Source organism: Mastigoproctus giganteus, chromosome 13 (genome assembly GCF_048544385.1).
Source record: "Mastigoproctus giganteus isolate SK-2022 chromosome 13, ASM4854438v1, whole genome shotgun sequence".
NCBI classification, from domain to species: Eukaryota; Metazoa; Arthropoda; class Arachnida; order Uropygi; family Thelyphonidae; genus Mastigoproctus; species Mastigoproctus giganteus.
In genome coordinates, this window is record NC_143587.1 from 138,195,951 (window position 1) to 138,340,129 (window position 144,179).

At 36.7% G+C, this 144,179-nt stretch overlaps 1 protein-coding gene across 1 annotated transcript; it reads right to left on the reverse strand.

Annotated features, from left to right (window-relative positions):
• Positions 1-13,795: 13,795 nt before the first annotated feature.
• On the reverse strand, positions 13,796-80,034 carry LOC150076476 (uncharacterized). The gene is made up of 2 exons (XM_090387743.1): positions 79,947-80,034; positions 13,796-14,524 (listed from the first exon to the last, which is right to left on the reverse strand). The coding sequence occupies exon 2, from the start codon at positions 14,474-14,476 to the stop codon at positions 14,018-14,020; it is 459 nt and encodes a 152-aa protein (XP_090243869.1). The 5' UTR covers positions 14,477-14,524; positions 79,947-80,034; the 3' UTR covers positions 13,796-14,017.
• Between the last annotated feature and the right edge of the window lie 64,145 nt (positions 80,035-144,179).

The following is a 144,179-nucleotide window of genomic DNA, read 5'->3' on the forward strand; positions in this document are numbered from 1 at the left end:
AAGATTGGATTCGAATGATGTCAATGATACAAGAAACTTTTATGGGCTTTTTTTACGTGGCTGAGTTAATCTCAAGAGGTGAGGATTGCATGGTTCCCCCCCTCGGAAACTAGAATTTTACATCTAGCAAAGAGGTAACTGGACCAAAGAATGCACGCATATACAGACACAGTACACTGACACCATTCAGCCGTAGTTACTTTGGCGCTTAAAAACACAACTAACCAACCAATCTCACCTACACAAAGTTAGGTAGAAGTTTATCCCAACAATTGATTATTCTTTGGCTGAATTCAAATTTTCACAGATTTATTCTTCAAACCGACAGTTTCCAATTTATTATTGCCAACTTATATGCTTCATTCCAAGATCCTTCATTCCTTAATCATCCAATTAGGTCGTCATGCAGATTTCTAGTTTCTAGAGACTGCAGTTTACAAAACCTACGTTTTTTGTATTAGAATACCATTTTGTGTACTCAACTTTGCTCTTTTTTGAGCATCATTTCCAACTAACTATAATCTTCCTAAAATGAGATTTCCAAAAAAACTTGTATGTAGAATTCCAAATGTGGCCTAGCCATTTCGGTATAGAATCGGATCATCACCTCTTTATCCTTACTGCAAAATTTCTTTACATAATTGATAAAACCTCATAAGCTGTTCTAGCAGCTTGTTTGCACTGCTCAGAATGTCATATCGGATCGTGCACTCACAATGATCGAGGCCAGAGGTAGCCAAGTGGTCAAGTGCGAAGTTGCAGAAGCACACGCACTTTGATGGACTTTTCTTTAAGCCACATGACTGCTTAGATACTGTGAATAATTGTATTCATTGTTCAAATAATTAATGTAAGTTCCTTTGACTTACTGGTCTTGCAGAAGTATAAATATATTTTTCCCACTCCATCATCTTGACTTTATCATCCAAATGGTGTGCTATTCGGTTTACTAAAACCCAAGTGCAGTACCCTGTATTCATCACTCTTAAACCTGAATTTATATTTTCCGTCCATCTACTTAGTTTATCTGGATCCTCTTGAAGTAGCATACGCTGATTACTGTCATTAACCACTGTGTCTACCTTTGTGTCATAACCAAACTTGGCATTAAATTTGAAATAACTATATCAATATCATATTGATTGATTTTGGTTTTTATAGCGCATGAGCGACTAAGGCCATGATGCACCAAGTCCGATCAATATCATAATTAAATATTATAAATAGCAGGGGATCAACGCCGACTCCTATGGAACTCCATTCATCACATTAGTCCATGGACAGCAGTGACATTCGGAATCACTCTTTATATCTCCTAACGCTTAATGATCCCTTTGTCCATAGTACCCAGTTTCCATAATGCTACATTGCTCAAATTTACATACTGTACAACATGTGAAACTGTCGCATAAATTTGAGCAATAAATTGCTCCAATTTATATAACAGTCGTACCTGTGGTACAGTATCAAAAACTTTACTGAAATCAATTGGTGAGGCATGATCTCCCTTTAACAAACCCACACTGGGATTACTTTATGGGTCCACTCTTATCATGATGATTGTGCATTACTTCTGCATTTTCCCTGGCACAGAGGTTAAACTTGCAGATTTATGGATACCCTCTTCACCCGTCGAACACCCTTCTGAACAGGAAACATATTTGCATATCTCCAAGTAGAAAATACTTCTAAATATAAACATGCTCTCATTATTATGGTTAAAGGTTTAGCTTCTCCTTTGCAACTTCGTTTAATATGATTGGAGAGATTCTCTTCCACTCTTTCTGTTATTATGAAATCATTTAACTTTAAATCTGTATTAGATAGAATTCAGCTAACCCTCCTTCCAAAAACTTCATGTACAATATTTATTTAGTTTATCGGAAATTTATGAGGATCATCAATATTTATGCATTTCATATCCGATGTGCTAATGTGATTCATGCTTTTCTTTCTAGCGTTAACATAAACAAAGAATTCTAATGCAGAAAGCTCACACGCGGAAAGTGCCGCATTAAGCTTGAGTGGGAAACTCAATATTAGAATCGAACCTATTAACATTGTCCATAAGAGCTGGGATTCAGTAAATTGGGTGCAAGATTAGTTCCTGGTAGACTTTGAGAAAAGCTCTAGGAACAACGAATTGATACGTGTTTTTTGTTGTTGGCTTGGTATGAATGAATGGAATTATTCCTTAGAATGTATTGTAATCGAGAAGGATCGTGGTAATTAGGTCCAAAAAGCGGTTCATGAATGTCTCAAAAAATCCGCAGAAACTCTTTTCTGAAAGTATCCAGGCCTTAGTTTCACGATGAAAGCTGGATAGTGCAAAAGGAAAAGATTGGGGGAATTTCTCACAAAAGAATTTTGAAAAATTATGAGGATTCTTACTGAACGTTTGAATGGAGAATTGTTTATTTAACTTTTGCAGTTTTCGTTTGAGTCACGTGCCTATAGCTAGTTTTAATAAAAGGATGCATCGTATATGTAGTTTTTAATAAAAGGATGCAAAGCAATTCTTTTGCATTGGTTTAATTACTATTATTGATTTGTTACCAATTTTTAGAATAATTTTAACTTTATCTTTTCTGCTTAACTAATTTTTAACTTATTCTTCATATTTTTGTTTTTTTTACACCAGCATTTCATATTTCCACCTGACAGATTTAATTCACTTTTTGTACTTTAGTTCACATGATTAAGGAACACGAGCGGCCTTACCACAACCAGATTACATCTTTTCTCTGTCATTAATTTTGCGAACGCATGTTCAGTAACATCTATTTCAATTATACGACGGTGTTCGGTTGAACAACATAAGATTTCAATATCGCTTGAGATCACAATAAAAGGATCAGATAAGCCTTACTGGAATGGAATATTTCATTTTAATTTTAAATAGCAACTTTCATGGGACTTCCATTTGATTGCTTCTTTGTAGAAAAGAGGCCTTAAACGCATACTCAATAAGTAAATTTATGCATGCGTCAGAGAAGTATTTGTTCCCATGAAAATCTCACGCTTCCTAGGCACGCTCTAAATTCAATACAGAGTCGATTTAGGCATGCACTGAAGTCTGCTGGTCTCCTTTTAGGAAGCAGCTGAAATATCAAGAAAAAATCATTGTTCATTACCACAGTTTTCTCCTTAGCAGTTTAGCTATCCGTCCGAAGAGATTACCATGGGACCGATAGCTAAACTGTTACTTGAAGTGATTGTGGTATTAAAGAGAGAATATGCTGGATGTATGCAAATTAGTTATAAATTGTAATACGAAGGTCTCGGAGCATGTTTGTGATGTATCTAACACATGGTGCTTGGATAAGACATTAATATCCGGGCATTTAATGGAGGGGTGTCCAGATATTAATGGTAGGGCAGTGTATATTAAAAGGACGGAAACTGAACGGAAACTTCACGGAAACTGAACTTGGCCTGTTATAACGTACGATCACTCATCGGTGAAGACAGGATATTAGAGCTGGAAAAGGAATTAGAAAATGTGAATTGGAATATCATCGGTTTGGCTGAAACAAGAAGAAGAAATGAATCACTTATAGGTTTATCAAGTGGAAATCTGCTGTACACCAATGGAAACAGTGAAAGGAGTGAAGGTGGAGTTGGGTTTCTGGTCCATAAAAATTTTAAAAACAACATTTTGGAATTCAAAAGTACATCACCAAGGTGTCAAGGTTAATACTCAAGATTTCTAAGAGGTACAAGCTAAAGATTATAATGATTTATGCACCAACATCGAGCCATAATGATGAAGAGGTTGAAGAAATGTACACCGAAATTGAGAGTCTTCTAGATGAGCAGAAAACCCACTACACTATTATTATGGGGGACTTCAATGCTAAGTTTGGAAAAAGGCAAAACAGCGCAGAAAGAGGAACTATAGGAAATTTTGGAATTGGTGAAAGAAATAAAAGAGGTGAAAGACTTGTGGATTTGCAGAATCTCAAGGACTGTCAGTAATGAACACTTTTTTCAAGAAAAGGGTGAACAGAAAGTGGACATGGGAGAGTCCAAATGGATTAACAACTAATGAAATCGACTTCATCCGCACTAACAGAAGATATATTGTGAATGATGTTACCGTCCTGAATAAGGTAAATGTTGGAAGTGATCACAGAATGGTAAGATGTACACTTGATATAGATGTAGGAAAGGAAAGGAAAAAACTGACTCGAGTAAATAATACAAAGATCTTTGAAATTACAGAGGAGGAGAAAAAGCAGTAGGTACTGGAACTTAAGAACAAGTTTGAGCTTCTGCAGACTGCTCAGGACCAAGATATCGACAAGGAATATTACAACTTTCTGAAAGTGATAAAGCCCAAGAAACCTATAGGGAAACAGAAATCCAAAGAAGAAAAAATTAGTCAAGAAACACTTGTCATGATGAACCGAAGACGACAAATGAAGAGCAAGAAAAACACTGACAGGGAGAAAATTGAGTATACTGAGTTATGCAAAGCCATTAGAAAGAGATTCAGAGAGGACCTAAGAAGATTTAACACATGAAAAGTAGAACAAGCATTAAGGGAAAACAAAGGATTTAAATCAGCAGCCATGAGCAGTAATACAGAAAGACAAATGATACTGAAACTGAAGAATAGCGACGGTGTACTTATAAACAGCAGAGAAAGCATAATTCAAATAGCAGAAGACTACTATAGAGAATTATACAAGGAGCGAGGGAATGATACCAGCAGTGGGGAAGATGGATTGCAAAGTAGCAACACATACGACATACCCGATATTCTTCCTGATGAGGTAGAACATGCATTGAAGAAAATGAAGAATCGGAAAGCCCCCGGGGGAAGATGAAGTTACTGTAGAGTTGTTAAAATTGGGAGAAAGAGACATAACACAAAAACTGGCAAGGCTCTTCACAAAGTGCATTAGAAAAGGTGTGACGCCTAAGCAGTGGAATAACGCAATCATAGTTTTGCTGCATAAGAAAGGAGATAAATCAGAAATTGGAAATTATAGACCAATTAGCTTGTTATCCCACATCTAAAAGTTGTTCACAAGGGTCATTACTAACAGATTAGAAAGAATACTTGATGAGAATCAACCGAAAGAGCAAGCTGGCTTTAGGACAGGATTCTCAACTACGGATCACCTTCATGTAATATCACAGCTAATGGAGAAAGCAAATGAATATAAAACACCATTATGCCTGGCATTTGTGGATTATGAAAAGGCATTTGACTCCAAACAGCATAAGGCAATGTTTCGGGCACTGGAAAGACAAGGTATAGATACCACATATATTATGATTTTGAAGAAAATATATGAGAACGCTACCTCCTTTATTAGACTAGACAAAGACAGTAGCAAATTTAAAATCGAGAAAGGAGTTCGACAAGGAGATACAATATCTCCGAAGCTGTTTACTGCTGCCCTTGAGGAAGCTTTCAGAGGATTAGACTGGTCACAGAAAGGAGTCAATGTGAACGGAGAGTACCTAAACCATTTACGATTTGCAGATGACATTGTGGTCATAAGCCACGATCCCAAAGAATTAGAGGAAAATCTTAATCAGTTATGCACAGTTAGTAAAGATTTTGGACTAAAGATGAATATGGCTAAAACAAAAGTAATGATGAACAAGTATGCCACGGAAAGTGAAATAATGATTGAAGGAGCAGTAATTGAAAAGGTGGAGTCATATAGTTATCTGGGACAAGTTATTAGCTGTAATAATGGTAAATGGCTGGAAGTCAAGAGAAGAATAAATTTTGGATGGATAGCATTCAGGAAATATAGTCACATACTGAAGAGCAATATCCCAGTTTGTCTGAAACGTAAAATAATGAATCAATGTATACTCCCCACCATGACTTATGGAAGCGAAACTTGGGCACTCACCAAAAGAATGGAAGAGAAGCTGAGAACTACACAGCGAAGAATGGAACGAATTATATTGGGAATCAGACTGTTAGATAAGAAGCGAAACACATGGATTAGGCAGCAAACTCAAGTAAAGGACATTCTTATCAAAACTAAAGAACTAAAATGGTCTTGGGCAGGACACATAGCTCGAAGACATGATGACAGATGGACTAAGAAAACAACAGAATGGTATCCAAGAGGAGCCAGAAGAAAAACTGGAAGACAAAGTCGGAGATGGATAGATGAAATTCATGAGTTTGTGGGTAGTAAATGGATGGCCAGTGCTCAAAACAGAAGGAACTGGAAAGTTGCTGGAGAGGCCTTCATCCTGCAGTGGATTGAAAATGGCTGATGATGATGATGATATTAAAAGTAAATAAAATCGGAGACAGGTAACACTCTTAGCTCACATCTCTTCCTATCCCTCCCTATTTCTACACTTTCCGTATCGTCTTGTCCTACCATAATTATTACTAACTGTTCCCAATATTATCTACCAATTGTTCTATCTCTCAAGCCAACTCTTATCCTTTCCAGTATATTCAATGATTTAACTCAGTATATGATTTAACTCAACTCTTATCTTTTCCAGTATATTCAATGATTTAACCCAGTATATCTGATCAAGAGCCTTCTTCATTTCTATAAGATATAGATCGTTGTTCACTCCCAGATTTCTTTCTGTCAATGGTCTCATCATATCTGTTACATCACACTTACTTTTTCTGCATTCAATCGGAATATACTTGCCTATATTCCGACCAAGGAATACACACAATTTACAGATGAAATATAATATCGTGTCATGGTCCTAATTTCCTTGACTCAAATTTCTAATCCCTCGTGGGTTGCACAGTTTGTGGAATTTCCATCCCTCCCCACATCGGATGGAAAAGCCCCGAGATCGAATCCCGTCAATGACGGGAGGAACTTTTTTCGATCTTTTTCATAACTTGGCTGATTTTGTCGGTCTCTGGCGAGGGTAGCATGTTTTTTTTTTCTCCCGGAAACTCAGGTTTTTCGTCCAGCAAACAGCAAATCGACCACAGAATACACTCAATTTACAGACATATTATATACGGCGCAATATGGCCTAAGTTTCTGATGTGCCTAAAACACAACAACAACCTTCTTATTGCGATAATGCAAGATGCCACGATTGATGAAGTTAACAGATTTCCAAGTCTGAATGATAACAAGGAACCACATAAGCAATCAATCTGTACGTGACATTTCAACGGCACAGAAGACCTCTAAGTCGACAACTGGTGATGTGATCTGCAAATGGAAGCGGTTTGGTGTTAAAACCGTTACGAAACGACCCGAAAAAACATCAAAACTGACGGAATGATAGGTGAGCCTTGCAAAGAATCTTTCACTGGGAAGAGAGGTTGATATTTTCTCAGCACACACACAGGTCTCAGTGATACGATTGCGACACATGTCAGCACCGGTACAGTGTACAGATTGTTGTATGATATGGGTTACCGCAATCGTGCAGCCATCCACAAGCTACTAATTACACTAATGCTAGACGCCATCTCTGTCTTGGTGTAAGGTCCACCATTCTTGGACTATAGACCAATGGAAAGCTGTTCTTTGGAGTGACAAGTCGCGGTACATGGTGTGGCGGATTCCCACAATGAAGTTTGCCGGTGAGGGACAGTGTGATGGTCTGGAGCCGTCCGAAGAGGAAGAATGAAAAAGAATTGAAGAAGTAGAGGAGAAGAAGAGAGAACGGGGCTTGTTATAAGAATCATTGGGTTCCTTGTAACCAACGAAAAGTACCCGCTGGTAGCTCAGCGCGGACATTAATAAGCACCATCGTCCCCACACCAGGTGGAACAGGCTTGGGTTACAATCCTGTTAATTACGCCAGGAACTATCTATGGGCTTTTTTCAGCACGGTTGTTCTTTTGGAAACTCGTTTTTCATTCAGCAAAAGAGGAAAATAGACCACAAAACACATGTAATTTATGGAAATAATACAAATGGGCAGATGAGTTTGTTCTAGGTGGCCCTAATATGACAGATTTTTTTTTTAGCTAACGAAAAGGAAGGAGATGTTATTTTATTTCAATTAGATAATATTCGCTCGAAGGCCACGTTATCAATAAAAAATTTCATTTCCCTTTTAGAGTGATAAAGCCAATGTAATCTTGTTTTTTGTTATGTTACTTCCTGGATGCTACAGAAATTCTTGAACTGTTGGAATTACGTGATGACACACGAGAGAAAAAAAAAAAAAAACAAAAAAACAGTAGTTGATGTTCAACTCAAACGTCAGCGTTAAAGTACGATTTTGACGGCACTCGACCTGAGCATCTAATTATAGGTCATCTACCTCTCTTACCCGGATAGTCGTTCTATGCAGCTCATGAATAGATAATTTTGTAATCAACTCTGAGAAAATGAATAGTTTCTGAGTAATCTTCCTAGCTAGTCTTCATCTGTTTTCTTTCTAATATCATAGGACAGACTTGAAATCGCTTCATTTTGAGTCTTTTAAAATTTTCATTTCTTATCTCACAGAATTCTTGAAAGACTCATTGCACAGCCTTTCTATTTAAGGGGAATTTGTTTTATTAAGCCTCTTGGTCTCTTTCATGAAAACAGTTCCATATATTGTTGTTGTTGTTGTTGTTTGGGGTTTAATGGCGCAAGAGCAACTTCGGCTATATTGCGCCTTTCCATATATTGTCTTCAAACTCTCTTTGCATGCCAAAGACAAATTCTATAGGTATAAAAGTGACTAAGGGAAAATTTTTGTTATTAACAAAGGAATGAATCAATCAATTTAGTCATTGATTTATAACTGACATTTTCGATTCACACATTTCAAAGATATGCTATATCTGTGATATTAATCCAATTAAAATGTGAAAAACTACATTTCTGTCTCTGTCGTATAACTTTTCTTTTTCTCTCTCTTAAATGCTGAATATTTAATATGGAAATCTTAAATAACGAAAATAATGAAAACTAAATCTTTGATAAGTACCACACAAAAGATATATCTGTTAATAACATGAATTAACCCATAATATAACTAGAGAAAAAAGTTAAGAAATGGCTTAAAACTTGGTAGATTTGGGGAGGAAAATTTTGATCCACATTATTCAGAAGTGAAATCTGCAAATAAAGAAGCAGTGAAAGCACTCTTCAGATACAGGCCAAAGTTCCATCCTTCATCTACTAGCTTAATTAATTACAATTTGAGAGATGCGCTTCTATAGCCCATCTCTCAAATTGTAATTAAAGTTAAAATAAAAGTTTAAACCCACTAATTATATTAATCAAGAGAAGGAGCACTTCGTTGAAGTAGTTTTACTAATATGTTGCGTATTTTCCATCGAATATACTTACTTGTGATATGGCCTCTGGTAAACGACTCCTTCAACAAGTTCTTGAAGGGCATTGATATTTTTGGCTAGTACACTTATTAATTGCGGGAAAGGTCAAAATATCATAAACTGGGCCAATCAAATATACTTGAAGACCTCCTGGTTGGATTCTGAAATCGGGCGCATTATAGCCTTTGTTTTTGATGCGATAACAATTCTCATTGCAGTCAGTCAATCAATCCGAAATCAGGAAAGCGAATTTCGTTATCAAAATGAGGAAAGTGAATTGAAAAGTCAATCATGGTTTCGGAAATCTTATTTTAACCACCCCATTCGGTTAAAGTGGCGATAGTTTCTCCGAACCGTTCGTGCATTGCTGTCCTTTTGCTTGAAACTACAAGGTTTGACATAATAAAGAGGATTCTTTATTTTTTTTTCGCCCTGGTTGGAATGGTTATCCCAGTTTATATGGTATTGTCAAAGATAGAATAAAATGTATATGGTAAACGTTGAGATAAAGAAAATATGAGGCATACGTTTTGAGGTTAAAAAACCGATGTTTTCATCTTTTTTTATGCAAAAATGCAAGGAGAATATACAAAATACGTTAGTGGAGAGCATAATACAGGAACTGGTCAGTGCGGATGTGACTTATTCAAAAGATCTGCAGAGTTATAACTGCTTTGCTTGCTCAAATTTCTTCGTTGTGTTTTTAGTTATAAGGAATTTTCAAACTATGTTTAATGGAATTACTTAAAAATACCAATATTTAAATACGTAATGGGAATGGCGGTTCTGATTTTATAAAATGATTTTAATGCGATTTGTCAATGGTAAAAAGAAACAAAGAATCCATTCCGATGCAAAATGTTCCAAGACGATTAATCCTTTACGTAAATATACACCGCTATAAGACAAAAATATATCATATACTTTGGGCTTGTCTGAGGAGTGGAATGGCAATCTACGGATCCCATTTGGCAGGTGTTAATCTAGCTTTGAAAGTTATGACTGAACGTTCTTTATTAATGAGAGGATATCCCTTCTAAAAAAAAATATATATATATATTAATTATATATATATATATAATAAATATACATTCGCTAAGGAAGCCTATGCACAGAATGAACCAATGTCCAAAAAAGTGGACCAATGACCAATGTCCAAAAAAAAACGTGAAGTGTCTCAGGGCTAATTGCGTTGTCTCCCCTCCTATTTTTAATTTTCATAAGTGATCTTGATGAGGGTATCCAAGGAAAGCTGTCAAAAGTTTTTGATGATCTGAAAGTGAGAAGGCTGGTTAACAGTTCGAGTCAGGTTGTTGTTGTTGAAGTAGGGTTTTAGGAGCATCAGCGACTAAGGCCATATTGCTCCGTGTATACTGTCTATAAATTGCATGGGTTCTGTGGTCTATTTTCTATTTTTTCGGAAGAAAAAACCATGATACCATCGCCGGAGAACGACAAGCTCGGCCACATTGTGAAAAAGGCTCATAAAAATTTCTCACACCATCGACGGTACTCGAACTCAAATCTTTTTCACCAGGTGTGCGGAGGACGACGACGATTCTACTAACTGTGCTACCCACGAGGGCTCGAGTCAGGTAAAGTTGTTTCAAAAGATCTTGAATCAGTTGAATCCATGATTCTAAAAATGGAAACTAAAGTCTAAGGTTATAATTAGAAGCATTAGTGCTTCTAAATATCAGGTTATGCATTTGGGGAAAAGGAATCTTCGAGTCATGTATAAGGTAGGGGAAGAGCAACTAAAATGATTCAAAACGACGAAGAGAATTAGGTGATATGATTCAATCTGATATGATATTTTCCACGTAAGGCAAACAAGTGGCTAGGAAAGCACATGGTATCCTGTCCATGATTTATTGGACTTTTGCTAGTAGAGATATGGATGTTGTTATCGCTCTACACAAGACGAATGGTTTCACCACATTTGAGATATTGCATTTAGATCTGAAGTCTATAAATAAAGAAAGACAAAAAACTTCTGTAGAGGGCTTAACGGCAAACAGGTTAGTGATAAGTGTAAATCCATGTTCATATGAAGAACCACTTAGAAGGCATGAACAGCAAAGTTTCATAACTAAGCATCCAAGAGGAGAGAGAAATGTACAAGGCTCTGAAGGGATTGGGTAAAATGAATGAGGACGGTTTCTTTCCCCCGTAGCTGAGAGAAGAAGAAGCAGGAGGAACAAATATCAAATCTCAGGAAAAACGAGAAGAATGGATTTCGTGACATTCATTAATGGGCAGTGAGATGTCGAACACTGGAATAAGTTACTTACAAAGTGGCAGAGAATACGAATAAGTTCAAAGGGGAATTGAATGATTTTGTGGAAATAGGAATAGTATTATTATTATTGTTATCATTATATAAACTTTTTTTCCTTTAAGGGATTTTTTTTCAGGCCCGTGACGGGTACCAAGTGCATGGGGTGGTTGTTTTTGCATCATTTGGCTTTACTAATATTTTATGACATTTATCGAAGTTGGGCAGTTATCATCCTCTTTCTAATTCTTATTTAGGAAAACGCTCTATTTAATGCACCCTAATTTAATCTGCGTTCATATGCACGTAATATAAATCTCCCACGTCCTCCAACAAGTGATCTAGTGAATTAGTGGGTATTGTGTCATGCTATTGACCTGAGTTGATTGGGTGCGAACTTCTCTATCATATCATTTAAGGGAAACTGGCAGTTTCTCATAACGTTTCCTCAGCGGCATTAACAAAAACTCCTGTACTTCTGATTAAGTGAATACAGTCTTTAAAAATAAATTCTGTCTGCCAACAGAGGCCAGCAGTACTAAGACAAATTGCTCTCATAACTTTGCGGAGTCCCTAAGTCGAGTTAATCTACAAACCTTTCAACATAAAATCCTTCCTATCATTAGTAATAGCCATATAGTGCAAGGAAGCCACAGGCATAAGCTGTACCGGCTAAAAAAAAGTAGAGAAGAAAATACAAATTATGCGCTTCTTTCCTCAGTTAGGTAACTGTTCAGTTGACCTTCAAATTTCTTCAAACCGTCAGCCTCAACTACCTGCGATGGCAACTTGTTCCAGCAATCAACAACTCGCTGGCTAAAAGAGAACTTCCTACAATCTACTTTAAGCCTCTTTCCGTATTTGCAACAAAAACATGAAATCATAAAATTACTCTCGTAGACCCCTGAAAATATTGGAATGAATGGAAGACATCTACATGCGTTTTGGGTTCTACAAACCTTATGATGGAATGTCCTTTTAACTCCTTATCTACGAAACTTTCCTGGATAGCTCACAACTCAGTATATGGTTTACTAATAATGCGTATGAGTTGGTGAAGGTGGACTTAATTCATAAAAGTATGCTGGATGAAAAATAAATGCTACTCATTATGTACACAGCAGTCCTAATAGGAATAGAAACTTTTATTTGTTTACTTATTTTTGAAGATTTGAAGGATGTCATCGAAGCAGGTAGATCTTACGTAATAAGCAAGTTTTAATGGTGCTCATATAAAAAAGGCGGTGAAGGTTATATAGCTGGTGGTGTCGTTAAAAATAGGTGCATCACACTGGGCAGAATTTCATGTGAATAGAAATGTTATGATGACTAACTTTGTTGAATTTCAGTTTATTGAACAATTGTTTTCCATGGCGGAAACGATATAAAGTATAAAATGAAACGTGGCTTTACATAGTTTTCTTGTGCAATAACTGTAGAAATGTTTCATCATCTATTTACACTGTTTTACAGAATTTGACTATTTAAAAATGCCGCCATCATAAATCTAATTCAACAGACTTATATGTCTATTTATATCAATCCGTTAAACAGAAACTGTACCTTGTGCAGAGTTCAGTATTTGAGAGAGCATGTAATTTGAGTAATTTATTTTAATAATATGTAGTATCTGTTACAGATCTGTTGCTAATATGATTAGCATAATCATACCTGCTGTACACTATTCGCAATGATATGTAAATTCAGATTTTGTAGTGATTCATGTAATAATAAATGTAGCGAAACTCTATTTAACATTTAGAGCTACTGACGTTAAGATTTTATTAAATAATTATATAAAAGTTCATTCGTAATGTAGTATTTGTTATGGGGTATATGTTAAATTAAGGAAAACTTCCCTAGAAAGATCTATATCCAAAACTAATTTAATTTTGATGTAATTCCTTTGATTTACAAAATTCTTGAAATTACGTTAAATTATGAAAATTTCCTGGATTAAAATTTATTTTGTTATACACTTTATGAATTCAAGAAATTACAGTTTTAGATTATTAGTATTACATTTAAATTTAATTAATTCAATATTTAACGCCAACAGGATAGATAATTTTAGATAAAATCTCATAATCTTTTTATTAAATATTTCAGAACAGAACGTTTCGTATTTATATTATGAGCCTTTATTTTCATCCCTGTAAGACATTAATTATTTTTGTTATTTATTATTATTAGCGAGATTTGAAGGATGTCATCGAAGCAGGTAGATCTTACTTAATAAGCAAGTTTTAATGGTGCTCATATAAAAAAGGCGGTGAAGGTTATATAGCTGGTGGTGTCGTTAATAAGATTAAAAAACAAACTTCTGAAGCAGAAACTACAGGCATTTACCACACCTAGGTGTATTATTCTCCGAGTCCTTTGACCTTTTCCCTCTGTTTAAATTGATTGACTTATCTAAATGCACATATTATATTTTTGTGAAGAAGGCAATGTATATCCTAATCTTTAAAACCATAGTTTTTTTATACAAACGTTACTTTAGCTCCCATTTGAGTCGTTTGATTTATGGCGTTGACTGTATTAAGCGCCTGAAGGGCAAGCCTATTGGCCAGCCTGGCTCGGTTAGTGGAATTCAAATACTGTTGATGTGCAGCATTAATGTAGCGTCGATATTTTTTGCACTCTTCCTGTTCTTTAGCTTCTTTCCTCATGTATTTAATCATCATGAATCCGATTCCAAACGAATAGAAAAACAATACAACTACAATGTACATGACAGCATTGCTCTGAGTATCGTATTCCCGGTTATTGTGGTCCTGGCCATTGTTACGAACTCCCACTGTAGATTTATTGGAGTGTAGTGTCGTTAAAATATCTCCCAGAAGACTGGTTAGATTGTGACAATGGATAACGACCTCAGGAGGCAGTGTAGCGTTGGACATTTCTGCTGGGCTTGAGACATCACCACGATCCAGTGTCATTTGCAAGGATCACAAGGAGGCGTGAGTTTCTTAAGTGGAATCCTGAAACTGAGAAAAGAACCTAGATTAGCAGCATGAAGAAACCTACGAAACATAAGTAGTTTTATAGCAATGTTTTAATAAAGTAAAGCGAACAGATCTACTAGCGAAGTGAAACAAGATTTATTGTCCTTACTGTCCAGAGAAACTCTTCTCTCTGACATTACTTTACGACTTTCTCACCTATTTAGGTAGATTTTCCTTCTGTTCCTCCTATATTTCGAGTGGTAATTTTTCTCCCTAATGTTTATGAAAACAAGTTGGATGCTGCATTGGAATTTAAGCGGCTGTATGAGGAAAAGACATGAAATGTATGGGATCAGGACATGAATTTATCAAATATCCAAATCACTTTTATACGTTAGAAATAGACTTTGGGAAAGATGATGAAAGGTTGCAGAAGTTTGAAAACTTAAAGCCAGGCGCAAATTATAAGTTGTAACGTTGTTTTAAACATTCTAAATTCTAATGTACTTTAAAGACATGCCTTGAGGAAAGTGATACTTATCTAGAATTTATCTAGAACTTACTTAGAATTTGGTTGCCAAGTGCTTGCTGGAATCAAGCACTTGGCAACCAAAGGAGTCAATGAGTTTCTACAACTACCCAATAAACCGTATTATGCGGTAGTTGTAGAAGTAGTCCTTATCCATTCAACACAGATATTAATAATGTTAATTTATCCGTTAATTAATTTACTTAATTATAGATTATTCACTGAAGAAGGTTATTAATCTTTCAAATTGATAAAAACTAAAGTGTTTAAATATTTGTTATACAAGAATTAGAACAAAATCATTTATAACATAAAAAATAGATTTGAACAAGTCAATTACTTTAATAAAAAAGGTGCTGCTTTAGTACTTGCTACGAGGGTGGTTCAATAAAGAATCGCCCTGACCTAGCTGTTGATTATTGGTACAGATTTTAGTCCTTCTCTACATAGCCACCGTGCAGATTTACACATTTTTCCCATCGATGGATGAGGCTACAGATACCGTTTTTGTAGAAGTGGTGCAGTTGGTCTTTGAACCATGACTCTGTTACAGAAATGAGTGTCTCGTCGTCAGGAAAGTGGGTCCCCCGAAGAAATCATTTGAGGGAAGGAAACAAGAAGTCCGATGGCGCAAGATCGGATGAGTAGGCTGGATGGGGCAGTATTTCATATCTACAAGTAGCGCTTGTGTTGTTGCAATTTCGGAAGTGTGAACTGGGGTATGTCCTTAAGCATTCTCACACCTTTGAATAGCATGCCACGCCTACGTATTTTAATTTTCTCTTGTAATTTTGTGAGTAAGTTGGCATAATAGGCAACTGTAATTATTCTACCTTTCGGCAGGTAATCAATTATTATTACGCCTTTCTCATCCCAAAACACTGTCAGCAAGACCTTTCCTGCTGACACTTGGACCCTTGCCTTCTTGGGGGTGGGGAATCATGATATCGCCCTTCCATGGACTGCTGTTTACTTTCAGGGTCGAAATGGTGTATTCAACTTTCATTCTGAGTGATTAGACGAGGGAAAAAGTCTTCCTCATTTTTTTGGCAGAGTGCTAACAACTCTTGGGATTTCTGTTGTCGATCAGCCTTCTGGAAACCAGTCAATAATCAGGGAATACATCTTGCACTCAATTTGCGTAAATGGAGTTGGTCATGAAGGACTGCTTCAACAGAGCCCACACTAATCTTCACCTCCTGGGACAATTCACGCACAAATATCCGGCGATCTTCCATGATTAACGACTTCACTTTTGTGATCGTGTTGTCATCAATGGCTGAATGGGGACGACCTGGAATGGACTCAGCTTCTACTGATGTCTAACCACACCTAAAACTGTCTATGCCAGTGCTTCATAATGCCATAAGATGGGCTTCATCCTTATATACAGCAGTCATCTCCTCGTGGATTTCTTTAGGAGATTTCCCCTTCAAGAACAGATACACGATTACAGCTCTGGCTTCAACTTTTTCCATGATGCTGCTTCGTCACACATTTAGCTCTGTAAGAGAAAAACAAATTAAGACACAGGGCTGAAATTTTACACCTTTAGTACACAGATATGTATGATGCTACAAACAAAATATCACGACTCTGCGATATGTGGAAGTAGGTAAGGGCAATTCTTTATTGAACCACCCTCGTATATTAGCCACGCATCTTATGTGCTACAAAACACCTATACCACACACGTGGGCGTACTAACACACTACACAAAGAAACACACACCCACACGAACCCCGTTATAATAAAATTAATAATTCACATTTCACAGATCTCAAAATATTTTATATTGGCCTGTTTTTGCATGATTTAAAAATATGTTTATATGAGTTGTTAGGTCTACTTTGGTAGATGCTGTATATATACACCGAATATAATAGATGGACATGAAAATTATTTTTAATTTCGTCATTCGCAAATAAAAAATAAAGAGCTCAAAAGCTTCATGCCCATGAGATAACACTAATTAAAACAGCAAGAAGTTTCAGTATATATGAGTAAACAATTCTTTATTATAAAAGAAAGACTATATTTAAATTAACATTTTAATTATTCTAAGAAGTTAACAAACGGGTACACTTTACTGTAAGCTGAATAGAAAACCCCCATTGTGAAAAAACTCCACTCATTACAATGGAGGTAGTTATTTATCAAAAGCAACAAAAAAAGAAAGAAAAACCCTAAAATGATTAAAGAGAAGGGATTTAGTTGCCTGGAGAAAAACATAAAAAACTTTGTAGAAAAGAAAATTTCTTCGCAGGGAATCACTTCATACTTTTCCACTTCAGAGTTCGTTCACCCGATTGTACTCTCGAAAATATCTTCCATATTTTACTACCTGACCTTCGAAATTTTATGATTTGGTCTAATCAAACGTTCGCTGCCACCCACTAGGACTACCCGTAATTATGCTAAGCTTTCGCGTGTTTATTTGTTCTTGGCGTCTGAATCCCAGTATGGGGCCATTCACAAATTACACAATTCAATTTTCCGTTCTAGGATAGTGAAAATGCATCATTCTTTAATTAGCTGTAACGACAATCCGAAGTCTGCGTATAAGAACATCGTATTCGTGTTATCTGATAATAACATCGTACCTTTCATATTGTAAGGCAAATTATGAGTTACTTCCCTCTTAACTTTAGAATGAAATAGCATTTCTTCTCTTGTATTCTGTATATGCCTTTTAACAGCTTGAAGTTTTAGATCTAAATTTAGGATTTAATGCAATTTTTTAACTGTTCGAACAGCTTCTTTTGTGCCAAAAGCTTTGACTCCCTTTCCAATGATTATTACGAAATACTCCAATTCCATTATTTATTATTTATGAAAAAACCTGTTATATAACGTTTATGTAACTCTCCTTCCACCTGAAACATACAGTGCTTCAGTATAAAAGTGTTCAACATCAGTGTATTCATTGTTTCTTGTTCGGATCAGAAAATCTGGACTTTGGTTTAAAGATCGAATTAAGGGTATTCAGATTTATCTTTTAAAAAACCTCGTTTATAATAATGCTGATTTTAAGATAATGTTTTGCTGGAATATCAAGATAAATTGCACTTAGAGAAAGCTATTAGCGAACAAGTGATGGAAAAATATGAACACTAGAAATTTCTAAAGAAGAAGAAGCATGGCTCTTCAGAGATTACTGCTTAAAAGTTATCTCTGCTTGAAGAAATACAGCAGTGGATTGCACTCTTCATACACGCACCAATGGAGAAAAAATGGACAAAGGAGTTGTCTCCAAGATAATAACCTAGAAAGAAGCCCAATTGGAACCGGGTTTTTTTTTTTTTTTTACACTGTTATGCTCATGCACTACCACCAGACCAGATGGGTGGCCTGGTGGAACATCTATTCGTCATATCCCATTTCTGAAATACAATCAGCAGAATCAATAGTCCAATTTAAACCCATTTTCAGAGCCTCATCACTCCTCAAGATTAAGAAAAAAATGCTTCACTTCATAATAGCCATGACTAGCCAAATACCTTCACGTAATGTCCAGACTCTCCCACAATATATTATGACATAAAATAACGACATATAGTAACAGAACCGTTATAGAAAGATAAAGGCAGAGAAATCATCTACCTAGATGTACAATTATCTTTGGTTGCTGACATTCATGATCCTTTCCTCTTGTGTAGTTCAGTGGATAGCATTGTTGCTCTCTATGAAAACTGGAATTTCAGTATAGACATGTTTTTATTAAGGGAGAAAACAACGAAGTATTGTATTATTCCCCTTTCTCTTCATTTAGCTCAATTTAATAATTTTTCTCTCCGTCCCTCTTAAAATTTTCCACGATAAGAGTCGATAAATCCCAATGAAGGTTATGTTATCAACAATTTGGCCTTCAAATCCAACAGTGCTTTATCTGAATAACAAAAGTCTGTTTATATGATTATACACCTGCATAAGATGAGGACGACGTCACTTAGGTTATTAACTATCGCTCTGGGCATTCATACTGTACAGTAAGCTTTTAATTTCATTATTTCTGCTCTACGTTATTAGAATGTTTTCAGCTTTCTGCGATGCTCAACTCCTTTCTCTATAGGTGCAGTAGGAAGGAAAAGCTTAAAATTTAATTACCAAAACCTAAGAAGATTAGAGAGCCTTCTTAAACTAGAGAAGTAATCAGGAGACGAACTGGTTCCACGTGAAGTCAGTGTACCACTCGGATAATTGATCTTGATGGTTGTAATCGCTGCCACTTTACGGCTTCTAATGGAAAAAAAGTGGATGGAACGTGGAAAGAGATCGTACTTCAGCCGATCAAGAATCAATTACTTTTAGAATATTTTACAAATCGAAGGTGCATGTGAATGACGAAAACCATCACGAACAGAACAGTAATTCAGTATTTAAACACTAGCTCAATATTTAAAGTAAAACTGGAGAAACAGCTCTTTAGTTTTCCGTGCAGAAAATTTCATAATGTGGTTTATTCCATCAGTGAGGCTAACAGAGATCCATACGTTAGTGGGTTTCATTGAATTACTAAGAGTGGATAAAAAACAATGCTTGTTATGTGCAAGATTGCTCCAACTTACTCAGTCGCCTAAAATCTAATTCTATCAACCCAGTGTGACGTTTCTCAGATAACTCTAAGTGGTACTGATTAGGTGCTGTCATTTAAGATATCCAATTACCGGAAATAAACTGACAGCTAAAGTTTATTTCAATGTTTGAATGAGAAAGGAAAAGAGGATATACACGTTGTTTGTATGGCCTGAATTCTCTATATTTTGAGAATAAAGTTTATTTTTCCATTTATTCAAAAATAAAGTAAGTTTTTAAAAGAGTTTCTGACATACGCTTGCTCTGGATCATTATTTAGATGAATTTTCAAAAGTTCCAGTTATGTACACAGCTAAGTAAAAACTACTTTTGCCACAAGGTGCATCCATCTCATATTGTGAAGGAAGCCAAATACTGTTTATTTGAAGGGCAAGAATGGTGACTTGCTTCACAATATGAGACATCAATCTTTCAGCGACTTAGCTACAGGTTTTGCCAGCTCCTGTAGAGTAATCCCTCATTTATTTTTAAAACATAGACATTTGGGTCGTTTCGCAGGTAGTGTTAGTTGATTGGTTTGTTGTTTTTTCAGAGTTCCTTGACGCATTGATTGTTTTGATCATAGTTCACCACATGTATGACGTATGATTTTTATTGCGATAAAATAAAAACAACATGTAATAAAAACCTGGTAGTTTGTTGTATATTAATGTCCAGCGCCGCTTATATCCAAATATCAAAAGGTTGTAAATTTTTAGGAGCATCAGCGACTTGGATAATGTTGGACCGTTATGCATTATATCTGTAGAAGTGTGTGTTCACAGACCGATTTGCATTTCGTGCGAGTTGAAACCCCTGAGATCGTCTAACTACATTCCCGATTGCAGAAACTTTTAGAAATTATTGCAGTCATCGACAGAGTTTGAACCCAGACAGTTTCAAACAAGTGGCAAGTGGCAACATAATGGCGAAACCATTATGTTGTCATGGAGTACTATTTGTTGTTGTTGTATTAGGGTATTAGAAGCATCGGCGCTAAAGCCATATTGCTCCGTATATACTGTCTGTAAATTGTGTGTGTGCTGTGCTGTGGTCGATTTTCTGTTTTCTGGATGAAAACCTGAGTTTCTTGGAGGAAAAAAACCATGATACCCTCGCCTGAGGCCATCCAACTCAGCCACGTTGTGAAAAAGGCCTATAAAAATTTCTCACGTCATCGACGGGACTCGAACTCAGGTCTCTTTTCCACCAGGTGTGGGGAGGATGGCGATTCTACCAAATGTGCTACCCACGAAGGCGGTGGATTATATCTGAAGGTATTACTGATAAAAGTAAAAAAAAAAAAAAGAAGGAAAATAAAAGCAAAAAATGGAGGGAAATGGCCAGCGGCGTCTCATGGCCTCAGAGAAAAGCCGAAAATATCGAACCCTTAGTATTTCAATGACTGCTTGAAGCATAACGAATTATTTCAAATAACTGTGGAGCCTACGTTCATAACCGGAGTCGAAAGTTAGATCACCCAATCAGACGCAAAATTAAGGAATTACCAAAATTAATCGAAAATAACCCTTTAAACCGAAAACTGAGGCAATAAACTAATGAATTATCATTTTAAGTTGTGCTCATGCGACATAGTTTCTGTCTTCAAACATACACACACGTCACGAGCTTTTTCCACACCTACAGGTCGCCATTTTAATTTTTACTGCAGCAGAATCAGTAGTAGTCGACTGTAGATCTGCTTACTACTGCAGAACCCAGTCGATTTAGATATTCGTTTGACATTCTGATAATATTTCGATTCTGAAGCACCGTTTATTATATTTCGATTAATACATCAAAGGATTTGCAGCTTTAAACTCAGTTTGGGTTTTCGGTCTGTTAGCAGAATACAAAATTAGTTGCTTCGGTAGTTGAATTAGATATTAATTTAACCTCAGGTTTATACCCATTAGAGCATAGTAACAGAGTCATTTGACAAGTATTTAGAGTCCTGAACTATTCAAACGTTGCTCCATGCTGTTAACTAAGTTGAAGTTATTTCACTCTTCAAACAACTCGTGCTTTCTATCGCAGACGTTCTAAACGTTATTAGTCCCTATATCAAAAGTATCATTTTGTGCTTAATATCGAATAAGTCTTGGAAGTTTACCAAATAGAGCATTTGCATCTATGTAGCAACATTCGAAATATACACTACCCTACCATTAATATCCGGACACCCCTCCATGGATTGGGAAACGGGTGATATGCATGCAACACGTCACAGAACCTGATATAAATATGCACACTGGGCTTCGAACCGACAATTCCAAAAGTGGGCATGCAAGATGACACGTTCAACAGAATTGATCACCTCAACAAATGCTGGACGCCGATTAACATGGTGTAAGGAGCGCGAATCCTGGACTGTAGAGCAGTGGAAAAGTCCTATGGACTGACGATTCGAGGTTCTCACTCTACCGGTCTGATATCCGTTCCTGGGTGTGGCAAATGCCAGGAGAACAGTTCCTTCCTGATTGTGTCATCCCAACAATGAAGTTTGTTGGGGGCATGTCATGGTATGGGGCTCCTTTCATGGCTTGGCTTGGGCCTATTAGTCGTTATTGACAAAACCATGAATTCTGTGCAATACCAGAACAGCCGACAATTATGCACTTCCAATTGTATTGCCATAATGTGGGGAAGTATTGCCATAATGTGGGGAAGGCCCATACCTGTATCAGCAAGACAACGCGCCATGCCATACTACTCGGGTTGTAACAGAGTGGTTTGAGTACATGGGCGTTGGATTGGCCAGCCCAGAGTACTGATCTGAACCCTGTCGAGCATCTTTGGGATGTATTGGATCGTCGAGTATGTGCACGTCTAGATCGCTCAAAGAACAAGGCAAAACTGATAGCTGTGTTAAAGGCCGAGTGGAGGAACATATCACCTGGCATTTATAAAAAGTTGGTTGAGAGTATGCCGCGAAGATTGAAGGCCATCATAAAAGCAAAAGGCTTTAGCAAAAAATGACACAATAAAAGCTCTTTTTTGTCTTAAGGCAGGTGTCCGGATATGGTAGGGCAGTGTATAGTGTACATTTCAATGGACATACTGTCCTGTTTACCCTCATAGACTTAATTGCTTTGTGTTTAACGCATGTCACCTGAGGAAGCGTCATTCATCATTACTGTTTTAGTTCGTACAGAACAATTAAAGCCAGACTGCGTTTATTTCCGTGTTTGTGTTTTATAGTGTAGTGTGACAATAAGAGATTCTATGAATAAACGTAAAACATTTTTCTACATTTGTTGGTAGCCGTTACAGAATTTACTGAAAAGGCGTACTGTCCGAAGTATGGATGATACTTGGCGATTAAGATAAATCTTGTGCTCCACAAAAGTCTTCTACTATTTTTTTTAACAGTTTTGCAAATGGAATCAGTTTAAGAATAAGTTTCTACATTTTGCTAGAACTTAGGGCCAGGAAAATTATGCTATATAATTTTATTGAAAACCGAGGTTGAAACAATGAAAGAGACATTTATTGTTAAGACCCATTTACTGCTATAAGATACATCGTGGACTTGATCTGGCTATACCTTATCTACCAGAAAAATCCTCAATACAATTTCATCATCATATTCGGAATGGCACAGTTAGTGTTACCAGCATGAAAATATACGTGGATCACAATAATTAACGCTAAACGAAATAAATAATTTGGTGAGAGAATTGGCGTTTTAAAATCTTCTACAAAAATCCTAGGACCATGACTTAACAATTTACTCTTTCAGGAACATCGTTTTCTTAGTATAAATCGCGAGAAGGAATTCATTCCATACTTTTCTAAAGATGATCCACTTGTCTATTGCAACATTATTTTTCAGATTAATGATTGCCTTAAGAATTTTAGTACGTAGCCCAGTGAGTGGAGATTGTTAATCGATTTCTCCTACATTATTTTCAAATGCTTTCCTTCATTCAGGGTTATTGGAGCAATTTATAAATACATATATTTAGGGACGATAATGGATAAATATCTTTTAAGTCAATTTCCAAGTTTATTTAATGCGAAACTCATAGAAGGCATTATCATTCGGCCACAGATAAGAAACTTAACCTGAGACTGCAATTTGAAGGAACGATGACCACAGATGAGAGAAGCATGAAGTATCTTAAATACTTTTATTCACAACTTCTTAGGGAACAAGAAAGGTATGCCAATTATCAACATAACTTTGAAAATGTGCTCAATAAACTTCAAAAGTTAGGAAGCAAGGTGACCTTGAAGGCTCATTACTTGCTTATATGATGCAACATTTGTTGAAGAGCATGAGACTTAAAAAAAACATGATATTCATTTCTTTTTTTACTGACTGGCTAAATTAAGTTTATTATGTAATTATAATTAGATAACGAACTTTGTCTAATCATTCTGTGGACTATTTGTGAACAGATGGTACTCTGGTAATGGCTTGCATTATTCCAAAATCCATCTCTACGTCTTCAAAGGATAGAGAATGCGTTTTCTGACTAGTCATGATTGAGTCTGTTTCTTTATTTGTAGATCACGGAAAAACTACCTTCCTATTTTTTTTTTAATAATAGTGTACCATGATTTAATGAAACCAATCTTTCTTCCACCTGTTTTGAACATAGCTTTAAATTACCTATTTGTGCATAGTTTTAAGTTGAAATCCCGTTATTTAGTGCGTCAAACAAAATATTCATCTCCTCCACAAAGTGTTGTAAATGCATCTGCGTGTAGGCCACCAATAAACACAAAGGCCAGCGGCCACAGAATAACTAAATATCTGAGATTTATAATTTAAGAAGTATATTCCCGTCCTGTTTATTATTAAATTTCTTCTGGTCAAACATGGTGCTTGGTGATATCTCTTTGCTTGGTTCGGAAATTTTGGAAAGTGTTTTTTCTTTCAGTGATTCTTCTGCTATGTTACTACTCTCTGTTAATTACTTTAATCGAATAGATATTAAAAATAATAACTTTACGTAGAACTTGCTATTTGTAGTATGGAATTCACACTCTTATAACATCACCAAAGAGTAAAATCTCGCTCAAAGAGTCATCAAAAAGAAAAGAGCAATAATTTACACGCGCTGGGATATACTTTTCAAATATTTTTTACAAATTGAGGATTTTATTTCTCAAATCAATCATATTTTCGTGGCAATACACAGAACAATCTGTTTTGATGTGGTGCCGATAACGATATTTCACAGGACGGACTAATGGATCGCATTTAAGAGGGGAGTTCCCCACCTCGGTGTACATCTATCTCCCGCACGGTGTTTCTGGAAGAAAGCGCAAACAGGAAAGGCGGTAACAAGAGGTTGTCATGGTTACCAATCGAGAAACGATAAGAAATCGGAATTTTGTTGTGTCTGGGCACTAACTTAATCAGCTGAAGAGAAAACAGAGAGGCGGAAATGAAAGAATCCATGATCTAAGGTGACAGGCCTTATTATAAATATACGTCGTGGGGTCAGAGGGGGATCGAGATTGCGATAACTTGATTTCTTCTTCAGACACCTGAACTAACCGATACTCAGCGGGAGATCTTCGGAAAATAAATCATTTCCAGGAATAACAAGCAGGCAGGGTTTTGAGAGGAAAGAGAGAAAATATTTGTGCACTTAATCCATTCATATATGCATTCGGGATTTATGCTCGTGTTGGTTTATCAAAAACACTTTTGGGTGACTCTATTTGATGAGTCATACACTTTAAGGACTCAGCGACAATTCTGATGCCATACGACGTATTGGCACTTTATTATACATCTATATTTCATGGAAATTTGTTAGAAATGGCTGAAAACTTTGAGTATAACAGAACACTGAAATATTTTGAACTTAAAACTATGAAATGCCCATTTTTATGATCTGTAGAACTAGTAGAATGAAACACCACATGATGGTTTTTACCTATTATTTTAATGTAAGATCTGGAAAAAAATTATGAATAGGAGGACTGATCAGCAATGATTCATCTGTGCCTCTCATCTGCTTCTGTCTGATTGAGCTGGTGCTCTTATCTCGATGTTAAGCCAGCTCAATGAGACCTAACTCTTGTGAGGAGCTCTCTTTGTATTGTAATATGTTTCCGTTTGTATAGTTACCTTTTTGGTTTCATTTGTAAATAATTGTTTGAGTATCCTGGAATTATCGGGAGACTTTAAACCGCTGGCCTTGTGGCCGTGAAGGGCAATGAAGATGCTCTCTCTCTCTCTCTCTCTCTCTCTCTCTCTCTCTCTCTCTCTCTCTCTCTCTCTCTCTCTCTCTCTCTCTCTCACTGCTTATGATTACGCCCTTGGGTTAAAAAAATACCTGTGTTCGAATCGCTTCTCAACTAGAGGAATTTTTATGGGTTTTTTTCATGTTTTTCAGTCCGAAAATCAGAAAACAGAAAAACATGTATATCCAGTATACATTCAATTTACCGATTATATGTTGACACCTCATCATAGTCTTGTCTTGCCTAATTGCTAATAAATAATCAATCTCCTTCTCTTGATGGAATAAAGCCCAAGATTTGGAAGGGAACCACGCAACCGGAAACTGGCTAAATCAGTCATAAGATGAAATAACAAACAGGAGTGATTTCTCCATAAAAATTATTCTTCTCTTGAGAGGATTCTTATGTAGCTCTTTTACACACGTAGGGTAGGATAGAAATTGCAACCAATGCGATTTACCTGCAAGGGTTTGAGTTGGAGTATACCAAACGAGCTACCCCTTCAGTGAACGTGAATTTTGTTTGGCATTTACATACTAAAGTCTATTTTTAGAACCGGCTGATTAAAAGAGTGTGATCCTGAAGATTTTGGGTATTTAGTAAAATTTAGTGGTAATAAATAATGCGTACTTTCAGTTTAAATTGCAGATAAATAAATAAGAATTATTAAATACATTAAGATATAGTGCTTATACAAATTTAAATATCAGTCCTCAATGTATATATTAAATTATACCTGCAAAGATCCTTCTGTTACTCCATCCATCCACGATTTAAGGGACGCTTGCACGCTACTATGAACGCGTGCTGTCTTCAACCTGATCTATTTGATATTTGCGAAAAGATTTTTCGCAGCAAAGGAAATCGGCGTGTGACATGCATCTGGAGAGATATGTTAGTCTGTCAGTGTAAGTAACCTCCTGCTACCACAGGCGTGACGGATAAATCTTACAGAAATGGATCTATTTATATAAAGTCTACGTTACCATAGAGATGTGGATTTTGAAACCTTGTTCCTCGGGCTAAGCAATAGTGACATGGTCAGAAAGGGATAACAGATAAGCCGATATGCTCTACAAAAACTCACATCCAGCGTTATATTTTTCAATTTGTGTGTTTAAAGAACTGCGGATACTTTTTTTTACTTCATAAATCGCAATGGACTCAACATAAATCTTTATCCAGTGTGCGGTATACCGTGCACTGAAAGACGAAAATATTTTCTCTAAATTTTTTTCCTATAAATCAATGGAGAAATTTGTTTTACAATATACAAACGTTCGTAAAACATAAAAATATATCATATAAACAGATTACGAATAATAGAAAAATTCTGCAATATTTCAACTTATTTGCGCATTACTCTGGATTCGTAATATTTACAAATAGTTTTTCTGGAAACTTATTCTTTGCACAGATGTTCGGAATGACGTTTTTGGATTATTAATCATAACTGCGCACGAACATCATGAGGTTTCTGTCAGCCTCAGTTGCTAAGCTATTCTTAAATATTCAAAGTTTAAGGACTTAAAAGTAATGAATATGATACTGCTTTAGTTCATTACACCGTGATGAGTTTTATGGAAGTTGTTATAAAAAATAATAAATAAAAAAGTACACGGTGAGTTACGAAGTGCCATATGATTCAAGGTATTCGTGAAAATTAATCATTTTGCTGTTGAAAAATACACGCAAGTAATCTCGGAAACTTTTGTGCGTTCTTAATGGGGTAGACGTTGGATAAAGAATTTGCTACTCTATAACTATATCATCGTGAGCATATTTTGCAGAAATATTGTAACGTTAATGGTTGATTCATTTATCCTTTTTGGCGAAGAACCTTTGCCATTTTTCTTATTATACCCTTGACTTTGGTGGACAAAAGTTAAGGTGTAACGGACTTTACAGACTTACTCTTTCTAAATATAACTGAAATTGGGCACATAAGACGAAGTAATCGATGAAAGTGGAAAATTGCATGTACACATAATCCTAATATGCAACTACAGTGGCAGACAAAAAAAAACTGCGTCACTTGTGAATTTTGCAAATAATGTGTTTTGCGCTGCATTGTGGGTTGCAGAAATGTTCGAAATGCATTTGTTAGATGGGATATATATCTCTGTGAATGAAATCCAAATAAAAGACTCCACCTGATATACCTGATTGCCATAAATATCTTCCCAAAGGGTAAAATGCGTAATTAATGGAAATATGAGAAATCACGCAAATGGTGATTATGACAACAAAATATACATTTCATTGCATTTACGTGTACAAACTAAAATGACAAGTTAACATAATAGTATTATGTACCGTAAGTCAGCAAAATAAGTCCTCAATATTTTGTTGTTCCTCCTCGAGCTGCAATTACAGCCTTGCAACGATCTGGCATAGAGTTAATCAACTTCTGGAAATATGGTTGCTCAATTTCGTGGTACCACACCCTTACAATGCTCTCCAGCAGCTGAATCTTACTTGTTGGCTTCTTCTGACCAATTTTAGACGACATTATGCACCAACAATTTTCAATACGGTTCAAATCTAGACTGTTGCCAGTCCAACACTGTAATGCCAGCATTTCTGAGGTATGACTGCATCTTAAGGGAGAAAAACGAGGGAAAACATTGGTGTAAGTATGTTTTAAGCCTTGTGAGACAAGAAGAAAAACTCATCATTAAATCTAAATAGCATAAAACTTACCAATTTTGCTGTGTGGCAAGGTGCTGAGTTCTGTTGAAAAATGCAGTTTTGGACGTCTGTGTGCTGATCCCTTTTCAGGCACTCCTCCAAGATAGCAGTGTAGGTTTCTGCATTCACCGTTCCGTTAATAAACTTAACTCGCTCCACCCCTTTGCTTGTTATGCATCCCCAGACCATCTGACCGACGGGGAACTTTACAGTTGGTGTTATGCAGTCAGGATGGTATGCCTCCGATTTTCGTCTTCTGATATATCGCTTCCCATCGAGCCATGCAGGTTGAATTTCGATTCGTCAGAAAAGATGACGTTGTCCCATTGCTCTTTTGTCCATGAAACATGCGGTTTAGCCCAAGCAAGTCGCTTCTTCCTCATTTGTTGGGTCAACAAAGACTTCTTCTTGGGCCAATAGGAATGCAGACCACATTCCGAAAGCCGTCTTTGGATAGTTGGTGCACTTGTTTCAACACCAGAGGCCATCTCAAAGTCCAGTTTTAGATCAGGAGTACTAGCATGGCGATTACGAAGGCATAGTCGTTTCAAATATCGATCTTGGGAAGGCCTAGTCACTCTCTTACGGCCTGATCCAGGTCTTCTCTTCACATCATTGGTTTGATGATTTAATTTCAGCACCCGGGATACTGTTGACTGTTGGCAACCTTTTTTATCAGCGTAGAAAGCCCTTCCTCTGACAGAGCAACAGCTACACTTTTTTTTTCTTGGTGTCAACTGAACATATGGAGCCATGGTTACACCTCCGCAAAACAGGATACAAATGCGTGTGTATACCCTTCCAACGCCGTATTTATAGAAATGGCTGATGCAATACCTTGCAATTACTGTCTGATACAATAGAAGCGTTATCTGATTATATTGCTTTGCTTGCGACAAACAAAATGACTGTAATCAAACAATATCTTATACGTTTCACTACAAATGTTACTTTTTTTAAGGTGATGCAATTTTTTTTGTCCACCACGGTATGGGTGGTTTTATAGTAATACTAAAAACACTCATAGTTTTCTTAAATAATGCAAAGAAGCGAACTTTCTGCATCAGCCATAAATAAATAAATAATAATAATAATAAAATACAATTTATTCATAAAAAGGCAGAAAGTCTTTACTTCTTATTTTGTTGTTTGTTTTTATTTAATGATAATATTATATATTCTTTATTTTTGTTCCCTTTTATTTATATAAACTTTTTTTCTTATACCCCACTTACACGTCTGACTTTGGATTCACAGGAGAATTCCAGGTTCAAGGGAACTTCTCAATTACGTATAATTCCCCTCGGAAAGGCTGAGTGTTCAAGATTGACAAAAACACACATTAATTTATAACATAACATAGTTTATTTATATATATATATATATATATATATATCAACATGATAAAGTGATCAAACTCAAGCACATACTAATATTATTCAAATTTGCCTATGTAGAATCATATATATATGGAATTTAGTACATTGGTTTTGCACTAGAAGGGTTATTTCTTTCTACACAACATAATCAATATCCTTACAAAAACTGCTATAGTTTCTTCTTTCTTCACACATGAACAATAAATACTTAAGAGGTTTAGCTAACACTCTTTTTCACATGTGAATCAAATTCTTACCTTATAAATTGATTTAGGAATTTCACTCTTAACTTCTGATTTAATTAGTGCCACATTTTGTCTTGGGGAACATAATTTCACAAACTTTCTCTAATCAAGACAAATAGTACATTTGACATCAATTTCTGGACTAATGCTTGTCCCAAGGGTTAGCTACATTCAGAAGGCTATTCTTTTCTCTGTATTTCTCTACCCTTCCCTTCTAAAATATATCATCCATATATGTTAGACAATAACTAATAACAAATATCAAATTTCTCTCTTTTGCCTTTCTACATATGTCTAATTATACATTAATCAAAACCCATAACTATCATCTGACTCATCTCTATATTTATGTATATTTATTTATACCTTTTGTACATCCTTCCCTTAGTATCTTGTACATCCTTCCCTTAACATTTTCTAAACTTCTACTAATCTGCTATTAGGGTTCCTACAGTCCTTTACGGTTAAATGAGAATACTATATAACTAGTCACTTACTTAAATTTTCAAATCGGACTTCTCCGTTTTGGGGCCTTCAGCTCCTTGTCTGGGAATGGCATCATCGTTTGCCAAGGGCATTCATTTCAGGAATTCTAGTTTCTCAATGGGCTGTAGTCTACGTCTGGATAGGGCATCACTGTGTCTCTTAGGAATTTATGGGCTCGTCTTCGATACTGCTACTTAGCCTATGGTTCAGCTATTCTGGCGGACTCGGGATTACAACTTTACCTTCTCAGCTCACTTATCTGCGCCTTTGCCTTTATCACTGTCTTCAGATGATGGACTAGGGTTATTTCTCTCCTTGGCCTTTATCACTGCCTACAGATGATGGACTAGGGTTATTCCTCTTCTTACACTACTTATTTTCACACTGGCCACTTTCACTACCTTCCTATTACGGACTAGGCTTATTTCTCCATACACTTCACTCGTTTGCACACGGCCACTTTCTCTACTTTCCGATTACGGACTAGGTTTATTTCTCCATACACTTCACTCGTTTGCATACGGGCCACTACCCTTGCCTTCCTCCGATGACGGACTAGACTTATTTGCATACGGGCCACTACCCTTACCTTCCGATGACGGACTACTCGACTGTTCTCTTCTATCATGAAACTCCTCTAACTTTTCTTAACTTACTGACTGTACTTAAACTTATCTAACCCTTCACTAGTCCATCTTAACTTTGTCAGATCTTTCCCAACTGGCTAACAGGACAGGACAGGACAGGACGTATCTAACCCTACACAACTCATTACTCCATCTTAACTTTGTCAAAACTTTCCCAACTGGCTGACACTCATTCGTTATCTAACCCTACACACTTATTAACTCATTTTCCCACTAACACTGTCAAAAACTCAACTCTATGTCTCTAACTCATTTTCACAAAACACCAACAAAAGCTGAACTCACTGTCCCTTCCTAACTCATATTAAAAACAACAACAAAAACTCAACTCTGTCTTTCTAACCCATATTTACCGACACCGACAAATATCTCAACCTTCCCTGTCTTTACTAACCCATTTCGACCAACACCGACAAAAAACTCAACTTTGTGTCCTTTAACTCATTTTCACAAAACACCAACAAAAGCTGAACTCAGTGTCCCTTCCTAACTCATTTTCACAAAACACCAACAAAAGCTGAACTCACTGTCCCTTCCTAACTCATATTAAAAGCACCAACAAAAACTGAACTCTGTCTTTGACTAACTCATATTTACCGACACCGACAAATATCTCAACTTTCCCTGTCTTTCCTCGGTGTCCCTTTAAAGTTTTTTTTTTTTTTTAAATATTTACTTAGCTTTAAGGACCCGTTTAAACTATTTCCTATGCTGGAGTTTGCCCCTAGGGATTCCTCCCTTTCGTTTCTATTCTCACTTGTAGCCATCTGTGATCTTAATAGCATTGTTTATACTTCCTCTATTTGAATTATTCAAATAACTAATAATAAAATAATAAAATAATCTGGTCATCCTTCACGCTATCCTTTGCAGAAGTTGTTCCAGATGTCTTTTTAGGTACGATCTAGACCTGAATGCAATATTCCAAACGCTGTCTAAGCATCGCCCTCTAAAGAGGGATAATGATGCCCTTCTTCCGACCAACAAAGACCTATAAATCATAGAGAGACACCGTGCACCACTAGCTTCCTGTTTTCTATGGTATGACCTGACCATGTATTTTTTAATTCTATCCTGCATGGTTATAAAGCATGCCTGAGTAACTGTGATGGAGAAATGTCCACGGGATGGAAGCAAGTTAACAACAGACGAAAGTAACAAGATGGTTTGAATTTCTACTTTCATGGCCTTTATCCATGTGAATGGAAATTCAAATAGTGGTTGTAATCACCATCCTCCCACACCCAGTGGGAAAGTGCTGAGTTTGAATTCCGTTAATGATGTGTGGAGTTTTAATGTAGCTGAGTTAGTCTGTCTCAGGCAAGATTTGCATGGAATATTTCTCCCGTAAATTCGACTATTTTAGAATAGTAAACAGAAAACTGACCGAAGAATTCACTCAATTATGGACACAATATAATGACACCTCATAGCATTAGTTGTTTTGGCGCTTAACAAACATTTAGAATAGTTCCAGGGGACAGGAATCCCCTGGAACTATATCCACATAACACCAACGGATGTTATTTTGCCAAAAAAAAAAAGCTGTCGTATTAGGGCCACTCGAGAACGATCTTTTCTATCCATCTGTATTATGCCCACAAATTGCGTGTGTTCTCTGGTCGATTTGCCTGTTTTACCGGAAGAAAAATCCGAATTTACGAAGTTATCCTGGAAGGGAACACTTGAATACCACCAGGACTCCTGAATACCCTCATTGACAGTATAAGAGCTGTTTTAAGTGTTACCTGGCTGTTAGGTATAATCAGATTCTGCAATTAAAGCTTATCAGCTCTACTCAAAGCTTGTTTATAGATACTTATGATGTAATTTTCGTGAGTGGATAGATTATTTCTTAAGGTTTTGGAATTGAGTTGTTTCTGATCAGTTACCTAATATTACAGATTTTTTGTTCGATGTATCTAATGATAAGTTATGTTTTTTGGAAGGATCTAACTGGAGGTTAAGAAGATTAATAAAAGTTTAACTGATCAGTTTGCGTTGGTTCTGATTTAGTTCTGAACTTTTGTCTGAATTTCAGTTCGGTTCATTTTTGATGTGTTTTCCATACGTTTAAACAGATTGTAGTTTAAGGGCGTCTTCGCGGGTGGCAGAAGTAGTTATAATCACCATCCTCTCTCCCGAGGTGGAAAAGGCCCATGTTCGAATCCTGTCAATGATGCCAGGAACTTTTATCGGTTTTTATTTCACTCCGTGGCTGTGTTAGTCAGTCTCAAGCGTGGACAGCAAGGTTCCTCATTTCCTCCTGAAAGTAGAGTTTTTTTTCTAGCAGAACAAGCATATCGACCAAAGAAAATATGAAATTGGTATTTTCGGATGGCCCTAATATGACAATAGCATGGTTTTTCTTCCTGAAATTCGAGGTTTTCGTCCAGAAAACAGAAAATCAATTTACAGAGATAATACGTACGGTGCAATATGGTTTAAGTCACTCATGCGCCTAAAACTCTATAACAGCCAAGAGGAATTTTACGGTAAAATTCCTCTTGGCTGTTGTTATAGTTACAATATCCGTGATTGTAACTAGGTTGAAATTTTCGTAGGTATTCCTCAGGGAATCAAGCGTTCTGTGTTGCTTTTCTCTGCTATTCTGGCCCCATTTCTGTGAAATAATCTGGATTGTATTTCTTACGCAGATTATTTGATCTTATTGGGTTAGCAGGTGTGTACGCTAATCGAATGTATATTCTTCCAGCGCTTTTATCCAAAATAACTTTAATGATTTGATGAGTTATCTGAGTTTTTTCAGTCTCAGAAATAATCCGTTAAATTCCAAATATACGACATTTAAACTTTCTCGCAATCCTATTGTCATAATTCCTTTTTGTCGGTGACAAGTTCCTGTCCGTTGTCCTGAGTCTGCGCGAGTTACAGTAGTAGTGTTAATAATCACCGTTATCTCCACACGAGATGGAAAAGGCTCGGGTTCGAATCCCGTCAATGATGCGAAGAACTTTTATGGGTTTTATTTTATCTGTGGCTGAGTTAGTCAGCGTCAAGTGTAGACAGCAAGATTCTCCTCCCTCCCCCGGAAACTTGGGATTTTCGTCCAGCAAAACAGGCAAATCGACTAGCAAACATACACAGCTTATTGCTAATAATTGCTATAATAATGACCAAATAGAACCCCTGCTTCATCTTAGAAGAAATTCAGGATGTAGCAAGCCGTGCGAAAAATAAGAAATGCCCTGGACTGGACCTAATCGAACCCGAGATGGCAAAAGAAGCAACGGAACATATACCGGAATTACTGCTAAAACTATTCAGTTGCTGCCTGGAAGTAGGCAAATTTCCACTACGGTGGAAAAAGGCAAATTTAAAACTGCTCCTAAAAAACCCAACAAGGCCACCGGAGATACCTAGTTCCTACAGACCCATAGCCCTGCTACCAACCCTTAGTAAAATATACGAAAGGCTACTACATACCAGAATAACAAGGCATTATAATGAAGTAAATCCTAACATGACAAAGCAATATGAATTTACTCCTGGAAAATCCGCTATCGAAGCAATACAGAACTTCCTCCCTAGAGTCACCCATTCTCAAAGGAAATACTTCCTCGTCATCGCAGTGGATTTCGCCGGGGCGTTCGACACCCTCTGGTGGCCGAGCGTCTTGGCGAGACTCAGAGCTGCCAACCTTCCATTGAATCTATACAATTGCATGAAGGATTATCTGCCTGATAGAGCAGTGCAAGTTACCACACCATATAAATGCCTCAGTCGCCCAGTCCGCAGGGGCTCTGTCCTGGGACCACTTCTGTGGAACTTTGTCTTAGATGAATTCCTCGCAATGGATCTGGGTAGTGTGGAGGCCCAGGCTTATGCAGATGACTTGGTCTTGACCATCGAGGCTGACAGCTGATCCTCCCTAGAAATGCAAGCAAATGATGCCCTGCAAAAGCTGCTACACTGGACGAAGCTACACTTGCAGTCTTGTCGGGCGCACAAACTAGCACCCGACAAGACAAAATCGGTGCTGCTAAAAGGTACACTAGACTTAAGGAGACCACCACAAATTAAGATTGAGAACAAAACAGTTAAGCTGTGCGAACAGATTAAATACCTAGGAATAATCCTGGACAGAAAATTAAATTTCAAGCCACACCTAATATATATTAAACAAAAGATAAGAAGATACGCGGCCCTCGTTGCTAGAGTCCCTCGCAGGGATTGGGGACTCAGCCGTACTACCCTGTCCCTCTACTACAAAGCGCTCTCTTCATCCCTGCCATCACATATGGCTCCCCTGTCTGGTACGTGAGGGTGGGACTAGAAGTGAATAAGGAGGATGGTCCTCTAAATGGTTTCAGAGGACCATCCTCCTTACCATGTGGAGAGCAACTAGAATGACTAGCACGGCTACCCTCCAAGTCCTCGCAGGGGTTTTCACCCTGGACTTGAGGCTACCTGCTGCGGTCTGCTCTACCATCTTGCCAGAAACACATCGGCTACAATGTATGACCTCACCACTGACATCACTAATGACCGCAACTGTGAGAAGAGAAGAATCATCGACCACCTAGTCCAGATTTGGCAGAGGAGATGGAGCGACACAGAAAAAGGCGCAGTGACTAGAAGATTCCTCCCCACTGTCACCAAGCTGTACCCTAAGGCGCCACCGTAGTTTCACCCCGGTCGAAATACCACCTTCCTCCTTACAGGACACGATCCGTTTAAAGCTAAGCTTCACCAACTTGGCATCATAAATAACGCGGACTGTCCCTGTGGCAACCTGGAGTCCTGGAGACACTTAATATTTGAGTGCGATCTGTATGATGACCTACGACTACGCCTAATAACGGCAATCCAATATATACCAGACAACCAAGAACTCAGACTGTTAGACACTCAAGAGGACTACAAGGCACTCAGTCAATATGCACAGGATCTATTTTCCAGAAGGAAAACAATGATAGCAATATACAAAAGGCAACTCGACTAGGACTGAAGAACTCAAACAAGTATGTGACATAAAAAAAAAAAAAACTCACCATACCACAGAAAGACAAGACTCTAGGGTGATTTGGATGGCCTACTGGCGACCCAAAACTGCACTCCCTTGTGCGGCTTTGTTGATTTTTATTTATTTATTATTATTTTTTTCCCCTATTTCCCGGGGAGGGGGGAGGAGAGTATTTGCTCTTCTCCCCTCCCCATATTTTCACTCTAGTGGGGCATGGACATGCCCCACTGAAAATGGGGGGTCACCTTCCTATCCGACCCCTCTTCTTCCTATTTCATCCACCCAGTCTTCACCCTCCCCTCCCAACACTTTCTCTTGTACAGCGACTGCCAAACATGTCCAAATTTAAATCACATCAAATTTTTCCCGGCCTTCTAAGCTCTCTAGAAATAGTTCTTTCAGTGTAAAACCCCACGCAGCGCTTTCTAAATGCAGTTTTACTGAAATCAACCGCGATCGCTCCAACCTTTATTTTAGGTCTTAGCCACCGAAATCCCAGGAAAGTAAGTGGCAGGACCTGCCAGAGTATAATTAGTCTCTTGGTACACCCGGCCTACGTCCCCGTCGCTAGGTATGGTAATTCCAGGTCCCGCTAGGGGCCCGGCGGCTAACAGGCCCGATGAACAATGGGCACAACAAACTACATACCACATGACCCATACATTATTTTAAACCTCTGGCATAGAAAGGGTACTGTCACTCGATACATAGCACATACGCGGTAATGGGAGAAATCCCAGAGCCGTCTGACCTTCAACATACCTATACCTATACACAGCTTATGGACATAATACACATGGGCAGATGAAAGTGTTCTCGTGTGGCTCTAACATGACAAGTCTCTTTTTTTTTTTTTTTCAGGGTATAAAAAAAAAGAACCGTACTATTATTTTTTTTCCCTGAAAAAATAAAAAGACTTGTCATGTCCATTCTTCTGAAGTTAAGTTTTTAGGGATTGTCCTGAACTTCAGGTTGGACTTTAAAGAAAAATTTACGCGGCTGAAGGGGAAGATTTTGAAAACCTGTTGGAAATTTAAACTCGATATGGTGAGTAACTGGTCTCAAACTTGTTCTTAAGTTCTTCATTTTTTACGTGAGGCCCCTAATGAACTATGATGAAAAGTTTGGTTATCTACGACGGACTCCAACATTAAGTCCATTTTGAGCCTGAAGTATTGGATTTTAAGGGGCTAGTCTATTAAATTAAAACTGCCAGTTGTCCGTTCGAGATTGGTTATGCTGTGTGATATCGATGTTACTGCATTTATAGCCCTCAGAACTTTTTATGTGTGAAAGCGTTACTAAACCTTCTGGCCAATATTGATGATTGCATGAACCCATGAGATTTTGTGCATTGGAGAATTCGTAGGTGAATGGCGCGTTAGAAACCCGATATTTTTTCATCGTTGGTGAAGAACAAGAAGTGTTCTTGCAGCCACGTTGTGAAAAAAAATTATTATAAGTTAATTGGAAATAATAATATTAGTTAATATTGATTTTATTTAATATTATAAAATTAAAATTAATAATAATAAAAAATAATAAAATATATTAGGTAAAATAATTTATTTAATTTTTATATTATTTTATTATTGATTTATAATATTATTGATTTTATTTAATATTATAAAATTAAAATTAATATTAATAAATAATAATAAAATATAATATATATTATGTAAAATAATTTATTTAATTTTTATTATTTTCTTTTTTGTTTAATTGGATGTACAAATTTAGTTTGATTAAAAAGAAAGCTGAGAATGATTGTTCCAATATTTTCTTTTAACACCCGGAACTCACTATATGATTTTATTTTTAAAGGTACCAACAAAAAAACAAAAAACAAGAATTGAAGAAGGTTTGCCTCCTGGGGCTGTGAATTAAATTAATAAAGAATGAGCAACCAAACAAATTCAAATTTCTTGTAAAATGGCTAAACTAACCCTTTATTCACCTTAAACTACAAACTTTGTACATGTAAAAGCTTTTTAAATTCTTAATACCACTATACATCCCACAAATATGAGTGGGAGATGCTATCATGCAACTGAAAATGGCATTATAACCTTTTTCTATGATATCATCCTTCAAAATGCTTGTATTGAAGCCTTGCTGGGTTTCCACGAACGTTTGTATCGATATTGGTCAAATAATCAATTAATATCCTGGAAAAGATGATCCTGCGATCAAAAATAGCTCGCTGATTATAATTATTCAAATAAACCAACCAATACAACAGTGTTAACCAAAAACATTTCAGAACGCACAAGTTGTTGTACCTCTTCTTGACCGTTGAATAATAATACAATTCAAATATTTCGCAACAATTTCAATTATAAATATTTCACAACAATTCACGAATGAATTGGGAAATATTTAGCAAGCTATTGCACATTTTTCATTTGTAACTTAACACTTGGATGCAAGAGAAGTTTTAATAGAAAAGTGGTGTTTATTTGAACCATTTCCGAGCCAAGATAAGCTTCTACGCAGATCTCGCATTTGAAAAACCAATGCCTTTACGAAAAATTCATCTGTTTCTGTCAAATGCCTTTAATAAGTAAATAGAGCACATCAAGACGATGCATGTTTTTAATTTTTTTTACTCATATTTTAAAGAAGACTTTTATAACTTGTCAGGAGAGTACTTCTGGTATTTTTATACAATAAAAAAAAGTAAATTTTAAAACCGCATATATTTCAGTGCTATTATGAAATCATAAAAGATTGAAGTAGAGACTGATGCTGTTTGTCTCTTTAGGAAATATTTCTGGCCTCGGGGACGTTTCACAAAATTAGCTTTAAAAAATCTCTCCTTTAATCTCATAAAATGCCTTTCCTTTGAATTGCTAATGGAATTGTGAATAGCAAATCGCGCATTTATTTGATTATATGAGTTGAAAACTTTCTGAAGTTGTCAGGCGACAATACTTAAGAGACCATTTTCATGAGATAACAGTATATGAATATTTATTAATAACTTAAAATAGTAGGAAATTGGTGCAGTAGAGATATTTAATTGCATATGAACTATACAAATTTTGAATTACATTAGTTTCATTGCGTTCATACGTTTAATTTTTTTTAACAATATCTTAAACCATTTGTTCAGAAATTCTCTTAATTTATGGCCCTCGCTCACAGTGAATATAATCATCGTCCTCCACACCGGGTGGAATATGCTGGAGTCCAAATCCACCAATGACGCGTGGAACTTTTATAGGCTTGCTTGCCCAACGTGGTTGAATTACAGGAAGGGATAAACAGAATTAACAATGAATTCGCTTGAGATAATATTGGTGACACTTGAGGTATTCAGACAAAATGGAAATAATAACAGACGGTTTAGATGATAGAGATTAACGTAAGCAATGATCAAGTTAGAACATTGGAAAGAAATAAGTAAGACGTAAAAATAGCTAGAAATAAGTAAAAACATAAAATAAGTCCTGTCTTTACGGATTGAACTGATTTTCGAGCGATGCTTTGCTTATGTGCTTTGGATTTCAATGAATTTGAAACTGAAATTACCTATATTGCGCTTTATACTATTGAATTTTCCAGTATCAACATCACCAGTATTATCTGAATTGTATTGGACTCCTGTATTTTTACGTCTCACTTATTTCTCTCTGAAGTACTAACTCAAGCCCTTGCGGGTAGCACAGTTGGTACAATCGCTCCCACCGGGCAGGGAGAGACATAGTTTCGAATCTCGTCAATCACTGAGGAATTTTTAGGGGTATTTTTCATAACATGGCTGAGTTAGTTGGTTTCAGGCGAGGTTACCATGGTTTTTTATTCTAGAAATTGGCAAACAGAAAACAGGCAAATCGATCACAGTACACACGCAATTTACGGACATTTTATATACGACACAAAAAGGTCAGGGTTCGAATTCCGTCAAGGATGCGAGGAACTTTTATGGGCTTGTTTAGGCGCCTCCGTAGCCAGGTGGGCAGGAGCAGCAGTGCGTAGCACATGCTTCCTGATTAGACCGGGGTTCGAGCCCGTGACCACCAAATACGGAGGATGTGGAAAGGTCAGGGAATGACCACCACATATCTCCGGAGCAATATGGCTTTAGTTGCTAATGCTCCAAAAAACCAAATAATAATAATAATGGGCTTGTTTCACTTGGTGGCTGAGTTAGTCGGTCTCAGGCGTAGATAGGTAAGGTTTATTCCTTCTGAAACTCGAGTTTTTCGTCCAGAAAAACAAACAAATGGACAAGAGAACAAACGAAATTCACGAACATAATACATTTCGGTAGTTGAACAATTTTCATGGTGACCCTAGTATGACATTTATATTATTACCATTTCCTCGCCCGGAAACTGGGATTTTTCATCCAGCAAAACAGATAAATCGACAAGAGAACACACACAATACACACGGGTAGTTAAAATAACTTTTCGTGTGATCCTAATGTTAATACCCTTTGTTTTTTCTCTTTTCCCGGTAACTGTGGCCTTGTGGCCATGACGGTCAATATTGAAAAGTTCTGTACTGTATTATCTATTGCAATAATGATAACCACCGTATCGTTCAGGGGACCAAGAAACGATATTGAGATTTCACCAACTCATAATTTAGCAGAGAAAAAATTCAGAGCCATCTAAGATATCTACAGCAAATACGTAGAATATAACAGAAGCAGCCGTATTGCTTAATCACTTTATTAGACCATGAGCTAATGGTGCATTGGACCGCCGTTGGTCCGACACGGTGAGGCATGACGTGTTGAAAGTGGCAAGAGGAATATTGGGCCTTTCGTGTAAAAAAAAAAAAAAAAGCTATCCGGCAGTTTATGGATGATTCCAAATTCCCTTAACTTTGCAAAAAAGGAATCATGTCTGGTCAAAATATAAGTCGTGTGGAAATTGGGATTAAATCAAGTTGCCCTCTATTTACCATTAGCATTTTCCATCGGAAAGAAGTTTTTCGTTACCGCTCCATTCACACATTTGCTCCAACGCTCTTGCTGTCGACCGGTTTACTAGTTTTGTCCACAGACGCTTCCTTTCCTCTTTGTAACTCGTATCACGATCTACTTTATTTCAAGTGACAAACAGTTATATGGCAGCCCCTTTCTTAGATGGTAACTCATTGGTAGAAACATCAAGTGTAAATCTAGTGGTAGATGACCTCTCAAAACTTGTAATGCATCAGTAGACACAATTCGACAGATCATACGCACCTTCAATAGGATATATTGCTGAATTGAAAAGATCTTTCGTACATTGAATATCTGCAAAGCGGAACCCAACTAGATATGTGATACATATCTCACAACTGGCAGGAAAATGCATAAAATATAAAGTCATTCTTTACCTCTGATTTCGAGCAATCAAGCCGATAAAATTAGAATTTTGTCTGCAATGTGGGTTATGAAGCGTTTCATCACTCCCAGATATTTTAGAATTTTAATTGGTTGAAGACTAGCTCCCCCTAGCGCGACCTTTGGATTCCTTGTGGTTTCAGGACTGTACGTGGAGACTGATAAGGTATTCCTCTTTAATGCAAACTGCTGTATTGTTGGGTCTGTTCAGTTTTGAGTAAAATTTGACTTCTTCGTTATGACCTCCATTCCTAGTTTAGACTTCTACTTCCTGGATTGGACTTCTGCTCATTTTAAATCCTCATAGTGCACCTACAATCGTCAATTGGATCCTTGGAGATCATCGCAACCTTATGTTGGGACTTTAGTTTCAGATACTTTTATGGTATCATTGTGATATGGACATTACATTGAGAACGAATTGATCCTCTACGAGGGAATATGAAATAATTGTACATCAACATTGTTCAGTTAGTATAGCATTGTAAATAGGCTGCGGGATTACAGGGAAAACAGGCTGGGACCACATAGTACAATAATTAAAAAAATCTTTCCGAGTAGAGGATTACACACCTTTTCATTCCACAGAAGTTCAATGAGATTCAGATTCGAAGATTGGGCTGGCTGGGGCAGATGCTCGAAGTCTTTTTCAAAAAAGAAGCCTTTTTCGAAGTCTTTTTCTACAGGTGCCTGGTCCACGAAAGCACATTAACCACTTTCTGGCTGAAGGCAAACATCAGCACATCTATTATTCTGCAACCGTCATACCTCAACTTGAATTTATGCCCCCTCATGTGCGTGTGTAGTCTCAACAAGTTGAAGAATCCCATTAACATCGAGCTTACTTAATTCATTTAATTCATTTGGCCTGGTGGAGTGTTGCGCTGTCATCTTAAAAGTTTCCTTTTGCAAAGCGGTAAACATGCAGTAGTGCTTGGTGTACCTGATCCGCAGAGGTGTTCACATATGATCTGTAGTTCGTGATGCCCTCCAGTGCAATTAAGGAACCAAAGAAATGCAACAAAATTGTGCCTCATTCCTCTTCCAGCAACCTATATTGTCGGCATACAATACAACAGTTTCAATTCTTCAGATATTGTTCTCAATATGTGTAGTTCTCTACTGGTGTTGAAAAGCACAAATCAATACTCATCGGATCACATGATTTGTCTCCAGTCCTCTTGCATCCGTACTTTGCGTTTCTGGCATCAATACAGACTTATTTTCACTATTTTCCCCCAAAGATCAATGACTTTTATGAGGGTGTCTTGCCCTCAGAATACACTCTCTGTACGGTTTTCTTCACATGGTTAAGGTACAGATACCTTGTGGTGCTCATAAATTCAATTAAATGCAGAGGTTAATTACTTCGTCCCTTGGCGAAGATTACACTTGATGATCCCTTACAGTTATTGTTATTATCAGTGGAATACACATGTTATTGACGTCGGCATAATCAAGCGCGAGAGGCGTATTAACCACTTTCTGGCTGAAGGCAAACATCAGCACATCTATTATTCTGCAACCGTCATACCTCAACTTGAATTTATGCCCCCTCTTGTGCGTGTGTAGTCTCAACAAGTTGAAGAATCCCATTAACATCGAGCTTACTTAATTCATTTAAGGCTTTTAGAACCTTAATCTGATCTTCCTACAGGTGCCTGGTTTCGAGACGCTGCAATTTGCAGAACTGAAGCTTTCTATGTAAGAGCACCCTTTTGTTCCCTTTACCAATCTGGTTGCCCTTCTCTGCACCCATTCCAGCAGTTCTACATCCCTCCTAAAGTGAGGCCTCCAGATCTGTATACCGTACTCAAGATGCAGCCTAACCATAGCCTTTTACAAAGGGATAATCACCTCCTTATCTCTGCTAGCAAAGTTTCAGTATACTATTAACAAAACATCATGAGCTGTCCTCGTAGCGTGCCCGTACTGCTCAGAGAATTTCATGTCTGACTGCACAATTACCCCAGGTCTCTTTCATTCTCCACTACCTTGTGTGTAGTAGTACACACAGTTGTTGATAAGTTACTCTGGGGTTACTGCTACCCATGTGCAGTACCTTGAATTTGTAAATGTTAAACTGAAACTGCATTTCTCAGCCCATTGACCCAATTTTCTTATATCTTGTTGCAGTTGCTCACCCTGATGACTGTCGTTAACCAACCTGCCAAACTTTGTATCATCTGCAAATTAAGACATTATGCCTGATATACCTTCATCAATATCGTTGATAACTATTGAAAACAATAATGAACCCAGCACTGAACCCTGGGGAACTTCACTAATAACACTTCTTTAACCCGAAGTCCACGAAGAGCAGTGCCCATTGATAATCACTGTCCGTCTTCTTCCACTTAACCATCCATTTATCCATAGCAGTAACTTGCTCTTAATGCCACATTGCTCCTCTTTGTAAAGCAGCCTTTTATGCGCAACAGTATCAAAAGCGTTCCTGAAATCCAAGTATATAATATCAAAATTATTTTTTGCATCCAGTTCCCTGAGTACCAATAAAATTTCCATGTTGTGATTGCAGTATAAATGCATGCCTGTCCAAATGGTCATGCATTAACTCTTTAACTAGTAATTCCATTATTTTCCCTGGAACGGACATTAAACTAACAGGTCTGTAGTTACTCTTGTCGCTTTTTGATCCCCCTATATGAATTGGGGATATATTCGCCCTTCTTCAGTCCATGGGAACTTCCCTGAATCCAAGGATGTTCTCATAATTATGGCCAAGGGTTTGCTTACCTCCTTTGCTGTCGCACTTCATATAATTGGATGGATTCCATCGCCCCAGGTGTTTTTTCATGTACATCCTCAACAACAGGCGCTTCCGTAGCCAGGTGGGAAGGAGCAGCAGTGCGTAGCACACGCTTCTTGATTAGACCGGGGTTCGAGCCCGTCACCACCAAATACGGAGAATGCGGAAAGGTCAGGGAATGACCACCGCATATTCCCGGAGCAATATGGCCTTAGTTGCTAATGCTCCTAAAAACCAAATAACAAACATCCTCAACAATTTCTCCTCCACTTTCCTTTCAGTTATCACAAAGTCATTTAGCTCATTTTTTAGAGTTTGATAAACTTCTGGCATTCCCCTCTCTAAAGTGTTGTTTTCTTTATCAATACGCTGACCACTCTGCTAATTCTGATGTATTTAACAATGAAATTAAAAGTATTTTGTTTTATTTATATTAATCGTGTAGTACTTATATAAATTAGGCGGGCTGCTCAAGTGAAATGTACGAATGCATTCTACGCACGTACTGGTGATCATCTTATCCTCGAAAGTAGTTTTGTAGTGGGTAAACCAGAAGTTGATGTGGAGGTGAGCTGATTTCTGTAATCAACAGGAACGTTATTGCAGTTTATTTGTTGAAATTTGTTCGAAAAGTAAAGGAAAGTTTATAATGTACCTTGGAGGATTTTAAATAGTTTGTCAAACCAGTTATGTACTGAAAACGTTTTAAGCATTTAAGACAAATATCTTTCGCCTAATATTTCCATTATTCAAATCTTGCAAAGGTGGGTAAAGTGAAAAAGAGACTGAGCTGCTGCTGTAGTGTACCCTGGATAGTGACCATTGATAACCACTCTGTTTTCTTACTGAGCTGGTGTAGTATACCATGGATATGGAAGTGTTTCCATGTAAAATAGACCTCGATATGCATCGCAAGATTAACTTGAAGATATGGGGGGGGGGAAGCTCACTCATTGGGCCGACCTTTGGTTATTCAATTCATTCATCTCTTGACTTCGTTTTTCCTGTTTATCCCTTGGCGACTGAGATAATTTCAGACTGATCCTGAATGTGGAAGTATCAACGGTGCTCGTCTTTCTGTCCTGTTCGCATGGCGTACTAAAATGTAAGCTGTGTGATCCGTTTTCGTCTACTTTGGTTATGTATTAAGGTAAGTCTGAATTATCTCCAATTAAATTGTATTGTTAAAAAAAATTCAACCAAATAAGTAATAACATAGTATTAGCTAGAGATGGTGAATCGATGAAGAGCTATATCCTGCTTTCATTTACGAAATGGTGGAGGGAAGAGGGTAGATTCCAATTTGCATAGTGAAAACTTGATGTCAGAAGTTTTAATTCAAGTTGTTCCTTGACAGATTTAAGAAGTGAATTGTAATTTAACTACAGAAGTATTTTGGATTGGTTCAGATTATATTTGAAAATCTAACAGTTTGCTCTTTTCTGCTATATTTCCATGCAAGTTGAATTTAAAATTAACGAGACAATTTTGTACGTTGTAACCTTTTTCAGTTTAATTAAATAATTATCAGGAATTTAAACTTAAGTGTTGAACATTTTCAGCTTTTGAAAGAAAAAATATGAATGGAAAATTGTATGCTTTCTTTTATTAAGATATTTTTAATGATTACTTCTCAGTAGTAGTTTAACACGGCTTGAAAAAATGAAATGAACGATTATTTAATGATTAAGCCACTTAACTTGAGAACACGAAAGCGTGCTTTCACGAATTATGAGTTCCTTAAATGTTTAGAATATGGCCTTTTATACGCTGACAGGAATAAAATGAGGTAAAAGATACAATTAGGAAATTGTTACGTGGTGATTTTCCATGAACTAAATTTTTAAAAGTTAGTTTATTTAGCCTTATTGGCTAAATGTACTGTACAATTGGGTAACGTTTCGGAAACCTTGACGGAACCCATCATCAGAGCATACTTGGCTCTACTGTTAACAGCCTTCTCATTGCTGAATGACTGTCTCCTAACATATAAGGTTAGGGAGGCCAAAGCCGAGTATAAGAAACCACTAACTAACAGAGCAAAGAATGGGGAGAAGGAGTTTTTCATGTATGTGAATACAAAGAACAAGAAAACAAATAAGATTGGACCCTTATGTACTAAGTATGGGAAAGTCTTAGATAGCCCAGCTGATGAATTGAATAGGCAGTTCGCATCGGTCTTTACTAAAGAAAGACCCTTCTTGATGAGGAGAAGCTGTGTCAGTGAGGCTGAGCCATTGAAATTAGTGATTTAGAAATTACAGTGACTATTTATTAGTTGTTGTTGGTTTAGGGATTTATTAGGCGCATCGGCAACTATGGCCATAATGCGCCATACTATTTATTAGAAAACCTTTCGAGCCTAAGGGCAAGTAAGGCTACTGGAGTTGATGCCATTTACCCTGTAATTTTGAGAAAGGTGGCCGAAGAGTGTGTTGAACCATTGAGGTTAATTGTGAGCGTCTCTGGACTTGAGGGAGATTCCTTTGGATTGGAGAAGTGCCATTGTGCGATTAGTCTGACTTGAGTGGTAGGGAAAATATTAGAGGCAATGATTAAGAGCGCGATATAGGGACAGTTAGATCAAAAATGGCATTTGAAAGATACACAACATTGTTCTGTTAAGGGAAAATGTTTAATTAATCTTATAGATAGAGGTGACAAAGTTACGCATAAGCTGGATGTAGGGAACAATTTTGACGTAGTTTATTTGGATTTTAGCAAGGCGTTTAACTCAGTCCTTTATAAGAGGTTACTAAATAAGCTAGAACATGTTGGGATTATTGGAAAGATTCTAAAATGGATTGCAGGGTAGCTGCAAGGCAGAAGGTTGTGATTAATGGATATTTTTAAGATTGGTACGTCAGAAGTGCGGTCCCGCATGGTTCAGTTCTTGAGCCACTGTTTCTGATTTTCATAAACGACGTCGACAAAAGTATAAAGAGCGTTAGGTCAAAATTCGCAAAGATTGGGAGAGTCGTTAATGATCAGTGCCAAGCGGTGTTCCTTCAGAATAACTTGAACAGGCTTCAATAACAGACAGTATTAAAAGTTATCTGCCAAAGTGGCAGATATGTTTTAATGCAGAAAAATGCAATGCATTTCGAAAATAGCAACCCCAAAAGAACTTATGCATTTGGGGATTGAATTAAAAATAGAAGAAAAAAGGAATCTGGGAGTTACGATACGGACAGATATGAAATTTTCTGAGCAGTGTAAACAGGCCGCTAGGAAAGACCATGGTGTCCTATCGATGAGTTAACGAATAATATCCAGTAGAGATATGAAGGTTATATCCCACTGTATGAGGCAATTGTAAGACCGCATTTGGAATATTGTGTGCAATATTCCAAATGCGGTCCATGCAAGTATTTCAAGAAGCTCAATGTCTTTTTTCAGATGAGGTCTCCATACTCCATGTAAGTATGGAGACCTCATCTGAAAAAAGACATTGAGCTTCTTGAAAGGACCCAAAGACAAGCAACTCGCATGGTGAGATCGGCAAAAGGGCGACCCTACGAGGAAAGACTTCGATTATGTGGGTTACAGGGGTTGCCAAACAGGCACCTTTGAGGGGAACCTGATTAAGGTCCTTCTTATGATTTATAAGATAGAGGGGTTAGCAAAATGAATGATGGTGGTATTTTCACTGTTATTAATAATTCCAAAAATAAGGGCTATAAATTCAAATTGCAGGGGAAGAGATTTAGACTAGGTAGAAGGAAGTTTTCTTTTAGCCAGCGAGTCGCCAATTACTGGAACAAGTTGCCTCCGCAGGTAGATGAGGCTGACAGTTTGAAGAAATTCAAAGGTCAACTGGATAGTTACCTACGTTGAGGAGGGAAGGGCATTAATTTATATTATATTTTCTTATCTGATTTTATTTATTTATTTTTATTATTTTTCTTTTCTTTTTCTCATTTTTTATTATTATTATACTTTTTTTTTTTTTCGTTTGCAGCAAATGCTAGTGACTTCCTTGTACTATTTGACTGATACTAATATTACAATGAGTCTCTTGGGGGACAATAAAATGGGTTTGCCATGTGTCAGTTGTTTGGAAGGATCCCGGTTCAAATCCCATAGATCGGAGGAACTCTTAACGGCATCTTCAATCGGTGCTGTAATTAGTAGATCTCGGGCGGAGGGTGTAGGGTTTCTTACGAATTATTCGGTTTTTCAGTCCGCACAACATGCAGATCGGCCCGTGAATATATGCACTTCTTGAGACATAACTGATAAATATTCCAACAAATCATTGATTTCCCAAAAATCCTCAAGAGGAAAAACAAAGTAATTTTCTTATAAATATATTAGTTTATTTACCTATGGACTAAGTAAGTAATCAGTTGTTGTTGTTGTTTTGAATTAACTCATTCTAAAAACAGTATATAATATCTGCAAATTGGATAAAAATCTGGAAAATCCGAACACCTCCGTCTGTATGATCAACTAACTTAGCTCCGCTTGAAAAGGTCCCCTTATGTCATGGATGAAATTCGAATGATGACCTTTCCAAAATGGAATTCAAATCAGTCATATATATATATTTCAGGTCAATATTTAGGAATTGGATACGGGCATGGAATTAATTGCCAGTTTTTAATTTGAGATGGAGTAAAAGACTTCAGACAGAAGCCAAATATGAATTGTCATCATACTAAAATAAAGTAAAAAATGTTTAATTAGAAATATTAAATATTATATTATATTAAAATTATAAAATATTAAAGATGTTTGCCTGTTAAGTAAACAGACACTTTCAAAAATTTTGCTTTCAAAGATACTTTTGATATTTTTGTTCTTTATTTTTCCAAAATGTTATTAAATGAAAAATCGCCTCAAACGAAAAATCATAAAAAAATTGAGTTTGGTTTTTACGTTATGCTCACGTAGTCGATTGAAGTAGGATAAAAAGAGTAAAACAAACTATCCAAAGAATTAACTTTAGTAAACGCAGAATAGTGTACACAAACATTACAAGTGGTTAAATTACTTTGAGAAAGCTTTCAATATGAACAATGGTTAAAAAGCACCACCAGTAAAAATATTTAAAATTAGCTCGCGCTAACTGAATAAATTCAAACTTCATTTTGAATAGCTAAACTGTAAACGTTAATTTTTATATAAATGATCCATTTAATTTCCAAATTTTTATTATGGAAAATAAATATAGGAAACGATAAGAATTTTTATTTATATAAACAAATTTAGATCGATAAATACTGATATATTCAAGAATACGAAAGGGAGAACTCAAGTTTACTTCAATCGCGAGACACATTTAGAGAGAAAAGGTCATTCCAGCAATAAGTTCATTAAGTAATATATAAAAAATTCCAAAATAAAATAAATAAATAATTGACAATATCCAAAGAAAAAACGAACGAACATTGCGACTTCGGAATTCGTTTGTTGATCACCCTTGAATAAAAATGAAGAAAGTATCCAATACATACTGAATAAGGGATGCTATTCATAGATAGGACTCTTTTCTGCAATCTTATGGGAAAAGTGTAAATAATTTTCGATATTTTCATATATATTGAAGTCTTGAGGAATATATTCCCGAACGTGGATTACTGTTTTGCTATTTTATTTATATCACTCTCGAATATTTGGCGATTTTATAGAATTTTATAGGTTTATGTAAATCTATTAGAAGTAATGTGGTTTTAGAGTAGAATCAACATTCATGTCAAAATACCTGAATGCCTCTATGGCTTCAAAAATAGAGGAAAAATTTTATAAGCTGTTCTTTTTATCGCGTTAGAAAAGCTACAGTACAATAAATGCTTGGATATTTTACTCTAATTTAAAATATTTACAGAACAGTTGTTCTGAATGAGTGAAAATTAATATTTTATGATCTCATCCTATTTTCATAATTTTATTTGATTTTAGTAATGAACGCATTTTAATTTATATAATTTTGGAGACGTGAATATTTTAAAAACAAAGATGGTAGAGATAAGAGGGCGTCCACATTATTTGAGATAATACGTGACCTGGCGAAGACGGCAATATTTATAAGACTGCAATATTACGCACCAAATTTACAAGTGTACCCACATGTACTGCACATTTTCACTTTAATTTTTGTTAAAATTCCGCGAATTTCAGTTTCCTTCACCATATACTGCACATTGGGCTAAATTATCAGATCACATTCTGGATATTTCTTTACCATTTTAGTATTAGTAAAGACAAATGATGAAAGGAGGAGGACTTGTCTGCATCAGTCGAAAAAAAATAATAATAAATTCCGAATTTTTATACCATTTCCACAAAGGTTAGGAACAGTATGAACCATCTAATTCCACTTTTAACGTAGGCAGGCTCTCTGCCTCTTTTCCACGTTCAAAAACCCGTTGCTTAAGGGAACTCCAAGAGACCCAGTCTTCTGTTATTCTTTAAGATTTCTATATTTCTGGTTCTTGTCACACTTACGAGACGAACAGACCTTTCTCGTTCACTTTATCCAACCTCTTCGGCACCTTATACAACTCAATCAGATCCCATCTGAGAGGTCTAGTTCTGAAACTTTGCACTCCACTTCTTGAAGTTGTTCTTCATATATGTGTCGATCATTCTTTGGACCCTCTCCCTCTTTTAAGTGCGGTCTCTAGATCTGAAGCCCTAGTAGGTTGCATACAGTTGGTATAATCACCATCCTCCCAACACCGGGAGGATGGTGTTGAGTTCGAAGACCTGAGTTCGAATCCCGTCAATAACGCGAGGAATTTTTATAGGTCTTTTTCTCAACGTGGCTCAGTTAGTCACTCTCAGGCGAAGTTAGTATGGTTTTTCTTCCCGAAACTCGGGTTCTTCTTCCAGCAACTATCAAGTCAACCACAGAACACACCAAATTTACAGACATATTACGCATATATGGGGCAATATAGTCAGTTGCTGATGCACTTAAAACTGAACAACAATAACGATTAAACGTGAATACAATATTTGAAAGGTGGTCTAGCAGTGGTTTAAAATTGATGTAATCAGTTTTGTGATATTGACTGGAAGAAAAGCATCCAGTTAGTAGCGTCAATCTTTCTTTTAATGTATTTTCCGCTGAAAATGGGATCGTATGTTGATGGACTAGTGCGGGTTCAAATCAGTGTAGTATAAAACTCCATAATTGCAAGTTATAACGTGGTCCCGTTTACCTGAAATTCTCATTTTAAATATCTTATGTTACACTATTTTGGATGTATTTTGTACTCGTATAAAACTTAAGAATGTGTGAATACCAGCACAGAGAAAACAATGTACTTTTTTTTATATCTCCTATCTTGAGGACATGGAGTGAAACCCAAAAAAATCGAGTCCCTTTGTATTAAATAGAAAAAGAAAGAAAGCAAGCGCAAATACGCTGTCATTTTCAGTATATTAGAAAAAAGAGTTGTATCGTCCATTAACTTGAACATGCCACCCAAGTGTGGAACCTGCATTTTCACTATTTCTGGGGAAAAAAAAGAATATTCCGCATTTACCAAAGATTCTGTCATCAGTCTCTTCTGAATACCAGTATAAAAGGCCGGTGTTATTTCTTTCATTCCTCTACAACGTCGTACTTGTGTAGACAGATTCTTCAGACCTACTTAGAGGAAATCAATCTTCTCGTGCTTCAGTGTCCAACGCACAATACTCCGTCTGTAATAGTCATGTAGAAACAACAATGGCATTCATGCTCCAGCTAACAGACTAAGGAGCAAGGCAATCGGTCAAACTTGTGTTCAAAGCAGGGAATTCATGAGTGCACTCCGAAGTTCCTTTAGTAATCCTGCGGATGCCTAAGGATAGTCTTAGTATCTGTTTCAATTGGTTTTATATTTATTGTCATTTATTTTTAAGCTAATCTTAGGTTTCTTAACGTTAAGATTTTCATAATTCTCGTTATTTTTAAAAGCACACTAACTTGCACAACAGTAAAATCTGAATGAGCCATCCAATTGTAAATAGAGTTAGTGAGTTTCTTAACTCATCTATTGTTATAAGTATTCACTGATAAATGCAGTCTACCTTGTATGTTACTGGAAAAATCAAGATTCATTGACAAAATTCATAAATCCCATTCCTGCTATAAGTTTGTAATATATGGTCATTCAAATATATAAACACCTACATATTGCTGTAAGGTAAAAGAGTGAGTAACTGTCTGTGTGATAAATTTGAAGAGCACAGAAATTAACTCTTAACTTCAATAATGACAGATGCGGAAGAAATAGGAAGTCAGGAAGTTCCGAAAATGCCCAAACTGCTAAAGATTCTGTTGTTTAATAGTTCAATACTTTTTTCTGAAAATTGCTTGGTCTGTAGCTCGCCACAGACCACACACACACATACAATCCTGAACCTGCAGTCGAGACGGCGATTCGAATCGAAGTCTTTTCCATGCAGTGTGGAAACACAGCAATTTCACCACTATGCTCACCGTGAGGGCGGTTAAAGACCCTTACGAACAATCACCCAACACGGCACTATTTTCGTCAGGATGGTACATGACCACCACATAACACGAATGTCCGTACCTATGTGGATAATGGATTTTCTGAATGATGGAGAGACCGTTGGGGAATGCTTATGAATACCAACCGCAATCTTCAAAACTTGCACTCTTGATTTTTCATGGTCATTATCTAGAAAAGATCAGGAAGTATCTTAAATATAAAAATACATTTCATATGTGTATGCCACTGTATTGAACTGTTAAGAAAATAAGTCAATAATGGATATTTGTCATTTGAACTAGCATTCCATTCCAGTTATTGGGCATTACATATCCAATAACTGTGCAGAAAATTTGGGTTTTATATTTACTCCATAAATCCAACGGATAAACATCTCAGTGTATATTTGAATTGCTCTTAATACTTACAGCTAACTCAGGTGTATGAAATAAGTTAAAACTCTTAAATTTGTATGAGGACTCTTTCAAACGATGAAACAGAATTTCCGTGGATATCATTAAGAGATCAGAGAGGCAGCTGTCGAAGTCTCACAAGCGATTTTAAATGAAACGTTCAAGAACGGCTTTCAGCACATCAGAAAAGAATGGAAGCGATGTTGGGATAAGTGCGTTGTGTTTAGATGAAATACATATATGTAAGGTATAAAATTTATCCTTTCTCTCCCTTGAAAAATTTCTTGTGTTTTATTGACGAGCCTTCGGTTATAGTGCAATTGTTATGAACTGTTTCAGTATAATACGTTTTTCATCAAAAATATTTAAAACATGGTGTATATTTTTTTAAAAGATAAAAGTATAAAGACAAGAAAAACATTCACTTAGTTACGTTACCATGTGGGGCACTCAGCAAAACACACATCATTGATCTTCTTGCACAAAGTCCATGTCTTTGCAGACGATTTTGTATCTTTCGGTTGAAACCCATGTCCCTGTTGCTACTGAAAAACAACACCTAAGTGGTGTTTAAGTGCATCGATAAACGGGCAAGGTATGGGGAGAAAGAAAGAGGTGCCTTGCCTCGACATTATTGGTGGTCCACGAGCAGGTTGATTTTTCTTGGAACCGATTCCCTAACCACAAACACTTTGATAGGCCAAGCCATGATGAAATTTGGCATTGCGACTGTCCCTGCCTCCACTCTCCCGATGACTTTCTAAGCGGTATATTTAGGCAAATCTGTCTGAGACAACGTTTTCAGATGCTCTACTATAATGGACAGGTGTGTGGTCTTTTGCAGCTGTAGTTCACGAATAAGATAAATCTGAAACATGATCAAGTATTTAACGAGATTATCGCAGTCTTAAATCTGCTTGTTCTTGACCCGTTTTTTTGGAGACGTTAATAATTTACATATTTATGTCAATCAGTGAACGCGTGATGGCATTGCAGTCTAGTCTCAATGGATATCAATATGGTAGATTATGCAATGATTCGTTAATTGTTTTGACCGATATAGTAGACTCTTCTTAGCCCATGACAGCTTAAATCTCAAAAATTTTAAATTCCTCCTTGAGCATTTCAAAATTAATATCGAAAAATGGCAAATTTACTCCAACGCCGCCTTAACAAAACAATATTGGTCTTCCCAGCATCCACGATAAAACTTTTAGTAGACAACCAGAATTGACTCTAGATAATAATTAGTCAGTTGATTATTTGGAAGAGAGCTTGTTAGCAGGGCTATGTTGTCTTCTTGGTTCCAGCGATTTAATTTTGAGGTGCTTAACGTGGATTGGTTCTGCAAATTGCGAAGGTATAAAGCTGAGAAAATCTCGCCAAACAGTAAAATTGTTTAGGGGTTACTATTCTAGGGTCGATTGTGGACGTTAAAGAGACTAGTACTCTTTCATTAAGGCGGTATTTCCAATACCGCCTTAATGAAACAATAATTCGCGATGTTTTTTTGTATAAAATTAATGCTCAAGGAGGTTTAAAATTTTTGAGGTTTAAGTTGTAATGAGTTAAATTGCTCAAAGTAGAAGAGGTCTCATTTTGCTTCTTGAAAAGCTTTTTATATTCCTATGTTAGTATCTACCAAATTTGTAATTTAAGATTTGATTTTCACAGCAGGAAGGTAGAAATGTTTTTATTTGGACGATCTGTGCTGTGTTTGGCTATTGACCTGTATTTAGACTGACTGTTCTCATTTACGAGTGGGAGGGAACTGCGCTTGAAAAGATATTGCGCTCATAAAAATAAGTGCGATCTGGAATATATGTTTTAGAAAATGAAATTAGTACTGAAAAGAAACCATGTCCTCACATCCATAACAATGATATATCTATCTACTTTAAGATCTTTATTTTCCCCATGAAAGAGTTTTATTTGTGTCTTCATATGTTTAGAAATATATCACAATTGTTAAAGATATTCTTTAAAGGTTGATGAACTTTCTAACTGCAACTCAGCATTCTGTAATCTTTGTTTAAATTGCTCTGCTGTCAGATTATTCATATCGCGTTAATCTCTCTCTCTCTCGGGGGTGGGGGGGGGATTAACGTGATAAGAATACTCTGATAAGAGTAATGGCTTCATGGTACTGTTTTTTTTAAGACAGTAACTATCTGCAAAGGAGTATTATGCGTGGAATAATTCCACCAACTTCTACCACTACACTCTTTTTTGGACTGGCTCTCGACGTCTAAATAATTAACATTACTCAACAAGCTCATGGTAGCTATTTCTATAGAGAGTATCGGAGGTCTAAATTAATAACATTACTTTCATTTACACAAATTATTTGCCTTTCTCTCTGAACACTCTGGAGAAAAGGAAGGAAAAATAAGTGCACGGATAAAACTGCCGAAAGGCAGATAAATTAATCCTGGAAAGTCAAATGAGAATTGTAATAAATAAACTTTAAGTGGATAAGCAACGATATACCGCCACAGTTTTTTACAGGTCCACAGAGTTTTGAAAATGCATTTATTAAAAATATGGCTGCGGTTAAAAGCCATACTCTGCGACATGGGTAAATGAACTGCTGTAACTTACTTTTTTGTGGCGAGAATTACAGTGCAATTTTCTGTATCGTATATTGTGTGATTGAAATAAAGTACCCTTTAAAAATTTTCGAACCTTTGCACGCCCGAAGACAGAAAATGCGAGTTGGGAGTATGTGGAAAAGAAATTGGTATTAATTGTGCAGGAAACATCAACGATAAGAGGAAGCAGTTAAACGTCTTGTTAAGGGGCTCTTGGAGCTCCAAAGGCAAATGGTTGTCCTTGGTTGGAAGAGCAAACCGTTTGAAAAATCAGATATGTCAAAAGACAGAAGAGCGTGAGTGATGCAACTGTTAAATCATCATCCAGGAGGTTAATAAAATTGAATGAGGGAGACCGGCGAAATCTGGAGAGAGAGAATATCCCCGGAAATCGCTGGTCTGTAACCCTAAGTTTTTATGGGCTCGTCCATGAAAACTATGCCTGTCCTGAAGACAGTGCATGCAGTTTTGGACATTCAGGTAATATGCTTCGAGATGACAGAGTGGGACTATTGTATGTTGTGCTGAAAATCCTAACCGCCGCGCCTTATTTTTACGCGTTGGATAACTATGTGGCAGGTCTGTGGAATCGGGCCTTTTATGACCAGCACTATAACGTTCCATCCAGCAAAGTTGTGTTCTTGTGCAAATGATATGAGAAAAATGAAATGCTACAAATGGAACTTGCCCACCTCTACCGTTATGATGACAACCACACTAAAGGAGGAATTGGTCGAGAATCTTTAGTGAAGGATGAATGCCCCAGTTTAGGATAAAGGTGGCCGATATACTGTTAATTTCTTTAATTTTTTTTTCAGCAGTAATAATGTTCTAATACTTTGGAGATGGTAGTGTGTTTAAAAATTACGCATGTAGTATAATATATGCAATTTTAAGAAACGTTATTTTAGTATTTAATCTCAGCACATTATTGTAGTATTCGTTGTAGTATTTATATCTATAACTAAGATTAGTGGATTTTCAGTAAGAAATAAGACCGAAAACTTTTTTTGTGTGTTTTTGCACGCCGCGTAATCTTCACGCACCACGTTACTGCAGGACAATAATTATATTCCACTTTGAAAGTGTTTTCAATAATCGGGATCTCTGCGAGGGGGACCGTTCAAAGGTAATCGTTTCTGATACAGCTGTGGTCTTTATGGATCGGTAGGTTACGATTTCAGGTACAACAGATATCTCCAGTTAGTTGCTGACTGAAGTATCTGTTGGTCTCATGGAATTCAGCTATCTAGTTTTTCATCCCGAATTTGGAATTTCCTATTTTTGATCTCCTCTGACTAAAATCTCTCTGACCAATTCTGTAAAATTTATCTGTTGTCTTCATCGTTCTCTTAACTCCATTAATCATTATCTCTTTGATAATGATTAATGGAGACACTAATATCTCTTTGATACTCGACTTTCTCCAATCTAACTTTCTTAACAGTGAGTAATTTTCCTCAGTGACTAATGTTCACGACTGCCGTTGGCTTCAGTTTTATAGTTAGACGGATCCGGCTGGTCGAGATGTAGAAGCTTTAGTAATTACTTAATTACTTACATATTTAGCTTACTTACTAGAATATCACACAATCCTAACCACTCACCAAAAGTCTTTCAAAGTATACTATCAATGTTAATGGTTCTCTAGACAGTTGAGATCGCAACTTAGTGATGGTTTATTCTCCAATGGACCCTCTCTCTATCTCTCATGGTCCTTCTCCGCCTTGTATTGTTTGGAATTACAAATAAGATAATTCTGTTGGTGAAATTATTCCTGTAGAAATGAAATCCTCTATTCCACTTTCTAAAACCATAAAATCCTTAGTTGAGCCTTGTGGCTTTCGAGAGCTATTGACTGAAACTTCTATCTCAATACTCCCATCGCTCTCACAACCTGTGATTCCATTGTATCTTCAGATAAGATAAAGCCGACTTACTAGCATCCTGCTTTTCTTTTAACTCAAGTATCGAAGATTTTTAAGAACACCTTACTCACATCTAATACACTCTACTAAATGCTTCGTATGATCTTTAGATAGAAGGATGTTAGAAGAATTATGAACAATCTTGATGCCAAAAATGTCCCAGGTCCTGACAGCGTTTCTCCACTTGTTTTCAAAGCTGTGTTCCTGAGCTTGCTTCTGTTCTATGTCGGTTTTTACGCTTTCTTATTCCGCTGACGTTTTGCCCCCTGCTTGGAAAAAAGGGTGACAAATCCCTCCATCCAATTATCGCCCCATTGCACTTATCTGTACTTGGGTGTACAGATAAGTGCGATGTACTTATCTGTACTCATTCTAAAGTAATGGAGAAATCCATTAAATTGCAACTCTAAAGCTATCTGAAAACCTTTCATTTGATGAATGATTGCCAGTAAGGATTCCATCAGTGTCGATTCAGTGCCTTATGTTACACATCTTCGGAAAAATTCGATGGAAATAGTTGTTGAAGCTAATGTAGTTATTATTAACATTTATTAGGATTTTTGTCATGTTTGGCGAAAATATCGTTTAGATAAGCTCCCATCTCATAGCCTGACGACTGTTTTTTGCAATAGGCTGTCCGGATTTCTTTCTGCACGCTTACTGCAGGTGTTGCTAGATGGAGTTCTGTCGTGCAACTTCTCAGCTAATATTGGTAGAGAAGTCAGAAACGGAGGTATAGCTCTTTAACTCTAATATATTAAGGACCTTCTTCCACTAACATGGAAATCCTATTCAACTGATTATAGCACGACATTACCAGCTTCCGGTTTGAAACATCTTATACTTCCTTATACTTCCATAAAATCCTTAAATAGTGATCTCAGGTACTTCTCCAATGCGACAGAAAACACTTGTTAACTGTAGTCATTTTTAAACTTAGCCCTGTCTTATATCTCACAAAATAGTATACAATTACTCCTGTGCTCATCTTCGATGACACTAATATTTCTTGACAAGATCACATATCTCCATTAGAGATTTCACCGACTTCCAGTCTCTCTTGACATATGCACATCGCACATATTGCTTCCTCTGCATCAACAAAAAAAAAAAAAAAAAAAAAAAGAATACTAGGTTTCTTTTTTTTTCTCTCGACATTACTTTTCTTCTAAACAACTACGTAGGGCTGGCAGTTGTCTAGCGGTTACCGTGCACGGCCATAAGTAAAGAGGTTGTAGGTTCGAGTTCGTACAAAAATCTGTGTGGTTGCCCTTTTACGAATAATTCATAATAGGTATGCAGTTGCAAGGAATATGTAAACTCTTCTGGCATCGGCTGTTAACGGAAATTTATTTTATTTATTACTCTGCAGAGATCTCTCATCTGTCTTACCATAGAATGTTGTTCCCACATCTTGGGTGATGCCCCAAAACCTCTTTCAAGTTTCTAGACTCCTCCCATAAGTTATCAGTCGGGTTAACTAACGGCCCGTCTCTTTCAGAGTCTTTATACTCTCTGCCCATAGACGTTCAGTTTTTGCCTTTTATATAGACATTTCCACGGGCACAGTTCTTATGAATTGGCTTCCGTAATTCCCACTATATTTTCCAATACCTGTCTCGAGTAGTCCGCATTCATTCACTGACTAACTCGAAACTCATTGAACCAAATTTTTCTCTTCCTCATTTATCCCTTCTACATTCCTTATTTAAAATTTTGGTGAACACTCTCCTTGATGTGTATTCCTCGAAAAAGTCAAAGTACCTTCTTGTCTTTTCAACATTTAACCATGTACGATACGAAGCATTACAGATTCTAATACCTTTCTTTCTGGGAAGTTTCATAAAAAAAAAGTCTGCGATTCCCACCCTCTATCAATTCTGTGGAAATGAGATCTTCATATTCAAGACCAGTTATGCTCCATAATGGAATGGAGCATTAACAGGTTGGAATATGAAGGGCCCATCCCGGATGGTTTAAGAAAAACGAACAAAATTAACTCGTCAATCTGAATTCGCTCGAATGCCTGTTATATGTGAGATGACCATCTTCGCATTTCATTTTATTTCTCATCCTTCCACTACCGAAACTTTCAACGTTAAAGAATCATTTTAAACTAATATTAAACTCAAATCAATTTTGAAATAGATACGGGAAAGGCTTTCTATGGAATTTTATGTTGTCAAAGAAAGTCTCAGTTGTCTGATGTACTCCAGTTTTAAATATACCTCTACCACTGAAGGAGAAAAAAAACTGCCACTGTATAATCGTAATTTTTATGAGGAAGCATCACATACCTCAAATGGAATAAACCAGCCCACCAAGTATTCAAGATTTGTTTTTGGAAATATGGAATGTGATTGGTCTATCCAAATACTTTGTTCATTATCTGAATCAAGATGCATTCTGGAAATGAAATTTATTCCTGGACAAGTTAAATCGATTCATCCCATGCGAACTTTCTTTCGTACTGGAGGATCAGTAGTTAAGAACTCGGTCTCTTTTTTGGTTGCTTGTTTCATCGAAGGCAGATAGGGTTAACGAGGTTGTCGCTATGTACGTGGACTATTCCAGGATTTTCAGACTGTTTCCTCGTATGAACTTAAAAGAAATTATGCATTTATAATATACAGGATGTTTCCACGCTGAACTTAAATGTTGGAGCACAGTCCTTCAATAGTTCGCACATATTTTATCCCAAAGACACCAGACATTGAAGGGAAAGGTATTGATAATGAGTATTGACACGCTTATATAAGTTTTATTAATCCCAGGTATAAGTGTTTCGAGAGTTGAGAACACCATTCATCTGCAATCAGAACATGGCTAAGAAATTCAGGATCGGGTGTAAAATGAACTTTTGAAAAAGTTTTTGCGTTTATTCATATCTTTTGGATACAATCCGTATATGAAGAACTAATGGATAGGAGTGCTGTATTATGTTAAGTGTTATTTAATAGCTATTGGATTTTCGTATTTATTTATTAAATGTAAAACAAAATTAAAATATAAATATAGAATTTAATTTTTGATAATAAAAATTTGTATTTCAAAAACTGCATAGTTTTCGAAATAGTGGCAAGGAACTGTTCATGCGCCCACTGCTCGCTAGAATCCATGTAGCAGATTCCACCTTTGGCATTTTATCTGTTTTGGCTTCCTAGTAAGAAAAGGTTGGATGCCTCTAATACAGCAAAATATACGATATTCATATCGATATTTATACATATGTATACTTTTCTGTTTAAAGCACTTTTTGCACAACAATATTTTTGCACAACAAAATCTGAACATAAAAAGGTTTTGTAATTTATGAATAATGCTAATATCTCAAAAATAAAGGCGTTTCAGACGAATGTTTACAGTAAATTATTCCCCTCACTTTTAGCTATAGAATTTAATCACACATTTGTTCTGTGCAATTTTTAAACATCCGCACCCAGTCTAAAAGGAGTATTATGAATATATACTCCTTTTAGACTGAGTGTATAATTGAAACAACACAGGCTGCCTAATGTTAGTATTGACAGGAAGATAAGAATTGGAGATAAGAGACCACCAGGAAGACCCAAAAGAGCATGGCTCCAATGCCTAAAGGAAAATACAGGCTTTCAGAGCTATCAACATATGATGAAAGATTCAAGAGACCAACAACAGTAGAGGTCGATATCTAAATAGGGACTCAACCCGTGCCAACGGAAGAGTAGAATGATGATGTATGATTATACAACTAAGCTCACTTAGTATCAGTAAATGCCAAAAGATACAAGGAATCCAGGCGTTTGTTAAATTGGCCAAAAACAAAAATAAATGATTAAACAAATACTGTATACCTGCTCTTATATCTTCCTATCTCCTGAAGGTTTTAACTTTACCTGAAATCCAGCTGTTTCTTAATTTTCATTTTGCTGTCATACTTAACCACCCAGGGAGGCTGTTTTATTCCAGTAATCGACAACGTTAACACCGTCGAATATCCGAGTGGTCATAAACGAGGGTGCATAAGTACACGCGCTTTGAGTGACCGCGGTTCAAGGCTGCGTGACGGTTGAATACGGTACTGTTTCTTGTATTCTCTCTCTCTCTCTCTCTCTTGAGAACCCCTCTGGTCGTCGGGCATTATAACCTCCTAATCCCCCCCCCCCCCATTGCCTTATACAACTCGCTCAGATTCCTCTGAGATGCCTAGTTTCCAAGCTCTGTAACCATCTTTTTGGATTTTTCTGATATGGACTCCTTTGCTTTTTTACCAGACAGATAGCCCGATTTCAAACCCTTCTAAGAAGCCTGTCTTCTTTCTTTTGGCGCCGTCTCCAGACCCCGAAAACAATATTGCAAATGTGGTCTCGCTATTGACTTGAATAACGGGACTGCAACCTGCTTCTCCATAAATGTAAAGTACCGCAAATCCTTGATAAGATACCAAGTTCCTTGGTAGGAGTAAGGGTACTTCTGCTTACACCGCATAGCGACCTTCATGGATTATTGGATTATTGGATCATAACACTCGAATCTCTTTTCCTCACCTTCAGTGCATAAGTTATATTTGGGTTATTTTTCACATGTCGATCTTTCCATTTGACAACATTAACAGTAACTGCCAGTTCTCCGATCTCATGAACTATTTCAAATCATAATGAAAGAGCCCAGCATGAATTGCATCGTTAACACTATCCTCTCGGTCTTCATATTATTCGCAAATTTCAGTGCCCTTTATTCCTTTGTAGATATCATCCACGATAATTCGAAACAAAGGTGGTCTCTCCACTTGTGTTCTATCTCCATTCTACCTCTGTCCTTCACTTAACCCAAGATTCAACTTTGAATCTTTCCCGCAGTTCCAAATACGCTTCAGGTTGTACGTTAACTTATTAAGTGGCACAGTACCTAATGCTTTGTTAATGTTCTTGCGGTTAACACAGTGGTTATAATTCCCCTCCTCCCCACTCCGGGTGGACAACTGCTGTTAGTGACACGAGTTACTTTTATGGGCTTTTTTCGCTCATTGGCCACATTAGTTATTCCCAGGTGAGAACAGCAAGATTTTTCTCCTGGAAAGTTAGGTTTTTCGTCCAGAAAAATAGGCAAACTGATCAGAGAACACACGCAATTTACAGACAAAACGAATAGATGAAGCAATTCTCAAGTGGCCTTAATATTGCAGCTTTTAATGCTTAATGCTAAGGTCTGTCCGTCTAAAATGTCTAGATGTGTAATGTTATTATGCATCATTTTTCATTTTTTCAAACGTTTGCGTTGGATTTGCTTTTATCCTTGTGATTCATTGTAAGATATTTTTCTTTAATTCTGTTTTTTACTATTTGTATTAATAATAAATAAATAAAATGTGTCAGAGCAGTATGTATTAAAATGAAGTATAGTATGCCGAATTCTAGTGGTGGTTCTTTTGACGAGATCATGTATTTTGAAACAGGTTTGTTATCAATCAGAGAGGCTTTCATATCAAAACAACAGTACTTTGTGGCATTATATACTTTCTGTGTTCATGCAAGATAAACGTCAGATTGCCCCTTACCTCGAATCTGTCAAGCAAAGAGTACACAGTGAGAACCAGTTCGTTCTGAATAATACATGCATAAGCATGTCTTTCTTTGAACACCCTACATGATATCTTGAATCTAAAAACAACAGTGGGGTCTATTAAGCTTCTACAAATGTTTCTTAATTATGGCAGTCTGAGTAATGATCAGGCGACCTTCCACTTAGTGTGTCACTGCTGTGAGAGAGAGATAATTAACTTTGGAAGTGAAGTGTAACGATAGGTATCTGTTCTCTCATCCGATAGAAAAGGACGTCACTTTTAGTTAATAGGAAAGTGGCCGTTCTCGTAATTAAACTTCGCAAAGCACTGTCAAGTTTGGATCTTGTGATAGCAAGTTGGCATGTGCTTGTTGGTAAGCCTAGAAAGTCATTCAGGTGATAGAGGATGACAATATATGCACTACTTTAACAGAGAAATATTGTCGAATGTTGATTTTTAATAACATCTTCTGGGTAATGACATCGCCTGTATTATTACCCCGAAATATGTACTAATATTTGTTAATGATATTGAAGGCATAACAGGTTTGATGGTATAAAAGTTTGGGAGAGTGTAAAATATTGGTAACGAAGGAACGACGCTACAATAAGAACTAAATAAAATTTAGTTGTTTGAAAAGCGGTGGTTAATATACAATGCTGATAAAGCTAAGTTTCTGCATTTGGCTAATTAACCATACCATAAAATCTTCATAGTTGGAAGCAATAAAGTTAAGGAAGTTAATAAATAAGAAGGTTAGGAGTAATTGTACAAAACAACATTGCACAAAATTCTCATCTTAACTGCCCTAATTATTCGCTGTATGATTCCTTTTGCTTCGAAGCTTGTACCTGTGCTATGCCTGCTCTGATATTCCCCGTCAGAGATTAAATAATTTGGAATCTCCTCTTTTCTATCTTCTCTTGCTTAAAATCTCTCTACCCCGTTCTATCAAATTCATATGTTGCCTCTATTGTTATCAAAACTCAGCTAGCCACTTGGAACTCTTCGAACTTGCCTAACAGTGAGGTAATTTTCCTTGGTGATGTTAACGTTCACAACTCCAGCTGGCTTCCGTTTTTTGGTCGAACAGACACAGCTAGTGGAGATACTAAGTCTGTTTCGATTACTAATGACCTCTTACAGATTGTTCATTTACCTTCTAGAATACCAAACAGTCTCAACCACACAGTCAACATTGCTGATCTCTTTCTCACGAACAACCCTTCCAAGTACACAATCGAGGTGAATGGCCTTCTAAGCACATCAGGCCACAAATTGATGATGGTGCCTTTCTCTCGTGGTCATTCTTAACCTCGTTTTTGTGACATTAAATTAATCCAAAATAGAATGATCTGCAAGATTTCTATTCTTCTTTTCCTTGGTTGCATTACTCTTTTAAATCTTCTGATGTCAACATTTGCTCAGATCGTGTCAGTGAAATTATTCTTGTAGGGATGAAATCCTTTATTCCACACTTAACCTTCAAATCCTGTCCTTTACCTAAACATTTGGTTTTCCAATAAATGTGCTAAGGCTGTTCAAGATAAGAATGTTTCATATTGAAGTTGGCTTGTATCCAAATCTCCAGGTTCATTTTCTGCATGCACTAAAGTTCTCAACAATTGTAAAGCAGTTATTAATCGGTTCAACCTAGATTTTGAACATGTTAAGAGCAGAACACTAGCTTCTCATCCAAACGATAATCGCGCATTCTGGTCTCTTGCCAAAGCTATTGACAGGAACTTTTGCCTTTCTTTACTCCCACCTCTGCTAAAACCTGATGGTTCTATTGCTATCTCAGCTAAAGATAAAGCTGACCTGCTAGAAGAAAGGTTAGAAGAAAAGCTGAGCTTCAGCCTACTTTTCTTCTAACTCTTATGTATTGATAGTCTTAGTAAACTACTATTCCTAATACACTCCATTTAATGCCTCCTGTGGTCTTCCATCAAAAGGATGTCAGAAGAATTTTGAAAAATCTTAATGCCAAGAAAGCTTCAGGTCCTAATCATATTTCTCCACATGTTTTCAAAACTTGTGCTCCTGAGTGTTTTAGTTTTTTGCGCATCTTTTTGCAGTTCCCAATTCTATTTGTGTTTTTCCTTTTGCTTGGAAAATTGCTCTTGTTCAGCCATTCCCTGAAAAGGGTGACAAATCCCTCCTGCTCAGTTATCATCCCATTACACTTTCCTCTACACTTAATAAAGTAATGGAGAAATCCACTGTTTGCCAACTCCTAAATTAGAAATCTTTCTTCAGTTCAACGACGGCCAATATGGATACCGTCAACGTCCAACAACTGGCGATATACTGGCTTGTTACCCATTTATGGAAAAACTCACTGGAAAGTTTGGTGAAACTCAAGCAGTTGCTCTTGATATTTAAACGCTTTTGATCATGTATGGCATAAAGATCTCCTAAATAAACTTCCATCCTTTGGATTGCTAACTATTTTTTTATAATTAATGACCTATCTCTGAAACCCTGACGGCCTTGCGTCAATTTGACCTTACTGAATATAATTATTTAAATATGTACAAACGATTCGTAAGCGCATAAAAGGAAAAATATTTCTCGTGCCCATTGTAAAAGAATTGTGCATTTTTCTTCTCTATTAAATTTTGATAAAATACTTTTACTCTGAAAAGTAGTTCTTGTCTACTTTCAGACAAATCAAGGAGAAATATTTGGAAATTTTTTCCATTTATTTTTGTATAGGCTGTTTTGAATTTCATGATATTGTTTCTAACTTCATTCGTTGATCTTTTCCTTTTATTTTCTTACCTAATTTTGCATTCATTAAAAGAATCGATAGTTTTCTTTTAAAAGCAAAGCGACGTTTCATTAAAACTAAAAGGCCCGCATTCCACAAAAAAGCATCACTCCAATTGTGTCTGGCTACAGAGCAAATGCAAATGATGTTTTAATGTCTAATAGCACAAAGGCCCAGTAAGTGTCTCTATACCATTGAGACCTTATTAATAGGAGAGTGGACAATAGGACATCATTAGCAGAGTGGTCGAAAGGATGAAAGCTGGCCATTTACAGAGAAGGAGGCAGCAAGGGCCCCTAAATATTCACTATATTTGATATCCGCGGATTGTGGAAGCAATTATAGATGACAGGAAAAGTATCTCGAAGGCCTGTAAAAGTCGACCACTACAATACTGGCAGATGACAGATATTTGGCCTGAATTTCGAAATGACATAGGGCAATGAGAGAGAGAGAGAGAGAGAGAGAGAGAGAGAGAGATAAACCGTGATTTCTCCCTCACCTGGCTGGCGAGAAAAATTGGTTATAACTAGTGTCATGAACATGTACGTTGGACCTAAGAGCAGTGGTATAGTATGACAGTAAATCTCAATTGAGTCTATAATCCGACTCTCAAAGTATTCTCATCTAGAGAGGGGGAAGCCCCTAACTCTAATCAATAAACTAAAGGAAAGAACTGTGAAAGAGTTGGTCCAGTGTTTCAAGCACATCTTCGCGAGAACTGTGACTGTTGGGAGTTATAAGAACTAGTTTCCAGTTCCTTTTATTGAATGACAATTATTCACCTCTCCCATGATCATAATGGAGTCGCTACCGAGGTCTCAATTAAGTTCTGTTGACCTGAATGCCATTGAGCATGCACGGGATGCTCTGAGTAGAAAAATTACATATCGTAAACCACCTATTACATGATTTTGTTCGCTAAGGACAAAACGTAAAAAAATTGTGGTCTCCCTCTTCGTTGCGTGGACGGGTAATAGGAAGCAGCTCTTCTGGTATCAAAGTGGCCAGAAACTAAACAAGACACGCGCGCGCGCACAGACACACTACACAAACATAGCACTATATTCATTTGTGGCCATTTTGCAGTCATAACAATTTACCTCGGCGAAGGTAAAGGAACGTCCAGGAGTTCCCCCTTCCTAAGATACAACGCATGCCCATCTCTTACATGAATTATGAAGCACTGTTACCTGGAAGAATTAGCTTAAACATCGCATGGAGGTTTATTGTGAATGTTATCCTGCAGAGGGCAACAGAAATGACATTCTTATCCAGCTCATACACGGCACTGTTGAGTTATACTTAACAAATTTCATTGACTCTTATCAATCATTTTGAAAACTGTTCCTCATTTGCTGCCCAGTGTTATTAACCTACTGAACTTATTTATCTTCAATAAGTAACTTATCATACCCTGAAGCTGTTATTCCAGTTACAGTCCTACATTAGTAGCACCGAAATTTGTTCCATGATTTCGATTTTTATAAAAAATTTAAATTTAGAAATTCACTCTGTTGGTGCGCAACTTTTAAATAATCAAGTACTCTCTATAAATTAATTCTGGTAACAGTTAATTGCTACCTAGACTAATGTTTCAGAGAATTTTTCATTTTTAAAATGTGGAGGAAACTACTTTTGGGTGTTTATATGATGCAGCTTGTCTGGAATTTGAAAATGAAAAAAAAAAGAAAGGATAAGTAGTAATTAAAGCCACTCGTTAAAAATAATTTGTAGTGCGGAGACCATTTTAATGAAATAAAGCGCACTGAATATTCTAATTTAACTTATATTTGATTCATTACTGTTAATGACTCTGATCCAACTACTGAGCATAGCTAAGAAAACTATCTTTTAGTTATTTTTAGTAGTTGGGACAAGGTCATTTACAGTAATGAATCCGATGTAAGTTAAATTACCAAATTTAGTTCGTTGCTCAAAGGTTCCTTTAATTAATTCAGTTTTAGAATTATTTTATTATAAGAGAAACAAGGAAAAAATGTGCCTCTATTTCTAGGATTACTTCGATTAGGTCCAGTAGTACACTGGTGTGCAAAAATTAAGGACCAGTCAGGCTTTCACCTGTAGCTTCTCATAGGAGTGGCCTAGATATGAGAAAAGCATACCAAAGGAACCTCGTGAGGTACAGAAATGATGAAGGAAACAAAAACGACACAATAAAGGAAACAAAACGGAACAGAGGGACTTTATTCAAAAATGGCAACAGCACTGGCTGCCATGATACAGATGCATCACTACTAAAGATGGAACAAAGGGAAGTGTTGTACCTCAGTAGGAGATATGGCCACCCCTAATATCGATGCAGGCTTTGTACTACCTGTCCATACTTAGAACAATGTTGTTGATAAGTTCTTGCGGTAACATCGTCCATTCCTCTGTCAGCGCCATCTTCAGCTGGCGAACATTTTCTGGTGGCTCTGGATGTGCCGCTAGGCGTCTCCCCAGAGCGTCCCATATGTGTTCGATCGGATTTAGATCGAGGGGAACGGGCAGACCAGTCCATACGAACAATGTCCTCACTTTCCAAAAGCATATCAACAGTTGCAGTGCGATGGGATGTAGCGTTATCATCCATAAACACGAACTCTGGGCCAATAGCACCTCGGAACAGAGCACATGGGGGAAGTATTAGTAATGGATTACCTCAGTACAATAGCATGCACCGGTTACAGTATCACCTTCCAGTATCTGGAGTTGTGTACGTCTATCCAAGATAAAGCCTCCCCAGACGAGAACCCCTTGACCGCCATATCGATCCCTTTCAGTGATGTTTGCGGGGTGATACCGTGTGCCAACCTCTCGCCAGATTAGCTGACGTACAGAATCGCTGCTGACACTGAATCTACTCTCATCAGTAAAGAGTATCTTACCCTATTGCGCTGCTGTCCAGTCCTTGTGTTCGATGCACCACTGTAAACGGTGTCGCCGATGGGCAGGTGTTAAAGGGACACAGCGTACTGGCTGTCGAGCAAACAGTCCACGTTTGTGGGGTCGCCTGGCCACAGTAAACCGTGATATCCTGCGTCCTATGCAGCTGGTTTGCAATGGATCCCGCTGTCTGGTGTCGGTCTCTCTTGCCCTGTAGGAGTATATAGCGGTCATCACTGGGCGTTGTTTTTCGTGGACGACCACCACTGGTCCTTCGAACAGCTGTACCTGTCGTTCTAAAGGCCGACCACGCACGTCAGACGATGTTATGGGCGATACCGAACTCTGCAGCTACACTCCTCGCACTTCGACCTTCCTCGAGCTTCCCAATTACGGTAAAGTCATCCAGATGTTGTCTACTGGCCATTTCTTGTCTGTAGCACTGTATGAAACCAATCGAACGTCTGTAACAATCGTGCTCACCATTCGGTAATTTTCACATAACTGCTGAACTGCTGCTTTTATCTGTTTATGTGAGCCTTCTCATCACGATTCAAATTTTTGCATCTGCACCAGCTTTCTACTGAACGGCCACAGTTATGCAAATGGCCATAGGCTGTTTCGTTTGATTTTGTGGGTGTAACCTTTAGAAATAGTGTTGGTCCTTAAGTTTTGCACACCAGTGTAGTAGGAGAAAAATAAATAAATTCAAACAAAAGCTAAGTGACAGGAGCAAACCCGCCAGTTATTCAGTAAAAATGTTAGTGCTATTTTCGAAGTTTACATCCATGGCGACGTGTAAACTTAAATTTAAACGATCGAAATCTCATCTTCAATTTAAGTTTGAAGTACAGTTTTTGGTATCAAGGTTATAATCGAAAGATGACTTTTTCGTGGGATGCAGCTTGGACCTTATAAATTTGTCTGAACAAATCTTTTTACAAAGTACATCCTACACTGTAACTGAGCGTTATCGATTCACACCCAATTAACAAGAACTTTCGTTTATCTAGACCCGCCGGCATCTCACTAGTGCTTGATTAATTGGAATCTGTTGAGATACAAACTTAAGTTAGCAATGAATAATATTAGAAATAATTTTCACAATTCGGTACTCGACTCAATTCAATCCCCATAAAGGCTGGTCTCGGAGATATTTCATAGGTACTCCTTGCATTGAACACTTTACATCAAATGACTTGTTTAAGCTCGCATTACACCACAAATATGCGGTCGATGCTTCATTGGTGTATACTTTGAGTGATTGGTCAGCACGCTGTTTGTACTCCAAAACGATTAGCCCACGGAATCGCTTTATTAGTTGAAGGATGAGGATCTGCCTGCTTTCCCTTCTGGCCAGCATTCGAAATTAATGATTGCTATGTACGGACCTTCTGGGTACGTGAACATTGTTTAGGGAATTGTATAAAGAGATGCAACCTCAGCAAACAAACGAAGGAATATTTACTGTTTTGTGTGTATACGGCAACGCATAAAAACAGAAAATATTCCTGTTCTGAAAATAGCTAATGCAAGCCACTTGGAAACTATTAACAGTGAGCGAAAGAACTGTAAAACGCACCATCCGAGGACGTAGTCTCATTTGATTTTTAGCGAGATTGACAAGCGACTTCCAAAACCATTTAATGATTTCAAACCACTCTAATATTTCTGTTTTTGGACTTGGCTTATGTTTTTCCTAGGGCGAGTAGTCATTCCTTAGTTCACTTTTCGACAAATAGTTGTTGCATCATTCGATATGTATACGCTTTAATTTCTATTGTGGTTCTGAAGTCTTTTAAAATTGACCCCTTCGTTATTCTCTGGCATTTGTTACTGTTTTTACTGCTCAAGGTGCCGTTCGAATGGTACCTACTAATCCAACTTTCTTGCTGAAGGATACAGAATTCCAGAGATAACTGCGTATGTGGATCCTTGGATGGCTTAGGTGGGATCTGTTTGCAATAACCTGCGCCCAGGTGAATAATAACCTGAAAATGAAACCATTACACCTCTAGTTATGGGAGGCTGATATTATACTAATCTCCAAACTCATTACATTATTAATTGCGTCTCTTGGTCCAACAATCATGCCTGTAACGCTTGGCATACTATGGCCATAGATGCCGATGCGCCTAACAAATCCTCAAACAAACCTGTAACACTAGTCAGACGTTGCATTCATGATTGCCACGATATAATTCAAGAGCAAAAATCTATATTCATCCAAATTTACCAAGTTACATCAAGTTGGTCGACTCTTTCCTGACAGTGCACTTCAACTAGCTAACTACCATGGAGTAGGCTGTAATTGAAATTTTACTGAGTATATACAGTAAAAGCCTACAGGGCAGAAATTGGCAATCGGATATTATCAACTTTGGAAGAATTTCTAAAATTCTTTTCAATCGGGGCTGTAGTAGGCTATCTCAGGCGGAGGGAGGAGGGTTTTCGCTTGGAGTTATTCCAGTTTTTCAGTCTGCAAAACAACCAATTCTTATCGTGAACGTACACTTGAAAACAGGCGTAATACACAATGGAGCGATATGATTTAGTCCCCGATGCCCCAAAAAAACCAATAACAACAAAAAGTCAATATGATGTACCTTAATCTCCTCTGTCTAGTTTAAAACTGGCCGTTTGAATTCAAACAACTGTTCCTAAGGCTATTCTAATCTTTTCTATATGCATGGCTTTGCTGCTTTCCATCTGATATGTGAAAATCGCAAAAGAAATTTAACTTCTGCATTTAATCATCTTATTTTCAAATATATTTGGTTCTGTAAAATAATAAGCAAAATATTAACCCACATTAAAATTCTTTCTTCCTGCCTTTAGCCGTGATATCATGATTGGCCTGCTTCTATTTTTGGTGATGAAATAAGTGTAATCACTAGAATAATCATGCTGCTAAGATCTGGTTTCAGTAATTTAAAGAATGAACAATAAGTGCTTTTAAAATTATTCTTTCCAACCTTCCCACTTTTCAGCATATTTTTAACAAGAAAAATTCATTTTCCGAAGTAAATATTTTGAAGCTAAAGCAACCTGATAAGAATTACTGCTCAAGCTCGGTAATTAACAATTCCTCAAAAACCGAATGAGGTACTTCGGAATTAAACTTATTTGGGTTAGGTGGCAATTAAAATGTCGTAGCATTTTTCTGTACGATTTATATATCGCTTTTGTACACACAGCTGTTTTTGCAAAGAAAATTAAACACGCCAGAGAAGATGGAAAAAGGTCATCCATCAATTAAATAAACGGAACTAAATTAGACATTTGGTGGAAGAAAAGAACTGATCTATCAGACAAAAACGAAAAACATTCAGACGTTTTCTGAAGTTTACTCGTATAATGGACAACCAACAGTAACCAGAAGATCGATGAAATCCGCTATTTCGAAGAAACACGGCCCTGCTCCTCCTCGATAAAACAGGTGTAGAGAGGAACGATGTTTGTCTCCTCCCCCGTACACCTGTTTAATGAAACACCTTTTCCATCAGTAAATTACTTATACCAGTATTTTTGGAGAGCTCTCTTTTACTTGCTGTGTGTTTTTCACAGCAGATAAAGAAACCCTATTGCTATAATCACGAAAAGCGATTTTCTATATTTTAAACGTTGTGTGGACATTGTTCAAAGATCGTTTACTGGGCTGATATCAACATAGAGATCTTTAATAAAAAAATAAAAAACACGTTTTCCCTGTGTAACAAAAAGAGGATACGTTTGTCGACTCTGTAGTTCAGTATTGCATAAACATTCGCTGCGTGCAAATATCAAAGGTCACGATCCCAAAAGTGTACCGAAAACTTTCTGCACCAGTCCACGGATATCAACGTGCTCTTCTGGAGAAAAATGGATATCTATCGTAACTCCATCAGGCAAGAAAGTGATGTGCATTCAATCTCTAGAGTCTCCGCTATTTAGTTACAAAACAAATTGAAAAAAAATCATAGAAAAGAAACGTAAGTTTCATATATTATACAAATAAAAATTACTTTATTTTTTATTTGATCAAGATGGTTCCATTCCTGAACAGTCGATCAGCTAGAGCGTGTATATTCTAACAAATAACAACATACAGATTATTCAATAATTTTTAAATGAATCGCACAATACAATTTACAGACGAATTACGAAACACAAGGCTGGAATTTAGTTATCAACACTCGTTCATGACAGTACAGCCAGGAGTGGTTGAGTACCAAGTTAACAGCAGGTACAATAAGAAAAGACCACATTACTGCGGAAGTGACGGCGTTGCCCTTATGGATCAGAAAAACAAAAATGTTAACTCCCTTCGTTTCAGTGCAATTTGGATTTTAGTTTAGCCGGGATTCTGTACCGATATGACTTGTTCTTAGATAACAGTACAGCATAAATTTCTAAGTTATTACATATTGCAAGGGGATTTGTCTGAAACATCCTTTCAAGACGACGGAAGTTGTTTATAAGAGGAAGGTTATTCCGCTGTGCCAACTTCCATGGTGTGTGGGAAGGCAATAAGGTGAAATATATCTACAGTTTTCAGTAATGAACTATGCAATGAGGAAAAGGTTCTAGATAATCATTTGCTGCTAAGTATAATGAGCTCAAGTTCACATGGGTAAACTTTGTTCATCCAACGGTGAATCCGATATTCAATCCCCATGCGAGATCATGTATGTGTCTGGATCAGATGATTAAGACAAAGTGCAATGAGCATAAGGCATCGCAGGAATTACTGTACAATGCTTATGAAATCCGACAAACTTCTGATTTACGACACGCAAAGCTCAATACAACATAATCCTGCTATGTTTAAAATAACGATGGAAGGTTAGTCCTCCATCCCACATCAGGTCAAGTTGCATAGGTCGGCAAGCTATACTTTGGATCCTCTTATATACTGTAGATCGCACATCGCCAACGTTTACGATTTTGTTTATTTATTTATTATTATTATTATTATTATTATTATTTTTTTTTTTTTTTTGTTATACGCAGTGGAGTTGATTTTCATAATTTAATTCCAGATCAATGATTGCAGTTGTTCTTCAAGACATTGGATCTGGCTATTTATATGAATAATCACCTCGGGTAGCAGTTTGCTCCATTGAGGGCAAGAAGACCTCAAACACTTGAATATCATCTGCTTCATAAGTCATGAAGCTTTTAGATGAGGCAAGAAAGGATTCAAAGGTTGTTTCAGGGCTGAAAAGCTGAGACTTCCTCTATGTTGCATACCTCTTGTGATTATCTGCTCTTTATGAAAATTGTTGTGGTTCATAATAGGCTACTCACTAGAAACTAGTGACTGTAATAAGTAAGTGTTAAGCTCTCCAGAGATCTCAAAATATTTGTTTTATGGTCCGTATAAGTAGGATAATTGGAATAGTATCAGGTTCTCCCTTAATGGTCCAGAAAATGATGTTAAGCTGATTTTTATTGCTAATGAATAGTTGAATCTTAATTTTTGCAAGATTATAGTAGTATTTGAAGGCCTTGGAATATCACGTGATACTTCCGGAAAGTATCTCCTACAGATATAGGCTTATAATCTTTGCAATGCCCAGGATGCGATTTTTTGGACACAGGTGTAACGTAATATGATACTTTTTAAACGAAAACGAAACTCATGGAAACAGAGAATGTTTCTAAATGCTTTCAGTAGGTGCTCAAAGAAATAAATATTGTTCACTTTAATCGTAAACTGAGGAATGTTAATTTTTTCTTTAAAAGGCTAGAAAAATTCTTAATAACACTATTTAACCGTTGGGGGGGGGCCCAACGGCTAAATCATATGGCTGAAACTCCATTCGTAACAATCCATGGCGATTAAAGAAAGATGTAAAAAGACCTTATTTTGATGACCTCTTTCCATTGACTATGGAGACCTCTTTCCACTTCAATCCTTTCGTTGTTTTCAACTTTAAATAGCGGCACTCTGATTCTTTCCTGTCGATAATATAAGGTATTGCAGCTTACTAGATTTCTTGTAGTGCGCAATATTTGCAAATGCCATAACGATCATTAATTTTATTAATGGCTTCCGATTCCAAATTTATCAAAATCGTTCAACTAGAGCGGTTTTGTTTATATGGACTTAGCAACGAAAATAGGTTCCAGCATTACTGCAAAATGCACATAAAAATGAATGTAACAGCACTTCAAATGACCTCATTCCATACAGCATATGCAACGTAGTGTACGATGCTTATAGTTGAGGATATCCATTTCAAGAAACTCGCAAACCAATGATGGTCGTACAAACGCATTGGTAATGGTCCCGCCTAATGCAGAATTCACCATAACTGCTGTAGTTTTGATGAAATAACCATGTCTAGGAGCTTTTCTGCTGTGATTTTGAAATACCATTTCTATCCTGTAATCACTTGGGGCACAATTCCGTGATATTTACTTATTTTATAGTTGGTTATACGAAAGCTAAAATGATTCGCTCGAATCAGTAAGTGTGCGAAACTGATTTCGGCCTGTAATTAGAGCGAAGATTACTTTCTTGGTTTCTCTTATGTTAATATAACTGAAATTGTGAAACGCTACCTTTTTATTTTTACAAAACGTTTGTCACAATTGATGACCACATTATTTAAGCGGACATACAATATTTGTGCTTTATTAATTAATGGAATTTCTTAATAAAAAAAAACGAATTTTCGTTATAAATATGTTTCAGTGATTGAATTGATAACTTAACTGGGCATGAATTAATTGTACCAATTATAACCATTTCTTTTTAGAGCTGAACTGATTCGCTCAACCTCATTATAATGCTAACATTTAATGACCTATTATAGATTCAATGAAAAACAACATTTAGGAACAACAGTTTCTCTCAAGTAATTCGAAAATACAGCGAAGTATCGCTGCGATATGTATCCAAATATGTCGCACTTTTATAGCACTTAATACCGTGGAAATTTCATCTTCACTAATTTTACAATCCCCCCTCAGTGCTTTATAAACTTATCATATCCCCCTCTTGAGAGGATATGATTGAAGTTACCTTCAGGCTGAAAGGTTTACTATTAAACAATCCTCTGTAATTTCAGTAACGCTTGAAAATCGGCAATTGTGCTAGTGAACCTGAGCTCTGATTTTACAGCCTTCAGGTTCAATAGCTGAATAGCCAATTTCAGCTCACCGTGAAGGGCGTATCATCTGCAAGGATCGATGCTGAGTACCCGTTCAGTTCATCAGCTGGGTTATCAGTGACATTACGCAATTCCAATCCCATTTGCTCCTTTTTTTTGAAATTTTAACATTCGTTTAAAATTATTTATCCCTTTTATTTTCTGTCTTAGCTGGTAATCTCTCATAGTAAGTCTTTGCCAATCTAATAATTTGTGGTACTATTACAGACTGTTTATATGATCCACAGCTTTCCATTCTCTATAATTATCCCATAATATCTACTTTGTTCTGTTGAACTAGTCAGTTCTTCATTCATCCACCTCACCATTTTCTTGGTGCTATATTTTCTAAATTGCATATGCGCATTTGAGGCTAAGTCATTTTGAATTTTTAACGATTCTAACAAATCTCTTGAAGTTTACTCTAAGTTGTTATTGTCCCAGCATTATCTTAGCTTTTATTTCAAACCTAACTGTCCTCTACACATCATTCTGATGTTGGACTCAATAGCTATCTGGTTCCATAAGGTATATAAAGGAGAGTGGTGCTTCACAGCTGCCTGAATTAGTTACTCGATCATAGCATAGCCGTCAGCTCCATTGTAATAACGATATCATTCTCTGTATCAGGCATTTCCTTTTTCTCCTACACCTTATATTATTTATACTGTGTCTGACAATATAACAAGCCTATTTACTCAGACTGCTTCTGGTGATTTGCTACGTTTCCCACTATATTGTATCGCTATATTTGTAATGATTAAAATATCATTGTGGAGGTACTCGTGGTTGACAAACTCAGAACATTTATCATGCGTATATTCACTGTAAAAAATTACCAACTAGAATCTATCATAGAAAATAAACACTTCCTGACTAAATGATTGATTATTTTACGAATGGAAAATAAAATTTGCTCTTTTAAGTGCAAATTTTATGTTTAGTAAATTGGTTGCTAAATTTACTCAAGGTACAGATGGATATCATAATGAGGTATATAACCCGTAATACAATTTATTAATCGCTTATACTTGTAGCGCTCTTATGCAAATACAATGGCATCCTAATAGTATATAAAACAATAAAATTTTCCATTATATGCAAGTAATATTAAGTATATTTATGCAATGGATGTTTACTGATGAATAACCAATCCTTATTATTATCCGTTCTGGTTATGCATCCCATCCAGACGTAATAATCTCAGAGGATGAATTCTAAATGAACTAAGCATAACACATAATTAACTTTGGTCTCTGGAGAGGGAAGGAGGGAGAGGTTGTTTTGTTGAAGTATATAGAGGAAGGTATTGCAATAATAATAATAATATTCTGTTGAATAAAAGTATGTTCAGTTTCTGTACATGTAAAGATAAGTAGAATATCTAGACGAATGTAACTATTTCTTTTTAGATGCACAAAGTTACGTTGATAATTACAGAAAACCTAACAAATGTGCAGTGTGATTTGGTCTTCAATGACAATATTTTCTTGTATATTAAAGGCAGATATTTTCGTTAAAATATTGTTAGCTGCGATGAAAATTTGATTTTATTAGTTGAGAAGAACAGCGTTTTATGTTTTTTTATAGATTTTAAAGATAATTATGTAATATTTTCTAAATTCAGAAAATTAAGGAAGGAAATGAATTGATATATGAAGTTCCATTTTAAATACACCTATTATCGGTGGTTGTTGCTGCCAATCAGCTTTCAGTGGGTTCGCTGGCTGTCCATCACGCAGCAAATTATCTTAGCAAGGACGCGGAAAACCATCCAAAATCTAATAAACTCGAGCAAGTTAACAACTTGAAAATTTTTGATATCCTTGCTATTGCCCAACTAAATTATGAGATTTTCTGTTTTCGGATGGAATGGTAAGCAAATTTCTCGACTTGAAATCCTCAAATATCCAAGAACCATTGTTCAAGATCTACTGGCACAGACGCATATTTGATATCGAAGTCTTAGTGAATTTTCAGAACTTTGTTCTGCTCACGGGTGTCTAATGGAGTCATTTTGCGTCTTCCAACGACCCCATTATTTTCGATCACATTACTTTTTATATTACTTCATGCATTTTACTAGCTTGTCGAAAGAACAGATTCTGACTCTCATAAAGGTAGAACCCCGCTCCGCCCAAACATTAAAAAAACATATTAATTATGCCTTATCGGTCTTCTCCCCAATTTTATTTTTCTACAACGATTATGACCGAATTTAATAACCATGTTTGAATTCAAAGTTTATAAGCATTCCATAGATAAAGACTACCTGGGATCTGGGGATAATTTTTCATCAAGCCGTACTGTTTTCTACGCGTATATCATAAGCGATAATTCTTTAAGAAAACTTGGTTTAATTAAAATTTTCTTCTCAATTTAACTAATCAATTGGATTTTAAAAAATATACATAATGCTTTTATATTCGCAATTTTTATGTTTTCCAAATTAATCCATAAAAACATGTTCTGAATTCTCCGCTTCTCTATACTCAATTACCGCAGAATATTAAGTTGAAAGCGATGGAATTCTTTATGAAACTTGAAGGAATGATTATATCCCACCCTTCTCAATGTTATTTCTACTTAAACATAATTAAAACACTTAAAAATACAAGTATATCGTCACATGTTCCCAGTAGAAATACCACAAGAAATTTTCTACATTTCAACTTTCTACTTTGGGTTTTGGACGGATTATAACAGATTATTCAGAGTTTATATATTTATCCTTGTTAAATAGTAGCTGCAATATTGCTTTATCTACCGATAAAATGTATTTCAAGATTATACAATCACTGTCTAGAATTCATTCACTTTGCGAATATATAACAGTGCGTGTTTTTGTGCGAATAAATCCTACAGATCTGGAATTTTGTATGCATATTAACTGCCCCCAGGGATTGAACGTATTGGTGTTGTTTAAAAAATCTGAGTTATTATAATTCTTACCTTCCGTAAGATGGCACCATTATCGTCAGACAAGTGTCGTGGAAGAATAAATGCTTCTATCAATAAACAAGGATGCTTTTAATTAATTTTTTTGCAAGTTTTCAAAGTTATATTTGCGTTAATAACTAATATCAAAGTAATACGTGGAAAAGCGCATTAATTATGACTAAACAAGAAATTTTGTATCATTCTGAATGGAAATGACCAACTAGTTTCTATGTATTGTTTTGCCCTGTAATTTTATTGCTTTTTTATGACTACGCTTTCAGTCATCACATTATGAATATTATTATTTTTCTTGTGTTATATTTATATACATCGTTATTTTGGAAAGAGCTCGCTTATTATGCTTCCAATGAAAAATATTCAAATGAATACTTTGCTGTATAACGTCATTTGCTTGTGGCAGTCTCCAGGGAGGATGACATTTGCCAGAAACAGAATCATTAATTGATCATAACGACTGCTCGGACATTATCTTTGCGTGTCAGGTCCCCAGCCCAAAGTTCCCGTGTCCAACGAAATTACGTCTATCGAAGAGGAGGTTATATTATATCAGTTGGTCGTAACTTCCTGGGGACCTAAAAGAATTATGGGAGGTGGGGTAATCAATATACCATGACAAATTAAGGACAAAAGTAGTCGAGTGATCATGGTGCAACAAAGTTACTCGCACAATTTGTTGGAATCCATTTGAAGTGAAAAAGAATGGTAAAAATTCTTATAGATCACGCCTTTAGCCCTGTGTCCTATAGTATGAACAAAAAATTTAATAAGGGGCCGCGGAACGTTCGAGATTTTGTTCGCTAAAAACAAAAGGACATTCAGAAAAGGAGGCTGAGAAACACTACGTTAGAAAAATTCAGTTTCGTGGACTACGTATCGATACCAAGAATAGAAAACAAAACAAATTGCTTTTCTTACCTGTCTCTTGCACCTTCCCCTCAACCGTAGACACTTATAAAGGACTATGATAAGGAAGCCAACCGATAACGCCCACTTCTGCTGTTTGTCCTTCTTTCAGCTTTCGCCCGGCTGGAAATGCACACCCGCCTGTCGTTTCGCACGTGCTCCAGTACTCCCGCGCGTGTCCACGTGCACTATATCCGGGTTGCCTGGAAACACGCTGCAGTTGCTACGGACACTGAGATCGCAGCGCCATGACTAGATATTGCTGAGAGACAGAGAGAGAGATACACGATGTTGATCCTTCACCACTTGTAGATCTCTAGCAGACTTACTGTCGGTGGAAGCTTGTCAACAACAAACGAATTACATCTAGTTTCTCTGGCAGATGTAAACCGGTAATTGTATTGCACTGTCGATTAGCGTCCATTGTATTGCACTTTGAAACGCTTGTTGATAATGGGATAATATTTAGGCAAATCCGTAGGAACACGTGACAGATTTCCTACTGGCTTTAACTGCTATTGCTAGAAGATATTTCTGGTCTTCTAGCAGTTGCATGAAAATGCACGAAGCCCACCACTAATTGAATATTTATAAAAGTGCATCACCGCTGATATTTCTTCATTGCTATAAATTAATCGTGTCGGTGACCTCCTTAATTATTTCCTATTCATTAACACGTATGAACAGGAACTAATTTGCATCATAGAGATTTGTATTAAGAGTAATTGGACAGGAATATGTTAACCAGAGAAGCGGTTGGAATTTCAAAAAAAGATGAATGCAATTATTATTTTCTAGTATTTTTTCTAGAATATTTAATCTATATTTAAAGTTTGTTATTTATCAAAATAATTACACGATCTTAAAAATCAACAGACAGACCCACAATTCTATATTTTTGGGATGCTCAGAAAATTTTAAATCTTAAGAATGAATTTTTCTTCGTTAGTTGCATACATCCAAGTTTTGCCCATGTCATAAATATCCGTCATAATTCTCTCGTGTCAAAATAATAAATATGAAACCATAATTTCATCATTTTAATATAATATTTCTGTTACTATGGATACTAAAAGTATGTACTTTCTTTGTGCTGGTTGCTTGAATTCGCAAAGATAAATATTGACAGCGTTGTATATTAACGATCTGTCACCACTCCGTTTGATATTCAATGTTTGGATGTCACCCTGCATAAGCAGATAACTAAGGAACGTCACACAAACTGCGTTCCTAATACTAAAGGCAAATAAGTGCACTGCATTGGCTAACCTCAATAAGGATATTTAAACTTTAGATGACGCTCAATCTTTTGAAATTTAAGCGTTTGTTTTTTGGATCATTTCATGGATTCCAAAGTAAATGCAAACACGATTAGTTATTCGATCAGGACGTGCCCTTGCTTAAGACTGCTAAATATTCATTATAAAGAAACACGAATAATTAGCCATTACAGTAAATTTTATATTGCAATACGCACATTAATGATCATTATTGGCTAATTCACTGGTCAACAAATTTTCAGTATTTTTTTGTTTCTTTGATGAAAGTTTTGCATGTGCAGAGATGAGAAATCAGCATTAAAAAAATATTTTGCTCAAGTTTGGAAAATATCTGCTGTCTTACATTCTATAAAATACACGACGTGGGTCTAAAACGGGATAAATAAAGAAAAGCCACCGCACTGTTTTTATATAATTTATCTTATACTGAAAAAAAACATGTTATATTTTCAAAATGCTTTACAAAACAGTTTAAACTAAAAAAAGAATTGATACATTTTTAGTTATTGCCAAAATATTAAATTACATTGATCAGCAAAATACATAAAATCGCTTTATTCACATTTTGTGCTTCTTCGCTTATCGTTTGTATTTTATGTGGTAGATGACTCATCAACCGGCGCAATGCCACCACTTTGTTTACTGGAGGCTTGAAGTGGTGAAACCCATGTTGTCTCCAGAGCTAAGCTCCGCCAACCCCATCCATCTCTCCCATCATGCAGTATGATTCGTGTCTTTTGAGGCTATGATGGACATCATGGCTAGATCCAATCTCTCTTACATTTCGAGGCAGCTCTAAAACGATATCCTCAGGCCGGCTGGCCACTATATAGTCCACCGGACTGAACTTATTGACAACTCTCTAGGAGGCTTCCGGATCAGCTACTGTATAATCTCGGTGCCCCTACTCTGCCCAGATAGTGACCGGAGGGAGTCCGAGTAGTGTGTATGCGGGGTGGGGGGTTGTTGAGGCCACGTTGTGTCAATTCTTTAAATGCTGATCTCCACATAATTCTCTAGTGGGGCTAAGACAACTTGGTTGACTTCTAAACTTAGTCCTGTCATATCTCGCAAAAAAAGGATTTTTCTACCCCTATGCTTATCATGATGACACTCCGCTTTCTAGGCAAGGTCATATATTGGGGATTACCCTGACTTCTAATCTCTCTTGGCATAAACACATTACAAATATTGCTTCCTCGGCATCTAAAGAACTAGGTTTTCTCTTTCGCTTTCGGCGTTACTTTTCTTCCAAACAGCTGTTCACTATGTACAAATCGCAAATCCACCCTACCATGGAATATTGTTCACACGTCTGAGGCAGTGGCCCCAAACCCTCTCTCAAGCCTCTAGATTCTGTTCAAAAGAAGACAGTTAAGTTAATTAATGATTCATCTCTAACGCCTCTCCACTCTCTGTCTCATGGACGTTCTGTTTCTGCTGCATTCCTTTTCTGTAGATACTTCCATGGACACTGTTCTTCTGAATTTGCTTCTATAATTCCTGCTCTCTCTTCCAAAGCAGTCAGAACACATGCCGCAACCGGTCAACATCCTTTTACTGTCCAACTTCAAACTCATAGAACCAACTTTTCTTTCTCATTTGTTCTTTCCACTTCGTTTTCAACGAACAACCTTTCTTCATATGTATTTCTTAAAAATTACGATCTACAGAAGTTCAAGTGTAATGTCAGAAAATGTCTTTTTTCATCTTCTCAACCTTCAACTCATGCACAGTATTAAGTACTGTAGGTTCTAATAGCTCTCGTGTTTGGGGATTTCCTAAAAAAATTTTTCACATCTGGAAAATCTATTGTAACAGTCCAATAATAGTCAGCTAGCATTGCAGAGATCCATTTGCCTTGGTACTGTTTCTCCATTGCCGAGATGTCCTGATGGAATCTTTGCCATGCGTAATGCGTCATAGTTGTTCAGGAAAAAAATCCAAATATAGTGAAGGAACTGTATATTTAATGACATGCTGCAGTCAAATTTATGGTATGATGACAGAAAGCTTCCCACAAGCTCTTTATAGTTATCTGCTTCGTTGTTTTCCAGAAAGTTTGTTGATACAAGTTTGAAAGCATTTCAGGCTGCTTTCTCATCACTGTGGAGGATCTGGTCAAAGTGTTCGTCCTTGAGAAGGTTCCATATCTGTGGGCCAATGAACACTCCTTCCTTTATTTTGGCCTCACTAAATCTTGGAAATTTTTCCTTGGGTTATTTGAAACCTGGTCCATCTTGATCCATGGCCTTAACAAATTGTTTCATAAGACCCAATTTTATGTTTAGGGGAGGTAACAGGATTTTGCTTGCCTCAACTAGTGGACTGTAATGGGTATTTTTTATCCCTGGATCGAATGATTGCTTTCAAGGCCAGTGTTTTCTTGTGTAATGAGAAGGCCATGATCTAATGTTCCATTTACAAAGAAAACAGCAAAATTCTGTTTCCTAGCTGCGTTCCTAACAAGATGGCAATAACTTTTAAGTCATTGCAAATCTGCCTTTAGTACTCCTTGTAGTTGATGGATTCAATAAGAAGTTCATGTTATTGTATTATTCTTTCATGTGATTTACATGGCCTATTAGAAATGAGGATAGCACACCGCCATTATGTAGTAGCACTGGTTTTAAACTCAATTTAGAAGAATCTATGAAGTCTTGAGTGGTGTGGTTAATACTTAGTGAGTACATTAACTATTGATATTAGTGCAGACAAAGATTACTTTCATTAAAAAAAAAAAAAAAAGACTGGATTAAATCCTGTTTAGCGGCAGGGGTATACAGACATTTTAACATTATCTTGAAGGAGATTCCACTATTTCCGTGTTCAGCTTAAAAGTTCTACCCTATATTTGGTAAATCAAAGTCTCTGATAAGATCATTTATTTCATTTTGCGTAATTTAGTGTGGTTCTGTAGAGGGGAAATTGGAATTAAAATCAGGATCTGTTAATGTGGAAGGTTCAGGTGATTTGTCATGGCCATCACCTGACTCAATTCTAAAACATATTCAGCTGATGGCTCACAAACGGGAAGCCATTCTCCTTGGGGTACCGACCAAATAGGAGACAGTATATTGGGGTAGTTTAAGGTCTACTTTTTCTTTTTAGAAACCTCCTGCTGAAAAGGTGATACCATACAAAAATAACAGTCCGTTATATGATCTAAAGATTCTCTCCATATCATAGGCACGGCGAAAGGCATTGAGCAGCCTTTGTGATTTAACCAGCTGAGGAGATTAGAAGCACAAGTATTGCAGCAAATATGAGGCGTCTAGCTTTTGTTTTGGTCCCCAACCTTGCAGCCCAAATAACAGTTGTATGCTTTTTTATTATCGGAGTAATGGCACGATTCTATGATGCAAATGTCACTTCACCACAAACATAACAAAAATTCTCCACACTATTTGCGCGGCATGCTAAATATTAAGTTTTTGTTCAGTAAAAAATCAAGTGTAGCATGGACAGATGCCTGGCTCAGAATGACTGACGCGTCGACACAGAAAATGCTGTGACTCAGCTGAAACGTTGCCACAAACCTATAGCTAAAGTCCAAATTTCTCCAAAAATCAAGCAAACACGTGCTGAAAGTGATATTAGCATTAGTGAGACATATGATGCAAGAAAGGAAGCTCATACAGCATCAACCCCCCCCCCCCCAAAACCCGTTCCCATTCCACTCATTCATTCACTCCAACTGTTTGTGCAGTTCTGCCTTAAATTTATTTAAGCTATCAACTTCCACAACAACAGATGGAAGTCTGTTTCAGCAATCAACTACCCGCTGGCTAAAGGCAAACTTCCGCACATCTATTCTACAACTCTTTCCTTAATTTGAATCTATGCCCACTCAAGTTCGTAATCTGAGGAAGGATCATCAAAACTAGAGCTAATAATCCATTTTAACTGTCATATTCATATTTAGCACATTAATATTAGTTAAGATTGACAAATTTTATTAACGAAAACGGGAACCTAGACTTGGTCGATTGGTTGTTGTTGGGTTTTAGGTGCATTAGCGACTTAGACAATATTGCGCCGTATACACCGAGTGATCACTGAATTATGACCACCTACTGAATACTGTGTTGGGCCACAGTTCGCACGGATAGCATCCCCTGTTAGTCTAGGCTTGCGTATCCATACGCTTTATTTCCCATTCCAAACCCCCCCATGCACTGTGCGGTCCCGATGACACGGCTCATTGTCGTATTGGAAGATCTCTAGAGCAACCGGTAGACCTCACCAGTGAAACGTTGGTCCACACGCACCAGGAATCCTAGTATTTGACAGCAAAACATGCCCCATGTTTTGCTGGCAAGAGGAAAGCAACTGTCGCCACCTGCCTGGATAGAGTGCATCATGCACGATGGGTCCATGGACTCGTGTTATATGCGCCTCACATGAAGCTGTCCATCCACAGCATTCGCCATCGACGATGATTAGCAGTAAGGAGAGGGTGTCTCTTGGGTCGTGTGATGTGGAACTCCATTATCTACAAAGGTTTTTTGTACACATTGAAAAAGGGTATGACGTTAGCGTTTTTGGACACCACAATCGATTTGGAAAATAATATTAAAGAAGAAAATGAACGAATATGGAATAAAATAATGGAATTCTTGCAGACCAGATGGATGGGAAAGTGATAATGTTGGAGCTGTCACGAGGAAATATATTCCCCAGGTGAACTATGAATTGTCGAAATCTGTGGCATCTTGGTTTGCGCCTTCTATGTATACTTCCCTTTTGTTAACAGCACATGGTTCACTTATGGCCAAATTATATGAAAGAGGACTGGAGGCAAATTCGTTCTGTACATGTGGCGAGCAAGAGACTTGGATGCATGTAATTTTCTTATGTCGGGAGTATGAAGACCAAAGGCAGACTTTGATGAGACATATTCCTGGCTTATCGTGTGCTACAGTACATTTACTTATTGAAAATCGGGACTGCTTTAATTCATTTCAAGAGTTTTTGCAAGAACTGTTTTTAGAGCCTTTCTTTGAGGGGACAAACCTCGTGACTGGATTGTCTTCATAGAGTTTCTTGTTGGGGCCGATTCCTTGTGTCGGTTCTGTGATTTTGGAAAATGATGCATGGTTTTGAATCTGGTGCTCTGGCTAGTTGTCTTTTGTGCTGCTATCAGGAATACTTCTAGAGTACTGGCCTGATTCATTGAGTCGGGTCTGGTGCTCTAATGGTTTTATTTTTATTTTTAAATGGCGGACAGCTGGACAAATTGCTGGACAGTATATTTATTGGATTTTGAGGTTCCAGTGCTTGTGGGACAGCAAATGAAGAGATATTCAGTTGAACTGTGATTTTTGAAGTTTGTAGTTGTCATCAGAGTATTTATTATTACTTGTTTGTGTTTTGTTTTTTTTCTCTGCTGGCTCCCTCGATATTGATGGTATCCACTGGTATTGCACTGCCTCCGGTGGGTGCAGGATTTCATGCGCGAATTGTGCTACAGTAAAACCAGACCCAGGTAATTCAACATACTTTTCCAGGCTCGCTTTGTAGAGACTACACATTCACAAGTTTTCAAGGTGAAGTTGTGCTCATGCCTGGGAGCCACCCTGATTAAAGAACTAGCGCATATACGGGTGTTTAATGATATGTACAGAGTATCTAAATATATGTAATACTTTGATGTACATAATCTTGAGACTGTATATTGTGTGTAATTAATAAATGAATGAATAGATCTGAGTGTGTGGTGCATCGTCATTTGGAATATTGTTCTTGCATTCCCCATATTGTATGCCAATTTCAACTGTCACACAGTGACCTGCCTTTGAACACAGTACAATATGCTGCATCCTTTGCTTACCCACGGACATCAGATTTGTATAATCCTTTACAGTTCTGTCGGCAGGAAGTGGTTTGACCCGTTCGACACCATTCTTTGTGTAGCTTAACGACAGTGGGCCGCGGACAACCGAAAAGATATGCCATTTCCGATATGGAAATACCCGACGAACGAGCTCTCAAAATCATGCCTTTTTGACACTCCGTGATATCAAACAGGCATTAAAATACAAGCAAGTAACAGATAAGAAACTGTCTTGCTTCCCAAGTTACTTTATTAATTACGAAACACAACCCTAACTCTTTAATTAAACTCCTCAATTGGCAGTACGAGTGTTGCTCAATTAATTATGCAGGAACTTTGCTAGCAGGAATAAGGAGGCGATTATCCTATTGTATAAGGCAATGGTTATGCCGCATCTTGAGTACAGCATAGAAGTATGTAGATCTGCTGGAACGGATGTAGAAAAGGGAAATGAAATTGGTGAGGGGAAAAGGGTAGTCTTATCAAAACTAGTCTCCAGACGCTGCAAATTGCGGCGTCTGGAGACTAGGTACTTGCAAGGCAATTTGATTAAGGTGTTTAAGGCTCTGAATAAATTGATCAAGCTCAATGCTGATGGCGTTCTTCCCCTTGCTCACACAACATAGAGGCGAGATGTAATTTCAAATGTAAGAAGGATGGTTGCAGGATAGATGTGAGGAGGTTTGCCTTCAGCCAGTGGGTGGTTAAATGTTGGAACAAATTTTTCCTCTGTTGTTTTGTGTAGAAGGGGGGTTAAATAAGTTCAAGGAAGAACTAGACCAATTATTGGAGGGGGTGGACAGGTGATGTGGAAAGGATTTTGTTTGACTTATATGCTTGCTTCCCTGCATCATTCTTCTTCACCTGTGTTCGATGTTTTTAAAGACATTAGGGCTCTCAGGAAACTTGGATATGCAAAATAATTTGTGGCTGAAGAAGGAAAGAGTTAAAAGCACTGTTCTAGACTCTTCTGGTGCTTTTAATTGAACAGCGTTCTTTTATTTTCTCCATTGTTTTTTGATATATCCTTGACATTTAATGGGAAATTATTTTCTAATGGTTTCTTCAGTTTGTAAACATTATGCTGAAAAAAATATAACAATGATTACACTTATTTTTATACCAAGAAAAAGGTCGTAGAGAAAGAGAGACTAATATTGCAGTTAGTATATGATTGGAACTGAAGTTATTAGCATCATTTCGACTTACAATGAAGATTTACTTTTTTGATGGCTTTGTTTCATACAATGTTTATTAATGTCATTTGCATTTATCTGAAAAATAATTAAATCATATGATTGCTATATCCTTTTTATAATACTTCAAAAAATAACTTTAATTTAAAATGACTTGAAGTTTGGTTCTTATTTCGTTCTTTCGATTTGACTTTCCATGAAAAAATTGTCGCCTTCCTTGAAAAAGGCGCTGATGAGAACTTAAGAATATGTAAATTGGTACTGCGTGTTAACCGTAGGAGATAAATTAGTTTTAAAAACATTAGAGAAATAATCGCAAACTTGTTTTGCGATTGCTTTTTATATGGAATAAATTTTAAGTCAAATTTATCAGGCCATGAATAATTCATATATTTCATGGCTTAATATCCAGCACCCTGAAATCGAAAAAACATCATGTGCATTCTATTGAATTAATTTCCAATTTTACGGGCCTTTTCCACAGAGTGGTTGTTGTTAGTCAGTGTCAGGCGAGGGCAGCATGGTGTTTTCTTTCGGAAACTCGGTTTTTCGACCAGCAACTCGAGCACGGAACATGCAGTTTACAGACGTACACTGATCTACAAAATTACGCGTTGACAACGTACTGTAACTCGTTCAGCTTTCAATGAAGTGGGACAAAATTTGATATGGCTTGTACCATAGAATAGCATTGAAATGAGGAGACAGCGAAAAACTTCAGACAGGTATAAGGATATTTATAGGGGTTGTATAAGAATTACCAAAAAGGTTACATTACAGAAGTGTTCAAGATGGTTGAAAATATCGTCACATGATATTAGTATGGCGTATGAACTCCTCTAACGGTTCAACAGGCCTGATAGCGGTGAACCATGCTCGATAGAACGGTGTTTATAAGATTCTGTGGCAACGAACTCCATTCTTCCACCAGCACAGCAAAGCCAACAGCCCATCACGAACGTCTAATTTGCGTAATCCTTTATAGTTCTATTGGTGGGAGGTAGTTTAACCCGTTGGATACCTTAACCACAGTGGGCCTTGAGGAACCGATAACACATGTCGCTTCCGTTATGGAAGCAACCGACTGACGAGCTCCCACAATCATGCCCTTTTGAAACTCTGAAGACTTTACTATGTTTCATAACTGCTATTTGTACTTTTACTTGCACGACCAGATGCAAATTACCACTGCTCTGACGTAGGATGCTGTTCTGCTTTTTGTACTGCGAGCTATGCGGAATAGTCAATTATGGATGGATGGGGTTGTTGTTGTTGTAGGTTTTTAGGAGCATCAGCGAATAAGGCCATATTGTCCGTATATACTGAGCAATGTGGCACTTCTTTTTTTCCCAGGCCATGGTCATATTCATTCATATAGTTAATTCTTTTATTTTTACTTTCACTTTTATTTACTATGGAATTTAAACGATAATTACGGATTTTAAGAGGTGAGTACTGAGAAATAAGCTTTTGCTAAAATTTTAATGAGTTTATAGACAGTACTTTCAGCTTTAGCTATAAACTACATAACTACTAATTACTTTCAAGTTTAGAACACTCTGAGGTGGGAATAAGCAAATCCTTGCAGCTATCGACTGCCTTCTAAGGAAGTTTGTTTATTATTATAAAGTATCAAATTAAAATAAGGACATCTGTAGATAAAAACAATAAAAATAATAACATAAAATCAATTTTAATTAAATTGATTAAATATATAAGTAATAAATCTGATAAAAAGAGAAACTCAACAGTGGCGCTTTCTGCATTTATATCTTTCGGCCTTTCTCAACTAGGAAAGTATTGGCTAGGATTGAGACTATTTAATGCACGTTGTAATTTGCAGATTTATGTTTTTCACCTCCTGTGGCTCTAAAAGATATATTCACTTGTAAATCCAGGTTCCTTTTATTTTACATAAAGCATCCTGTAAAAAAAGCAAATTGCAATCAGTAATGCGATGTATGTCAAAAGAGAGGAAGGATTCTAACCGGTTCTTGATGTGGAATTGAAAAGAGAGATACAGAGTTTAATTAAATATAGTCAACTGTATCAGATTACTCCACAACAAGCTAAAAAGTAATGAGAAATATGAAGTTAATTGGAAAATACTGTTCCAAAGAATTCCCCCTATTCAAATTCTAAACATTTTCATAATTACAGTTTAATAGGCAATTTATGCCATTGTATTATATAAAATTAATCACTATTTAAAGCTGTGTTGATCGCTAATTAGAATCCGTTTATGGTGAAACAGATAACTTTCTCCTGAGTACATCTGTACGTAATATAGCGCTAGCACGACCACCAGATATAGTGAAGCAACTTCCACTTGGCCAGCAGCATACAAATATGCATAAGAGCTCATGTTTTCTGCTTCTGCAGTAGCACGTTGAAGACCACACTGACGATTGACGGCCACAAAGAGAGCGAGAGCCGCGTTGCTAAGCGAATTCTGAAGTACCTTTCACCTTTTACATTTAAGTCGACGCGTGTTCTCAGCTTTGAATTCACTTTCCAACTGGAGATTTATTAGTGTCATTTCTGCATAAGTGCGGGTAGTCTTTCCCATATTGTATTTCTTTAGATGTTTTGCTGAAAGTTTAATGCTTGGATTGAGGATTCTGAATGGCCATCTGTAACACGGAATTCATGCAATAATGAATAAAAACATGAAATGAGTGTGGTAACTTTGTAGAGGTAAGAATCTACCGATTTGAAAGTATTTATTTTATTTTTCTATCAGAGAGAAAACTTAGCTTTAAGAATTTTTCAGATTTTTTCCCTTATTCTTTAGCATATTCCATCTATCTCATGAAAAATGGAACACCCACCACCACTTTGATGAAAATAATTAGTTTTCATAAAAACAAAATCTTATGTTCTTTTCCCCGAGGACAATCCCGACAGTAAAGCACCGACACCAACGGTGTTGTTATCCCAGCTGCCACAATCTACTCAGACTTGAGAATGATCTTTGACCTCAAGCTTCAGTTCGATGCTCACGTAGAAAAACTTGCTTATAGAGCTACATGTTTTCGATGGGCGTCCAAGTAACATTTAGTATATATATCAACAATTCCCAGCAATTAGAAGATAAAAATGAAAACACTATACTGTCATATTAGAACAACTCAAAAATTACCTCATCAACCTGTGATAGATGAGGTAATTCTCGAACAACTCTCTGTATCATGTCTTAAAATTTCACCTGTCCTTTGGACGATTCGTCTGTTTAGTAGGACGTTAAACGCGAGGTTTCGTGGGTAAAAAACTTTGATAGCTATCTTTCCCTAAGACTGAGTAATTCAGCCACTGGTAAAAAACTGCACAAAAGTTCCACGCGTTATTGACAAGATTCGAGCTGGGCCATTTCCACCCTGTGTGGGGAAGGACGATGATTGGTATTACTAATGGTAAATGATGCAAGAAAGCAATCTTAAACACCATCAGCAAATAATCCCATATTACTTGTTCATCCCCTCTCACAGTATCGGATTCTTTTTTTAAATTATTCAAACTACCAACATCTACAACAGCAGATGGAAGTTTGTTCCAACAATCAACTACCAGCTGGCCGAAAGAAAATTTCCGCTCATTTACCGTGCAACCATCTTTACTCAATTTTGAATTTATGCCCTCTCATGTGTGTAGTCGTAGCAAGAGAAAGTATGCTATCAGCATTAAGTTTACTTAATCCATTCAAAGCTTTAAACACTTCATGCTACTTATCTAGAAATCTGCAGGTGCCTAGTCTCCAGACGCTGCAATATGCGGTAGTGAAGCCTTTCTTGGTAACATCCTTTTGTTCCTTCCATTAATCTCGATGCTCTCTTTACCCCTTTCAAAAGATTTGTCCTTCCTAAAACGAGGCTTCCAGACCTGCATACAGCTTTTAAATTGTGTTCAAATTATTGCCTTATGCAATAGGAAAATCACCTCTTATCCCTGCTGCAAAAATTCCTGTGTAGCATCGGTTGTATAACAGATGTAAGATTTGGTGGAAGAAAGTTGAACCGTAACCGTCTTGTAAATCTGGTTTAAGCATTCTATCGATGGATGTGAAGGTGCATTATCGAATAACAATATTTTTCCTTCTTTACCAGTCGATTTTTGTTAATCTTTCACTTTCGTAATAAACGTTCTTTTTATACTGTTGTGTGAAAATTTCAATTCATCGATACTTTTTTATGATGAGCATACGTACATTTATGCAGAATCTAGGATTTCATCTAGCATCTCACCGACTTCCCGATTTGAAACAACTGCAATCGGTGTCTGCCAGTTGAATTGGTACCAACAATTATGGTTGCACGTTCTTTGCTTGTTTTGTACTCTGATGCAGTACTCTCAGAGCGTGAGTCTAATGATCTGCTGAGTAGGGTTTTTCAGTTAAAACCAGTCTCATCAGCATTATAAATGAAATCATCGTATCCTTCTTCCTATAAAAACAACTTCAATGTTTCTATAAAAGTGTTTGCTGAGGATATGTCGGCAGAAAGTTTTCTCTGAATTCAAAGTTTTCTAATATCATGTTGCGCTTTAAACTTTCCGAGCCAATCGGAACTTGCTGGTCTCCGAAATATCGCCTTTTCGCTTACAAAGAACCAAAATTCGGCTATCCAGAAACTTGTTTTTGAGTAAACCACATTAAACAGCCTCTTCAGCTTCATTTCAAGCTTTTCTTATAATATTATGTTCCAAATTGCAATCCTCGTTCATCAGATGATTAGAGAATTTTACATTGCTTTCACTATTTTTCTTTGTTCCAGTTTGTTGACGTGTCAACTTCATATTTCTCAGCCAAAAAATGGCACGATTCACCATTTTCAAGGCCTCAATTATTACTGTTTTGTCTTTTAATGTTAGCGAAACACGTTTTCTTTCTGGAAACATATGGCAAACAAATTTATTTTATAAATTGCGATCGAAGGAATACCGACTCAATAAACGAACATATTTTTATTTTATTTATTGTACTAGGCGGTCCCAGCCAGCTTTCCTGCCATCCCCACCACTAATCACATTACGGTACAGATAATTATAGATCTTCAGCACTAATTCCTGCTCCATTACAAGGTATTAAAGTTCTGCGCTTCATGTACCCGCACAGTTCTAAGATTATAAGACATTGAAGCGCCGAAGTTCATATAAAATGAATTTGGAGTCCTTGCTACGAAAAGTAGAGAGAAATTGCAGTCAGTGCATACAATGTAAGGTAATGTCCAGTCTGAGAAAGAAGTCTTTTTAATAAATGAAATCTACCGGAAAGCTGAATTTAACACCGCGGAAACATTCTCCACAGTAAATTGCAGTCAGACCGTGGAAGTATTCTCATTAGTAAATTGTAGTCAGAAGATGAACGCAGATCTGTTGCAAGTGCGTCATCTTCATAAGCGTTGAAATATGCTTAGTTAGACGTTGACATTTCCAATAGGCTTGTCGAGTACACCGACTTATAAGACCAATCAACGATCAAATGCACAAACTGAAACACCTATGCTCGTCGAGTACTCAGATTTGAAAGAGCACTCAGGGAAGCACCTGTCCTTCTCGAATATTCTGCCTTGAAAGAGCACTCAGTGATGAAATGTGGGCTAACTAGGAATGAACTGGCCTATTTGTACTAGTCTCTTGAATCAGTGATTGCCCAGCAGCTGCCAAAGCTCGTACCAGCAGGAACCGCATCACACAGATGTCGTCTGGGCACAAAGAACCGCCTTGCAGTAATCTAAAGATCGCCAATTGAATCAACTCATCTTAGGACATCGTGCTGTAGGAACTGGTGACGCCTTGGAATTATAATTTCAATATCATTTAGCCAGAGGATTAACTCGTGCAGCAAGGATCATTCAATAAAAAGTTGTAGGAGCTTTTCATGGCATGGTGGAAATTGTTTCCAATATGATGTTGCATGGTTCGCGTTTTAAAGAAGAAATAGTCACCTCCACAAGGATACAATGAAGCAATCTCCTCCTACTGTAGAAGATGTGAGTTTGACACGAGTGTCACCTGTGGTTAAATATCTTCTTCCGTTATGGTTGCCGTAGCTGAGAGACATTCTACATGTGTTAGTTTCAGTCACGAAAAGCTGAAATGTGCTAAATGACATTCTGCATGCAACCGTTTAACTCAAGAAAAATTGGAATGTGCCATGGAAGCACACAGGTAGATATATCAATATTGTTTTTGCTCCATTTGCAGCAGGACTCGTGATCTCTTAAACTTGTACTGAAAAATTTGGGAAAGTGCCAAAGTCTGTCCTTGTCTTCAGTAGAAGGGACTCGCATCAAGAAGTCAGTGTTTGTGCATTGGCTTCAATGCTCAGCAGACAAGGGTATTTCCGAATGGCGAATTGCTATATCCCATACTGATACGTGTACTGTCTGCTGCCTACTGCATCGACATGCATTACGCAACGTTGCACAATACAATATCTGCTACAAAATTTTTTCTACAACGTAATATGTTATGTATTTGTCCTGTATAATCCGGATAATCGAGGTCCGGATAATCGTGTTTCTACTATAGCTTTAAAATTTTTAAAATTTCATCTGAGGTGTTGACTTTTAATGGATTATTTTATAAAACTTGATTTCAAATTTTGGATTTGATGGCTCATGGGTATAATACATTCAGAAGAGATATTTGAACTCTAAAAACATGGAGTGTATACAACTCGCTTATGAGAATCAGTAAGGATACTGCATTTTGCAAAAAAAAAATTAATAAAAAAGCAAAAGAAAATTCGCTTATTTGGGTTTTCTGTTCGGCCTTCCAATGAGTAATTAGTTGGTGCTGTTTCAGTGTGTTGAGTAATTGGACCCTGCAGGTAGAAATTTCATCTGCGCATATACGCGTATTTCCACCTCAGGTTTTCCATGGTCACAGTAGTAATTAAGTTCGCATTAGCTTATTATTTAGGAAATCAGCTCTCATGGATTACACACATCTGTGGCCATTGTTAATGACTGATGCAGCCAAGACAGCAATCGATACACGGAGTGAGTCAACTGATTAACATCTACTGAGGAAATGAACCTCCTACTGTTCTGATCGCACAAACCCAACGTAGATAATTACCTCTTAAGACAGACGTTGTGACCGAGTTCTGACGTTGTTGGGAAGTCAACGATTACGAATATAATTGGAGGAAATGAAGGAATAAATGTTTCCCTGAAGATAAACAGCACCACCATTTCTGTCTTTCTAATCCCTTTCCCTTCCTCCCTCCTGAGATGTAAAGAACTTAGCGCGAAGCTACTTAGTAAAAGAAAAGGAAAAGAAAACGAGTCAGCATATCATCAAGCACTTGAGAGCAGCGCTTGCGGATAGTTTGATTCCGTTATCGGATGAAGATGGGCTCTTAATTTTTCTGTATATTAATTCGGTTTATGCTATTGAAAGAATTATTCCATTTCACAGAATATATTAAATTATCCATCGTTGATATTAATTTTTAAGTTTTTATTTACAAATTTGTTAGAATACCAATCAGTCTTATTTATTACAAGAATTGAACCATTACCACTATGTATCTTATGGTGCACTAAGTTAAATAGCAGCAAAATTTAAATAATTTACGATGTTGTCTCAGTTAGCATTCTGCTATTTCCTGTCTTATTTATCATAATTAACACAAGACAGGAATATCCTTTATCAGCTGAATTTTCATTCTTCCATCTCCAATTAAAAGCGTCTGTCCGTGGTCGTAGAATACCATCCATCTTCGTCTGTCCCACCTCCGAAGAGTATTGTATCAGATGACTTATTTTTCGATTTCAAGAAATGTTTTACAACATGCGTGACTCCAAAAGTATTCACAATACCTACTCCCCTGTTTTATTTTTCTTATTTGCACAGAACGACAGCTGTCTAAAAGGTCCAAGTATAAAATTTCATTGAAATCCGTTCACTGAGAGATAATATGAAGACTGATTTCAACGAAATTTTATATTTGGGTCTTCTGAGAAGATTGATCGAGTAATCTCAAATTTCATTGAAATTGAAACAACAGAAGTTGGGAAATTTTTCCTCCTTAAAATTTCGAATTATTTCTATACAAAAATAGAAATATGTTTCCAATGTTTGACCGTTACTCGAAAAGGAAATCTAAGGTCCACACCAGATTTTCAACATGTGCTCTGTCAGTTCTTGAGAAAGTTTTAGTAACAAATCAACTCTATAGTTCCGTCTGCCATATAGAAACATTAGTTTCGGATACTCGAGCATTACTTGAGAAGAAAAAGTCGGATCAACATCAAATTTTCAGCGTATATTTCGTTGTCTCCCGAGAAGTTTTTAAGACATCTCTTACCACAAAATTCTATATAAATGAAAGTAAATTTCATTACATTTTGGTCTTGGAACCTATTCCGATTTCATAGATCACAATGTGTCAGCCGTTTTTAAATTTTTGTGTGTTAATTTGTATTCATGTATTTAAAATACTGAATATATATTTTTATTACGCATACTGCCTTTTAACCTTTTGCTTATATTGCTTTCTGCACGAGGCATTATTTATTTTTATTTTAAACCTTTCTTGGCGCGTAATAGTCTATGCTGCTAATGCGCCAGAAATTGTAAAGCCAACCAACAGGCCAGTTTGTTAGGTTGCAGTTTTGCGATAAGAGAAAATTCTTATCCTCTCGTTTTCTATTCTTCGTTACTTTATCCAGAGATTGACTATCTCTTGTCTCGTAATTTTTTCATGTGGCTACCGTAGCGTAGGGGTCAAGCGCGAGGATACAGTAGCAAACGTTTCAACTGACCGTATTTCAGCCCAAAGTAATTGCTATTATTGTATTCTCTATTACCTTTTGAATTTCTCTAACCTTATGAGATCGTCCTGGATTATAAACAGGGAATTTAGACAAAACAGATCCGCCATGGGGATCTGTTTTGTCGTATTTGGGTTGACATTTTGAATTTTGTATTAAACTGGAATAAGTATTAGAAGACTTTCTGAATGTAATTCGCGTAATAAACTTTTTTTCCGTTGGAAAGTTGTTCTCCATCACCTGTGTTGTTTAGTTTAATATAGTCAGAAACGTCATCGGTGTACTTCTGAAACAATTCTAAATTTTAATTGTCATCAGGAGTCGGAAGTCACATGCGGGCATCCAACCGATAGTTCCATTTGTGTCGTGTCACTGCTCCCAAGTAACACGTGGTAGTTGATGGTGTACCCGTGACGAAGTGTATTAGAGAGGAGAGAGTTGTTTTCGTGTCAGAGTCGCATTTCACCCCAGGTGAAAGTAGTAACTTGAACAATAGCCACTTCTTGGATAGCGGACGATATTTCCCATATGGCCATTAGGTAACAAATGGCAGAGGGCGTTGCCTGTGACACGATATTTGCCTGATCCAATCGCTAGGGATTTACTAGTGGGAAGTGTTCGGAAGAAATTAATCTTCTGGAAACCACCCGGTGGCTACATGCTTTCGCCTTAGTTTCATAAGTGTAGAAATCTGAACAGCGGCAAAAAAAGAAAATGGTGAATGAAGAAATGGTAGTCAGGGTATAATAGTGATGTATGTGGACATTACAGTGGTGGTTAAATTCACTTGTTGAACAAGAGAAAGATTTATACGCTGAATATATTAATTTGTGTACATTTCTTGAGTATATAACAGTACAGAATTCTTATGGCTCATTGCGAAGTAATGAGTCAAAAACGATCCTTAAATTGCTGTCTTATAACACTCAGAATACTTGAATTAATAAAAATACTTATCTTTTTAATGTTTTGCGTTGAACACTTTGAGGTTAATACTTGTGAATAGAGTTCAGTGCGCCGCTGGTTTGAGCCTGACTTACCCCATAGCCTGTTATTTCTATTTGTAGCTGGGTGAGTTATAAGAGCGATCGATGATGCCGGGACAATGAAGAATGTGTTTTGGATAATTGGGGATGCTCATTGAATAGCTGCACCTTTCTTTATATTTAGGGATTAAAAGTTGGGACTGTAGAACCCGAACCCTTCGGATTAAACCTGGAGATTTAATCCTTTATGAGAAAAGGTGCCGATCAAGGGAAATCAGCCAACTATGCTCACACTCGCTCACTTTCGATTTACTTTCTACTACAGAATTATCTTACATTTTTAAAAACTGTATAGCGTTTACCTATTTCGAGAACTTGTTTTATATAGAACATATCAGCTGTTAACTCCTACTATGAAATAATTGTTCGCTGTTTTGTTTTCAATGGTCTCTTTCCCAGCAGGAAAATTGCTTTCTTTGAATAAAGAGAAAAGAGGCTAATCACGATTAGACTATTTTTCTATATATTTAATGCTGAAATATCTGGTTATGTAATTAGCATGCAATAGTTAGTAATTAAACGACTTGATGATGCAATCAAATATTTGCACTGTAGCTTGCAAAATGATGTAAATAATAAGAGTATTATTCTTGTATCTGGTTGTTAAAGATTACAGCGTACTTTTCATTTCAGTTACAGCATCATTGAACAGCATTTATAGCGTTCGACACAGAAGCAATAGCGCGAAGTTCATGTTAACGCAATGGTTTCTAAATGTTTTAGCGTGACCTCGCCACCGAAGTGCGCGTGAACTTTTATATACTACTTCGCTTACCATTTTAAATGATTCACAGAATAGGTCTGGGTTTGAATCCCAGGCATTGTAGGAATTCATAAATATCTCTTCAAATGAGGTGGTGGCTAGCCTTTTATTGGCCCACTAAGACCAAAGTGGTTAATGCATTAAATACCTCCAAAACAACAAGCAAACCAACCTAGCGTTCCTTAAACTACAACAGGTAAACTAATTTATTAAGAGCTCGTAAAAAATAAATAAAATGCTTCAATCCTCAAGATCTGGGTTACAAATTGTAGTTTAAACTTTACTGGACTGACTGGCGCTGGAATATCGATTAAATCAAAGTTACTGCAACTTACTATTCGATATTGTTAATCTTGGGTTGTCTACCTGACACGCAAGAAAATCATTTATTTTGACCTACTTTGCTTGTCTTGTATTCCGTAAACTGTACATCATTTTCTACACTGCCTTTGTCCTGAATAAATGAAGCGATGCTGTCCATTGCTTCAGTGCAGCTGTTATTAATGTGGTGCGTGGGGCTTCCACATATCCTCATTGCGAACCCAGTTCGTCGAAACTAAAATTAGGATTGCCTGATCCATAGAGAAAAACGAGTTACCATTCTTCTATTTCACTCCCTATACCTTTTACTCGCATAATTCGTGGTACCGACTGCTGAAAGTATGCTCTTAAACTAACTATATGTTGAAGAGTGGTTGGAGGAGGACTTTGCGGCATGGTTGCGAAGTGGATAAATTAGTGAACGACTTTGGACCGGCTGTTGATTTTCTCCTAACTATAACCATGTATAAGATTGTACTTAATTTTTGAATTTGACTTATGATAATTATTTTTTGGCAGTTCTGTTAGTTGGCACTAGATATACTACAGGTTTTCTGTAAAATTTCCAAATTACTGTACAGATTATTTAGCATACATAACGTTCTAAATTCTGTAATTTGTGAGCTCTATAATGCATTCCAAATGGTATATTAATTCAAAGTATTTACTCGCACTCATATGCATGCAATGGATATCAAATAAATAATAACAAAATTTATTGCTGGTAACATAAGACAAGTTCTTTAAGCCCATCCCATGAAGATTGTAAATTTTACAGTTTCAAGTTACTATTATGAGAATAATGAGATTGGAGTCTAACACGCGTATCCGATACACTTGACTTCTGGTCTTGGTATTGACATGGATAGAATTCATATGCTCTTATTTCGCTAGTCTTAAAAATTTAGTGTTTGGTTGCAGTGTTTAGATTTAAAAGTTATTTTCTGTATGCCTTTCTAGTGGTACATTACTGGCAGCCAATTTTGAGCATGTTTATTAGATGCACAGCTGACTTTGGGAATGAGTTCGTTTATTTAATCATAGTGCCACAAATTTTGTTTCTCGTTGGTGTTGAGGTGACAACCTAGGTGATGTTAGGGATCAGTTGTTTTGGAGATTAGTTTAGCAAGAAAAGAAAACTTTGATCGTCGATTTCTGTGATTGTAAAATGATCTACTAGTTTAACATTTAGCATATTTGTGTCCGATATTTCAGTTTCGTGATTTCTTTTCAGTGTAATTTTCGATGCAGCAGGCCAGATTTACTAAGCCATAGGTTAACGTAGAATAAAGACAGAACGTTGCCATGGTTCGTGATTTTTTTTTTTTTTTTTTTTTTTGTTCTTATTACATACAGAGGTAATTTGCTTTTTTATAATACAAATGGCTCTGAATTTTTCAATAGCACTATTCATGGATATATGCTATTGATTTCAGAGGTATTCACATGAAGAATATATATAAAAATCATTATTGTTCAAGATGATGGACCGATTTGGCGATGTTAATAGATATTGAGCAATTCTTGAGGTATTTAACTAAATTTGCAAATCTTTGGAGGTTGTAAGAAGTTTGATCCAAGGCAATTCGCTGACACGTTCTGTTGATGCCTTAGTTGCTCCAGAGAAAACTTTAAAAAGCTAGTACAGCCCAAGTCGATTAAGTAGTTGCGATAATCAAGTCATTCGAGTATGGTATAATGCTGTTTGTAGTCGTGGGTGGCAAGATTTTCAGTTCTTTTGGAATGATATTGCAGAATTTACTGGTTATCGCAGTATCATCAAACCCTGCTGGGTATATACGAGTATTAACATACTGTGCATTTTATCTGGAAGATTTCCAGAATTCTACTTGTCCACTAAAGTAGTTTTTTGCAGAGCTGACATAGCGGTCAGTTTTTCGATATTTTTTGAACATTACACGAAAAAATCCATTAAAATACGATATTTCTTAACATTATATATTCAGAATACGTGAAACTATGCATCATTCCGTATTCCTCACAAAGGAACTTGTAGAAACTTTTTAGAGTATTTTAAAGCAATTAATTCTTCTGGGTTACATATGAGTCTAAGTCCCTTTTTCTGGTAAAGCTAGCAGCCCACCGTTACTTCATTTGGGGGAGAGGGCGAGGAGGAGAAGTATTTTCTTCAGAACACTGGGCTCTGTAGGGGATGTAGTTGCCATGACCTAATGGATCCAATATTTCCATCATAACTGTAGAATCACTGGGATAATAATGACCCGAGAAGAACGAATCGCGAACCTCTCGAGCGATATTGATCAATCACATCTGCCAAGTGCATCAATTTTAAACAGAGGGCAACTTCTGTACAATCTTCAGCAGCAACAGATCGAAACATTTCATCGATGCACCGTTGGTTGTAATACTCAACAACAAACAATTTTTGAACTTTATTACCTTCTGAACCATAAATGGTTCTTTGATCCCCAGTAATTATTTTAAACTGTGAACCGTGTAAAAATCATATTCGATATTTAATCTGTATAAACAAGAGTGCTGCATTTTTCTGTTTCTCGATGCAAGTTCTAAAACATTCAAATGTAAAACATTTAAGTGTAAAAGTTGCATATACCATTCATTGGTTAATAGCGCACACCTCAAAGGGATATTCGATTCGATCTATTACTTTAGTTTCATCAAAGATATAACACTAAATTTTAAAATCATATTTTATTTTTGTGTAAGAGTTAATTATTATGGTTACATTAAAGTTAATTTTATTGTAAAGCAGATACGCGATATAATTGGTGCCCTATTCTATTCCTTTTGATAAAGTGACTTAAATTAAATAAATAAAATAATAAAATTAATAATACGTAAGGCAAAGTTATAGTTTTACTTTAAGTTATGGACCGCTTAATTTAAGTTTTTAATTGGACTGGAGTTTTTCATCCCATCTGAGCTATGGAATTCAGGCGATGAGATCTTCGTTAGAAATTCTTACTGAACGTTGGAGGAAGGGTATGTTATCTGATCATCATTAAAGTCTGAGCTAGCTTCTGTTTTGGCAATTTGAAAAGTAATATAAATACACACTCTTGCAATTATACTAAGCGCCTTCGATATGAAATAAAATATTCATGAAAAGGCACGAGAAAAAAATAATTGGATGTTTTCAGTCTGTTTTCTATATTTTAAAAAAATAGAGTTCTGCACTGAAAGAAGTAAAGGATCCAACATCTTAAGGAATAAATAAAGAGCTACAGAATAAAAAAACCCACTTTGCGAGCAGGGACTTGCAATTAAAAATTAACGTTGGCTACTCCCATTCTGTCAGAAAAAAGGGAAAAAAAAAAAACTTTACGGGCAGTAAGATTTCTTCAGATTCCGCAGAAAAAAAAGCCTTTTAAAATCGCAAACTTAATTGGAATTTAGAATGCAGAACCTTTTTTTACAAGAACGTGAAATGAAAATATTCTCCAAATTTAAAATAAAAAAAAAAATCATGAATTGAAAAATTGACTACAAGTTATGATAAATTATAGTAATGATATAATTAATACAATGGGTTTTCCTTGTTATAACGTACATTACAATAGTTATTGTTAATGTAGAAGCTGCAGTTGGAATTCCAAAAATATCTACGGTTTCCACTATTTCCAAAACCTTGATGGAACTTAGTGCACAGCAGCAACAAAAGCTCAAATCAATATCTTCGGAATGTCCAACGATATAACACCACAGGATATTTACTATTCTTTAATTGTACACATGCCAAAGCACGTAATATTCGGCATCAGAGCCAATGGGAACCTTGCTTTAGTTTTGTTTCATCCATTATCCAGTCTGTTAGCTCAAAAGTAATTTGTGATAAGATTCTGAAAATAATGGGAAAATATCCACCGTGCCCTACAATTATCCTGAAGCACAATGGATGTAAAATTCCAGATCCGACTGCAGTTGGAAATACACGAGTGAAAATATTTGCAAAAATGTTTGCAATAACATCATTCTTCCAGAAGATAAAAGTGAGAAACGTGCATCAAACTTCTCAAATGTGGTTGAACCATACAGCTAGCCCTTCCCACATGAATTAAGAGCAGCGCGGCCATAATGGGATTTTTTCCACTATGAAATGATGAAAAACACTCTAACACAATTTAAGGATAATCTTCTAAGCATATTTAATAGAACCTTTCTTTAGAGAGAATATCCGGATTTTTATATTCTGCTGAAAACTACTAGAAGACCTAGCTGCTCTGCATGAATTTGCAAGTTCATTCCATTTATATCAGAATGATCAATCCTCGCCGATAGCGACCATCCTGTTATAAATGGAACGGAACTTTGTGACGAGCTCATCATTTTGTTCCACCTGCTGAGAAAGATTGCTATGAGAAAGCTCTTCAGTTCATCAATGACACAAGTATCAGCAATATATTCCAGAATATATGGGTGGAGTTACATGTTTTACTGACCTTATAACGGTCGCCATCGCGGAAAGAAGTTTCTCAAAGATTAAACCAAAATCTGCCTTTGTTTCACAATGACCGACGAGATTGATGGTCTCATTATTGGAAATGTTGAAAATGAAACTGCTTGTAATCTCGACCTAACATCGACCATGGTACATTTCGCTGGGCCAAAAGGCTTAAAGTAAATATTATTTAGTTTTCAAAATGCGTGTATTGCGCTTTTTTTCTTGTCAATTTTACAGCTTAATATCGTTATTTTCAAATAATTATAATGTAGTTAACAAAAGTCGTTTTTATTATCAAATAAATCTATATTTTCCTGCGGCAGTTATACGCATTCTCGCTTCTTTAAAGGTTTATTTTCATTAGTTTTTGAGCATCAATTTTGATCATTAATACCTTCACTTTCTGTAGCACAAAATCATCAATATTCTGTTTTTATCAAAAAATAAGTGGAACCTGTTACTTATACGTAACTAAGAACATCACAAATAACTGAACTTGAAATACATCCTAAAACTTGTAAATCCTCAAGACTGCGGAAGTTTTATCTTTTCGGCGATACTCACTTATCTAGAGATTTCCAGGGATTTAAGCAACCATCTTCATGCAATTCAAGTAAACTTTGGTGAATCCTTTTACAGTTAGCCCTCGGCGGATAACTTTAAGTAACGTTTCTCCTGCATACATACATAATGCCATTAAAGGGCGAAGTGGATCCACACCGAAAAGTATTTTGAGGAACTAAGGCGCAGAGAAAGACAATCGTAAGAGGTAGAAAATTCGACTGAGTATCAGATTCTGTGACAAGAATGTTCATTATCCTGGTTGGAATATGTATAGGAAAAGAGACACGTTTATACTTTATTCTGTTTTTCTAATTAATATACAACATAAATAAGACGTGTTAAGGAATAATAAAATTTATGTAGAAAGAGAAATGTTGTTACAAAACGGTACAGTTCGTGCTGATTCGATGTCAGTGACTAATTGTGGGTGTTGTAATTGAACTTAGATACACGAATCCACTTATAATCCACACATAAATACATATATTTAAAATAGATCCAGTTAATTCAGTCCAGTAAAAGACGCTCAGGAACTATAAGTCATTAGATAAGATTAAGATTAGATTAACACGCCATCAGTCCATTAATTATAAAAAGTGCACATTCATGAAGTTCAAACTTAACGAAGATGCCACTAGAAAGAAGAATCCACGTTAGCTGACTAATTCAATGAAGTCTAAAAGAAGTAATGGGGTCACCAAACGTGTGCTCTCCACATGAGGTACATCTTGGCATACCATAAACACTGTTACCAGCAAGTCCAGATAAACTAAATGAATTCCACCCATCAACAGCAGTCCAAGTATAAATTATCACTAAATCAGAATATAGTCCAAGCTCTTGGCAGCACACAACTGAACAGAGGAGATGCAACTAGGTGAATAGCAGACATTGGTAGTTGAGGAAGGTAGAGCAGAGCAGACTCACACTAGTAATCAGAGCAATATCCACACCCTACGTCTACTCTGCTAATAAATATTAATCTGTTCTGATCTATTGTGATGCACGGCCTGCGAGACCCGCACAGATTACAAGCCAGCGTGCTGCTCTAATTGGAGCTGCTTTTTTTTTTTTTTTTTTTATCAGGCCCCGCCTTGCCAAATTTGGGCCATCTCACCGTATATTTACAATACCATACATATAATATTACAGATACAATTCATAGTATTGTTTAGATAATGCAGTACATCCATAAGAAGTAGGAAACAATGTCCAAAGTCCATCCGCACAAGAATCCTCCAAGATGTCTCTCAGTGATACGATTTGGGTGTCATTGCCCACACAGGGTAAGCTCCCACCTATAATTAGAACGGTACAGCTAATCCTCTCCTACCCTGTTTAAAATATTGAAATCTGTTATAATGTTCAACCTATGATTCTGGGAAACATCGATCGGTTGATCAATGCTTCCCAGTCCAGCCACAAGTCCTGAATACACGATGTAACAATTAATTTTCTTGCTCTATTTGTAACAAGATTAACCGTCTTCGAAATCCCTGGACAGCAACTCCTTGGAAGGATTTGAAATCCGCCTCTGTTCCTACGAGAAGTTGTGTTCACATCCAGGATTCATTCCATTCGGCGACCCTGTCATTAATTTTCTGGGCATAAACACACACTCCCTTTTCGTCTTGCTACATCCGAGCCGTGTTTGAACTAGCAAATAAACTTTTTCCGTAACTGGTATGCAGTTGATATGCATATCTCTCAAATTCAAGGGTGTATTAGCATTAGTAGAGGCATTTGATGCAAGAAAGCAAGCTTATGCAGCATCAGCCAAAAAAAAAATAAAGTAAAATAAATAAATAAATAAAAACTACTTCCACTTCACCCCTCTATTCGTTCGAAATACCTGTCCAGCTGAGCCTTAAACTTATTTAGGCTATCAACCTCCACCACAAGGGATGGAAGTCTGTTCCACCTACCAACCACCCGCTGGCTAAAGGCAAATTTCCGCACGTCTATCCTACATCTGTCTTTCCTCAATTAATTGAAAGTCAAAATTTATTTTTTAAGTAATCATTCATGTATTACTAATATGTACACTACATGCTTATTTAAAAGAATAAATTTTAACGTTTCAGTTAACTTTTAAATTTTAGAGATTTCAGTTGAGTGCTCTTGTTTGTAGCAGAGCGATTATAACCACCATCTTCTCACACCGTAGGGAATGGCCTAGGTTCGAATACTGTATATGACGCGAGGAACTTTTTTTATTAAACCTTGGCCGAGTTAGTCGGTTTCAGGCGATGATAGCGAGGTTTTCAATCCTGTTTTTTTCCATCCAGAAAAAACAGGTAAACAAACCAGAGAACGCATGCAAATTTACAGATAAAATGCACGAGAAGAAACCAACCCATACACTTGGGTTTATGAGTTTCTTCTGGAGTAGTCGTAATAAGAAATGTTCGAAGATTCTGAAGTTGCAATACTACAGCATGTGTTAAACCTCAAGTTAATCGAATGGAAGCGTGTTGCTGACTTCTTCCTTCACGATTAGCTTGTTGGGATTTAATCGATCGTTATGTTCACTGCACATTGATAAGTGATCTGGATTAGCATCGCTGGGGCAGACTTGTGTTACGGATATCGCTATCATGAATGGCTACAACATATTTCACAGGAAAAGCCTACCAAATGAGTATACGATTTTCTGATTCTAATTGAGGCCTAGTCAAGAATAGTGCGTCTATGGTGCAGATTTTTCAAAACAAATTTACTACTGGTGTCTTGAAGGAAGAAAGTTTATCGCTGTGGGCGGCAAGAATGTTTAGTAACTTACTTTTCTTGATATGAAATACAGCAGTTGGGTTCTGCAGAATTTTCCTCGACGTGGGCATCATTACTTAGTAGGGATCCTCAAGGGATGCCTGTAGTCCGCAGATTAAACTACCGAAGCTTAAAATGCTCGATCTAGGCTTAAAGCTATCATCATAGGAATCAGATGTGTTCTTTGTCCACTGCGTCCAAATCTGGAAGGAATATCCTGGTAGATGAGAAGGTCCATTTACAGCATTCCACTTTAGTCACTGCACTTTAGTCGACAATGTGGGAGAGTATTCGAATTTGCAGACCCAACTGCAACGGCCAACGTTTGCTAAAATTTCTGAAAACCGTCTTATTCCCGGAGTCTCTGCTCATAAAAAAAACATGAAACAGATATTAAAGCTATCTTCTACTGGCATTGAGGTTTAGAACCAGCCATTTCTCTTTCTAGAAAGAAGAGGAAGGAATTTCTTAGGATAAGCTTCAAGTATTGTGTTTTTTGCTATCAAAGTTACCTTTGTTACTCAACAGCTTTCAGTTGAGAAAAACTTCCTCTATGTTGACGACTGAACTTTATTTTCGCAACATAATGGTCGACGAAAGGAAATTTCATTAAATCACTGATTCATTTTACTCCTAAATAATGACTAATGGCATTATGCAGCAGATCAAAGCTGTTCAAGTACACTTATTGTCTCAAGCGAAACATTCACTTTCAGCCAGATTAAAGCTCTGATTAAATATCATTCCACTGCCCGTCAGACTACATTTTTGGGACTTATATACGAAAAAGAATTAACATTTCTCAAACACATCTGTCAATTGCAAAGTGCACGAAAGGTCCGAACACTGTTCGTGCTTTTCTGCGTACTATTTGGTATACAGTTCGTTGCACCTTATAATCTAATGTGCAATATACTCATTTAATGCGCTTCTTGACAAAATTAACAGAACAAAATGTTTTTCATGAATATTTTATTGTGAACAGCGTCGCTGAAGGCGAATGTTTGATATTAGTGGCATGCAAATTCCGAGCACGCAATAAAGTATTCATGAAAAACATTTTGGTCTGTTAATTTTGTTGAGCAATGCAGTATGTCAATATGCTAGTCATAACGAGAAACAAGCTCACCCTCCCCTTCTGGAAACTGTCACCCATCGAAACTTACACTGGTGCTCGAAATCTGAAGAGCAAAGGAAAATGTGGATGCGTTTTTTTTTTTTTATGTGAACCCCAAACACGAGAGGTATTAGAACCTATAGTACTTAGTACCGTGCTTGGGTTGGCGGTTGAGAAGACGAAAGAAGATATTTGTTGACATTGGACTTGAACTTCTGTAGATTGTAATTTTCAGGAAATACGTATGAAGGAAGGTTGTTCCAGAAAACGGCAGTTGAATGAATAAATGAGGAAGATGAAAAGTTGGTTCTGTGGGTTTGAAGTTGGACAGTAAATGGATGTTGGCTGGTGGCGGCACGTGTTCGGACTGTTTTGAAAGAGAGAGCAGGAATTATAGAAGCCAATTCAGAAGAATAGTGCCCATGGAAATATCTGTAGAAGAGGCATGCAGCAGAAACAGTACGTCTATGAGAAAGCGAGTGGAGAGACTCCGTTAGAGATGAATCATTAATTAACCTAACTGCCCTCTTCTGAATGGAATCAAGAAGCCTGAGAGAGGTTTTGGGGGCACCACCCCAAATGTGGGAACAATATTCCATGGCAGGGCGGATTTGCGATTTATACAGAGTGAGCAGCTGTTTGGAAGAAAAGTAACGCTGAGAGCGAAAGAGAAAACCAAGTTTTTTAGATGCAGAGGAAGCAATATTTGTAATGTGCTTGTGCCAAGAGAGATTAGAAGTCAGGGTAATCCCCAAAAGAGATATATCCTTTTGCCTAGAAATTGGAGTGTCACTAAAGATAAGCATAGGAGCAGAAGAATCCTTTTTGCGAGATATAAGACAAGACTGAGTTTTAGAAGGGTTGAAATCAACTAAGTTGTCTTTGCCCCACTGGAGAATTACCTGAAGATCGGCATTTAAGGAATTGGTAGCAGATTTTCGAGAAGTTGAAGCTGATTGAGCAGGGCAAGGTTTCTCAAAATGGAAAGTTGAATGCAATGTGCTATCATCGGCAAAACTATGGATAGGATTTCCAGTCAATGGAAGAAGGTCATTGATATACAAGAGGAAAAGAGTGGGGGAAAGAACTGAACCTTGGGGGACACCGGCATTAGTAGAGAAGTTAGAAGACAGAGAGCCATCTACCATCACCCTCAGTGAGCGATCAGAGAGAAAACTGGATAACCAATTACTAAAAACAGTTGGCAAACCATAAGATGGAAGCTTGTTTAGAAGACCTTTATGCCAAACACGATCGAAAGCCTTTGAGATGTCAAGAGCAACTGCTTGTGTTTCACCGAACCTTTCCATTGAAGTAGTCCATAAATGGGTAACATAAGCCAGAATATCACCAGTGGATCGACACCGACGGAATCCATACTGGCGATCGTTGATCAGACGGAAGGTTTCTAGGTAGTTTAAGAGTTGGCGGTTAATTGATTTCTCCATTACTTTAGAAAGAGTAGAAGTAATTGCAATGGGACGATAATTGGATGGGAGGGATTTGTCACCCTTTTTAGGAACTGGCTGGATATGAGCAAATTTCCAAGCAGAAGGAAAAACACCTTTGGAATAAGAAAGTGAAAAAAGGCGGCAAAGAATAGGAGTAAGTTCAGGAGCACAGATTTTGAGAACAAGTGGAGAAATACCATCAGGACCTGGAGCTTTCTTAGCATCAAGATTCATCAAAATCCTTCTGATATCCTTTTGACGGAAGACCACAGGAGGCATTGAATGGACCGTGTTGGGAATGGTGGGAGGTGTTTTACCAAGTTCATTAATACATGAGCTGGATGAAAAATGGGATGCTAGCAGGTCAGCTTTATCCTTGGCTGAAGTGACAACAGAACCATCAGGTTTGGACAGAGGTGGAAGCAGAGATGGGCAAAAGTTGCGGCCAATAGCTTTGGCAAGAGACCAGAATGCTCGGCTACCATTAGGGCAAGAAGCAAGTTTTCTACTCTTAGCCTGTTCAAACTCTAGTTTGGACTGATTAATAACTGCTTTACAATTGTTGCGAGCTTTGGTGTAGGCAGAAAATGAAACTGAAGAATTAGAAACAATCCAATTACGATATGCAACATTCTTCTCTTGAACAGCCTTAGCACATTTATTGGAAAACCAAGGTTTAGATAAAGGACGAGATTTTAAAGTGGAGTGTGGGATAAAGGATTCCATTCCTGCAAGAATAATTTCACTGACACGATCTGAGCAAACGTTGACATCAGGAGTTTTGAAACAGTAATCTGACCAAGGAAAAGAAGAAAAGAAGTCTCGCAGGTCATCCCATTTTGCATTCTTGTAATGCCAAACAACACGAGGTTGGGAATAGCCATGAGATAAAGGTTCCATTGGAGAAGAGACAATCACCAAGTTGTGATCTGAAGTGCCTAAAGGACCTCTCACTTCGACCGTGTACTTAGAAGGGTTGTTTGTGAGAAAAAGATCAAGCGTATTGGCTGTATGATTCGGATTGTCCGGTATTCTTGTAGGTAAATGAACAATCTGTGCTAGGTCATTAGTAATTGCAAAAGCCTCAGCATCTCGACCTGCTGGGTCGGTGTGACTAGAAAACGGAAGCCAGCTGGAGTTGTGAACATTAAAATCACCAAGCAAAATTACCTCACTGTTAGGAAAGTTGGACTGGAGAAAGTCAAGTTGCAACGAGAGGAAGTCAAAGAGCTCCAAGTGATTAGTGGAGTTGGGAGAACGGTAGAGACAACAGATGAATTTGACACAATGAGGTAGAGAGATTTTAAGCCAGAGAAGATCAAAGAGAGGAGATTCCAAATTGCCAAGTCTCTGACAGGGAATATCAGAACGGACATATGCACAAGTACCACCTTTGAGGCGAAAGGAATCATACAGCGAATAATTTGGGCATCTGAGATGAACAGTAGTTGAATCAACCGATAACTGAGATTCTGTCAGAAAAAGTACATGGGGTTTGGCAGACTGCAAGTGGAAATGGACATCGTTGAGATTAGAATTGAGACCACGTATATTTGTGAAATGAATTAGGAAATCCTTGGGAGGTTTAGATCTTTTCGCAGATAAGCTTGTTCTATTAGTTTGACAATTCATGGTGTATTCAATAGTAAGAAAAAGTGGGTGGGACATGCTGTATGAAGTAATGAAATTTTTGGATATGGCGTACATGTGGGAAGAATATACCCAGATCCTTGACATAACGTGGCCTCGACAATGCTCCCCGCATACACACTACTCGGACTCCCTCCAGTCACTATCTGGCAGAGTACAGGTAGCAAGATTATACACTAGCTGATCCAGAAGCCTCCTAGAGAGTTACCAATAGGTTCGGCCCGGTGTACTAACTAGCGGCCGGCCTGCGAAAACCGTTTTAGAGCTGTACCCTCGAAATGTAAGGAATATTGGATCTCGCCACAACGTTCATCATAACCTCAAGAGTCATCAATCATACTGCATGATGGAAGAGATAGGGAAGGGTTGACCGGAACTTAGCTCTAGAGACTAAACATGGGTTCCACCACTTCAAGCCTCCAATAAGCAAAGTGGTGGTATTTCACCGGTTGATGAGAGTCATCTACCACCTAGTACTGCCTGGTAACATAGAGTAGAGGGGCGGCATTCCTCCATGTGGTGTGGGCGCCACACCTCGACCCCTGCTTACGTTGGTTCACACCTGGGTGGTCACCCACCATGTGCTTGTGCATGGAGGTTATACCCAGGATTACTAACAGTCCCACCATCGTGAAGGTGCAAGCAGAGGATTTGGTTGTCACAGACCCTCCGGACTTCGCCGAAATTGGGTCCACTTGACTTGAGTGTCACCCGAATATCAGTTCCATCAGCGTTTTAGACTCCCAGGTAGCAAGTACAGCTTGTCTGGCATATCTGAGAGAATGTCTGTGACAACCTCAAGGACCTAAGTTTGTAAATATAAAAGAAAACACAAACAAATATTCGTACTTTATGAAACAAAATCTGTTTGATTAATAAAGTCTGGCACAAACTATTAGAACATGAAATCAGACGTGCACTAAACTCAGATAATTTTTACAGAAATCTGCCTTTAACACAATGTAGATCCAGATTTGAAGGAACCTGGTTTTAGAAATGAAATGACAGATCAGAGCTCGGTATGCCACCCTCCTTTTCGACTGTGTTGCTAGCGAGAACTTCTGGTCCCAAAAGCACCTCGGTTGTCATTTTATTGCTTGAATATTTATAAAGACAGCACAAACATTCTTTTTGTTATATTATTTATTTGAAAACTCTATGAAATTCTCATCCTAAAATTAAAAAATATAATAAGTAGATAATAACTTCACCAATAACAGTTTAAATATTAACTTAATGAAGTATGAATATTCATCAATAATAATTATAAACACCACATATTAGCAATCTTCAAATTACTTAGATTCAACAAGATCTTTTGTAAAAGTTATATCAATGGCGTCTTATTCTTTATATACAGATTCTTAAGGGACATTCTATAACTGTAATTTCCCTGTTTGGTTTATGCAAACGACCAGTACAGCGCATATCGTAATCTATTTAACTTCCAACTGCAGATAAACTAATGAAAGTAACGCAATCTATGTACTTTCCAGAATTAATTCTAAGGCACAGTTCTGCATCATGCACGTCACTTCACTTTATTTTGTGAAGAAGGTAATTATGTATGGTGTGCTTGTTGTCTAGTTAAGCATATTTATAACTTGTAGCATTTGAGGTGTGATAAGCCGTGATGCGCAGCGCCAACCAAATTTACCTTAGACCATGAATGCTTTATTTAATTACAGAGGAAAATGTTGTCTGAGGTTTCAGAATGCGCTTGATAAACAAAGGCTGATGCCCAAGCGAACACATACCCACACGTTAAAGTATAACTAAATGCAACTTAAGACTAGGAAACGAAAATGGAATTAAAATTTATGGGAGCAATGTCTTGGTCACTCATAGAATAAGTTCAGACCTTGCAGCTTGCACAGTGGTTACGATTGTCATTCATTGAAATTGTTTTTAAAGGCCTAGGTTCGAGTCTTCTTTAGTCGTGTAGAAATTCTCTGGACTTTTTCACTATGGACTGACTGCTCATGGACTTGGTGCTTTGGAGCAAAATCAAAACAACAACCAATTGTGATACTTGCTGACTCAACTTTAATTTCCCTGGATGATCGCTTGCACGCACTTCCTTCATTATGCGAGACTACGCTACTTTTCTCTTCTAAGCTTACAAAGAGAATTCGTAACTGAAAATAAATTTCATCTTTTTATCTCCGACGCCCGTCTCGACAAAGTTGTTTCTCCATCACGGTTGCTGCATTATTTTTTTGTTTCTTTCTTAATTTTGCATTTTTTTTGTTCTGTTATCTTTGTCATCTTACTCAGTTGTTTGCCATATTTATTTTTAAGCAGCACTCACACCAATTAATACATATAAATTAAGTTTATGAATATCTTCCATTAAACCTCAAAAGAAGTAATAATCTCTTGTAAATATACGACTCTTTGTATCAAAGGATTTCTATCGGAGAATTCAGTGTTTAAAATTATACTATTTAGCAGATTTATGTTCGGTCATGTGCTACCGCCCACTTTCCTTCCTAATTTCATTTTGTCTTATAATTTCGACTGTGTGATATATCCGGCGAATGTATCCCAATATCGGTGTTCCGAAAATCCAGTGACAGTTAAATCGTTCTGCAAACCTCATGGAGTAGGTCAGTTCTTGTTACCTGGCAATTCCCCAAGCGTCTCTTCGGGGGAAGAAAAGTTGGTATGAAACGCCTCCCATGACGTTCATTTCTCTTCTGGCTTGGCTGTCGATTGATTTTTGTCACGCTCTATCCATAAATTGTGAGTGGGTGTATGTCACAAAAGCGGAAATAACGTTCACGGAGATGGAAGTAATCTGTGAAGTAAGGCTTCCTGGACTGAGGATTCTGTCAAATCCCTTATGTTTTCTTGGACGAAAGGCAGTTAGTGTGCTTTAAATGTAGGAAATGCATAGGCTCCATTCTCAGAATTAGAGACCCAAGGATATGAACTAGTTTCGTGTTTTAAATTGAAATTCATTGTGTCTTAAATTAACTGTTTTAAAATTACCAGTGTTTTTCCAACTTTTGAAACAGTCTCCTTGCATTACTCCAATATAGTGTGGGATCTCCTTATGATGAAATAATACAAAGGTGATCATTTTTTTAGCGAATACCTACGCATATGAAATTTTGTTTTGCTGTACTCTTATTTTACTTTTATGATTCATACATTACATTGTTTTGTGAAAGACTTATATGAGTGAAGGGGAAACTATTAGTAAAAGAATTTTTATCAATAATTTCAGCTTTGCTTCGATATGAAATGAGAGAAAGAAAATAGTGGATCACTGCTGGCTCATCAATAAATTCTAGAGAGAAATGTGGAATATTTTGCCACAAATATTCCAGATTTCTGTATGGAATACTTGATACCAAGCTGGACGTCTATATATGCTTCGAATATCTCTAGGACTCCACATTCACTGACCCAAGTCTTTTATGTTTCACTTAATAGGGGGAAAAGTCTTTTCTCGAAAGCGAATAGCTGGTTTTCATAAAATAACTAACAAAGGGTAGTATTTAATTTTTCAATTCAGTTCCCAATGACTGATCATTTGTTCGACCAGAGTTCTACAGCTTAGATTCCACCTTCAAAAACAATTCTTTGTCTTTGACTCTGCAAAAACTTATTCATAGCTCACCAGGTTTGTTTTATTTGATCTGTCAGTGAAAGCGATGGGCCAATTTTTCGTCTCATTAATGAAAATTCATCGACTTTTCATCTTTTTTACAATTTCGAACGTTACGTTGAACTACGCAGTTAAAATTTTTTAAATTTATTTTTGTTCCTCTTTAGGTATCTAGTTTGTCAAAGTTCCAACATAAAACAAAATTTAAATTTGAAAAAAACAGGCTTCATACGTATGAAAGATATATCCAAAGCTAGTGATTGAAAGTTAAACAAGAAGTAGTACAAATTCTTCCGTTTGAGAGCATTTTGAATTGCTTCCAAAACAAGCCAAAGAAGTTTTTCCGTTCACAAAATTGATTCTTACGTTCTAAATATTTTATTTATTAAGATATTCGAACTCCATCACAGGTGAAACACTACAGGCCGATCTCAAACCCATCCTGCCTGTTGAAGCTGCTAATAAAAATACCGTTGTCGATCCTCACCAAGCAGATCCTCTCGATTTCTATATTTTTACAAATGAACTCGTTTAAGATCGAATTGATCTCTTTATCACAATACCGCTTATTTTTAAAATCTTAATTTCTCGTATAATACACTCTGTAAAAACATTTGCTAATTCTCGTTTCTTCGTGTAAATCTCCTTTTCCAAATTATATGTAAATTAGTATTGAAACCTGAATTGTATTTGTTGTATAACTCATGTAGCTTGATGTACACATTGGCATGTTGCGCAAAGCCAAATAAACATCGACGATCAGTTTCGGAGCTCTCAAGGAGGAAAGAAATCGAGTATCATGTGTAAGACACGGCTATCACATTACAAGCGATTGGGAAGGAAGGCAATCTACACGGGGAGAGAGAGAAGTTCATTAAAACCCAAGGTCATCAATTTAGCTGAAGCGCTCTTTCATCTTCCTCCGCTCTTACCACGAAAGTATCTTCCACTTAGACCTCTTCTTGCGCGCTGTAACAAGGTTATAAATAGAACTGTAAGCAGAAACCATAAGAAGGAAGTGCAAGCAGGACGAATAATGAAGAGGTCTTATTACTGTTTCTCATCTTGAAACGACTTATTTCCATGCTTTTGAAGCTGGCTTCTCTTCAATTGTGGAAATTCGAAAGAATCAAAATTATATATAAAAAGCTATTTTCGCATTGGGAGATGATATCCCTTTTTGTTTGTTTATAGAGTGGTCCTTATTTTACTTATCGCTGTTGTATTCTTTACTTTCTGCCAGGCATCACTGATTTCTTAGAAAATCGGTGACACATGGAGTTTTAAAAATTGCCTAAAAAATTAGCGACTAAGGCCATATTGCTCCATGTATACTGTCTGTAAATTGCATGTGTTCTGTTTGCTGGACAAAAAACCCGGGTTTCCGGGAGGGGAAAAAAAACATGATATTCTCGCCTGAGATCGACTAAGTCAGCCACTTTGTGAAAAAGGCCCCATAAAAATTCCTTATGTCATCGACGGGACTCGAACTCAAGTCTTTTCCACCCAGTGTGAGGACGACGGCGATTCTACCAACTGCGCTACCAATGAGGACACTATTTGGAAATAAATAGCTTAAAAGAATAAGATTAATCCTTGATTCCAGCTAAATGCAAGAGGTAGTTCTGAGAACAGAATTTAAAGACAGGTACAAAATTCTATATACTTTTAGTTTTCAAAATATTTACCCCCGGAAGTTCAATACACTTATGGTATTTAATCTGAAAAGAGTTTAATCCTTAAAAAATTTTCTGGTTGGGCATCAAATCAGGCCTTCACAGCTGCTTTTTTATAATCTTTTCATCATATTTTAAAAATGGGTTCCAAAGATGAGGCTTGAGGTTTCTGAACAAATAATACTCGTTTGGGGTCAGATCTGAGCTGCGCGTTCAATGGTTTAATCATTCAGCCCCACATTAATGAATTTTATCCTGTGAAAACCGGGCTTTATGGACGGGTGCATTGTCATGGAGAAATAAAACTTAACGATCCAACTTTCCTGGTCTTTTTTCTCGGATTGTAATTTTAAATTTGGCATAAGGATGGCATAATATTCTCCGTTATTGTGGTTTTAGGCTCAAAGTAATCGATTGATCCTGTTTGGTCCTCCAAAAAAATTGACAACAACACTTATTCAGCCGATGATTGCGTTCGTAAATGTTTTTAGGATTGGAGTGTCCTTGTGCTTCATTGCACCCTTTGTAATTTGGATTCAGGATAAAAAAATGTAGGCAAGTTTCATTACCAGTTACCAACGAGATTAAAATTTATCTGAATTAGCACGAATTAATTTCAAATTATCTTTTGATGAAAAGAGAATTTGAAATTTGCGATTAATTATTAAAATTGCTAAAAATGTTACTAATCATTAAAAGAGAATTTGCTGTTAATGAAAAGATTTCCGGGAACCCATTTTGCGCAAACTTCGGTTCCCAAATGCCCATGTATTATTGTTAAAAAAAAATATGAGGTTCCATGGGAAATGTTAAGTCTTCAATTTCAAACACAAATTTTTCTGTTTTGTTCATTTTTACTTCAACAATGACAATTTTTCAGAATTGAATGCTTCAGATGGCTGACCGGAAGGTTGATTACGCTGAAGTGACTCCCATCCTCTTTAGATCTCTGCAGACCATCTCGTAACAGTGACATAACTGGATGATACTTCTCCAACCACTCTAGTCATTCTTTCACGGATTACTTTGCCATTTATACCCCCTCTTTTTTTCAAAAATTTGATTACAACTGAATGATGCTCGATTTACCGGATATTCATTCTTAGTAATTAAGGAATATAAAAAAAATTAAGTTGTAGAAACTGCAAATTTTCCATATCATTTTATAGGATATTAAGTTATCAAAAATAACCTATTCTATAATTTACTAATGCATTTTATATACCCTGTTCTCAAAACCTTTTGACTATCTCTGGCATAAATGTGCAAACTCTCTCCAAACCATATAAGATAACTGCAAATAAGCACTGCCCATATGATAGTCGCTTCTACCCGTTCCTCTATTCATGAAACAAAAAAGAACTCTATGGAACTTGCGAACTCTGGAAAGCGATGGGAAATCCAAAAGATGTTAGGTCGTTCGCTCGTAATAGAGAAAGGGATCTCAGAAGAGCTATCAGCCTTTCTTTTCCCATAGGATTCTGGTGATCCCGGAGTTTTCATTACTCACAGAGAGCAAAAAAGTTTCTTCATCTGACAGAATAGATTGTCAAACGATGAAAACTTTCCCCCAGTACTTAGACGCAAAAGAAAGCATGGATGAAAGAGAAGTTATTATTTCATTATGTAGCTTAATGGCCACTAAATACATACGCATATATATATATATATATATATATATATCGGTGTTTTATTTCCACAGAAAATTTTCCTTCATTGTTTCTGCGTGTTTAGAAGTTGCTGTTCTCTTAGCGAAGTGGTTAAAGGACTCTGTAAACTGCATCTATTCTGTAGTCGATTTCCCTGTTTTTGCTGGAAATAAAAATGGAGTTTCCAGGAGAAAAAAAATAATTTTCTGTGTCTGTGGAATTACATAAAGTACATTACTAGCTTCTACCCACTGGCCAAATCACAACAAGAAAAAAGTATTTTTTGTTAATTTTTGCGTGTTTTAATTTCATCCGCAAGAAGTTTTTGGTCTTTACTATTTGTTCTTTCCATAAAAATCCACATTTTGTGGCTGTTTATATAAAATTTTAAATTTCTACGAGTGCACTTTAAAAAAAAAGTAGGGCATGAAAAAAAGTAGGGCAGCAGAAAAAATCCCAATGGTTTTAGAATCATAAAATATTTGGTTTCTACTCGCGAGTTGTTTTTTCATTTATTTTTAATCGGAGTAATATTTGAAGCATAAAATTTTCCAATTTATAATTCTCAGAGAGCCACCCCTTCGAGTTGTCATATTACTTCGACCAGTACTGTTTGTTACAGCGGCATTTGCTGCAGAGATCAAGCCATCTACGGAATCCTATTCCATCCATAGAATAGGATTCTGTGAATGACCTGCAAAGTTCTTAGATAAAAGTGCATTTTTTGCGGGTGTAAATTAGAGCGTTGTGTTATTGCAACAGCAGTGTCAAATGACTCAGGATTTGCAGCTCATTTAAATTCGTTGAAACGTAATACTCTCAACCGAATTCCACAGATGAACAGGAGGAATTTGTTGAGCTTTTTAAACAACAGTTGAATCACACGCCGCCTTTTCTTTGCTAGGATTTTTTCGGACGTTTTCGTTTCACAAATGTACACACCTGAAATAGCCATCGGTGATATTATTCACTGATGCTACCCTAAACTATCTATCTCATATCTATCATACGAATAGATTTATTTCATACAGGAATTAATTGAAACAAATACGGTTTTTACTCAAATTAGTAATTCTACAGGATATTACAGAAGGACATTGACATTTAGAAGAAATATGGCAAAACAATCAAATTAACACTGATATACGGCGTACATCAATATCTGATGTACAGGGGTTCCAATATCAATGGTGTATATTGAAATTGGAAACTGTTCCCAAATCCAAAACCTAAAAAAAATTGCATTCTCCACGAAGATTTCATTCATGTCTCTGATAAGGTATTCTGTTGAAATAGTCTATAATTTGGATTGCTGTCCCGATCTGAAAAGCATACCCTCTGTTAAGCACTATTTTTTCCTATAGGCCAATTTCAAATGCAATTTTCAGCACATGAAACCAAAGTGTCGATGTATGAACCTTAATTGGCCATCGATCCAGTCCGAAATCTAATGGCGATCTAGTGTCTAGTTGTCTTCTGCAAGCTGTATTGTCACTGTTAGGCCGCCACTCCCATCTGGAAAAAAAAGGTCACGGCATAGTACACCCCAAAACACTAGATTAATGGTTTACTATTAAACTGATATTTTATTATTTTTCAAAATACTTCAAGATAATCTAAATTTTTCTCAAAACTAAAGTATGAATCCTAAGCCAAGTTCTACGAAGTTACTGTTTATGCCAGACAGCTCTTTTTCCATCCTAGTTTATCCCAACATGCAGGCGTTTAAGAATTTTACTTGAAAAAATATTTCCACTTCATAAAAATTCAATGCAGATTTACCTATCTATTGTACGAGATAGCGGTAATTGCAATACAGCTATTTTGCATATGTGAACACTTCGTAGATACAAAAGCTTCATGATTAATTTATAAATATCTTTTCTTTGATAATAGCAACAGACTGACAGTTACAGAACACTATTTAAGCGCCCTAACAGCATAATGTCAGCTTGGTAACAAAGCAAAGTTAAAACAGCTGCTTTAGAACAATGGTTATGCAGATAACGTCCTCAGGATAGAGTGCAGATGAAACAAGTTTCTAAAGGGCCCGAGGCAAGGTAAGGAAGCACCTAATGTGCTATTTCAGGCTGGGTTAACGGTGCATAAATTGTTATTTAACAATGGAGTATCTATATGACTTGTTATGACGCATTTTCTGATGTATGGATGAGTTGAGTTGCTTTGGATTAACTTTAAAGCATCTGAAATTTGAGCTTGCCTGTTATGTTTGTGTATAGCGCTTATTCTACGTTCGATTTTCTGAAGTTGAGCACGATGTAGAACAGTTAGTCTCTGTGATAGGATAGCTGTGAAATAAGAAGCTGCTTGGTATAGAATCTATCTGTCAATGTTCAGAAACTGACTGGTTGGAGGCTGACGTATGGGAAGGATCCTACGCTAGTTTCGTGATTTGTCACTGGCATTCTTCGGAGAAGTTCAGAATTTGAAATCAGTGTAGTATTAATTTAAACAGTTGCTGCTGCCAGGTGGCGTGTAACGGTCCTAGTGTTTTCTGGTTTATTGACGAGACTGAGTTCCGTATTTCTGTCCTTTATGTTGACTGGTTGGACGTAACGGTAGATAAATTCTAGTATCATCATGAGATTACTACGAGTAATGCCTGGCAAGCCTGGACTTTGTACATCTTTTGATGCATGGTGTCAATGTGCATATACCATGACTAATACTCGTACGTCATGGGTCGTTTTCTATATTCAAGTTTACTACGTTGCATTTTGTTATTATTTTTCTTAAAAGCAGCAGTGCTTTTAGGGAGTTAAATACATTCGTTTTATAAAGACCATTGGGGCTGTGGTCTTAGGGTAAAGTATGTGACCACTAGAACGTATGTTACGTGGTCGAGTCATTACGCTATCACAGAAATGCTTAGCGTGTTATAAACTCTGCTGCTATTGTATTAACTGCTAAAAAGCAGCTACAATGAAGATTTAAACTCCTCTGCCTCCTTGGAGCTGTGTCGGAGTATAAGAAGAACTTTTTTCTTTTAAAGTAGGGAAGTAACGTATCCGTCCTGCTTCCTTATTAGTTGTATCTTATTAGGAGGGTTCAGAAAATAATGACAGGGTGACTATTCATGTTACCGAAAAACAAGATTTTATTTACAAGTATTTGGCAGCAACATTCCCTAAAAGTAATCTCCAGTCGTCCGTCCACAACTAAATCCCAGACATGCGGGAAGCGTCTGATACCAATGATAGGGTGGTTTTGTGTGAAGAGTGGCGAGGGAGCGATCTGCTGTTCGCATTACATGTTACGCTGGCTTCTGAGTGGCCCTTCATTCTGTGAAACAAATCGGCGACAAAGACGAAAATGGTGTGCGTGGATTGCTAAAGGACTTTCCTTGCCACCGCTGCATCAGCAGTACGCGTGGATTGTAGTACATGTGATCAAGCGACTGGCAAAATTTCCAGAACGTGATGCTGTTAACTAAGGTTATAATCGCCGTGTAATAGTGTTTAAATTGGTAGTTATCCCATAAAAGAAGGAACTTGTTACGATACTATTGAACTTTCTCCCATATACTCTAAAATTGGTTTATATCTGACTGCAAATAGTAGTTTTAAATAAGTGACGCTTACAATTTGAGTGATCGCCATGTTCTCTCTCTCTCTCTCTCTCTCTCTGCACCCCCGCAGAATATCTGAGGATGCAAAAGAACTATTCTTGTTCTTGGGAATTTTTGGCTCATCGACTACTCAGGCCATAACATGCCAGTCCATACTGGTTTTGTATTATATCTATCCAAGTTTGTATTCATGGTCGGATTTCCATGTAGTGTGGCTGAAAAATCTGGAATAATTTTCCAATGGGAGTAAACATATTCTTCGCCTTAATCCGGCTAACTACAGCCTGGCCACAAAAATTCTTCCAGTCTCCGAAGGGATGTGAACCCAATCTCTCTAAACGAGTGACTATTGCTGAATCCACTATACCCTCTAGGACGACAGAGCAGAAACATGACTGTTCTAAAAGGATGACATTTGCAATTTGAGTGACCACAATCTTGCTTCAAGGTAAACATTATAGGAAACTTGGACATAGCACCAACCTAAAACTATAGAACCAAAACAAAATAGGAAATTTTTGAATTTGATGGCACATAACTCAAACACAAGTTGCAATATACTGTAATTGAAATAACATTTTGACTTGTCATGTTGTACTGAACACAAGTTTGTCTGATGTACTGTCTTTTATTATTTATTTATCAAAAGGTCCCTAAAATGTTTTATGGGTCATCGGGAGTTTCAGGTGTACGAGGAAGGCTTTTGTTCCAATAATCAATAAATTGTGCTATCAAAATACCATTTCCTCTCCAGGTAATGGTTACTTCGCCAGCATCTCTTTATCCTGCTGCAGAGCAGTACATACACTTACCTAATTACCATTTATTGTCTTGTTCATTTTCATCATCATCAGGACTGATTATCAGACCACGATAGGAGATGGACTGGAGAATAGGCCCATCAGCACCATCTGTATCCCTCTCAAAATACCGTTCTGGATATTTTTGCCTCAGTTTCGCGTTACTCATCACTGTCAGATGTCTGTAATTAGTCTTCAGGTTCATTAATAAATATCCCTCACTTTTATTGAGCCTCTTCAGCTTTCGTCATAAAATATTCTCCGATGCATACTAGAAACGTTGCAAAATGGTCATGGAAAACTGTTGCATGTTTTGTCAACCAGACATTACGAACATTACTGCTTAATGTGACATGAAAGCCACAGAGCTACTGTTAATGAAAAGTGAAGAACGAAATTAAAAATATCACTCTTTCTTGCTTTAGAAATAAATTAGATCACAGAAGACTGACAATATCTTCTATATAATTTGCATGCACAAAAACAATGACAATGATCTTGCAGTCTATTTCTGTATTCGCACCATGTTTATAAATCGAATATATGTGCAGCATCTAGTGGAAGAATGAACTCCATTTGAAGAAAATGGCTTAGAAACAGGGTTGCTGTATTATAAAGTCAAAGTCACAATGGTCCACAAAGCTACAGTTTTATGAAAAAGAATAAAATATAACGATGCTGGTACGTGATCGAAGTTATATTGAGCAGCAGAGTGTTAATTATTTTAATGGACATTGCGATGCAAAGGGCGTTGAGAAAATTTCATTAATAAAAATGATGACAACGTCGATTATTAAGCAAGTTAATAATAACGTTTTATGTTTATAACGTAGTTTTACACGAGGTTTTCGCTTTATTACTTTCAGTTAAATTTCCCATTCATTTAACAGATAATCATATTCAGCTTCCATTCACCACACAAGAAAAGTCTCTAATGATAGAAATGTGAAACTGTATTACCACTTAGCGAAGGCCTTAAAGAGTCTCCTGAGGGTGATCAAAACTGCTGAGCAAGCAGCAAAACAAGAGAAAGAAAACGCTTGTTCCGCTTCTTTTCATTTTACATTTGTACCAAGGTCGAAATTCTTTTTTTATGAGATTGAATACCGTTTTTCTTTTTTAAAATTTATTATCTGCTGTTTGTCGCTAGTTACCTTTTTGCTTTCGAGGACAAGTAACTGTTTATCTCCTAAAATTGTCTTTTTGTTTAATGCATTGATTAATATGGGTAATATTAACTGATGGTTTCCTCCATGGTAACATAATAATATTACCATGGAGGAAGGAATAAACTGATTCGTTTGCTTTCCCACTCAGTGATGCTATGTATGGAAAGATATAAGTTCGATTTTAATTGTAGATCGAAGAAATTTCTAGCAGTTTTTTTCAGTCTGGGTCCAGTTATCTGGTCTCAGGAGAAAGAACAGGCTTTTTTTCTGGAAATCGCCTATATTTTTGAAATTCCTGGAAAAGGAATTTTAAAATCCTTAAAAATGACTCCAGTCTTCGACGGTATTTGAATCCAAATGTCTCTAAACAAGGGGGAAGGACCCACTAGACCACGGGCAATCCCCTTTTTTTAATATCACTTAAAATGGAAAGTTGTTGAAAGGCCACAGTAAATGGGTCAGTGTTTTTTATGTATTTTGTTATTAATTTTCAATTTTTTTCTCTTGGGGTTTCCTCACAGTCCGGCACAATTAAGTATATCACAAGAGGCATGCGTACCAAAAGTTGAGAACCTATACATTAGACTACCACGTTGAACAGCTTTATGAAGAATGAATCTCTTTGAAATTGTGTATATTGTGTATATGAAATTGTGTATATGAATATGAATCTTTATGAATCTCTCTAGAAATTGTGTATAAAAATATATGAGCACAGTTAGGTGAGTATCAACTCACTACATCTCTACTAACCTCCTGGGGAGGTTAGTAGCCCCCGCGTGCTGCTCTTATCAATAGCATCACTTATCAATGACTGGAGAGAGGGACTCGTAGAAAAAAATAGACTGTATTACTAATCATGACTAGACATCCAGTTTCTGTTGGTTGCACTTGTTCAGATATGTGAAAAGCATCGGAGTACGAGGAAATCTTAGCTTGGAAATGTTGGCTAAGAAGTGTTATGTTTGATGGAACTAAAAAATAATCCATTTGCATCCGACAGTCAATGACTTCGTTCTTCGATTCTCTCCCCTCCCCAGGGTCCCCTCTTCGTTCGTTTTTTTCGTTCCCCATCTACCACAAAGGTTAAGAAACTTAATTTTCAGCATAAATTTATTTCTGGCAGTTTATTCGCTCCACATTTTGAGAACTACTGAGAAGTGATTAATGCTGTCTCTGACTCGGCAATGCACATGGTATAAATGTTTTTGCATTTACAATGCGGACAAGTGTCCTAATTATCATATGTATGTTAATAATTTAAAGTAAATTATATAAAGATACATGCAAACCACCAGACTGTGTACCTTGATATAAATTCATCCGTGCGAGTCTAGTGTTTTCGATTGCATGAGTTTCGAGAGATTTGGGGCCAAAGACTGCAGTAGTTCTTAACGATAGCTGGAACTGTAGCTGGTCTCAGATGGAGGGAACAGGGTTCCCTTCCCCCGGTGCAACATGCATTCGGATGCAAACACCGTTGTATTGACATTATAAAATGGCGTAATATTTCTTAAGATATGCGCCGTAAAGCCAACCACCCAAAAACTCCTACAAGAACTACTGTAGACGAAATTTAATAGTCATTCGGGTTTAACTGTTTATGAGTTAATGATCTATGAAAACTTTTAATCTTTGACGTGTAATGATCATTTATCACCCTTGTTAAAGTTCTTGTCCTGTTTATTAATATTTTCTAAATTACCATAGCCTGTGATTGTATTTCTTAAGGACATTTGCGTCCTCCCACCACACAGATAACTTCAGAACGTTCAATACAGCAGATTAAGCAAGGAATAATGCCCTATGTAGCCAATAGTCATTACTCATAATCTGTCAGCTCGTGGCATTTATATCCCAGTCAAATGCTGCCTTTTTCATAACTGCTTTGTAAGTTAAGAGTGACACTTTAGTTTGGGATAAGCCATTCCCACTTTGACAGTACTGCCCCGATATTTCTGATTGATTGCTTTAATCAGGGAATTATGCAGAGGAAGGAAAATTAAGAGCACAAATCCCTCCTCCCCACGATATTTAGGAAATATGTTTGTCATTTCTTCTTTTTCCAGCCTGCAGCCACGAATGCTAAAACGGCTGCATTTTTCTTAATATTGAATGGGTGGAGGATTGCTTCAATTTACTTCAATTCTCCACTCATACCTTCTTGAAGCAATTTTGTTTGCCCCTCTGAAATTAATGTCTAGTCTGTGGTACTTTTTTGGCATTCGTAATAAGGTTTTCCCAGCTAGATTGGTATTAAAGTAATAAGGGTTTCCTAATTTTATTGGTATGGTTCTCCTAACTCGATTGGTACAAAAGTACCACAAGTAGTGTATTTGTGTTAAAATTGTTGAAAATGATAAATAGAATGAATTGTATTCCTGCTTTATCACCTCATTCTGCGATTTATTTTCAAAATTTATGAATAAATCACTGAAAATTTCGGAAAAAAAAGTTTATTTATTCTTCTTTGAATTTACAAACCTGTGAACGATTTTTATATAAAGACTACTCCTGCGAAGTACTACCATATCAAAACTTTACGCACACCAATTTAGGTAAATGAAATGACCTGATTGGTAGCTAATTACTTGCAGATATCGAATAACTGTTCTATAATTTCCAGGTGGTTTTTGTTGATTTTTTTAATGAAAAAACAAATGTTTTCTGAAATTCTAGGAAACAGTTAAGCGAACTGTGCTACAACTTGATCACTAAGTCAGAAATAACTAACTGCTGTTCATGACTTCGAAATTAATAGTACACAAATTTCGAATATTATCTAATAGAACAGGTCTGTCCATAGTAGAATAGTAATTTATTTAAAATTATTCTGATAGCTTTATGGAATCATAAATTCTAATGAAGTTTTGAGTAACGTATTTGTAGGAACCGAAAGTGTCATTGGCTAAACGATATCAGAACTTAGTTCTTTTTCTTTCTTTTTTTTTTTTTGGTTAAAAATTACTCGCAATGCTAAATTGCTTCTGGATTTATTAAGGAAATAGTGGAGGAAATATACGACTTATAAGAGATACGGGTGCTCAGAATATTTGAACAGAATTGGCCAATGGTCTTATCCGAATGCAAAAGTTCACTGCCTGAACCTTTTTTGTTTGAAACCTGTGTGGTTGATCTTTAAAATGAAATGTCACATCGACAAATGGCTCTTCTTAAAAGTAGTTCCGGTAATTAAGCAATCAACGGGCATAGAAGAAAAAGAAAATAGTAACAGGCGCTCACTACAATTCTTGTTACAGGTAGGTCATAAAAACCTGTTTATACACTGGCTATTAGCCATCGTTGCACTGTGATTTTGTTTAATAAGACACTTTGCTGAATTATAGGAGTTTCTGAAGTAGATAATTTAATAGAAATACTTGCATTTTATTGGGAAATGCATGGTTCTGAATTTATATTCAACAAGCTGGAGTTCAGCAAGCCAGGGAAATTGCATTTCGAGTAGCCAATGATGAGATGAATAGACGGAATTTATCCGGATTTATTCTTTCTATACGAAACTACAGAGGAAATAATTACCGAATCGATGGTCAGTAATGCATCATCCAAGTGGAAAAATTAACGAAATGAGCAAATACCCAATTGTTCGCAAAACAAAATAAGTACTTGCAGCCGATATGGAGATTCCAATTTTGGTCAGTAGATTTTTCTCTCCCAAGAATTAGCCAGAACTCTTTACTGATTATCGAATTAAAGTAGAATGCAGAACAATTTATCACTCCCTGGTAGCAATAATTAATAGAAAACCAGTTAAGTCATTGTCTGCAGCGTTTTTTGGTAAAGTTAATGAACCAAACAACTTCTCATTTCCTTTCTTTGGAAATGAGAAATCGGTTGGTTCCTTCAATTTCCGTATGAGGGAATTCTAGCCAGCCAACAATCTTTAATTCCCGATCGAATCTCATTGGGAATTTGTAGGCTCTTCCTAAGAGGAGATTTATTATCCATTACATCATTCTGATGAAGAAACTTGATTCATTTTCACCAATAAGTCTCCTCTTCTTCCCTAAATTTCGTTAGCAAATCGAAGAGTTAGACGAAAATTAATGGACAAAGATGAACCATATATCGAGAAGAAATTTGAGCATTCGTTGTTTATAGTCATCTTTAATCCTTCCTGAGGAGTACACTGAGGCACACAATTTAACTTTCTGGTGTTTCCTAGACCGAGAGAGCTAATGAGTTTACTTTTTTAAAAGTAGTTCTCCAAATATTTGGTGAAGCTAAAATTTTGATAGGGTAGTGTACTTACTTATCGTCCCAGATAAGAATTCGGTTACAATTATATCACTCAATGATACAGCGTGAAAAAGCAAGTGCAAAAAAGTTAAAATAGTGCTTATATAGTATACAAAGTAGCATTTATACTGTGGTTAATATATATAACAGGTACAAAACTTCATTGACATTGGTGATTGATGAGGAATACTGGTATTAAATGTTTTATCTATACAGCAATAGTATAAACGGCTATAATAGCAGCTGTTGGAAATAGTAAAGATTGGATTATGAATCATTGATAAATCACATTTCTTTGGTTATAATTAAAGAAATAAATATCTAACAAAGTATAAACGACCAGGTCACTTTGAATTCAAGTTATAATCTTGAACTGTTTACGGTGCCCAAAATATAGTTAATTAAAAGCAAATGAATGCATTCATTCGGTTAATTTCCTTTCAATCTACTTGGTTATACGTTTTAAGTAAATATTTAAAATGAAGTACGGTGCATTTAAAATTCAGTTTGCATTATTATGGACTGAAATAAAAGCGACTTTTATTCTTTTTTATATCCGAGCAGTAGCTTACGAATGGAAATGCTCTTGCATATTTATCAGAATACCTCGATTAATTTTCATATGATAATGAAAATAACATATTGGAGAAATAAGCAGGTGAAATAAAGTTCCAACTCATTTTGATGAAAAGCCTAAAATGGCGTAGAATAAGGAAGGAAGTTTAAGAGATATACTACTCGTATACGGGAGTGCATGACAGCCCGAGGTTTAACTGACCAAGACACCTTGAACCGCACTTTATATCAGGAAAAATAACAAAAAATCATTTTATTAAATGAAAAGATACGACCGCGATGGGACTGAATTAATAAGGGTCCAGATGAAAGAAATCCTGTGTTAGTTTTGATGCCGTTCTCGAAGTGTTTAAAGTATAAATACAATTTCTGTAATGAAAAAAAAAAAAAACGATTTTTCAAGCGGTGATTTCTACTCGAAGTTCCAGCAAGAAGTAATGTAGTAAAAGATTCTATGTTTAAATCAGGCTGATAAAAATGTATTGTGATCTGCAATGTGTCTTTTATTTCAAGTCAAAATTTAACTTGAAGGGCTCTGCCCGACAGCATTTTTCAAGTTTAAAAAAATGTGAAAATTCATTTGGATTACTTGTTGTTCACAGAGAAATTTACAGCACGTTAGACGTTGTGCAGCTGAGTTTCATTTGTTTGAGTTAGACGCCCATATTCTGAAAAGGTACCTGAGAGCTATTCACCATGATTATGAACTGGATTTCCTCTTAACATCAGAAGTATTACAAGGGGCAGAGTCCTCTCTCTCCGATCATTTATTGCAGCTGCATTACAGCCATTTCTATGCTCCACCCTATGTTTGTCTAGGAAATCCGGACACATTTTGGTTCTCCCACTGGAAACATACCTTAATTAAATTGGTCTAGAAGTAAATTACGCGAAAACACAGCGGACGAAACTATGTTTATGTGTCCATTAATGCAAGGTCAAAACACACAAAGACCTAGGAATAATTTGTGAAGATTTTCTAATTCAACACTTCGTCGCCACATTGACAGTGGCCTGTGGGGAATCAGGCAGGAATTAATGGGACTTACTAAGCTCACTGTTAATTATGTTCAGCGATGCTTATTGCCTATCGTGTTATGTACTTCTGTGGTTTGGCCGCTGCCTCCTCTTTCCCACCTAAATAAGTTCTGTGGTCTCAAATATTGACTCCTGAGTTGGCTCAACAGAGTCACCATGGGAGCCTTTCCCAAGCTCCAGATGAACTCTGAAGACTGTGAAGGGAGATTGTGTAAACCGAGGCCGTACCCTGGAGACAATTAATGGTCATAATAAACCTCATCATATTAGCACATTTCCTCAATTTCGGGATGGACATGCTTGCCATGTGGTTTGATTGTTTGCATTATACCGAACTGTAGTTCTAGTTCTGGAGCACTTAGAATAGAATTGAGAAGCAAATTGTCCAACGTGTTAACTCCCGCCTGTATCACTGAAATGTGCGATTTCTTACACGTTCACTAGTTAAAGTTAGACTGAAAGGATGTGCCAAGACAGGATGTACAGAAACGCCATTTTGACAAAACCGCAAACGATAGTTACATTAAAAATTAAAATGTAATCAGCCAATATGTATTATAAGTTAACTAATAAGGTTTAAAATGTACCTAAATTAAACGTATTTTTAAAGAAAGTAGTATGTGTATTATTATGTATTTAAATTAATGAACATGCTTTTTTATTTTCAAAGTTTACTGTCGTATGTGTAATATATGAATAATTTATCTGTATATGGATGGAATGAAATGCATGAAGGAATTTATTTGCAAATACTCTGATAGCCAAACAGGCTGCCCAAGAGCACGTATAACTTGAAATGAATAAATAATTTATAATAATAAAATAGAATAATGGTTAAATAACTTTCGAATGATTTTTCCGAAATTGGTAATGATCTAAACCGAAGTGGAAACTATTGGAACATTTAGCTTAACTGTTTCTAATCTCAAAACAATAAATACTTCTCAGGAAGTCTTTGAAATGTTTAAGCTTTTCTTTTCCATAAAAGTCTATATATATAGAACCTTATTATAGTTTTATTCTTTCTGTACGAATATAGTTTTATATATTTTAAATACATTTTTAAATGATCCTCCAACAAACATAAAAGATAGTTTTACGTTGAATAAAAATTTAAAATGGTCCCGTGCAGTTCAAGGTTGTAACTCGAGTTTCTAAAATATATCATTCTTTATGCAATTTGAATATCTACATTAAACAGTGATTAGAAATTTCCACGACCTCAAGCATCAGAGCGTAAATTTGATCATTTCTAGTGTAAGGAAACAAACTGATGAATTACAAAGGTGCTCGGTACAAACAGCTCGTGAGATAATAAAAACTCACTTCAGTGTACAGTGCAATTTTACTCAAACATTTAAATTTTTTACATAATACAAATTTTGTATAATCTCTTATATTTGTAACTGGTGTAGCTACTAAAATGAAACTACTGGGATAAGCTGTAATTATACTTTGATAGATCATCCCTTGAAAATGTGACACAAAAACGAAAATTTAACATGGGTTGTACTCTTATTTGAAAAAAAGAAAAGCAGTATTGAATTAACTTCGTTACAAATATTTGGCCTTATGATACAGATTAAGAGGTATGCTTAGTAAATATCGAGACTGCGCACACAGCCACTAAATACCAAGCGCCACCTGTGAAAAAAAAAAGGCACAGCAGTTGCCCTAGTTGTATGCCAAGTCACGTTTCCAACGCGCTCATTCGCTTTGCAGTGAGACAGGTTTTCATTACCTTGTGTTTTTGCAGTTTGCACGAAAAATGACAGAAAAAGAATTGAACTACGGAAATTTTTAGCAAAATAAAGAAATCCCCCAAAGGAAGATGCTATGTTTTAATGGTATAAAAGATTTTTAGAAGAAAGAAAGAATGTGGAAGACTATGAACGAGTTAGGCTGTCCGATATCCATGAAAGCTGATGAAAATGTGGACCAGTAGGGGACATTAATTTAGAAGTGATCGTCTTTTAAGTATTAGAATGGTTGGTTGCATCAAAACTGAATCTGGACAAAAAAAAAAAAAAAAAAACAGACTAAATTTAACTGAAAATTTAGGCATGAAAACAGTGTACCAAGATGGTGTCAAAAAGTTAAGGAAGTTAAATGAAAGAGAAGACTAACTTTTTGAATATGTTTTGGAAAAAAAAAACAAACTGAAGATCCAGACTTTCTAACCACTGCGATTACTTGAAATGGAAGTTGCTGTTCCAGTTCGATCCAGAAACTAAGATACAGTGAATGCAATGAAAAACAAAATTCCCCAGACCAAAAAATGTCAAAATCAAAAATGAAAACCATGCTTCTTGTTTTCTTCGATATTAAAGGAATTATTATGGCTGAATACGTCCCACCAAATTAGACTCAATCAAACGTACTACACTGAAGTTCTGACAAGGCTGCGTGAAAATATTCGGAGGAAGAGACCTCAATTTGGAAGGATCGGTGGATGGTCCATCAAGACAGTGCTTCAGCAAAAAACGCGCTCTCTTTTCCCTGTGTGTGAGCATGCACGTACTCGCCAGACCTAGCCCCTTGTAGCATTTTTTTTCTCTTCCCCTAATCTGAAAAGGGTACTTACGGGAACCCATTTTCACTCCACTGAGGCAATAAGAAAAAAAAAAAAAAAAAAAAAAACGACAGAAGTGTTAAATTGAAGGGAATAATTTGTAATGTACGAAATATTTGATTATATTTATTTTATTGCAATAGTTTCCTTATTAATAGCCATGCCTTATAATTCAAAACGATCGTCACAGTTTCAAAAATGTATTTTAACAAAAGGATATGCATTCATTTATTCTACACAGTATTGATAATTGAGGGTGTTAAAGAGGATATTTGATGGACAGGAAGACGTGACAACGAGGACGGAAACTTCTCTGAAATAGAAGTCAAAACCTAATTAGATTTTCTGAGGGCTGATAACGAAACGGACTATTTCACTTTCCCATAAATTTGCTAATCCTTACATATAAAAAGTAGATCATTTTGCTTGATGTTTATACATCACTGGAAGACAACCTTACTCCGGTTTGTGGTCAAATTTCTAATTGTAGATTTTTTGTGTTTGGGGTCTAAAAAATGTGAACCTAAAAATAAAATTAAACATTGCTAATGCACCCTGTTCATGTTATATGATATAATTCTTGATAACGTATTACCTGGATATAGTTTCTTGGATGTTAGGTATTAGCCAATGCTAATTTTCTGAAAGCTTCTTTGAACTCAACTCTAGTGGTATTCACACGGATTAAAACTAGGTCTAGTGCCGTTGTCAACTACTCTACATTTACAGGAAGCTCGTCTGTAATAAATATATAAGTATTTACACGATGCATTATATAATAACTCCATGAGGAAATCTATAGAAATACATTTGCTCAAAAGATACTACAATCGATCAACTTGTTTAATGCAGCCGACCATTACTAAACACTATTCGCACGAGTGTCCATTAAACTCCTTGTCTAAACATCAAGTAATGCGTGTTGAGTCTCTAGAGAGCACTTTAGATACTAAACAAAGGTGACCTTACTCCCTAATTGTGTTGTTTGAAGATACTACAATCGATCAACTTGTTTAATGCAGCCGACCATTACTAAACACTATTCGCACGAGTGTCCATTAAACTCCTTGTCTAAACATCAAGTAATGCGTGTTGAGTCTCTAGAGAGCACTTTAGATACTAAACAAAGGTGACCTTACTCCCTAATTGTGTTGTTTGTGGAATAGCGTTCACAGTATTCAAGGCTTGTAAAGCTAGGCGATTGGCTAATCTGGCACGGTTAGTAGAGTTCAGATACTGATCGTGGGCGTCGTTGATGTAGCGTCTGTAAACTTTATATTCCTCTTGTTCCTTGACCTCTTTACGCATGTACTTAATCATCATTATCCCGATGCCAAAAGAATAGAAGAAAAGTACCACAACGATGTACATCACAGCGTTCCTCTGACTGGCTTGGTTTTCGGCTTCAGCATCCGAAGTGGAACTGTTTTCACTAGACGTCACGTTGGTTGTTAAAGAGTTGAGGTATTCTCCTAGGAGACGAGTGAGGTTGTGACAGTGAATGGAGGACCCAATTAGTGCTGATGATCCTTCTACAGCCGTGGCAGACATTAGTGACACATGTAGCACCCTATGTACATATTAACCAAATATGAAACTGTTTTGACATGATGGACAGGAAAATCTGTAAAGTAAAAGAGGAAATTCTGATCAAAATCGAGATAAATTAATTTACTAAGCTATTTTAAACTTTCTTTCAATGTACAGCATAGAATTAAAAACACTGAAAGTGGCAACAGATGATAATTAACGAAATTACAACTAGAAGAAAACAAATAATTTTGCTGATGAGTCAATAAATATTAAACAACACGATTCTTACAGATTCCTAGACTATTTAAATTTTATAGTCGTAATTCTCAAAGAACTAAAACAAATATCTAAAATTATTCAAAATACAAGGGTTAACAAAAATTTTTAAAAATAAAGCTTTTTAAAAATGAATTTGTATCAAACATTACATCGAATTATTCTCTGACACGATAATAAATGCTAAAATAAGTTAGAATTTCCTCTAATGGTTTTAAATCCAGACGATTCTTGAATCTCTGGTTTTAAAAATGTTTTAGTTTTAGCAGAACGTTTTAAGGGGAAAATATACTGAAATTAAAGATATAATTTGCAATTTAAAACAAAACTGTCGAAAAATAAATGCTGAAATCGTAACGTTGATGTACTTCACTTCCCGAAATTACAGCCAGTACCTTCGTAGCATTGATTCCACTAGATGTCTGAGAAAGTCGAACTCCAGATTTAACCATTATTCTATCAGGATATTTGTCAGTTGCCGTAATATGGTCTGTAGGAGAACTGCGAAGCCGAACTGCTTTTCCAACATGTCCCCGTCATTCTCATTTGGATTCTCATCTGGAGAATAATGAGGCCAGAGAAGATGTTGAAAATCTTGGGAATGTTCCTTGAACTATTCAGATACAATTTTTGCATGGCGGGTAGTTGCGTTGTTGTCTTGAAAGAATTCATCCCATATCATGGTACCACAGTTGGTGGAAATAAGCGTAAATCAAAACTGGTGATTTTTTTCCCCCCCACCATTCCATAGCCGAATGTTTCCAATTTGTTACAGAAAGAAATGGCTTTCGTACAGATTTTTGATTTTTTTTTTTTTTTTGATTTGGTAGTTGTTGGCGCATCGGCTTCTGTGACCATATTGCACCTCCCAAGGTTTTTGCAGTACTCTGATCCAAGCCCGAGGCGAGAATCGAACCCGCGACCTTTGGGTTGCCGGGCAGGTACTTTACCCACTCGGCTAACCCGATCGGCATTCGTATAGATACACGACTACTAAATCTCAGATTCTCCAACTCCCGCCGCATAATTCAGTTGAAAACGGATCTCTTTTTATCTAAATTTAATATTTTCAGTCATTTGCTGCACAATGGACCTTCTATTATGATGCATAATTCGTTTTAAATTCCTGCGGTCTTGTTCTTGGAGTACTGACTTTCTGTTGCTTGTCTTCCTTTTAGAGTTGCATTCGCCTTTCGTCTTCCACATTGCATATTTTTGAGGTGGTTCTTTCGACACACCACTGATTTCCCTTGTTTTCTTTATTGGGGCTCTTGCTAAACGTGCTCCAACAATAACACCCTTCTGAAAATCGGAAAGATCATCCGTCTACCGGGCCGACCGGGCTAGCCGAGTGGGTAAAGTACCTGCCTGGCAACCCAAAGGTCGCGGGTTCGATTCTCGCCTCGGGCTTGGATCAAAGTACTGCAAAAACCTTGGGAGGTGCAATATGGCCACAGAAGCTGATGCGCCAACAACTACCAAATCAAAAAAATCAAACCCGTCTACCGGATCGACTAAGAAGCACAGGAAAGCGTACAGTATTTATGACACCAAGGAACATGGATTATGCTACGTGACAACTTACATTTTCATACTGTACGTTTTAATGATTCGTTGATACTAATTGCAAAAGGTTTCTTGGCCAGTGTGTACAGACACGTTCTAACATATTTTACTAATTTGGTATCTTTCAAAACTCTTCAGGTATACGAGAGCTATAAAATATTAACATATATGTGTTTTTTAAAAAAAAAAAAAAAAAAAAAAAAAAACAAACTGACTTCTGTATGTAGCCAGAAGCAAATTAAGCTCTCCACAAAATGCATTAATCTTAAAGAGATTGATCTATTTATAGAAAACTTAACTCTTATGGTAACGTACAAAAGTTTGACTTTTCCAATGACGTTCATTAATATTTTGTTTCCTTTCATGAATCGTTTGTAAATATGAAATTAATTGCATTATAATTTAGTGTGTTCTGTGTATGTGTAAAATATGTAGTTGGTAAGGAAATCTGCTTAGAGGAATTCAGTGTCTTCTCTTTAATTGGCAGACAACCTTGTTCACTTTTACTTCGTCATAAGCAATCTTCCATGTTCATTCGAAAGGTGAAGAAACATATCTATCCTCTCCTAGCAGTGTTCATCTTCTCAAACCCTATCGCGAACAACATTCTGATTTTATGCGAAGATAGGAAAATATTTTTCTCTAGTGACAGCATTCTCTTTGATATGCTTCATTTACTTTTCGTATATTGCTGCCCACACTTCTGTCAAAACGAGCTTTTATAGATTATCTCTGGTCTAAGGGGAAAAATAGCGTTCACTGTGACAAGAGGGAAATAAAGCTTCAAAGCCAATAATACACCACAGTTTGCCAGTCCGATGGAGCCAATCGTTGTCCATCTAATAAAAGTTTCCTTCTATGTCACGCTGAAAATGCATTAGCACTTGTTACGCGTTGATGATGTCATCACTCATTGGTGACAGTTTCATACTGAAATAAGCCTGGCGTTCTTCCGCCATGCATTAATATAATGGTTGATTCCGTGGATGTGAGCAAAGCCTTCATGACAGGTACGTTAACCTGAGAGTAGAAAGGGGTCTCTAGAGATTCTCCTGAGACGCAACGTATGCACGAAGTTGGTTTCATTATTTCTTGGGGGAGAGGATTATGGCTGGTAGGAGATATATGTTGTGTACGTACTCGCATGAATTTTCTAATAGTTTCTCCCCGGTAAGAAATTTATGAATTTTTAAAGTGATGTTTAAAAATAAGATTCTTAAGGAATAACCCTTAAAACGTAAAACATTTATGTGTACATGAAAGGTTACGTATAACCTATGGAAGACGCCAGGTTAATTTCTCTCTGTCTTGAAAGCGAGACTAAATATTTAAGATGGTCTATCAAAATGTATGGAGACTGATCTAATAACATAGATGGCTTCGTGTTTTCCCCATGTTCAAGGCAGAATTTAAACATGCACGTTCTTTGGGATCGGCCATCCCGAGCTGTGATACAAGACTTGCATATGCCTCTACACTAATACGTATAACAAATGACTGAATCCACGTGCAGAGATTGGATTGCAAAAATTGGACGTTACCAATAAATAACAGGGTTGCAGCAGCTTCGTTCAGGGTCCATAGTCCCTCTAAGTGCATGAATATTTCTTATAACATTTTAAACATTGAATAGCAATATAACTTATAATGTTTCTATAGTAACACTGAATAAAGAAAAGTAAATATCTTTTTGTAGTTTTATTTACTGTTGATTTGTTTTTATTTTATTTATTTATAAAATAATAAGAGAAGTTTACCTCAATATAGTATGTAGAATTCTGTACGATACTCTCCAGAAATTAAAACGAAAAAGTCGAAAAACTTACATTAGAGTAACAAATAATTTAAAAAATAATTAAAAATCAATTTAACACTATTAAAAATTAATCGATTCGCGATTAATTTTTTCGCGATCAAAAAACAATTCGGGATAAATTAAAAAATTACTTCTTGATAACTTCTTCAATACAGACCAATCCTAACGATACCACAGAATACGTCAGCTAGTTCGCGAATACCCCCTCGCCTAGCATTCAACGAACCGACGATATCAACAGGTTACAAATCTTTCCTCATATACGCTATCACAGGACCAGATTTCACTTTTATCCAAAGGACTAAATTACAATTTACCACCTCGAAAACTACCTAAACACAGAGCGTAATTGATACTGAATTTGGACTTCGTAATGTTCCACAAAAAGATTTATTTATTCACAAGTTAACCAAATAGTGAATAACATAAAATAACAATAATATAAATGGATACATTGCAATGTCGCCCTTCACGGCCACAAGGCCAGGGGTTAACAGTAATATTATAATATGTAAGAAAAGGAAATTAATAAATTAAACATAAAAAATGCATATGTGGACGAATAAAAGTAAATACAGCTCAACACTAAAAGTATAATACAATTATACACATCACAATGTACGAAGAATATAAAAAAAAAAGGTAAAGTGCAGCCATTATCAACCCACTGCAGGATGGAAGTCTCCTCAACAATTCATGCTGAGGGAAAATATAGGTGGTAAACTGTAAGGTTGGTTGGTAATCCATCTTCATGTCATATTGCTGTCTTGCGGCATTAAGGCGAGCTTCAAGGGAGAAGGATCAGGAACAGGGAAGTACAACTTAAGGATGCGGCATCTGTACTCCATATCACAAGAAAACTTATTAAGGTCAGCATCCAAAGACTGGGCACATGAAAGTAGCTGAAATGGCAGAAACCTATCGGATAAGTGAAGACGGCTGAAATGTGGGCACAGAGGTGGAGTCGCTCTGAGGGAAGGCTGAGGGATTCTCCAAGAGCACAGGTCCCAGAATGGTAGTATCGAAATCTTGCCAGTGATCATTTTTACAGTTGTGGTAAGGCATTTTACCCTAATCAGTGTGGGAAGCCTGTGAATTTTTATAAAACTGGCCATTTCAGTTGTCCTTAACTGTGGAGGGTTTGTTTGTTTATGGCCCATTTTAAGAGCCAAAACTCAGAATAAAAGAGTGGTCGAATTCTGCTAGGGGCAGCAGATGCCCATACTTCTGCAGCATATAGAAGTGGAGAGTATACTATGCTTTTTATATACCTTCTGGTGGTGGTTACTTCATTAATATAATGCAAATGCTGTTTGGCCATCTGTCGGAGTCGAGCTGCCTGGGTGAGCAGCTTTTCCATGTGGTTACCAAAACAGAGCTTAGGATCAAAAACAACCCCCAAATCAGTATGTTTCTTGACGATGGGAATAGGGGAATTGCATAGTGTTGGCTGAATATAGGACGGCGTTTTCTTTAATGAGAATATCATAAATTCAGACTTTTCTGGATTTATTTTTAGTGCAACCTGATTGAGGTAGTTTGCAAATTCCAGGAGTATATTGTTAATTGATGCTGTTATCATGAGAAGATCATCATGTGGAGAAATCAGGGTGAGGAGTTTCATATCATCAGCATAATATAGAATATCATGCCTGGATTCAACAAGCGGCGAGATAAGCGCTGTAAACAAGAGCGCAGATAAGACGCCACCCTGTGGCACGCCTGAAGAGACACATCGCTCGTATGTTTGACCGTGGACAGTAAGCCGGATTATTCTATTTTGAAGGAGTGAAGTGATGAACTGTAGATTGTCTCCCTTGATTTGATAATGGTCTGAAAGTATCTTCAGCATTGCAGGAACGTTTTTTTTTTTTAGTCGAAAGCTGCTTCGAGGTCTACATAGGTGACTGCAAGCTCTGCATGAGATTCAAACGCAGAGAGGATGGAGCTGGTGGTGGCTAAGCGGTTAGTCACAGTGGATCTATGAGGAAGAGAGTAGTGGATTTGATGAGGCTGATGTGGAAGAAGTTGTTTAGTTAGAATAGGGAGAAGTATCTTCTCTAGGAGTTTTAGAAGACTTGAGGCGTTGGAGATTGGCCGTTAATGCTTAAGAAGAGTAGGAGATTGAATTTTGGGTATAGGCTTCACAAGGTAGATGTTCCACTGCTGGGGAAAGAAATTATTTGACAAAATAGCATTAAAAATAGTTAGAAGGGGGCCCAAAATGTATGGGCTAAGACATTTAATAATGAATTGGGGTATTTCATCTGCACCTGCCTTAGCAGAAGCCGGTGTAGAATTTATGGCAGCAATAAGCTGTTCCCTGGAGATTGATACTGCAGACAGCGTGTCTGGTGGGATTCCTGTCGTTGGTGTCTGAAGATCAGCACATTGTTCCGAGTTCGAGGAAAATCTAAATATAAAGTGTAGCCACTGGTCAGGTTCAAGATTTAGGGAGAAATCAGAAGGCCATTCAAAGTAGGGGGTTTTTCCTCTACGAATTTCATTCTAGGCTCAAATTTACATTGGAAAGGGAGGATACGGATACAAAGTCATTAAATTTTCTAAATTTCACGCTTACTTAATCGAGTACTTACTCGGGACTCGATTAAAATCCAATTTAACATCTGTCGAAAACCTACAAACACCGGTATGGTTCTACATTATAACAGCTATCAGCCGTTCACCTACAAAAGATCGATTATCTTTAATCAATTTCTAAATGCCCAAATATTCAACGACGGAATCTGCTTTGGGCTCAGAAATACAAATATTAACCAGCAGATTCTTAAACAGAAGTTATCCCCTTGCTACAACAAACCGAATTAGGGTACAAGCTAAGGATAGGATACAAAATACTACACCAATCAACAATAGTAATATCAAAAAATACTTTATTTCTGTCCCATATGTTGAACAGTGACACAAACAGCTTAACAGATTCTTTAAAGATACCGAATTTAAAATTGTGGCCCGGCCAATACGGAAGTTACACACTATACTAAACAATCGCTCGGTTCTTTCAGCGTTCGCAACACAAATTAATGACCTGGTATACAACATTTCTTGCGGTGATTGCGACTCGTCTTATCAGGGTTCGATGCGTTTCCTTTGAATATTCGTGTTAATCACGACCTCAGTTCGTGCTTCTCGTTCAGCAGCGTCAGAATTAGCCTTATACGCCGTTAACGAAAAACACTTTTTTTATTTAACGAGGCCAAAATAGTTAGTGTCCAACGTAATTATACGCGACTATTAATTGCAGAAACCGTTGAAATTAAATTACACGAGAATTCTGTTAATGTTCGCCGGCCATATTTGATCTCCGATGCGTGGACCTTTACACGCATGCGCGAAGACAAATAATCTCTATTTAAGTATCAGGTTTAACCCGATTCGGTAATTTTCATTCCTGGGATCACGACATATGTCGAAAGGCGTTGTCAGCTTCAGGAAGGAAAATCGTTTTGAATATTTTCGTTAGATTCTTTTTAATTAATTTTCTTATTTTTAATTGCTTTAAAGTGATTTTTAATTGTGTTAAACTGAGTTTTAATTATTTTTTAAATTATTTGTCACTAAAACTAAGTCGGTTATTTGTCTTGGCATTTTACTCTCGTGGATTCTAATACGTAACCCCGATTTCAAGTGTTTCACACTTGTCAAGAAATTAGTAAATATATGGCATTCATCAATTCAATCTCAATAGCTATTTTTATTTTTAAGGTAATTCGAGGAAGTTTTAACACATTTACAAACAAAAATTGCTATCTGGTGGAAATTGGAGTTGATTATTAATCATAATTAATGAACTGAACGGCTCAAAGAGCGAAAGAATAAAAATTACGCTCAATTTAGTATTCATCGTTAAAAATAATCCTGTTCGCAATCGGATCGGGTTCTATATACGCATATTTCCAGGAGGTGTTTGACAACAATTCTGTGGTAGAATATCATTAAAATTACTATTTTTAAGTAAACAGAGCAAATGAATAAATATTCGCTTAAAGAGCCGCTTATTAATTTGATTTATGAAGACGAGAAAGGAGACGCGACTACTCGATAAATACGAATATCATTGTATGGTAAAACGAGTATATAATTACGTAATTGGCTTTATCGGCTTTCTGGAAATTACCTTCAACTACAGTAGTTTACACCAATTAAGGTATAGTCATGATGCTTTTGTAATAATGTACTGTACGATACTCGATAAATCGTGGAGCCTAACATTGACAAGTTTCTAATAAAGACTAGTCTCCATTACTTCAAAGTCCGTGTGGCATAGTCATTCCACTACAGTTTAATTATTTCCCTCTGTGGTGGGTATCTTGAATTATTGGGTGTTCGGCAGAAACCTTTTCTTTGCTTGCTTTCTGCAGAGTAAGATGCTGAAGCCCATACCATATCTGAATGCCATCGGTTTAGGCTAGCGATTTTTAGTGATTTTTCAAGCCGTTGAGGTGAGCGTTCTTTCTAAGAATTTGGCAAGAACGAATAAGGTGCAATGGCACAGTATTTCAAATATATTAATTTGCATTCTCTTCTTGAAACGTCTTATAAAATGATAACGAACATGCTTTTTTTATATTTTTATATTAGTGAACGCATAGCAACTAAAAGAAGCGGAAGTTATCTCTGTGTTTTTATCTTGCGTGTAGCACAGTGGATCACTTCCCCAAATTCTGTGGAAAATGTCTAGGTTAGAATCATATCAATGACGATGGACTTTTATGGTCTTTTTTTCACTCTGTGCTGAGGATGGCAAGTCAAGTTTTTTCTTCCGAAAACTCAAGGTTTTCATCCAGCAAAACAGACGACCCGACTAGAGAACATATGCAATTTACTCATAGGGTACTGGATAAGATTCTTCTCCGGTAATCCTAAAATGATAATTTTTTATGTGCATTTTTCCATTTAGAAAAAAGAAAAACAAGCAATTCAACCAAAACAGTTCGTGTACAGTTCAAAATAGCCCGAACACTGATAAGGTCTTGCTTCCACGAATAAGTAGTATCTGGTAAATATCAGCGTATTGATCCCACGGTTCTTTACTTTGCGGTTTGCTTCTCCAACGAAGTTGCTCGCCATCTATGAATTGCCTATTTTTATTTGTGTACCCATGGATGGTATCTTTTTAGTTATTATATTTGTATCATTTTTAGCCACATAAATTGCTTGAATAAATATGTATCAGTTTTTCTGTATAACTTACGTATATTTAAGTTACAGCTGAAAATTTATGATCCTATTAGTCTGCCGATCTCTTTTTCCACTTTAGTGAATATTTGTGGCTTATGTGGTAATGATGGGTGGCTGATTGATTGCTTTAGCTTTTACTCCAAGGAAACTAAGGCGTTGTGTATTTTCTGTAAATTGTGTGTATTTTATGTCCAGTTTAGCTTGCTTGTCTTTTAGGATGAAAAACCTAGTTATATAAGAGAAAGAAAAAAAAAAGCGCAACTCTCGCCCGAGACTACTAATTCGGCCACCAACTGAAAGAAGCACAAAAGGTTCTACTGTCTACTCGGTACTCGAACCTTGTATATCTAGACTTCAATAAAATTTGATGCTGTCCTACATGGAAAGCTGCTATATTAAGAAGTTAGAGTTACTAGTAAGATACTATGACGAATCGCAGGCTGGCTAAAAGATAAGACAACGTCCCTGAAGAACGATCATGCCCTCGTGGGTAGCACAGTTGGTAAAACCACCGTCCTCCCCACACCGGATGGAAAAGAACTGAATTAGTCTCTTCAATGACGGGAGCAATTTTAATGGGCCTGTTTGATTGAATTAGTCGGTCTCAGGGGCAACATAGTTTTTGATCCCGGAAACTCTGGTTTTTCGTTCATGAAAACAGGAAATCAACTACGAAACAACGCAATTTACAGACATCACATACGGCTCAATATGGCCTAAGTTGCTGATCAGTCTAAAACCTAAGAACAACAACTATGAAGACTGATCATAAGATACATTTGTATGGTCAGTCTTCAGGAATGTAACATGCGGAGATCCTCAGGGGTCAGTGTTAGGTCCACTCCTATTTCTAATTTTCATAAGTGATATTGACGAGGGTGTTCAAGGGAAGCTGTTAGTTTCTTGGTGATCTGAAGGTGGGGAGGGTGGTTAACAGGTTGAGCCAAGTCATGTTGCTTCTGAAAGGTTTGGATCGGTTGCATACATAGTCCGAAAAATGGCAATTAAAGTTTAATTCTTCTAAATGCAAGGTTACGCAGTTGAGAACAGAAATCTGGAACAATGTAAGCTACGGGTGAAGACGCCCAAATTTGTTCAGGACGAGAAAGATTTAGAGCTCCCAATGCAATGTAAACAAGAAGGGTGTCATTATTCCTCTACAAAAAAGTGATTATTTATTTATTTGTTTTAACATATAATATACACAACAGGAATGCGCCCAGTTAAAGTGTATAACAGAACAAAGATTGTACAAAACATAAAAATACCTGGTAGAATAATACACTTTGTACAATGAAAGTTCATTCAAACGGGAAAAGTCCAATTCACGGAAATAAAAAGGATATTCATGACGTCAAGTCCAGCGCCATGAAAAATCGCAGAGAGCAGGTTGCTGCAGGAGACATCATCACACACATACGAATTAATAAGGACATCTTTAGCCCAGAACTCATCCGTCAATCAGTTAACCTACTCCAAACAGTTCTGTGAAACTGTTTCTTGTTCACAGCCATATCCAAGTCAAACTTGTTCATGAGTGCCAATGTTCATTTGAAGAAGGAGTTCCTGGATATCTCTAATCTAGAATTACCGATGTGAAATGTAGTCTTCTGTCTAGTAGCCACTGCTATTGGAACATTATTTTTGGTCTGGAGACCGCTCAAAGAAAATGCACTGAACCTCTATAGAT

Excerpts from the sequence above, each read along its gene's own strand:
- LOC150076476 (XM_090387743.1), bottom strand. The coding sequence starts at position 14,476 with ATGACACTGGATCGTGGTGATGTCTCAAGCCCAGCAGAAATGTCCAAC.